The sequence below is a fragment of the Oryza brachyantha genome, chromosome 2 (genome assembly GCF_000231095.2).
Source record: "Oryza brachyantha chromosome 2, ObraRS2, whole genome shotgun sequence".
In the NCBI taxonomy this organism is placed as follows: domain Eukaryota; kingdom Viridiplantae; phylum Streptophyta; class Magnoliopsida; order Poales; family Poaceae; genus Oryza; species Oryza brachyantha.
Window position 1 is genome coordinate 22,310,294 of NC_023164.2, and position 113,705 is coordinate 22,423,998.

The window sequence follows — 113,705 nt, forward strand, 5'->3', positions numbered from 1 at the left end:
GATATATGACTGGATCGATCCATCAAATTAAAGGGAAGAGAATAGTGAACTCTAAAAATTGATAGAGGCATCATCTACTATTCTAATAGCACACTTAGGACAGTTTCACTGCATGTTTCATGTGATGTCATGCATATTAAAGAGGGTGCCACATTAGCAAAATTGCTGACTTGGCAGTGTCATTAAATGAGGGAATTTTATGAGATGAGAGAGAAGTTTCATCCCCATGAAACTTATCTGGCTCGGTTACCTAGTTTACAATCTTGGTAACTATGTCATAAAACTATACATTGAGACTGGCATTAGAGCATGCTCAACAACTCATCTATCTCTTATTCCATCAATAAAATAGATATCGAACAGTAAAATCTCTGTCCCTAAAATAGAGTATATATGAGAAAAAATCTCAAGTAGATACTTCATCTCATCCTTAAAAAGTAAATCATCCTTCATGTTAGAAAGAGAAACTTTATATTTGGAGTTTTTCTCTTTTTACTCCACATCTAAACATCCAATCTCAAGAGGAGAGAGCACGAAGACCATGAGAAAATATGGTTTCAAAATATTAATAAAATATATACGATGGATGTAATATAGAAGCTTTGTTGAAGTGATAATTGATATGAAAAGAAAATCTATTTTAGACAGTTATCCAAATAGCAATATGGATAATCAAATTTGGATGAGCAGCTAGAAATGCTGTTACACATTATCTATTTTTAGCCATCATCCATATGAGAAGAGATAGGGTTCTCTCTTCTCACTTCAAATGGATCATGCAAAACTATCTGCTGAGTAATATATGCTAGAGGGAAATAACTATTTAACATATATTAATAAAATATAGTTATGTGTGATATAGTGGATGTAATATCAACGATCTAATTAAGTATAAATAGACATGGAGAAGGAATATTTTTTAATATATTTAAATGAAGACACGGAGGAACATCATTGGATGATCGGTTGGACATGTTCTAATCTAGGTGGTGAGATGGAGGGGAGAGGCCGAGGAACAGTCACGTCTCATGCAAGTTACAACATCTATACAAACTCCAAACAACTGTAACTAAAATGGAGAGTTTATTGGTTACAAATTAATAAAATAAATATTTACAGTATTTTGGAGCAAGTGTATCGGAGGCAGTGCATTTTATATGTTAATTTTTAGATAATATTAAATAGATGATGCACATTGATTAGAGGTAACCACCTCTGCTATAAACTTCCTCTAATATAATGTTTCACTCAAAAGAAAAGGCCTAGGATTAAATTATATTTATGTCTTTCTATCTTGGGATGGATAACATGGTCCGAGAGCGTTTCCAACTGCATGTTGGAGTTGGGTTAATCAACGCATGCAAAAGGACGAAATACATTACAGCATGATTAAATGACTATAAACTATTAAGAACCTAAAAAAATAGACGAATTAATTTTAAGTAACTTTTAGCGGTCCAGAAATGAGAAAAAATGACTCAAATTCAAACAGTACATGAACGAAAAGACAATAATTAAGTTTTTTATATCACGTATATGATTAATCTGACGGGGTGTATATGTCCGTATTCAGCCCATAGTCCAATCCTTACAATAAGAGCCAGTTTAGTTCTAAATATTTTTCTCAAAAATATTACATCGAATCTTTGGACACTTAAAAGAAACATTAAATATAAATGAAAAAGAAAATTAACTGCATAGTATCGGAGAAATCGTGAGACAAATCTTTTGAACTTAATTAGTTCATGATTAGCCATAAGTGATAGAGTAACTCATATGTGCAAATAACGGATTAATTAGTCATTCGTCTTTCGATTTTCAAACGAGCTATGCAATTTGTTTTTTTATTCTTGTCACAAAAAACCTTTTCGACATCAGCTCAAACGGCTAAAGTGGCACCTCAAAATTTTTTTGTCGCGACCTTGCGAGCAACTGTAGCTGTAGCTGTAGCTATAGCTAGATCACCGTCACGTGCGGTCAAGGATAGGTAGGGGGCCAGCTCGTCCGGTCAAAATTAAGCGAGAAAGACGCATGGGTGATGGGCGGCTATCCCGCCCGTACAGCTGTCAGACACGTGGTGGTGGCGTGCAGGCGCGCGGGTACATGTATGTACACATGCGCGCGCGATCTCTCGGTCTCGGTCATGAATCTAGCTAGGCCATCAGCCGGCGATGATATGATCTAATGATCGCGGTCCGCGGCCACGCGCGCCACAGTTAAGCCCATCTCTCGGCTGGAAGCGGTTTTTTTAGCACATGAATATATATATATATATTTTTTGTTTATATGGCATGTAAATAGTTATAAAAAATATAAAAAAATTAATAAGATAATTTAATATAAGTTATATCATTTCACCGACATATAAGTTGTTTTTTTCTAGTTAAATTTAAACTTATATATTTATAGAGTGAACTCATATTAATATATCTTCTCAATTTTTTTATATTTTTCTACGACTATTTAGATAACATGCAAATGCACGGATGAACATACACCCATGTGTACTTAAAAACTGTTTTCCCTGCATCGGCCTCCCGGTTGATCGATTATCGCCACGGTGCATGTAGTATCCAGTGACCAGTCAAAGGGGGACCATTGTTCTAATTTCTCGTATAAAAAATCAACGTTATATTTATAAATAAAAAATAATTTATGAGAAAATTTTTTATATATTTATTTTTCGATCTAAATGTTAGATTGAAAATAAACTACGATATAAAACCTTAAAATTATTTTAAAATATAAAGTTTTAAGTTTAACTTTTGTTTTATATGTAAAGTGAAAAGATGATTGTCAGAATCATGACGGACGGTATGCGCTCCTCCCATTCCCTCCTGCGGCGCGCATGCAAAGCTAGGCTGCAAACGTAACGTGAGCTCGCAACCATTTGGCACCTCTCGCTCGGGCAGCTGCTTCCACTTGGACCCTGATCCCTGGATCCTCATCTCCACTCTTCCCGGCCGCCTGATCACAGCATGCATGCATGCATGCGCATTGCATCGAATGCACGCACGCGATGCGAGTGATCGATCGTCCTCTCGATCTCTCTCTAGCTGTAACGCTCACCCGTCTCGCGCGGTGCGCCGGTGCATGCCTGCCTTCTCTCCCGCCCCATGCCGCCATGTCGCATCCTATCATAATCTCATCTCTCTCGCGCGCGCAGCTAGATGCAAGCATGCCCGCGGCCGGCCCGCCTGGAGATGGCAACGGGGATCCGAGACCCGATAAGTATTTACTTCATTAGAACAAGAGTATGAAATATATATCACTCCTGGATAAGTAAGCGGACAAATGACTTCATCCGTTTGGACACGCGGGTATAAAAATATTCTTATGATTCCTATACCCGTTTACCCATGGGTAATAAATACCGACAAATTTAAATACACGTCATGGTCCAATATCAAATTGGCCTAGCCCAATAAATCAAAACCCTAGATATTTAAACCATCCATATATTTTTCAGCATAATATATAAATGTGTGATGTCTTAAGTACTAGTGTCTACTGTAATATACTATATGAAAACTATACAATTTAAATTGTTTTAAACTGTTATGGATATATGGGTGAACCGACAGATAAAGCACCCAAGCATACGAGTCTAGGGAAATTTTTCTACCCGTGATGGATATGGATATTTTAATGGTATAAAATTTTACTTGTGGATAAGGATTTAGGGTACCAATATCCGATAGATATTACGCATTACCATCCCTACCCTGTGTGTTGCAACGGGACACACAGGGCGCGCGCCGCGCATCCGTATCATTATCACCACCGCGCCGCGCGCGCGGCGCCTTTGATAGTCTCCGTCTCTCTTTCCGATCCTCTCGTGCGCGCGAGTGCAATGCAGGCGAGAGCTACTGATCCTAGCACGCTGGCTCCTTTTATCTCTCTCTCTCGATCTTTTGCCCGCTACGCATGCACAGTTAACTGATGAGCAAGCTAGCATGCAGTCCGTGCGGGTTTCGTGTTATCGCGGAGATATCGTCTAAAACCGTTGCTCAACGGAGTACGATTATCTGATGGGTTTTTCGCCGGTGGTTTCCGCACCATCGGCAAGGATGGTCCGTGCTAATTAAGAGCCTGCGACACGGCATGAGAGGCCGGCCGCCTGCAGCCGTGATCTCACCGGCCGGCACAGCAAGCTAGCGCTCACTGATATATCGATCTGTGTCCATGAAGCCCCAGGTCGTCCCTGGAGCGCGACGTGAGTTGTAGTACACAATTAACTGCATATTAACTTTTACAAACTTTTAAAACAATATATATATATATTTCTTTTAAAAAATACTCCGTTTATTAGTCTAAGAATTATGCACGCGAAAGACGAAATAAAAGTTTTACTGGTCGGCCACTTTACGAACGCAGCCAACGACGTCTTTGGATCGGTCAATTCTTTAATTAACCTGGTACACCACATAGTTAAGTTACTGTGTGGTATTAATTCGGGTGGGTGAGAAGATTAAATCGAAACAGTCTCATTGATAGCTCTTATGCAGTAGCGAATAGTGTGATCGTTCATGTCACTACCGAATAATGATCCGTTTCTTATTTGACTTTTAGGGAAAGTATTTTTATCGCATGACTGGATTCTTTTTCATGTCACTTAAATGGTTATTATTAAAATTTTAAAAATTAACAATATAGATAAATATAAATATTTCCATATTCTTTAGCATACACTAAGCTCAACCCTAAGCATGAATGAATGCACGCATGACCTCTTGCGCATACATACTTTAGGTTTCGATCTTCCACTGGAGTTAGTATTAGTTTGCTCTTTGTGATGGCATATTTATGTACCACTAGTATTTAATTAATTAATCAGCTACGAGAATCATGCCTCCAATCCAAGGTTAAGTTCAACAACCAAAGGCACAAAAACAAACGAGAGAAGTACATGGGAGGAGGTTATTGGCCTGCATGTATTTTTTGCAGATTTAAAACTGCACATTGGGTGGACAAAAGCGTCGGAACGATCTCCACTGGCCTGTAAAATAATTGAGCAGGTGTGCAGTTGATTAAAAGTTTATTATCCAAAGCCACTACTACTTCTGCTGGTGTTGGTTTCCTCAACTAAACACGATTGTTTATGTGTTCGAGCTTATGATTAAGTTATCTAGGTGGGTTATATAATTGGGTTGGCGAGCTAGATGGCCGGGCTCCAACTCGGCTAGCTACACTTGTAAGCTATTCTGATGTGACGCCTTGCGTGGATGGCGACAAAAACTGCCTTGCATGCCATATTGCCATGCCATGCCCACTGCCATGACCTAATTCTTCTCACTGTGTGTGGCTGTGCATGCATGCTACCTCTGCCTTTAATTAGTTTTCTGTCGTTTATCAAGTCAAGTACGTACAGAGAGACATAAGCAATGAGCAGCAAACTCAACTAAAAAAAGGGAATCTGTTGCTCACCTGTAGTACGGATTATACGCGGGTAAGGATTTTTTTTCCTTGAATGTAAAGAAAGTTGAGTGTTTTCAATGCAGAAAGAAATAAAGAGGAGCTAGCAAATGCAGCTATAGCTTCATGTTGCATGTTCTTCTTCTGGTAGGCTTATAAATCTAATAAAACTATCACCTCCCTCTTTTGATTTTTCCGTATAATTATAAACCAATATTTAAATTATTTGATTTTAAGGTTTTTATCGTATTTTATTTTTTAGCCTGAATTTTTAGATTGTTGGACACGTTCATAAAAAAAAATCATTCATAAATTATTTTTTGTTTGCAAATATACGATCTTTTTTTTCGTGAAAAAGTGCCCCTATACCACTGCACTTTACCTGCAGGCATATTACATATATGCTAAAGACAGTGCTAATTAAGTTAATTGATCCATGCCTATGGATAATAAACTCGATCAAAATGATGACTTCAGACTTTAGGAGTTGACGATTGATGTGATAAGACTAGCACCCCGGATTTCCAGCTTAGAAGCGACCTATAGTCCTAGAGCTAATTGGGTTCAGATATTCAACTGTCAATAGTTAAACATCTACAAGTGAATACACAACTAATGACAACTATATATAGGATCGGACAAATGGACAAAATACTAGCTACTACTAGCACAAGTTCACCAATATAACTTGGTGGAAAGATAGCGAGAGTTTATGGACACAAGTTGTGAATTGAAGCTGATTAATAGATCTAAGTTATCAATTTGTCTGACGGCTCTAATTAATGGACTAATACCAGTAGTCCAGTATTAAATACTGGCCGATGCATATATACTATACAGTACAGGCCCAAGTTCGCTGGCAAGACCCTCCACTGATGTTTCGTTTCTACGGTATGCCACTAAAATTGGGAAATATCAATGTATAGAATAATATATAATGAAATTAACCACGACGTAGTATCTATGTACTGCTACCTCTGTTTCATATTACAAATCTCTTTAGTCTTATTTAAATTCATTAATTGATATATATATATATATATATTCATTAGTATTCATACATATGAATCTAATGTTGGGTGTGTCAGTTAAAAAATAACCAATTTGAAAATGACCCCTATACCACTGCAACTGTGAAATTAGAAACCACTGTACAACTGTAAAATTTTGGTTTTACATACGGGATCCTATAATATATGCATTCGTCCTATTTAGCTTACAGTCTCATCTTTTCACTTTTCTTATACTTATAAAGTAAGCTTGAACTTTTAACCTTAAATAGAGTTTTTTATCGTAGTTTATTTTTAGCCTTAGTTTTCATATCACTAAAAACACATACGTAAAATTTTTATTCACAAATTATTTTTTATTTAATATGCATTTCTTTTTCCCTAAATCACCCAAACAATAACTCCCTTGATTTTTTAATGTTTTGTTCTATGGGTATGTTTGAAAGTTATAAAGATTTTGGATTATCTATTTTTTGGTATCTATTAGAGTACGTAAACAACTGAATTAACTAATAAAAAGTAAAAAGAAAATGCTTTAGGCATATGCAGTCACTTATTTTGAGTCGGAGAGAGTTGTTTTTGGACCAGTGGAGAACTCGACACTGCCACCGGAAATGTATATCTAACCATTTATGTTATATGTCTATATGAATAAAGAGAAAATTACTGCAAGCCATGCATAATGCCTCATCAAAGGATATGCTAAGTTACTATAAGGAACAATTCCTTAATCTCCATATATTATATTATACAAAAGAGTAAATTTCACGAGAACACATATTATAGTGCAAGTTGATTAAACCACAGAGTTTTTGACATGTTGCACATAACTTATCATCTATAAGTTTCACATAACCACACCATTAATAAATTTAATGTATCAGTATAGCAAGAGAAAATGATTAATCTTATATATGGGTAACTTGTATGTGATATGTGAACATGTAATTTTATAACCCATAATTATAGTGGGGGAAAATAATTAGTCAATAATGTGATTTATGAAACTTTAGGACCATAAAATCAGTGGTTTGTGCCACATACCAAAATCCTTATGATTTTTTGTGAAACTTGACCCATAGTATGAGTGTGGTTTGTGAATTTACTCTAAATAAATTAGAAGTGAGAATCTATCTATTTAAACACTCCTTTTGAAAGACCTTCTTTATCTCTAAAATATTTATTCAATATATAGTGATCTGAAACTAATATCTTATTCATGCATCTTATTAGTTTTTATTATGACATTCAAGTGCATCCTTAGGCTACTGCTACCGTCACAAAATGTAATTATTTTTAGATTGCTTAGCAAAACTAAGGTCTAAAAGAAAAGCTACGATGCTTCATAATAAACGAGGAATAGACCGGGAAGAAATGGTGGGTAGGGATATGATGAGAATTGTTTGATGGAAGAAATAGTAGGATGAATAGTGTCAGAAACAATAATATTTTGATGGAAGAAATAGTAGGATGAATAGTGCCAGAAATAATTATATTTTGATATATGATTAAATCCAAACAATATTTATATTTTAGAACCGAACGAATATACATTTTGCCTCGTCTAATATATTTAGTCAAAACCTACACAAATTAATCGTATCTTTTCAATCTGGGATAGGGAACTAAAGTCTGAGAGATCAAAACCATTCTTTACAGCCTGTATTGGCGCAGAATTGTTAGGGTTATTTAGTTTGCAACAAAATTTTAAAAAACATCAGATCAAAACTTTAAACAAACATTTGAAGTATTAAACTTAGTCTAATTACAAAATAAATTTCAGATTCCGCCTGAAAACCGCGAGACGTATCTTTTGAGTCTAATTAATCCGCCATTAGTACATATTGGTTACTGTATCACTTATGACTAATTACATCCTAATTAGACTTAAAAGATTCGTCTCACTGTTTTCTCCATAACTATGTAATTAGTTTTAATATTTATATATATTTAATGCTTTATTTAGATGTCCAAAGATTCGATGCGTTGTTTTTGGGAAAAAATTTTGGGAACTAAACAGCCCCTTAAAGCAGCAGCCACACTGCACTGCAATTAAGCATGTCCTTACAGCTACATATGCCTAGCTAGCCGCGGGCACCAGGTTAATTAATCAGTCAGCACAGAATCAAAAAGCCTGTCATGATGTCGCTTATTAGCCATAAAAGTACTTAATTAGTATACAAATCTGTGGAAAGGCGAAACTCATAGCTTTGCTTCATCTTTTTCTTCCACGTCCCGATTCCCTTCCGTACGTGCAGATCAGCGCGTGCATGCATGCTATCGACTGCAGATCGTACGAACGATATACATGCAAATAAAACTCTCGCCGGAAAAGCGCGCATGCACACAATCTATTTCGGGAATTACTCCCTGCGTTGAGAAGGACAGGGCATCAGAATAACTTAACACTAATCAACTCCAGCCACGCAAAATTCTAGATTTGATTAATTAAAGACAAGAACCCGAATTTGAGCACCGCGAAAAATGCATCAGCTGTTGCATGCGCAGTCCAGCAAGCTGGGAAGCAATCTTTTCGCTTTTATTTATACATATAAGCTAAAATTTAATTTTTAAACATTAAACTTGCATTTGTTTTTAAGTTTTTTCATCGTACTTTAATTTTTAGCATGTATATAAAAGTTTTATTTATAAATTAGTATTTGTTTATAAATATATTGTTGATTTTTTTACTTTAAAAGCGATGGCCCGCTAGCTAAGCTAATCAGGTCGCGACTGGACAGGCGAGCAAGCTAGCTAGAATACACACAGAGAGAGGGAGAGAGCGCGATATGATTGAATATTTTCTGGACCTTAACCAATCATGGCCAAGATAAGCTAGTAGCTAATTAAGCTAGGCAGCATCCGATGGCCGGCCGGCCGGCCGGCTAATTAATAATTAGCGCCGGGCGAAAGGCTGATTAAAGCAGCGTGGATGCAAGTGGGGATCGAGGAGCTAGCTAGCTATAGGGAGCGATTAGATTAGATTAGATTAGATTAGGGAGGCAGGATTAAGATAATCCGAGCGGCGCGCTGTCTCATCGCCGGGCATGTGCGTGCTCGCATCGCTCGATCGCCTGTCGCGTAGCGGCGCTCGATCCATCGCGGTAGCTTTCGCTTGTGCATGCATGCCCTGGTGCCTATGTCGCCATGGTTAAGCGATGCGTGATGGCGATGATAACTCTGGCTTTTCGTTGAAGCTGTCTGACTTTAGCGGTTGATTGCTAATGACGACCCACCCTTAAGTAGAGCCCTCCGGCCCGTTCGATTGATTACTTTATCGGTCGATCGATCCATCGATCGGGAGGAGAGGACTTGAACTGATGATATGCGCCCAGTTGCAACCTGGCGGTCGTAATCTGTGGTGACCTAATCTGGGCCAGATACATGCAACCTCTTCGTTAATGGGCATACCCTTGTAAGCATGCATTCTCATTTTATGCATCTTTGCCTCCTGTTCTTTTGGTTTAACGCATTTGACTCTTAAATATAAGTTTAAGTTTGACTAATGGTTTTATTATATAATTATTAATTATTTTTATTATGATTTGATTTATTACCTAAATACTTTATGAATAACTTATAATTCTCTATATTTGGGCAACTAATTCGAATAAAACGAATGATACGTATGTCTGTGAGTGTACGGCGTTATATTTGAAAGTACTATTATACTCTTTATAAAAGCTGGCTTGCTCTTATTCTAGATATTCTAGATAGTAAACAATCACTTGCTCAGGAGTAGTGCTACTCTTAATTCGTAAAATAAACTAAAGATGAAACGGCATCAGAAAAGCCATGCGATGGAGTGTTACGCCAAGGACATGAGGCAGACAGGTGTCGACCCTGGGATCCATCTACAGTACTTTTTTTTTCTTTCTTTCAGGGGATTCGTCTACTGTTGGTTGGACCGGCTAAGAACATCCTAGCAGCTAATCTATCTCATTTTTCATCTTAAAAATAGAGAATGAAGACTATAAATTGAGTTTCAACAGAACGGTCATCCTATCATTTATTTTTAGATGTCAATTCATAGTACGAGAGAAACTTCATATTTGGATGATCTCTCCATTCTCCAAAAAGATATAAAAGATGTTATATATGTATGATCTGGTGGAGTAAAATGAGATATGAATAATAAATCTATTTTAAATAATCATCCAAATAAAGTCATGGATGATTAAATTTAAATGAATGGTTGGGATGCTCTAAGTTCTGCAGGAGAGGAGAGAGGAGGCGAAGGCCGCGGGTGGCAAAGAGTCGGGTCACGCGCCACACGTGGGCGACGGCCCCGCCGCGCTAGCTCGATCGGCGAAGGGGGAGGAGGGAATGGTGGTGGTGGGCGCTGTGCCGTCGCGGCGAGATGTCATGTCTAATCTTTGATGCCGCGGGCGCGAGCGCGACGCGGTGGGCCGGGGCGGCCACGTGACGGTGCCGGCGAATGCCGCGTCCTCCCGCGTGGCGCCGTGGCCGAGACCGAGGCCATCACCCGTGCCGTCGCGGCGTCAGGTAAAATCGCCTTCTCTCACACTCGTTCATCGCGGTGCGCCCGGTGCGGGCGGCTTAATTGTCGCGGAACGCCGGCCGATCCGGTGCTGCTCGTCGCGTCGTCGCCATCGCCACATCCTGCCCGCGATTCTGGCGGCGCCCGTCCGTGCATGAGCAGCATCACGCGGGCGTGACTCGTGAGATGCTGGTGGTGGAGCCAAATTTCTCAAGGATTTGTCCGGTTGTGCTGTGCCTTTGGAGATAGGGGAACTTTTGGGCTTTTGTTGCGTGTCAGTTCGTACAGACTTTTAGGCCCGTGGAAGATCTCGATAAATTTGAGGAATAAGTTCACTTTGGGTACCTCAATTTTAAGTATCAAAATTATTCCTCAGGTATAATACCAGAAATGTTGGTACTCGAAGTTACGAAAATCATTCATATCCCTTGATAGTGGCATCTCAGTCAGTAAAAAATATATTAAAAAAATCGGGACCTGTCGGTTGCCAAATTAGAAAAAAGTTACTCAACAAAATATAGGACCCACATGTAAGCCTAATAACAAAATAAAAAAAATCTCCTCTCTCCCCTCCCCATCGAGGCCGGTAGCAGCAGGCGCAGGTGGCGGCGGCAAGCGCAGGCGTGGGCGCGCGGTGGCTCGGCCGCGGGGGCAGCGACAGCAGTGGGTGCGAACTTGGGGCGGCTCGGGCGCGGGATGGCGGCGGCAGCAGCGACGAGCTCGGTCTCCGTCCCGCACCCAGGGGGCGCCTCCCCGTGAAGGCCTTCACGATGAACACCTCCGTCACCGTCTGCCCGCCGTCGTCCTTGATGTACTCGAACGGGCTCTTCGCACCCCCGGCCAGCAACGGACTCCGCCGTCGCCGCCGATGTCGTGGGTGAGCGCCGCGAGCGACGCCGCGGTGACGACGTCTCGACCCTGAGGGAGATGGTCGACGGGGAGGACGAGGTAGGTGGCGCCGGTCCTCGATGGCGAGAACCGACGTCGGGCGGCCAAGCCAGAACCCATCGGCGCGGCACATGACGAGGCACCCGGCGTGCTCCACCATCACCTCCTCGGTCATCCTCCCCGCCTCCGCCGCCAGCCTCTCCTCTCCCCACAGCACCAGCCGCCGCCAGCCTCTCCCCTCCACGTACGCCGGCGCCCGGCCAGCCCCAGTCGCGCTGTCGGCCGCGCCTAGTCCAGCCAGCGCTGTCGTCAATCAATCGATAGGGAACTCGTACGTGAGCTACGAGTTGCTGCTGCTGGCGTCACCGCTTGCGTTGCTTACAATTAGTACGTACTGCATCAGACAAAACAATGGGAGAAAATCCTCTGTATTTCAACACAACGGTGTCGTGTGCACTAACGCAATCAAACAGGGAGGGGCAGAACTTGGCGTACCGAGCGGTGAGCATCATGTTCTTGCACATGTTCATTCCTAGCATCCAAAGCACAGAACCACCAAAAGGCAATGGCTTAGCTTTAGCCGTGGAGGAGATGATCGGGATGGGGGCACTGCCTGCCGTCGCCGCCCACCGCCCTGTGCGCCGCAGCTCGGCGACCGTTGGTCGCCCACCCTCAGCCCACCGGCCGCCCACCGCTGCTCTGCCCGTCGCCACGCTCGCCGTCGTCGCTCCGCTACCGTGTCGCCACCGCCGCTCTGCCCCTCCGCCCCCGCCACCCTCCGACCGCCGCCGCTCGCTTTCCGCCAGCCTCCTAGGCCCGTCGGCTCTCCGCCCGCCGCCGGCCTCCCTCACTAAAGAAGAAGAGAAGAGAGAGAGGAGAAGGAAAGAGAAGGAAAAAAGATGTGCAGCTACCATGTGGGCATCACATATTTTTTAATTTTCTTTCGTCTGACTTAGTATGCCACGTCACCAAAACCACCATTTAATACTGCCAAGGGACATGATTTGGATGGTTTTCGTAATTTCGAGTACCAAAATTTCTGGTATTGTAGCTGAGGGATGATTTCGATACTTCATAACAAATTAAGGGACCCAAAGTAAACTTATTCCTAAATTTGACCTTGTGATTTATGGGTTCTTTGGGCTGGAAAATCTGGCCCAATGGCCGGTTCGTTTGCTCTTCAACGGGCCCATACGAGAGGGCATATCCGGTACAACTACTACATTTTTCGACACGCACGATTTTCAAACTGCAAAACATTATGTTTTTATTAAGAATGTTTAGGTAAAAGTTATTTAAAAAATCATACTAATCTATTTTTATAGTTTATAATAACTAATACTTGATTAATCAATAGTGTTTCTCGTTTTGGGTGCGTCGTTAATTCCAACTCCAACCTCTCCTCTCGAACGCGCCCAACAGCGTGGAAATTCTCGGGAGTTCCGATGTTTCACGGCTCGATTTTGCTTTTTATCCTATCTGCATTTCTGTGTGCATAGAAAGCGACTACATGTGCCACAGGTTATTTATATTTAGCACTTGTAGATTGCGAGGCAGGATTTATTTAGCAGCTAGGGAGTAGAATTTGTGTTAAAGATAACAAGAATCATTCAAGTGGGTTCTAGTGCGGTGTAGGAACCAACATAATAGTCGCCGAGGATATTCGTCCGCAACAAAAATAGAAAGCAGGCGTCGTTGTAGACGAGAATTTTCGCCACCGAAATCTGTGAGCTGAAGGATTCGGAGCACATTTGGCTTTTGAAATCCGTGTGCTCAAGGAAAGAACCGGAGCAGTATATTCTGTCTCCCTCAGAGCCTCGCAGCAACAAGCACACCATGGTGCGTTCTATCTTTGATCCACTTGAGATGCACCCATCAACATGTACAACGCAGGCCGACCACATACAAATTCAGCACGGGGATATATAGGAATACACACACTCGAGTTCTCTATGCTGTAAACAAGGAGTATTGAGCTACCTTGTGCACACAAAGTTGATCTGACATTAATCTGACCTGTTGCTATAACACAGAAAATACTGATTACAGAAGAATAAAAATAATGCCTGAAGGGTTAAATTACAGCCGGAAACTGCACTATAGGTTAATGACTTCTCACACATTATGCTAGCAATACAGGCTGCATTTGGCACCTCGCAGCCCCAAGAAGGGTCTGAGACTAAAGAATCGCTCTCTTATCAGCAGTATGTACAAGCCCATTTCTCATTTGCTTCTCCGACAAGCTCATCAGGGCAATTCCTGTCTAAACGCGAAGGGCTGCTTAAGAAGCAGCCTTAGTGATATCCTTGCTTGATCGATTGTACTCCATGTGGCTCTTGACAAGCTGACCAGCAGCAAGAGCGGCAAGGAGCGAGAGCTCACCGGCAAGCACGCTGCCAGCTACTATGGTAGCTAAACGTTGAGCGTTTGCACCTGGTAAGTCATGAATTGAACCCTTCACACCAAGCAGGTTCAAACAAGCGGCCTGTGAGGCCAGACATGTACCACCCCCGATTGTGCCAACCTGAGAGGAATAATTGAACCATTTTTACTGACAAGGAGAAATTAACAAAATAGTAAACAAAAATCATGTTAAAGCAATTGATACAAGGAGATTTATAGGTTAGTGTTGCAGCTCCAGTTATGCAATATATATATATAACAGGTTATGCTAATAACCTACATACCACAGGTAGCACTAGGAATTAAAGCGAATAAATAATCACCTCAATGGATGGCATGGTGACGGAGATGTGAAGATCATCTCCATCATTTACTGTCTCCAACATGGTGATGCATTGTGAGCTTTCAACATTTTGTGCAGGATCCTGTCCTGTAGCGATGAATAATGCAGTAACAATATTACTTGCATGGGCATTAAAACCACCGAGAGCTCCAGCTACAGCTGATCCAGCAAGATTTTTGATAATGTTAAGCTCGACAAGTTTTTCTGTAGTGGTCTTAAGAACTTTCTGCACAACGTCCCTTTTAATAGTAGCCTCGCAAACAACAGATTTCCCACGGCCTTCAATCCAGTTAACAGCTGTCGGCTTCTTATCTGAGCAATAGTTACCTGATGAACACAGATTAATTCATCAATGTGCATGTAAAGACAAGAACATACATGGTGAATTGATGAAAACAGCTAGTAGACACCCATTGTTTCAAAAAGTACCCCCAGAACAAGTGCCGATCGAATTGATCCACGTAAATATCTTCTCGGAAAACATTATACTATGTTGATGTGAATCTGATGCTAAGTAGTGCATTGACTGCTATTCCCTAATCAGAACCTATTTTACAATTGAGCTAGGGTAGTGCACGATGAGAAGAAAAATGAAAATACATCCAACAATACCTTTTTATGGAGGAAAATATTACATCTTATAACCTGCTGGATCTTCTAAGCTTCGATATTTGGTTTCAGTAAATAAGCCCAGAGTTTCCCTCTCTAGATTGATATAAAAATCTAACTAGTGACATGTTTCTTCAGGTTACAAAGCACCAGGCAGAGAATATTTGGATGCTGATGAAATATGTTTTTCAACATTTCCTTCGTAATATTTCTAGTCAGAAAATAAACAATGTAATTTTTTATTGGACTTCTACAGAAAGGACATTGACTTTAAGAGAGGAACTAAAAACTAACTGAGAATGGGAAGTTCAAGGGAAAGAGTGAAAACCAGATATGCTGATGATATCCATGTCAGGGAAGTCATTCCGCAGATAGCCCAAGACATTCTCAACACCTTTTGACACCATATTCATTCCCATAGCATCTCCAGTAATACAGGTAAATCTCATGTATAGGTTCCTCCCAGCTAGTGCACAATGAATGTCTTGAAGCCTACCAAATCTGCTGCACCTACACCGATTAAAACAATTTTTATCTCACTTCTAATGGTTATAGAAGATGGTCCTTTTATGAAGTTATTGTTCTACTAAGGAAGCAAAGCAATAGAGCAAATGACATAAAATCGACCTAGATAAGCAAGCGGCTTAATTGTCTACAAATTCCCCCAATAAAGTATTCATGCAGTTTAAGAAGAAAAACTTATATAAGGCGCAAAGGAGGAGAACAAATTTAGAGAACTCATGGAGCAATCAGATAAGTTGTAAAAACAGATTGATCTCACAGTTTTGCAGCCACAGCGCAATCTAAAATGTTGTATGTCATTTGCCACATATAAAACTAAAAACTGGAACATGCAGTCCGAAATACAAGGGTTGAAAGGACAATGTCAATTGACAAATTCATACTTAGCTCTGTAAGTCCTTGAAGAATACACTGCGAAAATGCAAAAAGGTAAAAAAGTAGCCATTGGAACCATGACACTGCCCAAACATGCAATGAGTTGGATGGTTATTGGGAAGATGAATCTGCTGACAAAAACAATTATAAAACACCGTACAGTTTAAAAGATCAAAAATTGAAAAAAAAAATGTATAAAAACATTAGACTTTGACTGAGAGAGTAAATATGCCGATATGTACAAGGTCTCAACAACTGAATACATTTGTGGGAAACACAAAAAGTTGCATGTGTAGTAAAACAGTGCAAAATACAATACAATATTATGAAGGCAACAATCAAATACTAAATGCAGCATGCCTAAGAAATAAACTGCTCAACGTATTTGGAACTTTGAAGTACACGTGGCCACGAATTCTAAAAAGAAATTCGATAACACCTCCATATTTTCTCAGTAATCTCAAATAACAAAAAACAATGTAAAATAAGATGCACTATTTATGAAACAATGTAAATCGACAGTTAATTATCCGAACGTGAGCCTACGGTTATCAATAATGTATTGAAAGACAGTAACAATGCTTATGAACACGAACCTATGCTAATCTAACGGTTCCAAACAACAAAATACAATAAAGGAACATATCTTACATTTTAAAAAATAGATCCTCTAAGGATACAGACTACAGAGTGATCGTTGCTAGGAAGTAACAGAGACCAAAAACTCCAAAAATAAATGGCGTTAATCTGAAAATTCTAACACCATAACCTGTCAGTAGATGTGTGTACCCTGAACATCTGAAAGGAGAAAACGTGCACTAAAGGTTGAAATCTTAAATCCACATGCTCTGAAATTTGAACACAAGCTGATAGTTCATCCACATTACCTGTTATTTAGACGAAATAAAGAAGCAATTCAAGGTCAACACTTTGAAAAAAGATATGAACTGGCATTATCTACATTTAGCTGGTGACTCTTTAGAACAAGTAATATAGTACTTATAACAATGCATTGTCCAGTACTCCAGTGCATGTGCAATAAGCCAAGAAGCTGTGGGTCTACCCTGCCATCAATCACATGAGAAAGGGCTTTCCTTGGTGGGAAATCACCTAGTCTTAAAATACCATGCAGTGCTAGCTACCAGTCCATTACTCAAACATAAGACGACAACCTTAAGATACACCGAAAGAGTGTCTATTGTCGCGCAAAATCTTATAACACTTTGAGCACGCACGCAATCAACAGCTAGATTAATGGATATGAAGTGTACCTATTGAAGACAGAAGCCAGCAACTCAAAATTGGCAGGCGCCTCAACAAACGCCTTGAGCTCCGCTGCCCGCTTTGCCGAAGGCAACTTGACCGCAGGAGCGCGGGACATGGCGTCCCGGAGCAGAACGCTGATGGCGCCGCCGGACGCCGCGATGGCCCTGCACCCGCGGTTGACGCTGGCAACGAGGCACCCTTCGGTAGTGGCCAGGGGAACATGGTACTCGCGCCCGTCGAGGATCAGCGGGCCGGCGACCCCCACGGGCAGCTGCACGTACCCGACGGGCATCTCACAGCATTGCCCCAGGATGGCCTGGTAGTCCATCCCCTCGAAGGGTAGCCCCTCCACTCCTCGCCCCGTGACCCGCCGCAGCGCCTCCCGCCTCAGCCTGGCCGCGCGGCGGCAGTCCCCGAGCCGCGACTCAAGGCGGTGCGACGGCAGCGCGCCGGACACCACCGCGGCGACGATCTCCTCGTCCCCGCCCTCCATCCCCGCGCCATGCATTGGCGCGGGCTCGGCGTCGGCGGCGGGGCCGCCCTCGTCGTCGTCGCCACTGGTGGCGGGGGCATCAGAGTGGGCGAACAGGCTGAGGAGGTAGACGACGGAGGCGAGCTGGCACACCACGGTGGCGAGCTCCCGGCCGCCGAGGGGGAACCTGAGGGGCCGCCCCCTGTCGCTGCAGAGGCGGAGCAGGTCGAAGGAGGAGAGCACAAGCGAGACCATGGCCAGGCCGTTGGTGATCCGCATCGGCAGGGGCAGCGCCCTCCGCGTCGCCCCGATGCGCCCGCCGCCGACCCGGCGCGCGTCCATCCGCGATCACCGAGCGAAAAATTACGAGCCGCGCGGCCTTTGTGCACGCTGCGTTTGCGCGGTGTGTTTTTCGTTTTGCTCGGGAGACACCCGCGCGCGGTGATGGACGGACGGGGAGGAGTCGGGGGAGGGGATCGGACGGACGGGAGGGCCCGAGGCGGAGGCGGAGGCGGTGTGTGTGTGTGAATTGTGATGGTGGTGGTGTACACGGAAAGCGCAGCGAGGGAGGGACGGCGCTCAGATCAGATGTTCGGCGTGACATGGGTGGGGGATCGAAGCGCATGGCCGGGGGACACGGCACGCACGACGGGGCCCCGCGCGCGGATGGGCGGCGGGTTCTTTCTTTTCTTCCAAGCAGAAGACCAGGCGGAGGCGGCGGCGGCGGCGTCGCCTCCGCCGCTCGGGCGTCTCCACTGCTCACTGGAGATGCGTGGGTTGTGTGACGAGTCTTGTGATTGTGAGTTGTGACACGTCCGACGCGTTGTTTGCCATCAAAATCTGCACTTTGTCACCATCGGAGTCATCCATCCGCGGGTTTACAAAGGAGGCCATAAGGATATGTTCAACAGTTGGATAAACTGCGCTACCCATCCCGAGGGTCAGATCTCCATTAAAAATGATATAATTCACTACCCAAATTCGCTATTATTTACTACTAAACTTATGTAAGCCTACTCTTATCAACATTTAACTTTATACTCCATATCCTTTAAACCCAAATTCGCTCATTAAATTAACATTGATGTTGCATGCATACTTGGTTTGTACATGGTGTGCGGTATAAGTTGCACACATTCCCCCATGGCCCCATCAACCGTAACTAAATAATTTCCTCAAAACTATAAAACCAATCTAATCTGAATTTGCCTTAAGTTAAGATAAAAACGAAAACGAGCGCTTTCATGTTGACCAGCCACTGATTTATACTGGCGAGAGAGACAAAAGGCATACACATTTTCAACCTGTTTCATATATAAAACAGTTGCTTACATGTTAACTGAGATCATACATGCAGTACAAAAATACCTAAATCATGTCATCATCATGTGTACTATTATACACCTCAATTCTACTCACGTCATATCGCTCGGAAGAATATAATAACAAAGCTACACGTCTCATGTAGTAACAAGAACATCCTCAAACGTTTCCATTCTAGAGCAAGGTAAGGTTTAGTTCCTAATTTTTTTTTCAAAAACATTACATCAAATTTTTAGACATCTAAATAAAGTATTAAATATAGATAACCAAACAACTAATTATACAGTTATGTAAGAAATCATGAGACGAATCTTTTGAGCCTAATTAGTCCATAATTAGTTATAAGTGCTACAGTAACCAACATGGGTAATGACGGATTAATTAGGCTCAAAAGATTCGTCTCGCGGTTTAGGCTAGTCGTGAAATTCGTTTTTTCATTCGTATCCGAAAACCCTTTCGACATCCAGTCAATATTTGATATGACATTTCTTCCAAAATTTTTTTTCAAAAACACCACCTAATTTTTGGAGTTCGAATAGTTTTAACCGCCGCAGTTTCGCTGCTGTCAACCGCGTGACTCGTTTGAAAGCTCGAGCAGTTGCTCGAGCAGACGATGCGAGTCCGTTTGGCTTCGCTGGCAAGCAAACGTGACTGACTCGGGGTTCCCGTAGCAGAAGGCGCCAACCCGGCCCCAGTCGCAATCCCCTTTCCCCTCGTCGTCGTCGTCCTCCTCCTCCCTCCGCCGACTCGACTCGCCTCGCCCACCTCCTTTTCCATTCCAAATCCCACCGCCGATTGACTCACTCCCACTCGCCTCGCGCCTCCCCCCAATCCCCTCCGGAGAGGGGCGGCGGCGGCGAGCGAGACAGCGAAGCGCGCCTCCCCGATCCTCGCAGGATTCCACCGATCGCTGCGTTGCCGGATGGCTCTGCAGCAGCAGCCGACGCAGCAGCAGCAGCAGCAGGCGGGGTCGGCGTCCGGTTCGGCGTCGGCGTCGAGCTCCAGCTCGGGGCTGCACATGCTCGTTTCTCCCTTCGGCGACACCACGTACACCAAGGTGTTCGTCGGCGGGCTCGCCTGGGAGACCACCAGCGAGAAGCTCCGCCGCTTCTACGACCGTTTCGGGGAGATCCTCGAGGCCGTGGTCATCACCGACAGGCACTCCGGCCGCTCCAAGGGCTACGGCTTCGTCAGTGACTCGATTCGCCGCTGTTGATCCTGCTGCTTCCGGGCGTTGTGTTTTTTTTTCCCGGCGTGGATTGCTGCTTGGATTGGAATAGTGTTGTCTTACGAGCGTCATGTTGAACCTTCGCCAGGTGACGTTCCGTGATCCCGAGTCGGCGAGGAAGGCCTGTGAGGACCCGACGCCCGTGATCGACGGCAGGCGTGCCAATTGCAACCTGGCGTCGCTTGGTCGCGCTCAGCCTGCAGTTCCTCTTGGTATTGTTCTCCCTCCTCCGACACTTATTTGCGCTAGGTTATTCCAGCCGCTGTGAGGATGAATAGTTATTGCACTGCTGTCGTCGTATGATAATGTTATCTTCTGCAAACTTAATTGATCGGTTCTACATTACGTCTTCTCTACAAAGTGAACCGAAGTAGAGTTGAAAATTTACCTTCTCAGCTCAGGTGGGTTCAAAACTTATGATCATACCACAGATAAAATCATAAGAGCTAAGATGATATGAGCATTAAGTGAACAGAAGTACTAATGGTACTGACGTTTGCATGTTGTTTTATTTACAAACTACAATATGCCCAATGTTGATATGGTGACTGTCAATATACCCTGTTGGTACCCCCCTTAACTAATTATTGGAAGTGTTCATGTGTTGATAACGGTTCTCTTTTTGTATACATTTGTTCTGAATACATGCACAATCTATTTAGGGAGGCCAAGATCAGCTGGGTCCTACTTTGGTGTTCCAGTTCCAAGGGGCATTTATGTAGGCGGTTATGGTCAGCACCGGCCACTTCCACTTGGGTATTACCAAGGATTCCCAGTTCCACAATACAGGTATGATGACCTGTGTGATATGATGCGTCAGCTTTTCCAATGCGGTTTCCTTGTAACTAAATATTCAAGTGAGGCCAGTGGTTTGATAACTTGATTGCGCATTTGTTATGTACAAGGCATTGCATGTCGAACTTCCATCTTTCTCTTAGATGACCTATTTGTGATCTTCAAGTAGTTCTTAGGCATAATATACTCTTGTGAGTTGTGGCACTATATATTATCTACTTTTTGGGTAGATTGTACATAGCCTGTGCTTATTTTATCATCTGCGTCCCATTTTTTATGCTCTTCAAAAAATCACCAAACAAACATGTTCATTTTTAACATGGAACATGGTATCACTGTTTTGGAATTCAATAAGGTGTGTTCGGTCATTCATTTTCCTCCTTTTGCAGCTACACTACATATGGGACAGAATACATCTATCCACAGGTTGAGGTGTAAAGATGTTACGTTTAATTTTTTATTCACAACATAAGGGTTGTACAAAGCATTGATCGATTCTGATGAGAGATCTCTTTGTAGGGCACATTAAACCCATATGTTGGTCAGCAATATGTTCCGATTTATGGAATTTCATCCACAGGAAATACTTCTAACCAACCATTTAGCCAGTTCAGCCCATCCATTTCTGGTCTTGGTAATGGTTATGTGGCTGTTCATGGTTACAATGTGCCAGGAAGTCCATTTGTACAGCTGACCGGATCAAACTTTAGCAGTGCACCGCCTACGCCTCGGCCCACCATTCAGGCTCCCTTTTTAGTTGGTAATGTGGTCTTCTTCGTCTAACATTCTCAGTATTTAGTAATTCCTCTTCTCTTATGCTATATGTTCTCACACCAAATTGACCAAGCTAACATGGATGCAACTGCCCAATTTCCTACTGCATCCTTCTATATTGTTTGTTTCAGTCTTCTCCTTTTGGTAATAACTCTAACTTACCTGCCCTTTGTAGCAGCACCGGTTCCTACTCATGCACACTTGGTCCTCCCAGCCCATTCACCCCAGTTTACACAGACTGGTGGTTCAGACCAAAGAGCAAGCTGAACTATGCTGCCAAACATTTGTACCTTGAGGTTTGTTTTTTTCTTGACTGTTGTTATCTTTGTTTGTTATTGTCTGGTAGTTAACTGTGTTTTTTTGGGGTTCCTAATAGGTACCCTTAGATTCCAGCAGGACAAAAGAGCAGTGCTGCTGTATTTGTAGCGCTGTTTCTTACCTGGCAAGAATCATCCTTGCATTCATAAGGTATCAATTGTGATGTACTAAGAAGTCACTCTTGCGTTCATAGAGTAACGATCTTGCTTTATTGATGTCCTGTCCTTCAGATGTATTCCCTCCGTTCCTAAATGTTTTGACGCCGTTGATTTTCTTTATATACGTTTGACTATTCGTCTTATTCAAAAAATTTACATAATTATTAATTATTTTTATATCATTTCATTTATTATTAAATATACTTTTATGCATATATATAGCTTTACATATTTTATAAAAAAATTTGAATAAGACGAATAGTCAAACGTGTATAAAAAAATCAACGGTGTCAAACATTTAGGGACGGAGGGAGTATACAGTAGCTTCATTTTATTACCTGATTTCTATTGCTGCAATTTAATTATTGTTACTGATGGGTAACTTAGCGATGAAATTTATGCAGGTTGTCCTTGTCATGGTCATCAGATGTACCTGGAAATCACGATGTTGTCCCGATGGATGGGGCAATGATCCAAGAGCAGCGGTTGCTCTTGTCATTTTTGCTTGGTTTAGTCTCAATGGGACTGCAATCATTGCTGCAGCGTGAAGCTCTAGATGCAGCATTATTGATCCTGTATCTGAGAGCTCATGGAGTCTATGGAGATATACTGGATGCTGGAATGGAGTCCAGCACCCTGTAAGATGATTACTCCCTTTGGATTAGTCATGATGCACTCAGATGATTGTTCACTTTGAACTCCTGAAGAATCAAGTTACTATGTCGTCAATTATATCCCAATGTTGGAGTCTGGCACAAGTCCAACAAATGTAGCCCGCCAGTCTTGTGTCTGTCTATGGTCGTGAACGTGATCTATGCTTTCCCCATCATGTCCAACATGTTAGTCCAAGAAGGTCCTTCCTGCATCTGTAACCCAAGTATCTACCGAAACTGCTCAATGTCGTCACCAACTGGTAACGAGGAGGTCAAGAGGAACTGCTCAGTGTCGTTACCAACTGGTAACAGTGTCAAAAGGATTATTATCTATGGTGTTATTGGTGTCGGCACCAAAAACTGTTGTTGTTTTAAGTGTCCTACAAGTGTCAGTTTATTTTTCCAGTGCTGTGTGCTCAGAAGTTCCTACTTGCGAGAACAGAACTTTGTTGTGCTACTAAAAATAAATCAGTCGGATGCGAATCCCATGTGTGGGGTCTTATCGATAATGTTCAAGTCTGGGCTGTTAAAACTTGTACAATTTGTACAGATTGTTCTGCAGTTTTGCAGTCTTGCGTATTTTGTGAAATATTGGTTCAGAAATTGGAGTGTTTTTCTGTATGGCAACAGTGCTCTCAGCTCGAGTTAACTTGGAAGTACATCAGGTCCGTGAATTAGAAACATGAGATTTCACCATTTGTGCACAATTCAATCACTGGTGTTCTTGATACTGATTGCCTCGTGAGCAATAAACAAATGTACACATTTACTTTACATATATACAATGCATTCTATTCCTCCAAACCACCAGGGGATAATTTCAGTCAATACTAAGTTTGCCCTTCCAAACTGCTGTTTGGGACCGAGAATCATGTCTGAAGCTACTGAATTCTAATGCTGGATCTTGAACTGAACATAACTCAAGCTTGAATTCTACGATGGGTTGAATTGATGGCGCATGCAATTTTTATTCCATAAATCCATACCAAGACCATTAGAATTTAGTAACTCACTGCTGGAACATAGAAGAACCATCATAGAACTCTCAAATGGAGGTCGGGATATCCAGCTTTGGTCTTGTACTTCTCAAACAGTTCTTGTAGTGCGACAATGAATTGTTCATGGACTTCATTTATCTGTCACATCACACCAAGGAATTGCTCGTTTTTAGTTTTTGGATTGCTCCTTTTTAAATTTTAAGAAACATAAAATTTTACAGTTTACTGTTGCATAACAACACAAGCAAAAAAGTGTTCCAACATTCAATGGCTATATTTATCTTAGAACAAAATTCAATATCTGTTTTTTGGTGTGCAGACTGATCAAAAAGTAAATTATACTTGGCATAATGTAAATATGATATTTCACCTCATCAAAGGAAGGCTGTGAAATTTTCTTAACCTCAATTGGTCTTCCAACAACCACATGCATTGGTGTTGCAAATGGGATAGGAGTTCTGCATCACAATGTGTAAGAAGGTCATAATGAGCTCTTGAAGCCAAATCAACATAAGTGAACAACAAATGGATATAAACTTCAGAATGTTACCCAAATTTTCCCCAGAAGATAATTGGAGTAAATTTAAGTGCTCTAGCAATTCTGACAATTAATTTGCCACTTGGCCTCCACCACTTATACACATAGCTCTAGCCAAAATGGTGTAAAATATCAGCAAACTGAATTCCATGAATAAATTTACTACTGATCAGATGAACTTGTTGCGCTTAAGAGCATAACAATCTGCATCTAAAGCATTTTAACAGCATGGTTTGCGGCCATTGATTTTCATTAGTATAAACTAGATTTAATCATTCATATTTATTAGGCAATAATATTATTGCTATATTGGATATCACGCAGAAAAACGAAGAGGTTACCTGTCCGAAAGCGAAAACAGGGACTAAAGGAGAACCTGTTTCCATAGCTATCTTAACAAAACCTTTTCTTGCTTTAAGGAAAGCAACCTGCCATTTGCAAGAATTAATCATCACTATCCTGCTAAAAAATTTGTGTACGTTTCACTTGGTGTTGCGCAAGATAGAAGGCAACACATTTGTTAATAATAAAATAAGAAATCCACAGACCTCTGAATCATGATCCATGTGAAGCATCTCCTGCACCCCTCCTGGCACTATGACACAGCTATAACCAGCTTTAAGGTAGGAGTAGAAATTCTTCCTGGATGCAGGAACCAACCCCAACCATGTCCATATTTGCCTCAAGAATGGGGTATAGAACACCTAGCACCGACCATAAATTGACCAATAAAGAGCACATCTAGTAATGGAGTGTCAAAAGATCAAATCCAACAAGGCTTTTAACAATGTACTAACTAGGAAGGAAATCTGGGAGCTGGGAGCCTCACCGCACTGCTTGCAAGAACCTTCATCTTCGGCAATGGCATGAACCCAACAAGGTCCAAAAGGGTCCCAAGGGCGATGGGCAAAACAGAATGCGGCTCATAACCAAACACTGCAAGCACAGCATAATATAATCACCGACCCAGTGACCCCTATATAGAAGTGTTTTTATTACTACTACTATTTCTTTACTTAGCTTTTAGAAACAGGCCAGAAAGGTTTGATACCAAAAAGATTAAGTATCACAATCCTCAACTGCTACAAATCCTACAATATCATCTTGACTTTTCTTTCTGGTTAGCTTTAGGAATCGAGTGAAAAGGCTAGAGATCAATCTGATTCACGAGTCAGTAAATGGACTGAGGATATGCGAAGCTCACCATAAGCTCTGCTGGGATCAAAAGCCTTGTAATCCTCGACATGTAAAGTGACCGGAAAATATCCAACCACATACTTGCTGATGAACCTGCAGACGCGTCGTCCTCGAAACGTAAGATCCAACAAGGCAACAATGCGGTCAGAGAAAACATTCGCGCTGGAGGGAAATCAAGGAGATGAACGAACCTGGCGATCTCGCGTCCCAATCTGCTCCTATCATTGACCGGCACGAACATGAAGAAGAGCTGCGTGGCGAGCACCCTGGATCAAAGGACAAAAGACGTGGGGAGGCAAACCGTCAGCAAGCGAGAGCAAAACGCAGGGTCGCGAGGCGAGGTGAGGGGGTGCGGTGGTGCGGTGGGGGGAGCGGAGCGGAGCGGGACGTACAGGGCGGCGACGCGGCGGGGGAAGAGGAAGAGTGAGCCGAGGAGGAGGAAGGCGTTGAAGTGGATGGTCCCCAGCCACATCGCCAGCGCCACCGTGGTGCGCAGCGGCGAGTACGCCGTCCCCCGGAACACCGTCGTCCCGTCGTCCGCCGCCTCGCCCGCGGCGCCGTTGCAGCACCGCCCATCACTCCCCGCCCCCATATTCCACCCGCCGCCGCCGCTGACGGAACAGACGAGAGAGATGATGGAGCGTGGAGAGGCTTCTAGTATGGTCAGGTCAGCCCCTCGCGCGCGATTGCTGCGAAGGCGACGAGAGGCCGCTGCCACTGGAAGGCGGGGCCGGAATTTCCAAAGCTGCCGGTGCCGTGCGCCCCACCTGCGTCAATCCCTTGCAAACCCAGATGATGATTTGTCCGATGGTCGTGCGTGCGCCCGACGAGGCGACGAGTCCGTTCGCGCGGCGCGGATCAGCGCCCAGATTCGTACAGTAGCTGTACGCTTGCATCCCCTTTTTTTTTTCCGTTTCTGATTATATTCAAATAAGCAAAAATTCGAGTGTCGAGTTAAATTTTATGGGCTCGAAAGTCGAAGGGCTTATCAAGGAAAACAGATTCACTAATATAGAGACAATCAGCCAGCCATAACATTTTGCCTATGCTGTTTAAGGTCGAGTAGAGACCAAATTTATCCCCATTTGATCATATCAACTGATTTGTTAATGCAAAGTGGCTCGGTAAGATCAAGAAAGAGTGATCAACCGTCGCATTTTTTAAGCCTTGGTGGTACAGACTACAGAGGGGAGCAGCACGATCGCAAGCCGTCGATGTGACGAGTAGACGGAATTGGATCAGGACACCGACGCTAGTCCCACTCCCACGAGAAATTTGCTGCAATTTTCTCCACTCGCTCGCACACCGGAGCGGCCTCGCATCACGTGCGCACCGCTAGAGCGGTCGGCGGCGTTATGTGGGAGAGAGACAGAGAGTCGGGGTCCATCCAGCGAATTTTTATTTTTAAAATATTTTTAGTAAATTATTTTATTGTTAAACCTACTACATAAATATTTTCACTACCAGTCACAGCAGCGTGGAGACAACTGATACGCCGAGTAGTTGGCATGGTTGTGCTTCCTGCTACGCGGGATGGTCGCCTTACGGCTCTGCTCCGTACGCAGCCATTTTTGGTAAAAATATATATTGCAATGGTAAAAAATTATATAGAAGATATAATAATAAAATTTATTATTAAAAATATTTAAAAAATAAGAAAAAATTCCCGTCCAGCTCCAAGCTTCCAAATGGAAAAGCTGTTGGCGGTGGTGCAGCTTAAAACTTCGCGCTTCGCAGCTGCAGACATCGGCGACGCGACTGCACTTTTGGACGGCTACTACTGTGCCAATCAATACCGTGCATTGATTATTCCGTTCGGTACTTGGGTGGTTGTGGCCGGCACATGTGTGGATTGGCAGGTGCACAGTTTGCAAGTGAAATTCACGGAATAATTAACTTTTTCCACTCAAACAAATGATATTAATATATTTGTCACTATTATAGATAAAAAAGACTCATACGTCATAGACAGCGGGTGACAAATTTATTATGTCTCCATAAGTGACAAAATGTTAAATGCCTCGAAATTTAGGCACCGGAAGAGCAGTGGATCATGTGCAAACTTAACCAAGGTTGTACGCTTACTACATAGTACTTCTTTAATTATAAAGGGCAGTCCTTTTAATTTTTATTTAACGGCATTGGTTTTTGAATTTACATGTGATTGTTTGACTTATTTAATGCTTTGTAGAAACATGCAAAATTATAAGTCATATTTAAAGTGTATTTAGTAATAAATTAAATTATATTAAAATAATTAATAATTATATAAATTTTAAATAAGAAAGAATGATCAAACAGTAATCCAAAAGTTAATATCATCAAATAAAAGGTGAAGGGGTGAGTATTCTACGTTGTTTAGTAGGATTAAGATTGTGTTACTCGATAAATGACAAGTGAATAGAGTGTGAGAATAGCTGAATAGCTAGGGATAAAATGAAAAAAAAATCTTAAATGTAAAATGGTCGATGCAACAAACAAATAGTAATGTATAAATAGTGCTAGAAATGTTTAGAAATACATTTAAGATTGGAATGGAGAAAGTATAGTTGTAGTACAGTGTTTAAAGACTAATCTAGTTGTCCAGCAGCAATTAGATAAAGTTGCTGCAGTGAAGAATTAGCACTCAAGGTTATTTAATTGGGCAAGTACAATCGTTCCCTCCTGTTTAAAATAAATCGATTGCTGGCGTTTTAATTTAATTCCAAAATAAATCAGCCTATCAATTATTACCTACCCTGATCGTAGATCAAGACATTTATCGTTCTAATATCCCTTACCTATCCGCCCAAGAACACTATTTTACTATTAATTTTCGTTACTTGGCTATCTCCAACAAGTTATTAATAGACCATTACAGTTAACTCCCCCGGTTTGAAGAATGTTAAGAATTCCACCCACCAAAAATGAACTTTCCCTAATCTCTTTATGGGTACCAAGCTGGATGATGTTGTAAATTTGTACATTACTCGTTCTCTCCGTATTCTTTATTTGACGTCGTTGATTTTTTATATACGTTTGACCATTCATTTTATTTTAAAATTTTATATAATTATTAATAATTTTATTATGTTTTGATTTATCACTAAAAAGAATTTAAGAATGTCTTGTAATTTTATATATTCAAATTAAAAATAGCTAAACGTAAATACGAAAGTTAGCAATGTCAAATAAAAACTGACGAGGTACGATCCATCGCTGGGCAGGACTTCCAGCTGTAGAATGCAAACTGAACTTCCAGAATGCTTGTCACATAAAGGAGGAAAATGACTTGTGGTTTCACCTAATGAACAGAAGGTAGCAAGTGTGCGATGCAACTATATTCAGCTGGCTGATGGAAGGAAATTCTTGAAGATTCAACTAGGATGAAGAATTAAAATGGGGGCAAAAACAGAGGTTCACCAACAAGATTATGATGACATGTAGGGGTTCAAACGACATTTTTACAAATAAAAAGTAATTTATGATTAAAACTTTTATATATGTATTCTCAGTGATGTAAAAGTCAAGGCTGGAAAATAATCTTTACTGAAAAATCCCAAATCGACTCTAAACTTAGGGTTAAAATTTTAAATTTTAGCTATAAGCATAAACAGAAGAAAAAAGACATGAGCGGTAATCTTATCCCTTCTTTCTATAAAGTTTATGCTCACTAAGGTAGATAATGATATTTCTCTCTTCTCTTATAAAGTTATATCATCTCAATTGTTTTAGCCTTAGGATGATATATCAAATGTGTAAATTGCATCTCTTCACATCCCTCAATCGTTTCTAGCCTTTGGATGATTCATCAAGAGTATAAATTGTATCTCTTCCCTCAAAAAGCATACCATACAACCTAATCATTTATAACTTATGGATAAGTGATAAAGGCACAAAAATATATAAACACATGAAAAAATCGTATAGTGGGTAAGAAAAAATTTAGAACTCATATCTACTATATTATCACACAATTCTCTTGCAACAACACGCGAGGTATGCGAACAAGGCAACTCCATCATTTAAAAAAAAAATAGATGATGTTATTTTTTTTAACATGGTATTTCTCTATTCATCTTTTAAAAAGTAAGTAAATATATATATATATTTTTTTGTTGTGACTTGTTTTAATATTAAAGGTTCTTCAAACTTAGCTTTTATATATATATATATATATATATATATATATATATATATGTATGTATGTATGTATGTATGTATATAATCATCATGTTTAAAAGCCAACAACATTATCTATAGAAAAATAGAGGGAGTATATATTACTATTTCATAATTCGGATCAGAGGCTCGAAGCCTCAAACAGGGCGATAGGTTCATAGGTATCCTTTTCCTCACCATCCAACATATTTGAGAACGGTATGGATTTTTCCACCATTTTCGTAAGGAAAGAAAATATAGTATCTTAAAAAGTAAAAAAGTAACATGCAATTTTATCTTGAATGAGAATATTCTTGGTAGAGATGCAAGTGGGCTGGGTGAACCCAATGAACTCGATCCATGATTTATGGGACCAAAATCACATGGGTTGATACATAAAATTGGATGGGTCAGTTTCCCTGTCTTCTTTAATTCGGTTAGTTGAAACGGAGGACCAGAAATTGTTGGGAAAAACCAAGATCGAGGATTTCGGCTATAACTAAATTTTGACAATGACCACAAAATATGACAGCAAATGACAAAAAAAATATTGCTTGAATGCACTTTTTGACAATTAAATAGCACAACATATTGTTAACAACATATGAATATATGATAAACCACTTGACCAAAACATCATCCCTTGTAGCATATCTAAGATCTAACCAACTGACAACGGTAACAGAATTTAACCGGCTTGTTTCAGTTAGTAGCAAGTGGTAACCGAATATTTTGGGTACGACTCAATACCAACCGCAGTAACCAAATTAACCAGACTTATTTCGGTTACTAGCAAGTAGCAAGTGATGACTTTGGAGTACAGCTTAAGGAAGGAAGGGAGAGGGCACAGATAGGACAAACTTGCGTACCAAAATTTCGTTTATTTAAAAAGATTATCGGCTGTTTGCCTGTTTGAACAATTATTCCAGTTCAAACTCGTCAATAGAAAGCTCTCTCACGCTCCAGCTCAAAAATGGAAAAACCCTCCAAAATACACGGAAAAAAACAAGCCGCGGGATTGCAAGATAACTGATTGTAACCCCAACAGTCAGATGGCACAAGCGAGAACAAGGAAAAATGTGGACTTGTAACTCTCAGAGTGAGATTCCCTGGCCAGTTGAAGACGAAGTCATGATCGCCAGCGTCTCGGTCACAGAAGACATTGCGCTCAGCGCAGCTTTGAGAACATCCTGCGAGCACCCAGGCTTCACGATGCTTTTCACCTGCGCAGCAAGAGCAGTTAGACACCGACATGTGGCACGTCCAAACTTGTTTTTGACGGGGAATTCTGATGGTTCGATACAGAAATGGTTAAATTCTTTGTATCATAGAAGGTACCTTCTCCAGGTATTCCTGCAGTTTCTTGATCCTGCCCATGTAATCCTGATCTTCCACGCACAGTGAAATAGGCTTCGTATCAGCACCTGCTCCTTCGAATTGGAGCGGTCCAGGGTTTCTGTAGATGTCGTCCATTAAGAAGCTGGACGAACTGTTCCTCAACAGCCTGAAAACACAATTTTGTTTTTGCCAGTGAGAAGATGTGTTTTCCACCAGACCAATAACGGCGAGTGTAGTGTACAGCACTCAAATATAAGATGGAATCGACGAATTTCAGTACACACTTACTCGAATGCTTTTCCTTTCAAGTCAACAGTAGCCATATGAACAGCTGGTTTCCCAATTTGAGTGGCCGCAGGACCACGTGACCATCTCTTAACGGTCATCATAGACTATCAAGGAAAAGAGTTGGAGGTTAGATATTCCCTTCTACGTGTCCTATTCGTCTAATTTTGCCAGAAGGGAGTGCACATTGATAATCTTACTGAAATTGGAGCTGCACCACATCGCCATTTGTTCACAGGACTCTTAAGATTTGTCACGGTAGCCATGTAACCATTCAAACCAGCAGCTAAGATGTGGTAACAAACGTGCCCAAGAACCTGAAACCAAACAGCGCACATGATTAATTCAACATCAAAAAACAATATGGTATGTCAAAGTAGAAAGGTGAGCTGAAACTTGCATAGGCGTAGTCGCAGTCAAACTTTGAAGGAAGCGAACCCCTAGCTTGGTAGCCAAAAAAGTGACAAATCGCATTGAATTTTTTTCCTTTGTATGTGCCCTCCTTCTGCAAACATACCAAGAACATTATGAGCTGTTATAGCAATTACTGCTTCCACACATAGACCTAGACATCCATAATGCCATTGAACCAAGCAGACGGTAATAAGAAGACTGCAGAAGGCATACCAAACGCCTGTTCATTTCATCCTCAACTAATTGGGCCAGAAGTTTTTCAGTTTCAATCTGCACCGATGAGCATGTGGAGGTGTAATCAGAAACTATGAAATGAAACAGAACATCATTCGCCAATGACTGAAAGTGTCAAGTGTTAATAGACTATACCTGAGAAAGTTGAGCTGAATCATCAGATTCAGGATGGAGAAGTAGCTGCATCATTAAAAAAACAACAGTTCGAATATCAGAGAACGGATGAGAATTATGAATATCCAAGAGTTGACGGATGAGTATCAGACAATACACACCTGCTTCCTAATAAATGGGGGCAAAAACTCAAATAGTGCAGATGCCCAAGGTGAAAGCTGTGAGGAGATATTCTCCATGGAAACACCTTTGCCGTGAAGCCCATGAATTTCCTACAATTACATAGCTGCCACTTAGAAAAGTTGTAAATGAATTAATCACGTGGCATATACAAACTTACCTGAAGCAAAGCATATAATTCAGGAATGCTCTCCACAAGTCCCTCCGGAATAAGTACAACTCCGTGATACTTATCTGTGCAACAAATATACGATTAGGTAAGTACATAAATATTCATGAAATGGTGTTTCAATGGTGAAACTAAGGTTACATGAGCATAATACAATAAAAAAATCCCTACCTTTCTCAGCCCTTGCCTGAACTGCATCACATATTTGCTTCGTAATATCAAAGATGGTAAGTTTTGATGCAGCAACCTCCTCGCCTAGGATAACCTAAACATATGATACAGCATCAAACAAATGCAAGAAGAATTTGCAGCGTACTAGGTCAACAGGAAGCATAATTGAAAAGTTGAAAGAGTACAAACCATATTCGGATGTGATTGAAGAGCACACTCCAATGCTACATGAGAAGCCTTCCGCCCCATCATGCGAATAAAGTAATAGTACTGCCAGAAAGAATACAACCAGAAGCATATGAAAATCACAATGATAAATACGAAAGAACAAATAGGACAGAGCCCCAATAAACATAATAACTCAGTTGTCCAGTGGTCCTAAGTAAGTGAGGTTGCACTGTTGGATGCACAATCAGTATCGGTATCCTTAATTGCCTATACCAAGATTACACTTGGGTTTGAACCTCTCACACAGGCCGAACTATGTTTTTGTTTAGCTCTTTGTGTATTGGGACTTCAACAAAATTCAGAGATTCTACTGTTTCCATTCAATTAGATTATTTAATTTTGACCCCAAAAAAAACAACAAAGGACATGACCATAGCTGAATAGTATATTAGTAGCACATAGATACTAAAGTAAATCCGACTAAAGAAGATCCAGATAAACCATATTGGTTATTGGATATTACCTTCTCAGCAGAAAGAGCATCGGTGCATACATTGCTTATAAGTTGTGAGTTCACCTGTTGGAATAATAAATAAGTTTGATAAATAAATAAAAAAATTGCAAAGTGGTAAATGAAATAAGTGCAAAGTATTTCTGAATCTAGCAACTTGGAAAGTAGTAGCCTAGCACAAAGCGCAATTCTGCAGACATACGAGATACAACCTCAATAAAAAAATCAACTATGCCTAACAGGAAAGTGATGCATCATATAGATGTGAAGTACAGTGAACTAAATGAATGGTAAATGAAGCCCCAGCACGGTAATGTAAGCTACCTTGCATATGGTATCAAAACCAACAGTTGTCTCAACAAACTGATTCTTAAGATCCCCATTCAAAGTTACAGGAACACCTACAACCTGTTCAATAATACATTGTGTCATTTCATTACACAGGATAGTAAATTATACACTTGCACTGGAAATAGGGAATCAGGAACCAAGGTGTAGACTGCAACAAGAAAAGGAAATTATGATATACCTTCGTTGCACACTTAGCCTCAGCAAAAGTCTCAGCCAGTTGAGCAGCATCCGTGTTGGATGTAACACCTTCAGGAATTAAACAGATGTTAGGATTAAACAAATGGATAATGTAGCTGTTTAGTAGATTAATGCCACAGCCTACCTCCAATGATTACTAAGGCATCCAACTTCAAAGCTTGGCAACTAGCCATGGCACCATTGACCTGCTCTGTTGTTCTAATTTGATCCTTTGTCCGACCAAGCATATCATAACCTCCTTGGTTCTTATATGAAGAAAGAACTTCCTCAGTAATCTCAAAAGCTTTTTGTGCAAGAAGACCATCACTTCCACCTGTTTTAACAAAAGAACAAAATAGGTACAAAAAAAATAAGAAAAAAATCTGGAAGCTATTCCAAGAATCAGATGTGCTCGTGAAAGTAGGCAAGAGAAACAGAAGCCTTGGGAGAACCAGGCACATGAGCCCCTGAGGCCCTGCCAATCGCTGAACTTTTGCTGCTGTATATTAGTAAATTCTTGTGAATGAAATTAGAGACCTAAAAAAGATGGTACTCTGTCCAAGATGTTGTAACAAAGTATTACTTTTTTTTTTGCTTGACAAGTATCTGTATGTTGCTGTGTTGTTAATTTGATTAAGTAAACCTAGTAAAGTTTACTACAAGAGTTTCAGATGTCACTGATTTTACAACTAAAATACTAAATGATGTATCGATGCTATCCAACCTGCTGAGGTAATGAAAACGGATAAAATATAACAAAAATATGTAGTTACAAATTCAAACTAAAACACTGGTCGCTGCTGGGAGAAGTTGACTACACATCTAGGCATAGTGTGCTAAGTAGCTCTTGAAGATATTAAAGCTAATGGTGAAAGCTCAACTAGGAATAACGTGCGAACATGAAAACAGAGGGAACAAACGATTAATACATTTGTAGCTTGCACCCACAGTATCAAAGGACTCACCAAGAAAACCAATAAGCATGCTGTTTGGGTTGTGAGCCTTGATTGCTTCATAGAGTCCCCAGATGACATTGTGGCCTCCCGGAGACTGCCTTCCACAGAAGACAACACCAACCCTGCATCCAAAATAAAACAATCAGATGGCTTATATGTGCAAGGAGCAGGGGATGAAGCCAAATGCGAAATAATTTGAAGTGATTACTCTCCAGTGCTCTTTATATTTTTATATCTGTATTCCCAATTTCGCATAATAATGACTACCATGTATCCGCCCATTCTCCCCTTTTTATCCCAACAAAGTCACAAGAAAATCGATGGCCTCTACTTTACTACTTTCGTTTGTCTTTCTGCTACACCCAGAGGAAGCTTAGAAGAGGCAACAGTATCAAGCTTTTAAAAAGTGCATCTCACGTAAAAAAAACAGATATATACTGGTACCTGACAGTAGGGTGCTCTGCTATGACGGTAGCTTCGGGGACATTAGCCGTCTTCCTGAGGAAATGGGCCAGGGGCTGCCCATACGTGTGGGGGAACGCGTGGCTTATCACATGAGCGCCTGCAGGATCAGCAGCAATTGCAGCGTCCCCGTACTCCACCCTCACAGTGGTGCCCTGATTCACATGGGAGTGAAGAAATTTAGAGAGTGATTTGAGCCATCCACCAATCACAGGCACACCAGACAGTCAATTCGGCAAAATTATCATGAGTTCATCCGATCCAGTCATCAGTCAAACAGGGGAAAGTCTTGCGATTTGATAGCGATTCCCGAGTCAACAAAGGCGTAAACAACAGGACCCCGTGAAAGCTAGGCTCCCAAAAAAAGGTCCATGGTTGCTGTAGACGAATCAATCACTCACTGTTTATTCCAAGTTGCAAACGCTCCACTAAACAACTCATAAAAAAGCAAGTACAACAACACGACAATATCAACACATCAAAGCGAGCTTTTAAAAAATTCCCCCAGCCTCCCGCGAGCCAGGCACGTCGGGCGGATCTACATTGCTAGACGCTGGCTGCAGCGCTGCACCCTTCGCAGGCGACGTCCACCACGATTCAGATCCAATCTGGTTCCCCCCCCCCCCCCCCCCCCGCGAAAACGATGTCCGTGCGGATGAGTGACAGGCTGACAGCTGATACACACAGAACTATATGGCCTAACCCCCGAGGATTCAAATCGGAAGCAGACGAGCCGTAAAACACACTCGCCGCCGTTGAGATAGACCGATCCAGCCGAGGAGCGGCGCGGGATCTGGCGCTGCGCGGCCCGGAAGGACGCAGATCTAGGCCGGCGAGCCGCCAAGGAACGCAATGCCGCACGCGGGGGGACGAGAATTTACTGGTAGTGGGAGGGAGGGAGGGCTGCGGACCTGGAGGCAGGGGGGCAGCTCGGGCTGGTAGAGCGCGCGCTTCTTCTGCACCTCCGAGAGCTCGCGCGGCACGCCGTAGTCGGAGTCCATCGCCGGCCGGAAGACGCTGCTGCTACTCCGCCGCTGCTATGCGCGGCGCTCCGATTCGTTTCCGCTGGTGGCCTTGGGCTGCTGGCTGGCTGGCTGGTGACTGGCGGCGACCAGTGGGGACGGAGGATCTGCGGGGGTGCGGGAGGATATTTTTATACCGGAGGAGGCGTCTCCCACAAGTCCGCAGAGGTGCACTGCTACAGTGCGGGCGTGTTGTGCCGTTGGATGATAGCATGGATGGCTCCGGATCTTTTTTTACACTTGCTATCTACAGTAGAGGTTTTGATAGCTACATTGATTTCCTGCATTGATGCGTAGTATAATTGCACAGCCATCACCTCTCCCTGCATCGGTGTTATATTCCTGCGCCTCTACACCATCGTCACATCTCCCTTTCCACCCTCTCGCATGTGTTATTCTTCCTTTACACGAACAAGTTGTTCGTTTCGCTCATGTCATTGCTCTTGTTCTCCTTGTTCGACGCTATCCTCATCACGGAGTTCATACAAGAGTCGTTGCACATTCGCATCTCCATCTACCTCAGCACCACACTACTTACCATTCGCATTCTTGAGTCTATACCTCGCACGGGTCACTGCTATAGCCTATAGGAGATCTAGTAGCAGCAATAGCGCACGGTCGTTGCACTTGAAAGGAGGAAAGAGATAGACCAAGGACAAAATCGTCTATAATGGTATTTCGGAGAAGATTTTCTTGTCTTTTTTAGAACACGATACAACGCAGACGCTTACAACGCACGCACACACTCCCTAAAAACGCACACACGCAACCCTACCTCTATGAGCACCACCGAAGCCTGGTCGACATATCCTGAAAGTTGATGAAATCACCACAGTCGCCTCATTATCGACGGGTACGTCGCCTACTTATCAAGGCCTACTTATCAAAGCCTACCTATGTGTTTCCCAAAGGTCTACTTGCAATTTCTGGGATATCATTTTCATGGCATTGCATTGAGCTCACTGAGTTTGCGTCGCTGCACAGGACAGGCCTTGTAATCCTACCTTGTGGTTAGGGTTAGCAACCGAGCAGATTAGGGTCGAGTTGGTCGAGAATAGCTTTGACCCCGATGGATCCATGTCCCTGCTTGGGGCTCCGCAAGTGGATGTCGTGGCACGACGAAAGCGCACGAAGCCAAGGGAAACAATATGGAGGCAGCTGCATGTAAGGCTAAAATGAGAGGAAAAGGTTAGGGTTAACTGGCCAGGCCCATCTAGGGTCATGAGCGGACAGAGCGACCGCTCAGGGCCTCCTAAATTGAAGGCCCCTAAAATCTATGACAAGAATTTAGTTAGTCTCTTTTTTTACTTTTATTTATGCTTATAAGCCAAAATTTAAAATTTTAACCTTAAGAACATGTATATAAAAGTTTGGGTCCTTTTTATCATAGCTTATGTTTAGTCTTTACTTTTAAATTATTAAGACCATGTATATAAGACTTTTATTCATAAATTATTTTTTATTTATAACTATGTTGCCAAACGATAAGGACATATATTTCTAAGATTTAGCCTATGTCGATGGACGATAGCTGAAACATGATTGCTCTAACGTTCGTCCGTGCCATCACGTCACTACGTATCTCACATTTATTTGTATTTTAGGGTCCCCATTTGCATTTCGCTCATGGGCCTCCAATTCCTGGAGACGACCTTGTTTTTGGCCATGTGTATGCTACTCGACTCGTTTCAAAATAACATAAGCTAAAATATAATGATAGCTTATTTTGAGAGGACAGAAACACTACAAATTTGTGCTCATTACGCTCGTTTTCATTTCAAATTAAGATTTGCCGATAATAATAATGTGTAATTGAATAAATTAAGTACTACAGGTTTACGATGCACATAATAGAAAGTGCATTGCAACTTAAACGAGGACATACAACAATAGAAATTTATGATCAACAGTCAATTGGGACGAGGAATTAAATGGGAGCACAAAAAAAAATTCAAGGACGCATTGCCCAGGCCAGGGAGGCATTTATAAACATTATTATAAAGTAATAAATGTTACCAAAAAATGACTCCATTTTCCCTATTTTCATCTTTCTATTCTCTGCTTCTGACTAAAATAACCAATAACAAAACAAAATTCTCCGGTAGCTCAGACCAAAATAAACCAGCCTAATGTCAATTACTACTATAAACAAATACTATATCAGATCACCAAGCCGTTGTCAGATCGGCATTGTGCTTCTGCAACAAAATTTGACTAAAGCCTGCATGAAAACAGAAGACATCAAAACACGAGGAGCTTAATTCGAAGCCAGGGACAAATGTGATGGTAAGTCACAAACCTAAAAAACATCCATATCTACATATCAGCATGCCCAAATGGTGCACGAACGAATAGTTGGCCATGAAGCGTGACAACCGCGGATGTTTGATGAGGATCGATTCTCAATGGCAGGTTGACCACCTGAGAAAGAGTAACCACTTCATCATGTTATGTGAAAAGAATACAGAATAGCTCACACTAGTATTCAAAATTTTGCTATCACCTTCTTGAATGGAGTGATCCCCCAAGGATTATCAGGCTGCTCTGGGTCCCCAGTTATAACAAGACGCCCAGCAGGATCTGACTGAACATGCACCTGCACCATTTAGAACAAAATTCAACAATTCCTTTCTTCTCACATGCAATGCCCCAGTTCAAGTGGAAACTCTTTTTGTTTTTTAGGCAGAAATTAAGTTATGTTTTTTATCTTAGGAAAATGAAACAGTTTGATGTGATGCGTTCAGCATTAAAGATCATCTTTCACCTCTTCACGTAGAAGTCCAGGAACGAGAGCATAAATTTCGAAGCAATCCTTCTGCAGGAAAGAGACAACCAAATGAAGCGACCTCTCTGAAATACAAATGGGGACTCTAAACAATTTAACCAGCTCATATGCATTATAGGGATTTCAGAAGAGCGCTGCAAAACATGACTGTAATATCAATGCACAATGTGAAACTTACAGTCTGTCGTACATTAATCTTCACCCACTCAGCAGGTTCTCCAACATCAGTGACCATTGAATCATCCCTAATATTGAGCATCCCATTACATAAATACAAGTTCACACATCATTGGCAAAATAGCAGAATGTATGGATTTAAATTCCTCTGAGAAAGCTTAATTGACCTAAAAGTAACCCAGCGGTCATATCTCTTCATCTAGGATATTATCAGTCAATAATAAAGATAACCAACTGAAAGGAAAGGAAAGAACAGTCTTAACTGTGACTTGTTTATTTTTGTACGAGACACCTTGATAGCACACTCTGGACTAGATGCTTTCTTCCTCTTGAGTACTCCTAAATGTATCAAAACAAATAAATGAGAAAAAAACAAAAGATGCAACGCTGAAAGAAAAGTTACCAAACATATCAAATACTTTAGGGCTCTTACCACGACTTGAAGAGGGGATTGACTCCTTTTCCTGTAGAAATTTGAATGTTTTCTGATGAAAATAGATGGTAACTGAAAAGGTACATGTAAACAAAGCGCAAGATGTTTTGACCTTCAAATTTTGATCTCCATATATGCTATTGGTAAGGAGACGGTGAGCATGCCAGCCATGCATAGCACGCGCTGCAGCATCCCTTCTAACTCTGGCAGAAGATGATTGGTTCATACCAATCTGCGAGGCAGTAAACTTGTCAAGCTAGCTAAAATTAACAGTATACACCATCGACAAAAAAAGTGTTTTTTGGCAACACCGCACATCTTTATGGAAATAATAACAAACAACAGGCATCCTAAATCAGTTATTACTGTGCTCACTTCAATAAAATTGAATCCATGTCCAACACTCAATTTTCAGAAGGAATTCAGTGACTAAATTCTGTGGTCTTTCAGGATACAGACTGACTGTATCTTTAATTTTCAGCTAGGTTGAAGTATAAATGACAGATTTCATTTCTACATGACTAATGGAAGTGCGTGCTAAGAAAGAAGTAACACCATGCCATAAACAAATGGGTAAAAATGGTAAATTCCCTTCCGCACATTGTGAGCAATGCTAGTGCATGTGCCTGGCCTGGTTGGACCGCAGAGGCACACAATTTTATTTTATTTTATTTTTGATAATTCAAGGGAGGAGCAAGATGCCCCAGGAGGCCCCAGAAAAGCACATTGATTACGTTTTTCCCGCTTTTCTCCATTTTATTGTCCTGTTTTCCTAGATGAAAGTTGTGCAATGCAAGGCTTTAACTCTAGATCAAATTATACATGCGAAAGGTTTCCAACCAAACACTTTTTAGCGTCCAATAGAAATCCTTTTGAAATCTTGTAGAAAGTTTAGTCCCCAAAAGAAAAGCTTGCAGTAACCGATTGAAATATTTAAGTTCCAGGTGAATGTATTCAGCCTACAGATGAAAGTTGTCCAATCAAAAAACTTTACTAGCACCCTTTTCTAAATTAGAAGTTGAAAATGTGCCCTTTTCAGGATACAGAACAAATGTGCCATGTGTGTGATCAGGACCGAGAATTTAAGAAATGAGATGTGAGCTGCAGGAGTTTGGGAGACAAGAACTGGATTGAGGCCTTCTGGATGCTGTCATCTTACTGTTCTTCCAGTAGTGATTTTTTTTAAGTCCTGTGTTGGCTGCAGCCTGTCTGTAACTGATCACAACTTTTGGCGCAGGCGCAAATTAGACAGGTCCTAAAAGGGCAGCATGTTTCATCTGATTATTGAAGATTTGCACAAATAGGATAGATCCCTTGAATTACAGATTATTGCACTAAAATATAGACTGCATTAAAAAATTAGACCCGTTAAAACTGCATTATTAGAACAATTACCTCCCGGTTAGTACCACCAGGCTGTGGTAAAGCAGACAATGGTACTTGAAGCTGGCCAGTTTGGACTTTGTATTTTTCGTACTCGAGAAGCGCCTAAGATGATGACAAACAACAATTAGCATAGCAAGCAAAAACAATGCATGGATATGAGATGAAATCCTAAGATTAGAATATTGCTTTTCATATTATAGTATATACAAAACATGAATCAGGTAGCATATAAAGAACTAAAAAAACTAAGGACTTACAGAATTAGGAGTAACAGAATCTAAAGCAAGCATAACTATGTCAACAGAAAAGGCGAAGGGAGGCATCGGCATCAAATACGATAATTGTTCATTAAATTAAAAGTGAGAAGAAAGAACATTAAATATTCCTACAAAAAGTAAACCAACATTAACTGGGACAAGAACCCCTAAAATTTGCACACTGATTACTGCAGACCCGTCACTTTAGCTCAACTCTTCTGTTTGAAACTAAGAATTATACTAAGTCTAACAGTTTTGTAAGTAAACCTACAATAAAGTTGAGCATGCAAGGTGATTAAAAAAGCCCCTTGTCAGCTTTAACAGTGACCATTTGCTTGTGACAAAAAAAAAACTGAAAAGGGAAAGGCCTCCTGTGAGGAGTGGAAAGGCAAACGAAATCATACAGCAAATGTATCACCTTCTCATAGAAAATTCTAAATGACCACGATACGGTAGTGCAGGTCCTGCAAAAGATTAGGCATCAACAAATAACTCATAAAAGTCTCTTTTTTTTTTGCTCGGAGATACGGAGTAATGTTTTGTGAAAAAAACAGCTTACTTTGGCGGCCTGAAGGTCTCTCCGACTTGACGCCATAGCTTACAAATTGTTACCTGAGCAAGAAAATATTCAGCTACAATAAATACCCCAAGGTCCTTGTAAGTTGCAATGCACTAACCATCTCTTCATTTTTATTGGTTGTAAACTTGTAATGCCAGTACATATCACCGAAAATTTACTCTGCATGGAGAGGGTGGATAGCGACAAGGAGTCGAGTACCGTACCTGCTCATGACCTCCCAGGTGGGCGACCTGCCTCCATAACCTGCATCCGAAATAGAGCAGAGCATGTTTACACGATGAAGAGATCGAAGAGTGTAGCAGAGCATGCTTACTCGAGGCCTAGGAGAGGATACTCACTTGAGGCAGTTGAGACCTTTGCCATAGAACTTGGGGGGCTTGAACTCGAGGCCGTGCTCCCTGTGGAAGCGCTCCAGCTCGACCATGAACGCCGCCTGCTCTTCCTCCGTGCCAGAGTCGTCCCCGTCGAGGAAGGGGTCAGGCTCTACGGGCTGGTTGGCACAACCCACTATCCCGGTGGAGCTTTCGCCTTCCACCTTCGCCTCCGCCCTCGGTGACGCATCGGGGGTGGAGTCGTCGTCGTCGTCGACGTCATCGTCATCCTCCTCCTCCCCCTCGTCCCCCTCGTCCTCGCCGTCCTCTTCGTCATCGCCGTCCCCCTCGTCGCCGTCGTGGCTCATGGCATCCTCCCCGTTCGTCTCCACCCTCACGCCCACGCCCACGGCCTCGTCCTCGCGCCCGGAGTCGGCCGCCGCGCGCCCCCGCCCGCCCGCGCCTGCATTGAGCTCCTCTTCCCGATCCAGTGAGCCCGCGCCCTCCGCGTCGCTCTTCGGCTCGGGCGCCGGGGGAGTGCCGCCGCCCCACGCGGCCCTCTCCTCCGCCACGGGCACCGCCTCCTCCTCCTCCTCCTCCTCCTCCTCCACCGCACGACCTGGCACGGGCGCCTCCTCCCCTCCCGACTCCTCGGCGGCGCGCGCGTCGTCGTGGTCGTCGGAGCCGGCCGTCGCGTCGTTCATCGCGGCGGCCTCCCTCGGCAGGGCAGGCGGAGAGAGAGAGAGAGAGAGAGAGAGGGGGGGGGAGGGAGGGAAGGAACGGGCGGCTGCTATTTTCGCGGGTTGCACCGCGAGGCGACCGCGAGAGGAGAGGAGAGGAGAGGAGGCCCGGATGGTGAGCCGGGTGCCCGGGTGCGGGGAGGTCAGGTGGCGACGGGCACGCGAAGGAAGGGATGGATCTCCACGGCCGGCGAGCGAGGGAGATGACAGATTGTTCGCTCGCCGACTCCCGCCGGCGGGCCGCCTCGCTCTTCTCCACCTCCATGGGCCTGGTGAACTGTTGGGCTCCAACCTGTGATGGTTCGGGCGTTTCGCACAGGAAAAAGGCCCTTACTTATTGGCCAAGTCTGCTTCGTATCCTTCGACCGCAAAAGCCCGCCCCTCTGCCGGTTGACAGTGGCTCCATCCTACGTGGAGCTTACGTGGCACTTTGACCCCATGTGTGTGGTGTCTCCGTGGCGCTTATGTGGTATTCAAGTCCAAACAATAAATAAAGATAGTGAGACCCATCTCGTGATAAATAAAAAAACATTCCTCCACCTCACCCTTCTCTCTCTGTTCTTCCATCTTCTCTCTCTATCACATTGTGGCAGTCTGGCAGATCCATGGCGACGGTGAATTCCCATGACCTCACCACCATCAACCATGCCCAAGCATCCTCTTCCCTCTCATCTTTTTCTCTCTTCCCTATCCTCCCTTTCGATCAAGCCCACTGACTGATCTCGAGGCCGTTGCCATCAGGAGCTAAGAGGTTGGACATCCCCGTTGCTAGGAGCAGGAAGCTAACCAATACTAGACTACCTAGATAGAAGACGGAATGAAAGCGGAGAGAAGATGACGATGCTAAAGGATAGGACTTTGAGTTTCATCTCTACGAGTGTGTCGTCAGTATCAGAGCTCATCACCGTTGAACACCGTGTCTACCTTCTGAATATTGTTCTGTTAGCATCGACCATTTTAGCTTGGTGCAAATGAGCTTGAGCCCATCAGCATGGAGGACGTCAGTCATGCCACGTCCCTACTATCCTCCTCTGCAGATGTGGTGTCACGTATTGTTATGGACAACATATATTTATTGATATTGAGTTTAATATTTTTAGATAATATTATACTATTGCACTTTGTTTCAATTATATTCAGTATCTGACGCAGATTGATTTAAAGCTTGATTAGAATAATTATAATTTAATAATATATTACCAAATATTTAATAATATGTTATCAAATACTACCTCCGTTTCATAATGTAAGATTTTCTACCGTATGCTAAATTCATATAGATATCAATGAATCTAGACATATATATAAACAATATACATTGGTTAATAGATGAATGTAAGCATAGCTAAAACTTATTATATTATAAAACGGAGGGAGTATATATTTTGGAACCGCAACGTTAGCACATATGCATTAAGCACAATAACTCCTAAAGTTTTTACGTGTATTTTCTAACTTTTAATAATTGAATTTAGAAAGCACTAACGGTGTGTGATGCCACTATGAATATTTAAATTCTGTCATTCACAAATATTACGAACACATTGATGTGCTATCGGTGGGACGTAGCAAGGAGTTTGCCTATGTATTAGACTATTAGTTAGGGATTTGCCGTTAATCCCTGTCTATGTGTTAAAAGATAATTTGACAGGTGTGTGGTGCAACATGTGTTTGTGAGGATGATATTATAGCGAGTTTGAAACCATTGACCCCAAACTTTTTATGGCGGGTTTAAACTCTCATTGTTTGCTCCATGGACGATAAGCCGTGAAAAAAAAAAGCAAAACGACTAGAAATCATTTATTAGTAATTTTTGTACTTTTGTTTTTTCCGTCCGAGTTAAAAGCCTATACTAGAAAATAACCCACAGCGAGAAAATTACTTAAACTTAACTTTAAAAAAAATTTACAATGTAAATTTTTCCCTGTCATTGATAAGCCAATAAGCAAAATGGCTAGACTACGTGCCCATCTATTCACATGTACTTATACTTAGCCAACATTTAAAATTTAAAACTTAAATTTGGAGTTAAAACTTAGGATTTTTATCGTAGTTATTTTCAGCTTTTGCTTTTTACATCACTAACAACACATAAAAAAAATTTAATCAGAATATTTCTTTTAATACCACCTTCTGTCATGTTTGTGTCATGTTTGTTTGACGTTGTGGACAAACAATTTAGCTTGTTTTCTTTGTAATTTCTTGGTCCTCAAATGTCATTCAGTTATGTCTGGAGGGAGTAGTAAATAAACGGTTTCCCCTATACTACTTAATTTCATCTAAACACTTTTGGTTTCACCTATACTACTTAATTTCATCTAAACACTTTTGGTCATTTAACCTGAGTAATCATAAGGGCATTCCTAACCCAATGACTAGTATGGTGTCCATAACATTAATTAAGTTGACATCTAGAATGAAAGATGATGTGGTAAGTGAATAAATGAGGAAAGAGAATGAAAATACATATATCATGGTTTCTACATAACATTTAAGATATCATATGAGATAAGTAACATTAAATTGAAGTATGGAATAGTGATGTTTGCATTGCAAAAGCAGTGTCTAGTACTAATTTCTTGATGACGTGAAGTTTATGAATACATATATTGTTATGGGTTGGAATGCCCTAACTGAATTTTGCAGCAAGGCCCTTCAGAATTCACATAAAACACCCGGGTTATGCTCGTAATTATATCGCACACTCCGGTACGAATTTTTGGTGTTTTTTCTCCACTCCTGACTCGCTTGCCCGTCGTCCTCGCCCCAGTTCTTCCAAACGAACCAAACAGCCACCACAGATCCGAGCTTCCGTCCTCCGGGCCCACCACCACGGCGGCCATACCCGCCGGCGGCCGGACCTAGCGCCTCTCGTCCGTTCGCCTCGCCGCGGGCCGCGGGTGGGGGGGCGGCCATGGAGGACTACCCGGAGGAGCTGCGGACGCCGCCGCTGTCGCTGTTGTCCATCGTGGGGTGCCCGGAGCTGCACCCCTCGATCTCGGCGGCGCTGAGCTCCCAGCAGCCGCCCATGAACTTGCTCGCGCTCCCGGACTTCTCAAAGGCCTCCATCCTCGCTCGCACCGCCAAGACCCGCGACCCGCTCGCGCCGCCGCCGCCCCCCGCGGGGATCCTGAAGAAGGACTGGCTCCTCAAGCACCGCACCCGAGTGCCCGCCGCCGTCGCCGCGATGTTCCGGGCCGATCAGGTCTCTGGGGACCCCGCCCAGTGGCTCCAGGCCTGCTCCGATCTCGAGAACCTCAAGTACCTCCTCTGCATCTTTTGCATCGTTGATCCCAAACAGATACCTGCATAATTAGACTTCTAAAATATCACCGTTAAAATGCAAATGGGCAACATTTCGATCCCTGTTGAGTGAAGGGATTTTCTGAAGCAGCAGCAGTGTATTAGCAGCTAGTTTATAGAACAAACTAATGCTCTGTAATTCACAAATACCAACTAATGTTCTTTTATTTTCGCAGGTCTGTAATTCAGGGAAGGAACACTAAATTAGTGGTGATCCTTGTACAGTCTCAAGCTGGTGGTAAGCATCCTGTTGCGCATGTGTAGTAATATATATTCTCACCGAACCAGCAATCAACACTTCAGCTTATGAATCTTAACTAAGCAACATGCATCTAGGCCATACCCGCAACAACATTAAATTTGTTATTTTATGCATGTCAGTGCCTATGCTCTGTATCGATCCAGCATTGAATAATCAATAATTCCCCTGTCTTCTCTTTTACTGATGAGAATTGAGGGTTTGGCATGGGCCTTCTCATAATATACCCTTGTGCTCACTTGATATTTTTGCATTATTTTGCAGATGAACTGGGCGAGGATGTTACGGTTGCACTGAGAAAACGTGCAGAAATTGATTCAAAGCACCTGGTTGTGTTGGTTGAGAGAGATGAAACAGAATGGACCAAATCTCTCAACAAGTCTGTTCTGAAACTTACCCTTGATCTACTATTTTAAATTTGTTGAAATTATCAGCTCATCTTTTTATAAGCCATAATTTGAATTTTAAAACTTAAAATTGGAGTTGATTTTGAGGCTTTTCCATTGTAGTTTATTTTCAGCCTTTGCTTTAGATTGCTAAGAATACATATATAAAAGTTTTACTCACAAATTAGTTTTTAATCGTCAATAAGCCGTTTCACTTATGCTTAATATAAGCCAAAATATGAGACTGTATCTTTTTGCCCTTTTCTTTTCCATGAAGTCCTTGGAGACATGCGTAATAACCTAAGTAATGTTCTGTATTGAAAGGTTGACGAGTGTTTTTACGGAGTTATGTACAACATACTATAAGGATGAAGGACGAAGGATAAAATCTCGCATTGAGAAAAGGAATTTCTCATCTGTTGAGCTGAGCATCCGCTACTGTTTCAAGGTAGTAAGTTAGTGACCTCTCTCTGATATAATCTAATGCTGTTAATCACTCAATGCCATTTTCTTCACTTTCTTGGTTAAGTCAGAGCGTTGTCAATGACTTCTCATTACTCTTTCCTCTTTGCTGTATTTGGCTGATGTTTCTGGTAATAACACCAGGTTGCTGTTTATGCGGAGTTTAGGCGGGATTGGCCTGAAGCACTAAAGTTCTATGAGGAGGGCATTCGGGTTCTGCGTGAGGTGTGGATTAGATCCTTATTCCTTGTTTGCCATAGGCCTTTAAAGACTGACCAGTAATTTTGCACGTGCAATGCACGTTTGGTGTAGTTTATATCACCCCCAATATGCATCTACATTATTAAAGACTGATAACTAAGGAAATCAACATTTGGCATACTCTTTAGAAGCCAGATGACTGTGACACTGAACACATGAGTAGATAAAGAAAAACAGCTATGGTTGCTATCCATCCAAACATCATATATATTTGCAATGCTGAATATACCCTTGTGTAAGTGCTATTTTCAAACTGTTAAATAATATAGAAAACACAGCATGGGCATCCCATACCCATCTAGCATTTCAAGAGAAAATTTCCAAGCAAATAACCTTCATAAACTATCCTCTCAGTGTGTGTTTGCTACTTACATTACATATTGCAAGCCTTGTAGGTTCATATTTAGATGATTGGAACTATTACTTAAGCAGTTTCTCTTGTCTTTACACCATGCATTGACAATATGCTCATATTTAGATGGTTGGAACTTCAACAAGGCTGCCTCCAACCCAACACCTAGTTGAGGTAAAAGCAATTGCTGAGCAATTTCACTTTAAGATATCAACGATATTACTTCATGGTGGAAAAGTTGTAGAAGCAATCACATGGTTCCGTAAGCATATCAGAAGCTATGAGCGTGTTGTTGGATCACCAGAAATTGCTTTTCTTCACTGGGAATGGTTTAGCAGGCAGTTCCTTGTATTTGGTGAGCTTATAGAAACAACAGCTGCAACCGTTCCGGATACACTATCTCCTCGTTTTGGTACTGCTGACAATGTACTCACTGAGTGGGAATTTCAACCAGCTTACTACTATCAGGTTCAACTTCTCCCTACACTGCATTGCAACAGAGTCGTTCAATTCCTTTTAATTGACCCCACTAGTGATCTTTTTATGATGGCTTTCCTTATGACAGTTGGCGGCAAATTACTTGAGAGAGAAGAGGTATGCCTTAGAATGCTCTTCATCAAGTGTAAACCTTACTGAAGGAGTCAATGGACTACCTGAGTCAGTAATGCCTTCTGTATATGTTGGTCAATATGTGCGCTTGTTTGAGCAAGGAGATACAGTTGCCGTGCTTCCGTAAGTTCCTTGGCACCCCACTTAATTTTAAATATTACTGTAATTTTTATGCAACTACTTATTTCTCACACTGCTTGCAGACTTTCTGATACTGAGTACACCAGCTATGCTTTGTCAGAAGCTGAAAGATTTCAAGATTCCTATGAGATAATTGCTTTGTTTAGAAAAGCTTATGAGTCATTTCAGAGCCTAGGTGCCACAAGAATGGCTTCTGTTTGTAGCGGTGGAATGGCCATAGAATATTATGCAGCAGGGGATTTTAGTAATGCAAAACAACTTTTTGATGGTACTGCTGGCATATATCGTCAAGAAGGCTGGACCACTTTACTTTGGGAAAACCTAGGTTACCTGAGAGAATGTGCAAGGAGACTTAATTCTCTGAAGGACTTTATCGGTTATTCACTTGAGATGGCTGCATTACCTTTATTCTCGAGCAGTGGGCAGGGAAATTCATCAGAAAACAAAAGAAAAAATGGACCAGCAGGATCTCCTACCATTTCCAGTAGAGAGAGCACACAGCAGGAAGTCATTAATATCTTGGAAGGGAAGCGTACATCAGAAATCACTGATGATGGGTCCAATTTTCATTTGATGGAAGAGTCTACTCACATTGATATTGATCAAATAAGTCCACTAAGGATGGTACTTGTTGCTTGTGTTGCTTTTCATGATCAATCTGTAAAACCTGGTTCACCAATGCTTGTCAGTGTATCTCTACAGTCTCATCTTCCTTGTCCAGTTATGATTGATAAGTTGGAGGTTCAATTTAACCAATCTGGCTGTAACTTTGTTATAGTTAGTGCACAGGAAGATTGTTCTGTATCCAATCCACATGCTGATGTAGCTACTCAAACTACTTCTCTGACATTGTTCACTGATAAATGGTTGCGGTTGACTCATGAAGTTAAACCAGGTATGTTTATGTACAGTTTGATTCATTAAATGTTCTGCATGTATTGTAACTTGTAAGTGTTGGCAGATTGCTATCTTAGGCTGCATCAGATGGTGCAGGTTGGGCTGAGATTTTGAGCGCACGCAAAACAAGACAAGCCATTAGCACATGATTAATTGATTTTGAATCATGCAATCTGGAAAAATAGGTTTATTTGAATTTTTAAAGCAACTTCCATATAGAAAGTTTTCGTGCAAAACATGCCATTTAGCAGTTGAAAAGCGTGCTAATGAAAAATGAGGTATAATCTGCTCTAACCTTCACCTTCGAACATAGCCTTGACCTTAGTGTATGAAACCTGCTGGGGGTGTGAATATTAAGCTTTATTTGGAATTTTCTGACATTATTTTTGCCCTACAGTTAGTCCTTTCACAAAATAATAATGTGAATACTTTCTGCAGGAAAGAGTGGAAAGCTGGAATGTTTGTCAGTGAAGGCAACAATAAGTAAGCGTCTTGTAGTTTGCTGCCAAGCTGAAAGTCCTGTTTCAATGGAAGAATTTCCTTTGTGGAAATTTGAGGACCAAGTGGAGACATTACCTACGAAGGACAATGTACTCGCCTTTTCTGGGCAGAAACTAATCCAAGTTGAAGAGCCGGATGCTCAAGTTGACCTTCTCTTAGATTCTACTGGTCCTGCATTGGTTGGAGAATTATTTACAGTCCCAGTGACCGTACTTTCAAAAGGACATGCGGTTCATTCTGGTGAACTGAAAATCAACCTTGTTGATGCCAAAGGTGGAGGTCTTTTGATGAGTCCTAGGGAAGCAGAAGAATCTGAAAGTCATGATGTTGAACTTCTTGGTGTCTCAGCTGTGACAGCAGAGAATGGGTCAAAGGAAGAAGTTGATAACATAAGAAAAATCCAGCACTCATTTGGGGTAGTATCTGTTCCCACATTATGTGCAGGTGATTCCTGGTCATGCAAATTGGAAATTAAATGGCACCAGGCAAAGTCAGTCATGCTCTATGTCTCTTTTGGCTATTCCCTGGACTCCACTGAGGAAGCAGCACTGCACAGACTAAATGTGCATAGAAGCTTGCAAATCGAAGGTAAGATCCCTATGATAGTTGGTCACCAGTTTTTAAGACCATTTAGGCGAGAACCCCTGTTACTATCTAGGATCAGATCATCAAGTGGTGATGATAAAAAAGGTTCTCTTGCTTTGAACGAGTCAAATATGCTCATTGTGAGTGCTAGAAATTGCACAGAGGTACCTTTGTGTCTACACGCAATGACCATTGAGCCTAATGACAACGGAAAGCAACTCTTCTCAGTGGAACAGATCAGTGGGATTTCCAATGAATGCCCGGTTATTGGTCCTAGCGAAGAATACAAAGGAATATTTTCTGTGAATCCACGGGTTGTCAGTTCAAGCTTTTGCCTAGGTGAAATTTGGCTGAGCTGGTCAAGAGACTCAACCCTTGGAGAGAGTCAGGATAACCGTGTTATAATGAAAGAAATGTTACCTGAAGTTCATATTGAGGAGCCGCCACTTGTTGTGACCATGGAGTGCCCTCCTTACGCTATCCTTGGAACCCCTTTTACTTTTCATGTGAAGATCTATAATTCAACATCCCTACTTCAGGAAATCAAGTACTCTCTTGTTGACTCCCAGAACTTTGTCTTTTCTGGCGCTCACAACCATGCTGCATCCATTCTGCCCAAAACCGAGCATATTGTTAGCCATAAGCTTGTGCCGCTTGGTTCCGGCTCCCAGCAGCTGCCAAGGATAACAGTAACTTCAGTGAGGTATTCTGCTGCACTGACTCCTCCAGCCTCAGCCGCAACCGTCTTTGTATATCCCAGCGAACCTAAATTCAATTTGGAAAAAGGCTACTCGACAACTGATGCGTGCGTAAGCTAGACATTGTACATACTGTTGCAGCTCCTTGCTCCGGAGAAGTGAGGTATGCTCCTTCAAAAAATACGCCAGCCTTTCCTTGTCGAAGAGGTTTGAAGCAGGTTCTGTTGGCCCATTGCAAAAGTTTTGCATTCTTTTCAGGTGTCGATTTTGTAGAACCTTTTTGGATTGACCACATTTCTGTAACTTACGATTTATATCGTTGAATTTTGGCTCAAGGATAACTACAGTATCACACAGGCAGAAGATGTGCAGGGCTAGTGTAAATTATCACCCACCAGAGACAAGTGGGGAATAAACTAGCCCCATTTTCCTGTCTTCTGCTTAGGTTCTTATATGCTCCTTACGATTCCATTGCTTCTTGTAAACTTTGCTTTCAACTTTTCATGGGAAAAACCTTCACCAACAATGTATCTTCATTATTTCTTATTGGAAATATGAAGGAAAAAACAAGCTTCAGTAGATTATGTATCCCATCATGTAAAAATAGATGATCATCCAAATTTAGATATTCTCTCTTCTCCATTCATATTTTAATATCCAACCAAAAACCAAAAGAGAAGAGGACAAATCAACATAAGAGAAGTGATTATAAAATATTAATAACATAAATATAGATGATGTATAAATGATCTCTTGGAGTGCAAGGTGATATAAATGGAGAATCTTTTTTGGATGGTTATGCAAATAGTCATATAGATATCACGTATACATAGCTGCTGGTTTGCTCTTAGCTCATCAGATTTATTAGTATATTTATTATCGTTCTGAACAAGAGTGCAGTTATTTTTTTTAAACTTCAACTATTATAATAATTTTAAAAAGATATAGTTTGAAAGCCATATGTTAACACATATGGATGAGTGTACTCTAATAAAATTAATATTTAATTATTTTTGTTTATATCTTAATAGAGAGATTGAACTAGAAGATGGTGTCGTTATAAAAAAAAGATAAGACTTGCTTCCTTCGTCTTAAAATAAATCTATTTTCAATTTTTATATAATATTTTACTCTTTGTTTTATTTAAAATATTTTTATAAAATAATATTGCCTTTGTTTCATACCATAAGACTTTTTGCATTGTCTAAATTAATTAATTGATAAATATATTTTATCATAGTTGAAGTTTATATATATATGTCTAAATATACTATGAATCTAGCAAGTCTAGAAGTTTATATATATACTCTGGACTAGTTTTGAAGTTTATATATATATGGCTGTTTGGATTCAGGGACTCTTTTTAGTACCTTGTCACATCGGATGTTTGGATATTAATTAGGAGTATTAAAAATAGACTGATAACAAAACTAATTTTATAAATATAGGCTATTTCATTAGACAAATTTTTTAAGCCTAATTAAGCCACGATTAGCAAATGTTTACTGTAGCATCACATTCACTGATCATGAATTAATTAGGCTCAATAGATTCGTCTCACGAAATAGTCCAAAATACCGGTTGGGTTTTATTAATAGACTTTTAGCATTGCAAGGAGTACGAAGAAATTAATCTCCCATTTATCATCTTCCCCATTCGGCTCGCCGCCTGTCCCTCTCGCCTCGAGCCCAGAATACGGCCGCACCGCACGGGCCGATTCGTGGCTGGGTCTAGCCGTCTAGCTAGGGTTTTACGGTTCGCGGAGCGAATTATTGCGCGTAGACCTGCTGCTTCCCGATAAAGCCGGAGAAACAGCGCTCGCGTTGCCCCGCGCCGTTCTTTTCGGAGATTCCCCTCGCGCGCGCTGCTCAGCCGCCGCCGCAGACGCCCGACGGGACGGGATGGAGGTCGTCGTCGCGAAGCAGCAGAAGGCGAAGAAGCAGATAAACCTCTTCTACTGCTCCGAGTGCGAGGAGCTCGCGCTCAAGGTCGCCGCGAGCTCGGACGCCATCCAGCTCCAGTCCATCAACTGGAGGTACGCCGCCGCCCTCTCCTCTTCCTCCTCCTCCGCGTCCGGGTTCGAGGAGCCGGCTGATTCGCCTCCGCCTCTCCCGCCCAGGAGCTTCGACGACGGGTTCCCGAACCTGTTCATCAACAACGCGCACGACATCCAGGGGCAGCACGTCGCGTTCCTGGCGTCGTTCAGCTCGCCGTCGGTCATCTTCGAGCAGATCTCCGTCATCTTCGCGCTGCCCAAGCTCTTCGTCGCCTCCTTCACGCTCGTGCTGCCCTTCTTCCCCACGGGCTCCTTCGAGCGCGTCGAGGAGGAAGGCGACGTCGCCACCGCCTTCACTCTGGCGCGCATCCTCTCCATGATCCCCAGGTCCCGCGGCGGGCCTACCAGCGTCGTCATCTACGACATCCACGCGCTCCAGGAGAGGTTCTACTTCGGGGATGACGTCCTGCCCTGCTTCGAGACCGGGATTCCGCTCCTGCTGCAGCGCCTCCGGCAGCTCCCAGACGCTGACAATGTGCGTCGCAGCCACCGTTGCCCTGTTAATTTCTCTTTAGTACCAAATTTGTGTTCATACTTCTCTGACCTTCTGTGTTGCGCAGATCACCATTGCCTTCCCAGATGATGGGGCGTGGAAGCGTTTCCACAAGCTATTGCTCAACTTTCCAATGGTCAGTTGTTTTCTGTGAATTGACTGAATATGTTCAACTTAGGCTATGCATGGAATTGCCCAATTTTATTTATTATTTGTTTGGAAGACTTGATTTTTCACAGTGACCTGTTTCATTGTAAGGTTGTATGCGCAAAGGTTCGTGAAGGTGACAAGAGGATAGTTCGAATTAAGGAGGGGAATCCTGAAGGCCGGCATGTGGTTATTGTTGATGATTTAGTGCAATCTGGAGGGACTCTTAGAGAATGCCAGGTATCACCATATTGTGCTGTTGCTTTGCCAAGTTTTTTTTTTTTTTGATAAATCACCGGAGGGGTGAGAGCCCCACCTGAATTGCATTAAAAGGCAGAAAAGACCAGAGTTGAAAAATTGGAACGATATAGAGAAGATTAGCATGGCCCCTGCATTTTTCCAAGATATTAGAAAGCAGTACCCTTAGTTCAATTTTCTTTCTTCCACAACTGAAGGTCGAGACTTGAGAGGGATACCCATATTTATTTATGTTGAATTTTCTTGCTTTCACATTAATGGGAGAGGCCAAGACACCAAGAGGGATATAGTTATGTGCCATCTTTGTTTTTGTTTCTTTGACAAAGTAATGCCTCCATAATATACTTTTCACAATATTGTCAGCAGGCTGAAATCCTGAAAAACAGAGTGATTAGTTGCATACCATTATGAAAACTGGTCCTAGCATAGTCAGTCAGATGCTTATCTTGCATTTTCATTATGTGAGTAAACATGGTATACATATTTTCTCAGATATTTCAAGTGTTAGCGAGCATGTAATTCATAAACTTTTGAGAGGATATGTTGCCTTTCCCATGAATGCTTCTGTCTACTAATTGTGCTGCAGAAAGTTTTGGCTGCTCATGGTGCTGCAAAAGTTAGTGCCTATGTGACTCATGCTGTTTTCCCCAAGCAGTCGTATGAACACTTCACTCACACTAATTCTGGTAATTAGTGATTCCCCCTTGCTCTACTTTTCAGCTCTTCAAACTTCTAATTACTTGTACCCCCCTCACAGCTGGGCCGGCTGACCAGTTTGCGTACTTTTGGATTACTGACTCCTGCCCTCAGACAGTGAGAGCAATCAACCAACAACCTCCATTTGAGGTGTTGAGCCTCGCTGGCTCGATCGCGGATGCCCTTCAAATTTGAGCTCAGTACTTGGTGATGGGCTACTCCCATTCTGCCTAAATGTAAGAGTTCCAATTTCAGCTCCAGCAAAACAAATAATGTGGAGTGAGCTATCTAATGTTATGGCCTCATGTCTTCATAAACAGCTCAATGAGTGAGTAAAATAAGGCCTGATGTTCATTTGTTCCTTCTTGAGCAACCGCACAAAATTACTGCTGCTTTATTTCCTGACTTGTATACTGCTGAGGCTCTAAGCACAAGCAGGCTTCCAGAACCGTGAAAACTGGGGCGGTTATCACGCCTACCACTGGTAACCGCCCTAAATTCAAACAAATTTAAAAATAAGTAGAATTTTTTATTAAATTTGGTGTGGTTTTGCACTAGATACACATGCCGGTCGATTATTTGGTTCAATTCGTTGTGTTGTGTTGTGCGGTGCATTGTTTGATGTAGGATGAATAGATCACTTTTTTTAGACAGTGTAGACATGTTCACCTTACCAGGGGCGAAGTTACCGAATCCTGATGGCAAACGCGGCCAAGGTGAAAACCATGAAAAACGAGATAAAATTTATCAAAAAATTACCTTATCCTTAAATTTATTTAAATTCATTAGGCTTACTATTGCTGTACCTCACCGTTATAAGTGTGGTAAGCGGTGGTAAGGTCAACCCGGTAGCATGTAGCATTAGTATTCTCTCTTTTAATCGGCTCCTAAGAGCAACCTCAATGTATATGTTGAAAGTGGGTAGAATTGTGGGTCTCTCAATCAGGTGGTAAGAGCAATTTACATTCACTATAATGCATAAGCCATTCGCTACAAACAATAATTCCTTGAGCTGTCTCAATTGCCATGTAATATGAAGCCATTCTCACATAATGCAAAGTAGTGTCAGCTGTGTCTTTAGTGTTGCATATCATCGTCTTATATTTCTCTATTTACAGCCCAAAATTTTATATTACACACCTCTAAATCTAAAAATATTATAAAATCTATCTATCTCTGCATTCTCTCACATTGTGCCGAACAGATCTCATCTCTTCCCACCCTTCCTTTCCCATCTCCTACGCTGACGAATAGATCAGAGATTGGGTCTTCTCCGTAGTTCCGTCGGTCCACCTTCTCCACCTCATTGATGGGAGACGAGTCCTTTGTGTTTGTTAGAGCAAGTATAATAGCAGACTATAAACTAGCTAAATGCTTATGTGGAGAAGAGAGGAGATGAGAGAGAGTGTAAGCGAGCTGTAAGCTTGTAGCCAGCTCGGACACAAGAATCAAAAAAACTATGTGAGAGTGACATGTGGGTCCTGCATGAAGAGCTAACTAGTATATGAGTGGGCTAAGAGCTGACTATAAGAAGTCTTATAGCCAGCTCGTTGGCTATATGCCTATATTATTAGCTCTCACAGAGGTTCCGCGTGCACCCATAGAGCATTGGGTACCGAAAGGAAAAATAACAACCTTCGACCTCGTCATTTTACTTATGTTTATGTTTATAAGCCAAAATTTAAATTTTTAATCTTAAATTTAGAGTCGATTTTAAGATTTTTTATCTTAATTTATTTTGTATTTTTGACTTTTAGATTGCTAAGAATATATATATATAATTCACAAATTAATTTTAATTTATAAATATACTGTTTGACTTTTTTATTAAAAAACAAACAATCACCGCTTGGACTTTTGATTCACCTCCGCATAACAGTAATCTTACTTCTTAGCAGCACTCGTGAATCGCAATTAACTTTGTCCAGTTTCATGCTATCGCTTTTACTATGGTGAAATATCGGTGTTAGTAAGCACTACATTCAGGACTTCAGGTTGTGTTAGGGGCTCTCGGGCTCCGCTGGGTTGCATTTGGCACATCATTAGAACATGGGCAACATCTTGCAGCATATACAATGGGTGAAGGTTTGTCGGCACCTAGAATAGAAAGTTCCACCAACTAACACACAAGACTCTATTACCTCTATTTCATAATGTAAGATTTTTTAGTCTTATCTAGATTCCTATAGATACTAATAAATCTAGACATATGTATATAAATATATATATTCATCAACTAATAAATTTAGATAACTAAAAAGTCTTACTATATGAAACGGATGTAGTACTATGAAATTTACAGGCCAGTAGACAGAGAGCAACCTACTTGATGGAAATATTGAGCTAAGATTGCATGCACCAATAGAGCAATGATGGATCTAGCGACAAACTTCAAGTCTCCTCTTTATATTGATCTTTGACATAAATTTTTTGAGGATTTTAATAAGAGTGAAGTGCACCAGCGGTCTCTAAACTTGTGTGCATGTGTTATCTAGGTCCCTGAACTCTCAAAATGTATTTTTGGTCCCTGAACTTGTTCGAGGGTGTCATATAGGTCCAAACGAGCTCTGATCCTCCCATCCACTGACGTGGCATGCCACGGTGGCGCCTACGAGATGGGAGAGAAAAAACAAGGAGAAGAGAGAGGTACTAACATATGGGACTCACATGGCCGTGACGTCAGCGGATGAAGTGAGTCGGAGCCCGTTTGGACCTATATGACACACCCGGACAAGTTCGGGGACCTAAAGATGCATTTTGAGAGTTCGGAAACCTAGATGACACATGCACACAAGTTTAGGGACCGCTGGTGCACTTCACTCTTTTAATAAAGACTCTCATGGTTTTAACAGGGTGGGAGCTCAAGCCCCCACCATCCCCATACTAGATCCGCCCCTGCAATAGAGTGTATGAGATGTTCAACTTCTCCATAAACGAATGGCTTGCAGTTTTGTATGTCGCCATGTGATGATGTGAAAGAAAATTTAATTTGCCGTGTTGGTTTCACGGAAAAAATTGAACCCAAAAAAATATTCTGCTTGTAAATTTTAAATACATAGATTTCATTGCCAATAATACTAATCATAGCCTGTATATATTGTTTCAGCCAATTTTGCAAATCTATTGGGCATATCACCAAACTCGAACCTGGAAAACAGGGATGGTTTGATCGGATGATAGAATAGTTTGGTGATGACTTGTGCAGATAAGCAAAGGATACTTGTCCATTCTTCTAAAAAAACACTGCTGCCTGTGCACCTGCTTCGCATAGTTGAGCAAGTTACCTCCAATTGAGAGGTTTGCAAAGCTGCAAGCATAAGAAACTATTTATTTATTTCAATTTAAACATGACAAGAGGACCTCTATAGAACACTAAAGTCATAATTCAAGCAATTTCTGTATAAACTATGGATCTAAAGTATACCTGCAACTTCAGCTTCTTCATAAAGCAAGGTACTAGTACCACTCCTTCACAGCTTGAGCCAGAAGGGCCATGTCAGGTATGCATTCAGGTGTAGTGAATTACTTGCAAGAAACATGGCTGGTCATTATAAAGTTCTTGATGAATCATGAATTCTGGGCAAGGCATGGCAGGACATAGTAATAGCCCCCTTGCCATGGACTCCAAACTCTCCATGCTCTTCTTGTTTCTATGTTTTGTGGCATGTGTTGCCACTGCTAGTCACCATGATCCTTCCGTTGTCGGATACTCGCAGGAGGATCTTGCATTGCCAAATAAACTCGTTGATCTTTTCACATCCTGGTCAGTCAAACATCGCAAGATCTATGGAAGCCCAAAGGAGAAGGTGAAGAGGTATGAGATCTTCAAGCAAAACCTGAAGCACATTGTAGAAACAAACAGGAGAAATGGCAGCTACTGGCTCGGGTTAAATCAGTTTGCCGACATTGCACATGAAGAATTCAAGTCCAGCTACCTGGGACTGAAGTCGCGGTTAGCAAGAAGGGATGCTCAGCCACATGCTTCAGCTTCAACAACATTCAGGTATGAGAACGCCATTAACTTGCCTTGGGCAGTGGACTGGAGGAAGAAAGGAGCAGTGACACCGGTCAAGAACCAAGGAGAATGTGGTAAGTTCAATGTCTGAACAAACAAATGCACACAATCTATTCCCACATATCGATATTCCATAATCCATACTCATGCCTGAAAATGCACACAATCTATTTCTGCGTATTGATACTCAGTACTCAATGCCTGAAAATACATACAATATATTCAGCGTACTGATACTAAGTTGGTGTTTAGATTAAGAAAATTTTTGGGATAAGTGTCACGTCAAATATTTGATCGGATGTCGGAAAGGGTTTTCAGACACGGATGAAAAAACGAATTTCACGGCTAGCCTAGAAACTGCAAGATGAATCTTTTGAGCCTAATTAATCCGTCATTAGCACATGTTGGTTACTGTAGCACTTATGGCTAATTATGGGCTAATTAGGCTCAAAAGATTCGTTTTAATATTTCTTCCATAACTGTGTAATTAGTTTTTTGGTTCAATTATGTTTAATGCTTTATTTAGGTGTCCAAAAATTCGATATGATGTTTTTGGAAAAAAAAATTTGAGAAACTAACTGAAGTATGTGTGCGATGAAAATGATACCGGTTTCTTTCAGGAAGTTGCTGGGCATTTTCAACAGTGGCAGCTGTTGAAGGGATAAACCAGATTGTGACCGGCAAGTTGATATCACTGTCAGAGCAGGAACTGATGGACTGCGACAACACCTTCAACCATGGCTGTGGAGGAGGGCTAATGGACTTCGCTTTCGCATACATAATGGGCAACCAGGGGATCCACACAGAGGAAGACTACCCATACCTCATGGAAGAAGGCTACTGCAGAGAAAAGCAGGTCGGCACATAATTAAAAAAAACAAAAAACAAAAGAACACTTCTTCTTCAGAGGCAATTCAACTGCGAAAACATTTTAAACAGTTGAATTTTTTTTTGTATCCTCTCTGTTGACTGGTGATTAGCCTCATTCCAAAGTCGTCACCATAACTGGCTACGAGGATGTCCCGGAGAACAGCGAGGCGAGCCTACTGAAAGCACTGGCTCATCAGCCTGTCAGTGTGGGGATAGCAGCTGGGAGCAGAGACTTTCAGTTCTACAAAGGGGTAAAAACAAAACTGATCAGCTGTTCTTCATTCACCATGACACACTGCAGATTAGCCCAGAGCATTAAACTGACAAAATGGGTTGTATTGTATCTCTGAATACAGGGGATCTTTGATGGGGAATGTGGCGTTCGACTGGATCATGCACTGACAGCCGTGGGCTACGGCTCGTACTACGGCCAGGACTACATCGTCATGAAGAACTCGTGGGGCAAGAAGTGGGGAGAGCAAGGGTATTTCAGGATCAGGAGGGGCACTGGCAAACCGGAGGGAGTCTGTGACATCTACAGGATTGCTTCCTACCCCATAAAAAATGTCACAGGTTGGGGTCCTTAGCTAGTTATAAGTTATGTAAGCCATCATGTAATCCATTTGGCCCTGATAAGAAAGAATCGGCTTAACGAACTTCATGCTGTGGTGATCAGCCAATCACTCATCCTCCATGGAAGTGAGGATTGTTGTCGATTCCATGAAGCTTGAGTTCAGACGGATGCTATGAAGCACTCATCTGCACAGAAGTGGCTTCCCTATAAGATCAGCCTGGCAAAACAAGCAAAAATGGTCCCATGGTCTAGTGGTCAGGACATTGGACTCTGAATCCAGTAACCCGAGTTCAAATCTCGGTGGGACCTCGTTTTTATGTTTTTTTTTCTCTATTTAGCATGCGAGTTAAAAATTTTGATTTGCGGAGCTAAAAAATAACAATTCTTACTTTCTTTTTTTTTTGTCGTAAAGAGGAGCTTGTCTATCTAGCATGCGCCTTTTTCTCTTTACTAAATTATTTTTCTTTAATATTTCAGCACGAAATAAAGTGTTCCCATCCCATGGCCAAAATAAAAAAAAGAACGAAATGTGGAGTGGACTAGACTAAAATAATAATTTCTTCCCTTATATATTATAAGATGATGAAAAATCTTGTACCATTGATAATATTTATGGAAGTGCTGTGGAGTGTTGTGAGCCTATGGAAATAACTTTCGTGATAACTGTTTTGACAACATATGATAAATAAAAAGAACGAAATGTGGAGTGGACTAGACTAAAATGATTATTTCTTCCGATTTATATTATATAGTTATGGAAGTGTTTTGGAGGGCCATAAATCTATGCAAGTAATTTCGTGATAACTTGTTTTTACAACATATGATAATTCTTTTGATTATCATCATCATCTTTTTTTTCTGCTTATGCTTAAAATTCAAATTTAACTTTTTAATTATAAATTGAAGTTGATTTTAATGTTTTCCCATCGTAATTTATTTTTAGTTCACTAAAAATATGTATATAAATGTTTTATTTATAAATTATTTTCTATTTAAAAATATAATGCTTGGCATTTTCTAAAAAAAGCAAACGATGACCCCTATTAAAATATGCGCATAAGCGCAGATTCCAACTACAATAATGTTTTGATTAGATATGTATGAGGAGGCATGGGTAATAATGGTTTGATTTGGCTATATTGCATCAAATCATCGTCCGGATTCTTGCACGGTGAATTGGACTGTGGAGTCTTGTGGTTTCATACACCTCGAATTATAGCTCCGCTTTTATTAAATTAGGTTTTGCAATAATACTGTGATAATACCCTTTTTAGTTGTGCTACATGAGATTTCTTTAGTTCGTTTTAAATTTTGATTTGCCACGCTAGTTTTCTTTCTTTTTTTTTTTAAACACTAGTTTCCTTTAGTAGTGCAGCAGGAACTCATGTGTTCTCCGGTCAAAACAAGACAAAAAAAAGTAAAGTGTACCAGTGGTCTCTAAACTTGTGTGCATGTGTTATTAAGTTCAAAATGTATTTTTGGATACTCGAACTTGTCTAGGGTGTCATATAAATCCAAACAGACTCCGACCCGCTCCATCCGCTGACGTAACATATCACAGTGGCGCCTACGTGTTGGTGGTGTCATGTGGGTCCTACATGTCAGTATCTCTCTTCTTTATTCTTTTCTCTCTTTTCTCATGGGCGCCACCGTGGCACGCCACGTCAGCGGATAGAGCGGGTCGGAGCCCGTTTGGACCTATATGACACCCCCGGACAAGATCGGGGAGCCAAAAATATATTTTAAGAGTTTAGTGACCTAGATAACACACGTAAGTTTAAAGACCACCGGTGCACTTCACTCGGACGAAAATTTAGAAACAAATGTGATATACTACTGTCATCTTGAATTGTTGAGAGAGTAGTACACCCTTCCTCCGAGTCTTACCGGTTAGCGCTATAATTTGGTCTTTCACATATTATAATATTATCTAGATTTTTATACATTATAATTATATAAATATAGATAGCGATAGACAGCCTTACTCGTGGAATGGACCGAGCACAGTTTACCGGAAAACATGATTTCTGGAAAAAAAAAAAAAGAAAGAACGTATCCAAGATAAACGGAGTGCTACAGTATACAGGACACGCTTCCAGCGTCAGCTACAGTAATGCAATGAAGACGACGAGAATTTCCGATATGAAAATGCGACATGTTCGGATTTATTTTTGAATTCTTTAACAAATCCACGGGGACGGGGGACCATCACCGAAGGCCACGTCGCCGCCGTCGCCGGCAGCCCGGCAACCCGTTCCGTTCTATCTACCCGCCCTCGTTTTCTCCGCCCCCGAACACACGCCGGAGGCCACACCGCCCGCTCGCGACGGGCCTGGGTACTGGGTAGTGGGGCGGCGTCGGCGCAGAGTCGGAGATGCATCTCAGCGAGAACGAGGGGATCGAGGGCGTGCGGTTCGCGGTGACGGGCGGCCAGGGCTTCGTCGGCTCCGCGCTCTGCCTGGAGCTGCTCCGCCGCGGCGCCCGGGAGGTGCGCTCCCTCGACCGCCGCGCGTCCTCCCCCTGGTCCGACCAGCTCCTCGACGCCGGCGCCCGCCTCGTCCAAGGTCCCCCTCTCGACTTCCTTCCTCCCTCCCTCCTCGGCGTGGTTGGTTTTCCTTCACTGCAACTGAACTACACGCAGATGCGGCTGCAGGATTGGTTTTGGGAGTTGGGAGTGCGACGCATTGAAGCGCTAGCACTTCCTGCTACTTGCTAGGGTAGTGAAATAGTTGCAGACCAGTGAGAAAATGGAGTAGATTACTGCGTCCTTACTAACTGGGACATGTTTAGCTCTTGGAGTAGTTAGTAACATTGATAATACCCATCATGTACTGCCTGTATTTACATGGTTAGCTTCTTAACTTCTATGCCCATTGCAATCGTCTCTGCATTTCAGATACACGAACTGATATCCGTTGCAATAATCTCTGCATTTTTCAGATACACGAATTAAATTAATATCCATTGCAATAGTCTCTGCATTTCTGATACACGATAGCACGAATTGAGTTTATCAAATACCTGGTGGGTGATCCTGTATTTCAGGGGATGTCAGAAAGAAGGAAGATGTGGGGAGAGCTTTGTGCGGTGTGGACTGTGTTTTCCACCTCGCTTCCTATGGCATGTCAGGGAAGGAAATGGTACAGGCTGGGCGAGCAGACGAGGTCAATATAAATGGCACATGCAATGTGCTTGACGCTTGCCACGAGCATGGTGTTAGAAGGCTTGTATATGTAAGCACGTACAATGTGGTGTTTGGAGGGGAGCCAATTGTTAATGGGAATGAGGCGCTGCAATATTTCCCCATCGAAGGCCATGTTGATGCCTATGCACGTAGCAAATCAATAGCTGAGCAGTTGGTGTTGAAGACTAATGGCCGGCACACTAAGTAAGTTGAACCATTTTTTGCTGTGATTCTTATGTCTGCCTCAGTACCACCATATATCTGCCACTAACATACTCTTCATTAACTGCTTTAATAGTGTTGTCGAGTACTTGGGACCTTAAGTTGAACATTGCAATATGCAGGCTGTCTTACTGATTTGATGTTTTTACAGGAATGATAAAAGTATTCGTCTCTATACATGTGCAGTACGTCCTGCCGCTATCTATGGTCCAGGTGAAGAGCGGCATCTTCCAAGGATCCTATCCCTTGCGAAGTTGGGATTAGCATTCTTCAAGATTGGGGATCCAAATGTGAAGTCGGATTGGGTCTATGTGGATAATCTTGTTCTTGCATTGATATCGGCAAGCATGGGACTTTTAGATGACCTTCCTGGCAGGAAGGGAACTCCTGTAGCTGCTGGTCAAGCATATTTCATATGCGATGGTAAGGACAGTTAGCCTGTAGGACAACTATATAGTTACTGGACGACCTTTCTGAGTCCCATACCATGGCACTATATTCTGAATTTAGTTTCCATCCTTTGAATAGCAATGCAGCCATTTTGATTTATATCTTGTCATACTGGCAAACCTTAACTATTGAAGACTAGACTACTAAGCTGATTGCTACCAACAAAAACAAGTAGTTTGTTCTCTTGATTTTCGCATTGGTGTCTTTGTTAAGGATAGCTATTCAAAATAGTTATTGAAGACTAGACTACTAAGCTGACTAGCTAACCCATTTTAGCTGTTTATCTATTTTGCTTATTCTGAACTGAGAGTTGAAACATTTTCCTTTGAGAGGGAGTTGAAACTTAACGTTTACAGATCATGCATAATGGGTGTACTGGAAGTTCTGTTGTGTATATTTACATTCAATACTTAACCTTTAGCAACTTGAGCAATTAGACTTTTCTTCCATACAAGAAGTGCCCTTAAAATTTTACGTTTGGAGTTAGAAAGAAAGTTGCATTTGCTTATCAAGAAACTATGTCTGTCTGCAGGATCGCCTGTCAATACTTTTGAATTTCTCAGTCCTTTATTTCAAAGTTTGGACTATACAGTTCCACGAGTTACAATGGACACCTCAGTTGCCCTTGCCATTTCAAGAGTTTTTGTGTTCATATATACACTGCTCTATCCATGGCTTGATAGTAAATGGATTCCTCAACCTCTTCTCCTTCCTGCTGAAGTATACAAGGTCAGCTGCCCATTTACCATGTTTCAATGAGTTTACCTAGTGCAGTCCCTTATGGAAATATGCTTTACGCTGTTACTCTCTATGCATGTTACAGCAACTCTGTTAATCATGACGTGCCAGGGATAAGATATACTAATTTGTTCGGTAGGAGTTTGAATTTTCTTAAGCCTAATGTAGTACAAAGCTGTAATGTGATGCATATGCAGTATTTGTTATAGTATTTTATCATTGTTTTTATATATTAGTCATTTTCCATTGATTTTTATTGGCGTACTTTTTCTTGACTAGTCAAGTAGAATTACATAACTGTAATTCTTTTTGTATAGCTGAGTGGGAATAAATAGGATGTCAAACCCATAGTCCAAGCTTTGTGGACCATATACTAATGTCGATAGTTCTCTGTGACAGGTGGGTGTTACACACTACTTTTCATATTTGAAAGCTAGAGAGGAAATCGGCTATGTACCTATGGTGAGTCCTCGTGAAGGATTGTCTGCAACTATTTCCTACTGGCAGGAGCGGAAGAGAAAAGAACTAGATGGTCCAACCATATTTCCTTGGCTGTTTGTAACAATTGGGATGTTGGCTATGTTTTGTGCTGCTTTTCTTCCACCCGTTGGTCCATTGAAATGGGTGTTTGATCTCCATTTATTTGTTTTCCGATCAATGTTGGTGATTCGGTTAGTCTTTGTGGCAGCAGCTGCAGCGCATGTTGGTGAAGCAGTGTATGCTTGGTTCTTGGCAAAGAAGTATGATCCGGCGAATGCTACAGGTTGGTTTTGGCAAACATTCATGCTCGGGTTCTTTTCTCTCCGCTTTCTGCTTAAGAGAGCGAGAGAGTAGACTTGTGCGGTTATTCCCTTCACTTGTCAAGAAATGAACAGTAATTTCTAGCTGAAATGACTCAGCATATGTGCTCGTAACTCCTGTAAAACTTCAATCTCTGAGTCATTGTGACTTCCCTCAGTGTCTTGAGAAGCAGAATGTGCAGAAATTCAGGGTCTTCTGTCAGAGGGATTCAGCTATGTTTTCAATATGGCATGAAGCCAAACTACACAGCACATGGTCGACTTGAAGCATGTACCTGTAGCTTAGATGTCATTTGTTTTGGTGGAACAATCGAACATCATGGAGTTGTAACAAGTCATTGTTAGAGTTGGCATTTGTCTGGAGGCTGTACCATACCTCTTATGCATTGAACTGTACTATATAAATCAATAATTGTAAGCTGAACAGCAGCCAGCTTCCCCTGCTTGTTACATATGCAGCACACAAACCCTGTGTTTTGCCAATGCAGAACTGGAATATCTGGTCATTCGTTGGGTGGTCTTTGCTCTTCCTCTGCCAGCTACCTACCTCTGAACTGGATTACCAAAAACACAAGCATATTACAGCCTGATGGCAGGATGACGACAGGTCAGTTAAACTGCTTCCATGAGGAAAAAAAAAGAGTTGTTGCAGTTGTGTTGTGCCCCTCCACTCGTCTGATTCTTCTACCAACCTCGCAACCAACCTTTTGCTCTTCATTTAATAAAATCCAGTGTCGGCGGCGAGAGGAAGCAACCGATGGAAAAGAAGGTGAGGTGAGGCCCCCGGGTGTTATTATCGGAGTTGGACTTGTGAACTGCAGCTCTGCACAAGTGCACAGCAGCCGTCTGAGCTCTTTTTTTCTTCTTCTTTGTCAAATGACACGCTGCACGTTACCGCATGGAATATATGGTACAAGTAAAGGTTAGAGCCCCCTGATCTTGGCAAGAATCAGGCAGAAAAAAATCTGAAACGCTTGCATTTGTTCTGATGAGAAATGTAGTTTCAGTTTTTCCCTGCCTGAGAATGATGTTTGTGATGGCACAGTGGCACTCATGTTTCTTGTGTAGGAAAGGCCTTTCATGTAGAGTCCAATCGTTGAAAGGGCCTTTAAAAGTCTATGGGTAACCGGAAGAATACAAACAGTTTCGGTAGGAAGAGGGAGGGGGCAATGTTTCATGGACGACCTGATTGCCATTGGATGATTCCACCCCCCATGTTCTCATGTGATACCTTTTTAAGCTTTTGGTGACACCGCAGCTGCCTCTTCGTTTATTAGATGCTAACCAAACACAGATGGCCCTTTTCTTTCTGGAAATTAGTGACCATCAAATGCTCAATTGAAACAAGCAAGTGCAAATGTAAACATTTGCCTCCTTATAAACATCCGATGTAATTTTTTTTTGTAGGAAATGAACCCAAAAAAACGTAAAATTCTTGTAAAATTACTGCTCCATTGGCCCTTCGAGAGGAAACAGAAGTAACCACATCTTTTCGCTGAATATGTCGTTTGTCACACAATCACCCATAAGAAACTTGTGATAAAAGCTGCGTATTTGGAGAGATAGGGACCGAAAGTCTGAAACCCTTCATTTTAAAGGCTTTCTTAAAGACAATTCAAGGTATTCCGATATACACAATGAAGTGCATTAGTGCTGTTCGGTTCGAATCCTAGGACACATCCTATTCCTATATCATTGATACGAAGAGCATATGCAATGGTGCTCATTCACCACACTTGGGGTTGTTTAGACGGGGCTAGACTTTTTAGCTCCATGTCAGATCGGATATTTGGACATTAATTTAAAGTATTAAATATAGATTAATAAAAAAACTAATTTCATAAATGAGTGGTAGCATCACATGGGCTAATCATGGATTAATTAGGCTCAATAGATTCATCTCGCGAATTAGTCTAAGATTATAAATATATTTTATTAATAGTCTACGTTTAATATTTATAATAAACGTCTAAACATTCAATAGAACAATAGACTAAAAAAATAAATCACTTGTCCCAAACTTAGAAGGCTCTGCATTTAGTTGGCCGGGATCAACCATCAACCCAATTATATTGTAACTGCAACGGAGTCAAATAGATAGATGTGCACGCAGGCAGGCAGGACGCCACAAGCCACATGGTGGATGATGGATCATGGATGTCAAAGGCACAAAAGGCACAGGTGGCGCCGCACCGGCAGCTGCCACCCACCCATCGTTTCGCCAACACGGCTCCAGTTTATCTGAGCTGCCTGACAGAAGGGGGAAAAAAAAGATAACAACAACCAGATTGTTCAGTTCACATCGCCTCTCTCTGCAGTATAAACATATGCTTGCAAAGTGCAAAGCTTTCAACTACACGCACTCGGTCGTGGCCTGGCCCCCTCTTGCACGAATAAAACCAGCCTGTTCTGCCAGCCAGAGCTGCGAAGACAAACATAGCGCCATCACATACACAAAGAGGAGGAGAGATCTGGAGAAGGGAGAAGAAGAGGGAAGGAGGCCATTGCACCTGACCTTCTTCTCTCCTTTCATCCTCTCTCTCTCTCTCTCTCTCTCTATTGAAGAAGCTCTTGCTTGGTTGGTAGATAGGGTAGGGACAAGGGCGGCATGGCGACTATCCTGGAGAACATCCAGAAGGCGAGGTTCTTGCCGACCAGGCCGCTGAAAGATGAGCTGCCGACGTTCCAGGGCGGCGGCGACGGTGGCAAGGAGAGCCACCTCATGGGGCTGAGGAAGAGGCTGTCATCGTTCTCCGACAAGATCCAGCCCATCTCCTCGGCGTCGGCCGAGTGGGCGTTCCGGCGGTCCAAGTCGGCGCCGTCGCTCGGCGCGTTCGCCGGCGGCCCGCTGAAGAGGTGGTGGGACTGGGGCGTCGGCTGGCTCATGTCCAAGAAGCCCGGCTTCGCCAGCGACCTCGAGATGAACGAGGAGGAGGTGTCCGTCCTCGGCCGCCAGAACAGGGGCAGCTGGGGTCACATCCTCTACAAGATGCGCTCCAGCGTCCGGCGGCTCGTCACCTCGCACTCACTGCCGACGACGCACAGGGCGGCGGCGGCGGCGGCGGCCCAGTGCAAGCCGGCGGCCGCGGCGGCGACGTTCCCCTACACCCAGAGCTTCCACAGCGGCCAAACCGCCATGGCTTACTGAGAGCACACATCATCGCTCCAAGGTGTTTCTTGGATAAAAAACACGGCCTTTTCTGGTCGTCGTCTCCATGAGATCCGAATGGAGAAGCAGCTCAGGGAGACTGATATAATATGGTGAAGATGCAACTACCATTACATGTAAAACACGGTACATTTGATGAATGAAAAATGTAGCTCTTACTACGTGATCTGTTTTTATTTTGTGTAGATCTAGTATCCATGTAGAGGCCAAATGTATGTTCGTTCTTTCCATTCTTTTGGAGTTCGTCGGGCGATGTAAATGTCTGGTTATTTCCCTATGCTTTTGCCTCATGCAGTAAATAAAAAGCTAATGAAAAATGGTGCTTGTTTATAAGTTCTTGATATGACTTGAGAGTTTCATCTCAGATCTGAATTCTCATAGCAATGAGTTGTCATCTTTCTGTTCAGAGTTCACCATGATCTTTGATTCTTTGAGCACATGGGTTTGGTGTCCAAGTGTGTCGGAAGATCAAGCATGATGGTTTGGTTTAAAAAAAATCAAAAGGACATAATAAAAATAATTTAGAAAAAAATTATATATATGTTTTCTTAGCTATCTATCGACTAAAGATTTTTTTATTTTTAAACACTTTTAATAAATAATTTTATTACTAAACCTCCGAGAAAAATATTTTTACTGAGAAACACTGCCATGTCACCAATATTGGTGCGGTGAAATGGCTTGGCACGCCATACGCCGATCAAGTTGCGGAGCAACGTTATCTTGCCACGCTATCAACACTGACGTGACCAAAATATTTAGTTTTAGAAAAAAATTGTCTGATGGTTTAGTAATAAAATTACTTGTTAAAATGTTTATTTAATAAAAAAATTTAAGACTGAAAATTATAAAATCAACTCTAAATTAGATTGATAATTTAAATTAGGGCTTATAAGTGTAAAAAAAAGGAAAAGATGAATGACGCAACAATGGCCGGTGAATCTAACAATTAGTCTCCGAAACAGAGGAGATTACAGGTGAAGTGTCACGACTGAACAGGTAGGCAGGAGGTCGGAATCTGTCACGGTGTGTGTTAGTATTACATCATGAACTGTCCTCTTGCGGAAGCACAAGAAAATTAGTGGTTCGGTGAGACTGACACGATTTGATCATTTAGGCGAAGTACCACCTTTACCTCTGTTCCATAATAATCTTATTTTTTATTTTTTTATGTCTAACATTTAATCATTCGTTTTATTTGAAACTATTTTGCGATTAATATTTTTATTATTACTAGATAATAAAATATGAATATTACTTTATACGTGACTAATTTTTTTAGATTTTTGTATAATTTTTTTAAATAAGGTAAATGGTCAAACACAGTTAAATATGGAAAAACGAAAAATAAGATTAGTACGGGACGGAGTTAGGACTTGTTTGCTCGTGCACCGCTCCAGCCTCTCATGGCGAAAGGAACGGACGCTGATGAGCTCAGCGAAACAGCAAGATTTTCTGGGCTTCAGAAATGGATAGGCCCAAAAGTGCCATGAATCTTTTGGACCCGCGACGACCCAAATCACTCTAGCTCCGGCCCAACCCAAAAGTGCCATGAAATGTCTTCAGAAGTGGTACACTTTTCAGTTTCTTTTCCTCTCTCGCTCCGCACGTTGTTAAGCTATCCCGTATTCCCGTTACGGAAAATTTCTGCTTTCTTTTCGTTATTATTTTTTTTCTTCACTCTTGCGGCAAGTAGCTTTCTTTGCTTTTCTTCACCTCACTTCACAAGTCACGACATATACTCTTTTATTTTTCGTTTTTCGCAATCACACTTATCAACTTACTTTCTAAAAGGCAATATAGAGATATGGTACTTTAATATCAAATAAATTTATTATCTAAACTTTTATAACTAATACTACCTCCTTTCTAAAATAAATTCATTTTTTTGCGATTAATATTTTTATAAAACATAAATAGTCCTTTATGTGTGATTAATTTTTTAAATTTTTATATAAATTTTTTAGATATAACGAATGGTTAAACTTTGGATAAAGAAATCGAAAAATAAGTTTATTATAAGACAAAGATACAATCGTACGCTAATAATCAGCTGAGGCGTGGTTTAGATTGCAAAAAAATTTTAAAAAACATCACATCAAGTTTTTAAACACTTATTTGAAGTATTAAACGTAGATTAATTACAAAATAAATTTTAGATTTCGTCTAGAAACCACGAGACGAATCTTTTGAGCCTAATTAATCCATCATTAGCACATGTTGGTTACTGTAGCACTTATGAATAATCACGTCTTAATTAGGCTCAAAAGATTCGTCTTACGACTTCTCATATAACTGTGTAATTAATTTTTCATTTTATCTATGTTTAATACTCTATTTAGATATTCAAAGAGTAGATGTGATATGGTGTTTTTTGACGAAAATTTTTACAAACTACACAGCCCCTTACCCGTCCGGTTTCCAACCCACGGCCGCAGACACGCAGTCGCTGCCCGTTTCGACGGTTTGTCTTTCTCGCGGTGTCGGCTTGCCTGCCACGCTGTCCCGTTTGGAGCGTCCCTTTTGCGCTTTGGCCCTCACGCTTCCGCGAATTTCCGTGCCTTGCTCGCGTCGCGTTGTTTTCTTCTTCCTCTCGCCTTTTCCCTTTCGTGTAGAGTACCGAGCAAGACAAAAAACAAAGCTTCCCCTTCACAACAAAAACCCCCGAAACCTCGAGCGCGGAGAGCCATCCCACACCACCCGTCCGTCCATCCATCCATCCATCCATCCCCGTCGCAATCCACGGGCCCGGAGCAGCAGCAGCAGCAGCAGCAGCAGCGGCAGCGGCAGCCATGGCGAGAGGGGAAGGGGGAGGGCAGCGCGAGGGCAGCGCGCTGAAGACGGCGGTGGTCGTGACCGGTGGCCTCGTCCTCGCCTGGTTCACCATGGAGTCCGCGTTCAAGCCCTTCCTCGACCGCCTCCGCGGCGCGCTCACCCGCTCCACCGACCCGGCGCCGCGCGACCCCGACGAGGAGCCCGCCGCGCCGCCGGCCGCGGCCGAGGGGGCGGAGGAGGGCGAGAAGAAGGGGGAGGACAAGGAGGTGGAGCTGGAGGAGAAGGGGGAGGGGGACGCCAAGGCCGAGTGAAGAAGAAGAAGAAGGCGTCGTCCCCCGTCTGGTTCCGCTTCTGAATATGTTGTGAATCTGTTTCTGTGCTTCCCAATCTTGTCCTGGATGATGCAAATTTTCGATTCTAATACCAGTATCTGCACCAGTAGTACTCATCTCAAGTCTACCTGTGTGCTTGCGTTAGTTTCTACTTTCTAGTGACATTTACTGCTGCTCAGCTAATATGTACTTTTTTCTGTGGGTGCACTTGTTCCCCCTTGAAGCTGCTTGACTATGCTATTCATAAGAAAACTGTAGTAAAAATCAGTGTTTCTCTATAAGCTGTTTACTTATGGCATTGACAAGAAAATTGTAGTGAGTAGTGGTTATCTAAATTTTGCAACCCCAGATGCTTCTTTCATTTTTCTCGTCTGTCATGCTAGTTTAAAATGACTGCAGAATGCAGAGTTCTGTGTCCTTTTTCAAATTAGTAAGCTGGTATGTCTGTTATGGTTGTGACCCATTATACGGCGGTGATATTGTGATTGTTTAGCACTTCCATTCATGCTTAGTGTGAGAGACACTTTCCCTGATTGAAGTAGGCACCTCATATGGTTTCTTTACAGAATAGTACTCTGCTGGTTACTCCACATCCATGACACACCACACTTCCCAGAAGTATACAGACCTGTCACCTGTGTGAATACTGATTACATTGGTTTCTGTTTATATTCGATTGGTATGTGTTTGCACATGTGCATACCTTTTTTAAGCCCAATAAGCTATTCACCTTTTTTACTCGTTTTGGAGAACATTTGGATTGGCATAGAGGGTTGGTCTTGTTTCAACAAAAGGTTGTCATTTGCATCTCTGAATCATCTATTGAATGTTCAGTGTGCTAGCATAAAACAGTTTCTGTTTGCTCAATATCACTTGCACAATGTTCCATGCATGTTTAATCGAAACATTCTCAGGTAATTTTAGCATCGTTCCATTGCAGCTTCATGCACAACATGTGGTCTCTTAATGCCATAGCTGAAATTAATGTTTCTGAAACTACTGTTCTTGGATGAACTCGTGGTTGTTTCTGCATGTACTTGCCATTTGCCGATGTTACGACAAAGCTGTGAATAGTGTACATTAAATTTTAAAGTGGAAGTAGCATAATGTAAGACAATGATGGGTTCCTGAATTACCTCCATGATTATGTCATGTGTTTATAACTCCATGCTTGACACATACTTCATATTATTTGGATGTTTGGGGAGTGAAAATGTACATGTGTTTCTGTATTTTAAAAGTAGGTAATGGATCCAACTCTTTTGCCTACAAAATTTAAGGGTTGGGTTCAAAATGGGGTGGGCTAAATTTTTTTTATAGATTTTTGAGCTAAAAAAATTTAAAGGTTAAGTAGGGTTGTGAAAGGACCCAAGGGCCTTAGCCATTACCACCCGTAAGTAGAAACTATTTCTGCATTTGATCATTGCTTCATTGAGATGAATTGATCGGTAGATGCAGTACACACATAAAGGTTGTCACTGAAGTAACACTGTTTTTGTAGAATAATAAATGATCTGAGATCTTCCCATGATAAATTATGGCTTTTTGATGAGACATCAAAACATAAGTGACATTATGTTGGTACCATGGCTAATAATAACTTCATGCACAGTGCACAATTTTGGCTGGTCTCATATTAAACCAAGTTATCAAGTTTTGATCAAGTAATGGTTTCTGCATTTACTCTGCCACATATGCAATGACAGGTATTTGGTCCTGACCTTGAATTCTTCGACTACAGTGGCATTACTGTGAAAATAACTAAGTAAACCTTATATTTTACTTGATTGAGCAACAATATTTTGATTCAAGTTGATATGTAAGATTTGTAATATATCTAAATCTAAATGTAGTCCCATGGGTAGCATCCTCATCCTTGGTTTGGTATGATATAGGGCCTATTGGTTGGGTATCATTCAATATTGACATTTTTTCTGTGACATGTCTAATCTTTCTCCATTTCCTATTGTTGAACTGTTGATGAAGTACTATAGTACATTAGTATAAGTTGCTCTTCACTCTACAGTGTGCATCACTGCATCCTTCTGTCCAACTTACAGTTAATGCAGAGTTGCAAACTAAAAATGATGTCTTACATACTTTGAAAGATTACTACTAAGAAAATATCATTCACAATTATACCAAAACATCCAGTTATACAGCTAATGTTCAATTGCTAGCATGATTGCATCACACCTACTGCAGGATACATAGTTTATCTGTAACCAATCTGTAATAGAATAGCTATAGTATTAAAATTAGATGAAGTTATGCTGATTTATGCACTTATTCAGCAGTTAAACATACAATGGCATTAGTCAGATATGTATAGTTTGTAAAGAGCATTGTTGACTTTGACCTAATCATTGCCCTTATGAAACAGTGGGTAAGTACTTTTTTTAGTTAAATTGATACGTCATACATATGCACATGCTGACAAGACTGTTATTATTCTATCTAAGATGAATAGATGTTCTTTTCTTGCAAATAAAAAGTTAATTGAAGTTTGATGTTATTAGCATTACCCTATGTTATTTCCCCTGTTTCCGACAAGGTAATATGACTCCACATGTGAATAGATCTTTCCGTAAAACCTAATTAGTGTTTAGGGACATGGTGAAATAACAGCTTCCATTCTATTATCTGTTCATGAAACCTTGGAAGTTCCTCATGTGCCAGTGTGCCATATAAGGTCCAACCTTAAGATATATACAATTACTTTGTTTTTAGCATTTTTCCTTAATAAACCATAGCATTCTTTTGGGGCATGTAGTATTTTTTATTTGTCTAGAGCCATTCCAGTTATATATGCTATATTAAAAGTTTTCGAGCAACGATTATTATATCAACAAAGCCCCACAAATATGTAGCCAGACATGAAATTTGGTTTGTCTCGGAAAATGTTATGCCCATGGCAATTTTTTTAGGATCATGTGAAATATCGCCACATGTGATTTGGGTCATGATTTATCCACGATGAATTGAACCGTGAATTCGATTGGCCATCATACTACTATTAATTTGGGATGGTAACTGTGTAGCCACTTCACCTTTTCACTTTCACTTACACCTGGGCCAAGTCAGCGGGAGGGGGAGCCTGATCTGTACGTGGGAGTTTTCCTTTATACGACTCACTTTTACTTAGACCCAGGTCAACTCAGTGGGGGACCCTATCGAGCTCCCCCTATAAACTGTGCATGGGAGTTTTCCTTCATATATCTTGAATCATTCTCATATGCCACGAGAGACATCTTTCCTTATAAACTAGTGGTTCACACTATATGAGATTTGCTTCAGACCTTACACACTACCGTATATCCCTATGTGTTTATATCATTTCTTATTTGTATTCAATTCCTTCGTTCTCGTACAATATAACATATATCTTCTACTCAAAAATAGAGTTTGTCTATCCATCCACCCCATCACATAGAGTTTTTATTCATTTGCACCTAAACAAACTGTTACACCAAAAAAACTGGACCAGGCGGAAATATCATCCCATTAAGAAATACTACAATAGAAAAAACTAATAAAAACACTTGGAGTCGGCCGTCCGATACTAAGAAAAAAAATAGACGCCAGCCATCCCATTCGTTTCCTACTGCATGGCAACAAACCAAACTACAACCGTGATACCACTCATCACGCTACCTACCCCTTTTACCCATTCTTTTGTCTCACTCCACACCAACATCACCTATTGTCGAGATACCACCCTGCATATTTGATTTGCCTCCTCATCCTTCTCCTTTCTAACCCCTTTGTGCTTTCTCCTTCATTTCTCATTTCCCTTAATTTCCATGGCGCTCCATCGGCCATATGTGGCCACACGTGACCACGAGGTACTAAATCTAGGGGAGGCGAGATAAAGCCATGGAGAGAGGGAGGGAGTTATGGAGATAGCTTCAGAATGGAGAGAGATAGCATCAGAATGGAGAGAGACGGAGGTATGGGAAGATGGTTTCATATATGGGATTTCTTGTAGCCTTTGTCTTTCTTGCCGTGTTCCTCAACACCAAGCACTAGAAGGGGAACAAGCATTGAATCAAGCGTAGGCGTTAACAAAGGTGAGGTTAGCGGACACGATGTGTTGATGTTGCACAATGTTAACACTGGATGTTGAATAACTTGGTACAATGATGTCTTGATTGTGGACTAAGATTTTTTTATGTTGTAGTAAGTTTTCCTTGGATGTTGCAATATTGGTTTTCTGCATTACAGTCGGTGTTCTTGAATATTCTATTTGGTTGAAACATCTTTTTTTTTTATAAAGTAATGAAACAATCCTGGTCGAGTGATTAAATATCTAAAATAACTCTTGATGAAATATTTTTTTTCTCTAAGTGATGAAAAATTTGAACATTTTTTCACATGTAGTGAAACACCGTCCAATATTTTGTCTCGTGTCAGACGTCGACGCCGGGTCACCTCTAAAAACTAAACCACATAAAACCATTGCAAAACAATAGCATATTACTAATTCAAACGAAATGAACAATTTGCAACTTGTCTTTTTCTCAAAAAACAAGCATATACTTTCTCTTTCCTTTGCACTATTTGTCATCGTAGGAAACTTCAACTATACACCGATGAATTCAGTTGAAGTTTATCAGATGCAGTATTAGTACTATACTCGGATTGTCAAATAAAAATGTACTTTGGCTTTTTTGCCCATGAAAGTAGACAGTGTTTTTGTTCATTTGTTGTTACTTCTAAAGAAAGAGCACAAGACACAGGATTAGATGCTGTGAGTGTGAGGATCATATTAACTAATTAGCAATACAATTTTGCATATTAGTATTCATACACTATCACGTGATACCAAGATATATATCGACTGCTAAAAGAATTATTTGTATATCCCTAGTTAGATCTAAAACGGTTGTGCAATAGCTTAATCTGGTCCACATGTTTTACAGAGAGTAACTATGCGGAATGGACTTTATATATACTGACCCGATACTAATTAATCAGAAGAACATCTCCCTGCAGTTTTTAACGGAAAGTACATACAGAAACCAAGATTTTCTTAATCCTTGAAAGAACTAAATTTATTGATATGGATTTAACTCAAAGTCGAAAATACAAATCAAATGGATAGATCTGTCAAAAAAGACACTGCTGAAATTGAAGAACACCCATGCATGCTTCGATTTCCCGGATCGATGTTTCATCATCACAACTATTTCTCCCATATACTGGGGGAGCTAATCTTGGATCTCAATATGGAGCACACTAGACCAGAATGTCAAGTTCGGATGACTCCGAGTCGGACTCGGACGCCGCCTGTAAGCCGCACGTCACGGCCGGCTCAGGCGCCGGCGGCGCAGCAATGGCCGGTGGTGGCACGACGAAGAAGAAGCCTATCTCAACAGGAGGGCTCCCTCCCCCGCGGTACTCCTCCCAGAATGCAGGGTTCGGAGGGAGCGGCACAAACGAGCGTTGCACGGTCAGGACAGGCACCGGCGACCGTGGCGGCAGCGGCGCCGGAGGAGGAGGAGGAGTCGGTGCTTGCCGGAGCGGCGGCACCCTCCCGCCGCGCCTGGAATTCTCCACGTACTGCACCAACGGGATCACCAGCTCCGCAGCCTCGTTGGGGTGGATCGTGTAGAGGTGGTTCCTGAGCTCATGGCACGACGGCCAGACCGCCGGGCAGACCGGACAGCGGTACAGCGGCTGACGAAAGCTCGGTGCTCCTCCTCCATTGCCCGCACCGGCGGCCATGGTGGTGGACTTCGTCGAGAGCTATTGCTAGCTTAGCTTTGCAATGGCTTTGGATGGCCGGTCGATCGATCAGCTGCTTAATTTCTCTCTGCGCGGTGTATTTTGTGGTGGGTGCAAATCATCGAGGGCCCTTTAAATAAGCGGGATATACCATCTGCCACTGTAGCTCTAATTGGTGTAGCTAGAGTGGAAACCCCTCTTGAAAAGGTGAAAAATTTATCACAAGCGACTATTGATGCAAACGAAGCAACAAATTAACAGCGGATAAAGTGGTCGCCAAAGTTAGCTATACACTGATCAAATTCACGCGGTTATAGAGATTAAAAAAACACCCGAAAACATTTATGCTACTTCCAAATTAACTAATTAAGCTGGACGATCCGATCACACTGCCGCGCACGAACGAGTAACGCGCGGTTCGCTCGCTCTCCTCCTCCACTGCTGTTTCCGCTGTCGCCGGCGGATCTCTGGGTGGCCGAGAGGCCTGAAAAATCGATGGAGGGGCATCACCTGCATGCCATTTCTCCCATCAGCAGCTCTCCTTGGTATCTATGTTGAGTGCACATCGGCCGGTACAGCAGTACGTTTTTTTTTTTTTTTTGACCAGGGGTACAGCAGTACGTAGGTGCTTGGGGCTGGATTTGCCGGCGGCTTCGGCGGTCAGCAGATCGAGCACCCGGCGCCTGTACTGTCATGCTATGCGCGCAGGGCCGGCTCAGACCCCTAGGCGGAGAGGGTGACGGCCTAGGGCCCACGTCGGGAGGGGGCCTGCTACCCTCTTCCTCACCAAAACATGGAGAAGAATACTTTGGATAACATTAATATTAAAAATACCATTGATGATTTTTGTTTTAAAAAATGATCATAGAAGTTTATCTCTGTAAAACACAATAGGTATTTCTCATTAACAATTTAAGGTATGCATATTATTTTGATTCTTTAATTTTACATTTCTATTCTATATATTCTATGTTAGTAATGTACTAATATTCATTGATACAAGTACTCTCCCGAATATCCTCATCTCCCAATATAATCACATGTGAGATAGTCTCGGAGCGTCAACCAATTTTAATTACGTAAGTTGTGGAGAGTATTCAACTATAAAGTTCGCATGTGTACTGTGTTCTCGTCAAAAAAAATAAAGTTCAATATATTCTGCGCCATGTTCTCGGATGCCTAGACTGACTTGTTGGTGTTAGAATTTCAGGCACAAGAGAAGCCTAGAAACTAATTTCACTGATTACATGTTAATATACAATCTATGTTTTATATATGACGTAATTAATTGTTTTCCTCCAACTTTGATCGGCAATATTTATTCAACTACTTAGGTGTGTTAGCAAGGAGGGGTTGGGAATCCTCTCCCTGAGGCACGGAAAACGGAGTGGCTAATTAAGTATTAGCTTGAAATATTAATATAAATTTTAAGTAATTTTCTATATAGCTTTTTTAAAATATGCACCATTAAAAGTTCAGAAAACATACGCGTAGAAAATAAGAAAGTCTAAGTTACGAAAATGGAGTGCCGAGGGCAGAGTCTTAGTAGAGTGATTTAAACATGTTTGTTTGTTTATTTACGTAACTATCTTAGAAAATACTTACAAAAGTGGCATCTCAAGCTCATCTTTAGTTAAATATTTGCATGCATGTATTTGTGGAAAAGACGTTCAGTTTGTCTAGCAAAGCAGTTGGGTGTACTTTGCCTTAGGTAGCTAGCAAACTAGTGGACCATATGAATTATTTGCTCTTTTCTCATAGATTTTTGTTCTGCTGGCCGGGATGTGCCAGAAATCGATCAGTACGTACGTACGTACATACATATATACATACATACATACATACATACATATATATATATATATATATATATATATATATATATATATATATATATATATATATGTTGTAGTAGTCAAATTTTGTTCCTCTATTAATTTACTCAGGAAATTAGATACTTCCTATGTCTTAATATGTAGCTATTCCAAATACGAATCTAGACACTTACCTTCTGGGATGGAGCGAGTTAAAAGCAACCACACAAGATAAACTAGTTGATGCTTGTGAACCTGCTATAACATTAACTTTGGCATTTTTCATGCTGATTTTTTCCACAAGAGACCCAGGGCCAATGTTTCCGTACAATATTCAAACAACAATTAATTTTCTGATTTAATATCGTTACCATTAATTTGGCTCTATTATGAAGCAAACTCAATATGCATTTTACTATATTGCAATCCATTATTCAAACATGGAGTATCAGGGAGTGTACCGTTTTATGATGATTTTCTCTTCTACAAATTAAATGATATAGGAACATACATGTAAATTACTATATGTCACTCTTTCCTTTCCACTTTAGTTGTCCATGTCCAATCTGAATCTAATTCGTTCACTGGACATATATCCTTTATATAAGAGACAATAGCAAATTTATCACTAGTTTAAAAATGTTATTATAAAACTGGCACTAAAAATTGCAAAAGCACCATTGTCATTCTATTGACATACTTGCAATATAGAAAAAAAAACTATAGCAAATTTGCAAAAAGAAAGTCCAATATATTATCGTCTAGTTCTACCCCTTTTGCATACGACAGAATATCCTTCCATAGTTCTAGGATTACTAACTTGCTTTGTATTGCTTTTTCCTGCTGTAGGGTATTCTGCTGTTCTTCAGAGGAACGTGGACTGTCCAGGAGGGCATGGAAAAATTGATAGCTATGGGTGCGTTTAGATTCTAAAAATTTTTAGAACAAATATCATGTCAGATATGTTTGACCAGATATCGGAAGGGGTTTCCGAAGACAAATGAAAAAACAAATTACAGATTCCGTCAAGAAACCGCGAGACAAATCTTTTGAGCCTAATTAATCCGTCATTAGCACATGTTGGTTATTATAGCACATATGACTAATCATGGTTTAATTAGGCTCAAAAGATTCGTCTCACGATTTCTCCCATAACTGTACAATTAGTTTTTTGTTCCATCTATGTTTAATGCTCTATTTATGTGTTCAAAGATCTGATGTGATGTTTTTTAGAAAACTTTTTGGGAACTAAACAGGGCCATGCTTCCTTCACTGGGAAAGATCTTCTCGAATTCAGACCAGCTACCGCATTTGCATTCCAACAAAAATGAATCAAAATTAATGGTATATAGCAATTAGCAGCAAACATTGCATATGTGGCCTCATCAACTTGCACCACTAGAAATATCAAGTTCCCAAAGTGATATATACTCTCTAGGGAACAAGAAAAAAACCATAGGGATATTATCCCCCTTCTTATTACACTAAGTAACAACACCTAGGGAAAGTCTTGTGGGGAAAAGAAGCATTTCCCTGGGGTCCTCTTTTCAAATTCAAGGGGACAAATTCTCTCCCTATGGTCCAAGGGCTAGGGAACTAATGGTCGCGTTTCCTATGTAGCATTGGTTGTCAACATGAAAAACGCATAGCTTAGGGCTTGTAGTTTAATCTACGCCCTAGGGAAACTTTTCTTTTTGACATTTCGTGATTTCTATATGGCATGGTATGTTCATGAATACTAATGGTGGCATTTTTAATAATGCAAATTATAACCTATATTTAATATAATACAAATAATTAATGCACCCATCTATAAAAACAAGTGCGGTAAATTGCCCGTATGATATTTAATGGGTGGATTTGAGGCGGGATATTTGGATTTTGTGGGTGTGAAGGTTAGGTTGCTTGGCCACTGGTGGATCTACGGTGGATTGCCTAGAGCTTCCTTTTTTGAGTTGGGGAAATTGGCTGGAACGTATTGCTGTAACAGGTGAATGAAAGAAGACTGGATGTGATTTTTTTTTAGAGTTTTTGGAACAAGGTAGATTTTGTTTAGAGGGCCTAACATGTTGTGTGCTTTAGGGTTGCTTTCAAGTTAAAAAAAAAGGGCGCTACGAGCTGAAATGGTGGCGCTATTTTTTTCCTACCAACTAAAAAATGGCACAGGTAGCTTTCTCTATCTTCCCGTGGTACGACCGTGCCACTATGACATCTACGTGGTAAAGCATATGCCTTCTCATTGTTTAGTTCCCTAGGAATCAAAATAAAATATAGGGGGGAACGGGCGTTGTTCCCTAGAGTTTAATGTGTACACTACAAAGTTATTTGTGTCCCTTGAGTAAATTAACATATAGTAGGTAACACTTTTAACTCAAAAGAAGCTCATGATTTCTAGTAGCATTGCATCATATGTCAAATTGACCTCCGATATAGATAACCGATCTTTTGTTGCCCTGTCAATGACATCAAGATTTCCAAACTAATTCCCATGTTTGTGAGATTTTTATCTATCCATTTTTTTTCTTATGGCAGATTGATTTTCACATGGAAACACAGCTCTTCTTTTTTTTTTTTTGGGGGGGGGGTGTTGGTATAGGGTGGCTTTTTACGTGAACAAGTATGATGGTAGAGGATGAATAGAAGTATATATGTATCTTAATTCAATGAAAATTTTACACCTCGATAAAATATTGGTTAACAGAATAGCTGGCTTTTCTAACTGTTGATTAATCATTGAGTGCAGGTGTGATCGTTTGCTTTTGATGATCCACCATTTGACATGTTCATAAATTCATTATTTGTTGAACTTATTCAATGAGGTGGTTTAAGTTTTGTATGTCTACTATTCTTTTTTATATCAAGCTATTTATTATGAATTATATCCCCTAACGATGTTCCTAATATACTATTGTGCTTTTATATTGGCGTGGCTTACATCGCACAATTTCTTCTTGTCTATATACTCCTTTTGAAAAGACGGAATCGATGGTAACAACCAACTCTGTCAGATAGAGTATTTTTTAATCAATAGCTACTTCATATTTTTTGCCAACTAATCATTTCATGTTCTTTAATGTTATAAAATAGTCTATGTGCATATAATGCTATCTTAATTTATCTCTGAATGCATGCATTGTCATTCTGCAAAGCCATCTACATTGATGAAATTGTCTGAAAACCTCACGGTTAATTCCTAGCAATATCAGAACATGTATAATTTATTTTAATCCGTAGGAAAATCACGGCTATTGCATGTTTATAGCTGATTGGTACTAAATGAACCATTGTGCTTGTACTAGAATTATTGATTTGTGGAATTAACAAAGCGACTGTTCGACCGTTGTCATATCCTTAACACATCGCAGGCATTTTCCACATGCTGAAAAAAAATACCATCTCCTCGCTTACAGTATAATAGGCCTGACAAAGTTTCTCTGAAGAAACGCGTGCACGGTAAATGATATATCATATGGATGCATGCATGGTCTTAAGCTAACTGTGCTGCTGACCTGCTGTAATGGTGTGCTATACCAATACGCCGTTTCTCGTGCAGCTGGTTACTGAGCAAAAATGCAGTAGTGACAAATATAAGCGATTCATATAAAAGAATTAATTATTTTCTGTACTGTTCCCTGGTTTGCATTTTGTTTGCTAATTAATTAACATCAGACAATAAATTCCATCATTGAATTTTTTTTTGCAGTTGTATTATATATAGCTAGAAGAAATACTGTTGAGGCAGGGAATCGTCTGCCTTCACAAGGTAAAATCTGTTGAGGCACAGTTCAACCGCAAATTAGTGGCAGAACCGCGAAGAAAAAATTGCAGTTGTATTATGTATAGCTAGGACAAAATCGTTATGTCAGTTATACCCTGCAGGTTGAATTAGTGGCTGAACACTCGTTTATTTTCTGTGTAGTCCATGCAGGACTGGAGTAAGCTAATTAACAAGATCCAGAATTTTTTTTAATCTAGCTTCCAACTTAATTACGTACATATACTTATATGAGCAAGTATGCATATGTACCTTCTCACGATTAATTACCAACATTTTACCACAAACTGATATGTGTAATCAAATCAGTACAATTCTTTTAAATATTTTCTCCATGTTATCTTGATATGTATATATGCTTCTTTCAGATGATTTTGTTTCCTTCCAACTTGTCTTCCAAAATTGAGTAAGTTAGGCATCTTGATCTGGATGATCCTAAAGTGCAGACTGAACACTTGAAGTACATTTACATAGTAGGAAGAAGTTAAGGAGAGACCGGATGATAGCTATCTTATCATATATATATCATATGTGATCGCTTGGTCGAGGAGACTCTCTGCAAAACCTATTCATCCTCTCTTTGTTCAAGACTGTTGGAACAGTACGTCCTAATAAACTCCTAAGAGGCCAGCAACAAGGCTTTTTGATAATTTTGAACGACCAGAATATATGTTAGTCAGAGGTTAGATATTAATCTCAGTTAGTTGCCCTTTGGTATGTTGTGAGGTACGCCATGTTTGGAGGATGAAACCGAAGGAATTTAAAGTCTCGAGCAGGAATCTGCAGCGTTCTCACCAGGAACTCAACATTGGCTATATCTAACTAATCAGTTTATTAATCTAAACTATTTTTAAAAATTAAAAATCAATCTGAACTCAATAGGCATTTTCCATATTTTTTACTGATAATTTTCTTAGTAAAACTATATCCTTTAGTTTTGGTCATACAGCTATTATGCATAGGTAAAGGAACGTGTGCATGCATTGCCCTTTTGAGCTGATCACTAGTACCATTATATCAGTAGGTTAGCACAATTATATTTGTTGACAAATCTTATTTGATGTAGTAGGAAATGTAGTACTCTCTTATAAAGTATATATAAGTCGGACGCACACTAAGTTAACTCATGCAGCTAGCTTTACTGCATTCTATTGTACGTACTTGGCATACGTTGTGGTTAGCTGTGCCACACGCCCATGAGGTGCATCTGACTATATCTAGTGCAAGCGTTCATCATGCCAAGAATTGAGAATTCGATATTTTGGAATTAAATTACAAGCGATAAATATTTGAACAGGTTTCAAATACCCACTAGAGAACCTGCTTTGTATTGTTTATTTGTTCATTTTAGATTGACAAATTAAGGTTCTGTCACCGCTAGTCATGTTTTTATATGTTGGCACGAACAAATGGAATAATACCGGGAACAGGAAAAAAATAATGGAAAATGGGGAATACTCATTTTATCCTATTATGTTTAACACATTAGGCACTTAGGTGGTCTACTCTATTGAGGATCAAATTAATTAACTTAATATTTGGTCCTTATTCCAAAACCGGCCAGGCCGTGTACCATGGGTGATTGGTTTCAGTATGTCCGTTAGCCCCTACTAAGTAGACAAGCTGCAACCTAGTTTCCATCCTCCTGAGGAAGAGCATGCATACTGGAATATGATTTCAATCAAAACTAGCCCATGCAAATAATGTACAAACATGAATGAAATGTGTCCGGACATCGCAACTTAAACCAAAATCTATATGTATTATAGTTTCTAGACAAAAAGATTTAAAGGGACGATACAAACATCTGCTAGCATTTGATCTGCTAGCTAGACACATGAACCCAGCTGGTTTGGTTCGGATACAACAGGAAAATGAAAACTAAGAACGACCATTTGCTAGCATCTGATCTAGCTAGGTTTGAAAGTTTGATTGAATCAGGAGAAAATGAAAATTAAACGAGATACAAAAATATGTCCCTTGATGCTAGACTAGGTCTAGAAACTAAAACCACCCGAGAGAGGCTATCACGCCTCTTGCTAGTTGCTGCCGGCGGAGTTGCTGCCGGCGGACGAGACGCCGTCGGCGATGTGTACCTCCGCCGCCAGCGGCTCCTCCCCGTCATCAGCCGGCGGAGGAGCGGAAACACCATCAGATGACCCCGGCGCCGGCGCGGGACCGCCGTCAGATGCCTCCTCCGCCGCCGGGCTGGCTGGCACCGTTCCCGTCGCATGGAGACCGAGACCGAGGAAATCGATCTCCACGGGGAGGGTCCCACGCCAGCGGTGGGCTGCCCAGAAGGCGAGGTTGGGCGAGAGGGGCACCATCATGCCCCGCGCCCGCCGGCCGCGACGGATCCTAGCCCGCGCGTCCCTGCTGTCGCGGAACGCCGCCGCGCGGAGGACGGCCAGGCGCGCCCGGGGCGTCAGCCCGCCGCGCGCCCTGGCCCTCACGACCGCGCGGTAGTGCCTCCGCAGGTGGGAGACGACGCGGCCCCGCGACGGCCCGTCCAGGCAGTAGGGGCAGCAGCACCTGGGCAGCGTCACCCCGGGCGGCGGCGGCGGCCGCGCGTTACTCGACCCGGCGCTGCTGATGGATCCGCCCATCGAGCGAGGCGTGAGCTGGGGAGAGAAGAAGCGTGAGCTGGAGAGGCAGCATGCATGGCGGGTTTATATAATGCCCGTCCTCCCCAAACGGGAAAGATTTTACTCGCTGAGGAGGACGCAGCCATGCCGCGCGGATTCTGATTCCGTCGTGATTCTCTCTCGTGCCAGGTGCCGCGATGTCGCACATTTTTTAAACCGACCCACTTTTCGGTCGTGGGCCAAGAGAGATTTTGGGCCATTTTTTCCAGCCCGTGTGCAAAGCGCTCTGGGCTGCGGATGCGGAGGTTTCGCAGGCTGAGGTAGCAGACGGCCGAGTGTGCGTAGCACGATTGCGCGACAGGCCCGAATTCATCCGTCCTCATGTGTGAAACGCGTCGGTCGCTATTGGATTGAGACAGTCTTGCCCTACTCTTTTTTTTTTTTAAGAGTACAGCTCAGGACGCACACGAACATATATTATAACACATGTACACACGTGCGCGTCTCTACCACACGCTTAGAATTTTAGGATGGACACAAGTGTGAGGGGAAAAATCCACGGTAAGACGCGCGAGTTGCGATCCCATGGAACGAACTCGCGTGGGTTGCACGCACGGCTAACCACTCGAGCTCTGCTCGGTTCGCAATCTTACCCTACTTCGCCTCTAAAGCATTGGATGATACATGGCCACTATATCTATGGAGCTCATAGGTTAGTCAGTAAGTTTAAAAAAAGTTGCGTTAGAGGAACTATTATCCCTCCTAGTATGGGTCTGGCTCATGTGCACCTATTTTTCAACAGAAAAACTACGGTACGAGATTCCGTACCGACGGGACAGGTAAGTGAAATTTTTTTCTTATCACGTAACGCGTAGTCCGCGCTTTATCGCTCCGCTGCTCTTCTCCGTGCTTTTGCGCTGCTGGCTCCCCCGTGCTTTTGTGTCGCTGGCGTTGTCTCCCCGTACCCACACCGCGCTGCTCCTCCACGCTGCTCGTCATCGCTCCTCCGTGCTGCCTCTCATATTGGTGCTGATCTCCACCCGCGTTCTTCATAGTCATCTAATTTATAAAGTATCATATGGTATCATCCAGTGTAAAAATTATAACATGTGTATATATGCTGAAATTAGGTGATACCTTCCGGTATGATGTGATACCATAAAGTAACTACTGATACCAAACTTTATACTGGATGGTACCTGATGGTATCATCTGGTATCATATGATACTTGGCGATACTAAGTGGTATCAACAAGTATCAATATGGTATCGTCTAGCGTAAAAATTATAACATGTGTATACATGCTGGAATTAGGTGATACCTTCCGGTATGATGTGATAACACAAAGTAGCTATTGATACCAAACTTTATACCGGATCATCTGGTATCATATGATACCTGGCGATACTAAGTGGTATCAACAAGTATCAATATGGTATCGTCTAGCGTAAAAATTATAACATGTGTATACATGCTGGAATTAGGTGATACCTTCTAGTATGATACGATACCACAAAGTAACTACTGATACCTGATAGTATTATCTGGTATCATATGATACCTGATGATACTAAGTGGTAACACATCCTTGCTACGGTTCACATTCTTGTTTCAATTAGAGAAGGTTTCCAACTGTAAACATAATACTACTTTTTAACACATCGATCATAGACATGTCAGTATGAAAAATATATGTGAAAAGATCTAACACAGACATGTCAGTATAAAAAATATATATGAAAATACATAACAATGTCATCTAGTAGTAGCTACTGATGGCTATAGACATGGGGCCCATAGAAACAAATATATCAAGTACTTGTATAGATATGTATGAGGCATATGGTTTCATTCCCTGCCTCGAGTTGTTCGCTCTCTATAAAAAAACTTAATAATGTATAGTGTAGTGAGATCTGGCAAAGAGAGTAGAAAAGTTCATATTTGCTATTGCTCTCACTCTCCTCCTTTCCACGCGCAACAGCAGCAGCAGACAAAAGCCAAAAGACAATGCCACCGGGGAGGGGGGAAGTGCTCTGGAGGAGACGTGTGCGGGGATATGCTTTTTAAGTTTCACTAATCTGTCCTGTGCGCACGGGATACCGTGCTATAGTCTCTCTCTTTTTCAAACCCATCTAGACTCACCATCTCCTAGTCTATCCCTAGGAATATGTATGACCCATTACATTATACCTCAAACAAGTGAAACAATCTTATGTAGTAATGCATTGTATTCAAAACTCATAGACTAGATAGATCATCCAAGTGTATTCTTCTCTATTGGTATTTTAGTTGCAAGCACAGCTAGATGCATTGCGTTAAGATATGATGCAAAGCATAAGAATTGATGGGAAAGCTGCAACTAGCTAGAACATGCGAGTATGATGGCACGGTAGAAACTTGACATCTATATACTTTTTCTCAAAAAAAAAAACATCTATATACTTCAATAGTGCCTCCGCGGGTGGGACACGACACGACCCCGCGACGGCCCGTCCAGGCAGTAGAGGCAGCAGCACCTGGGCGGCATCACCCTGACGCCGCGGCTCCCGTGGCGGTGGCGGCACGTCATTTGTAACAGCGCGGGATTACTTATCTCTAACGAGTTTTAAGTCTTATTTCTATCGGGTAGGGGGGTTTTCAGCCTTATTTCTATCGGGTAGGGTCCCGTCACTTAATAATAAACATCTCAATCGATTATAAGATCATCTGAAGGGATATTATCTTAATCGGACCGAATCTACGCCTCAATCGACCTGACGCTGCCGCGGGCGAGGGGTGTAAGCTGGAAAGAGAAGAAGCGTGAGCTGAAGAGACAGCATGCATGGCGGTTTATATAAGGCCGACAGCATGCATGGCGGTTTACATAAGGCCCGTCCTCCCAAACGGGAAACATTTTACTCGCTGAGGAGGACGATCCCATCGTGATTCTCTCTCGTGCCAGCTGCCGCGATGTTGGACATTTTTTAAATCGACCCACTTTTCAGTAGTGGGCCGGAAGAGATTTTGGGCCATCTTTTCCGGCCTGTGTGCAAAGCGCTCTGGACTGCCGAGGTTAGAACGAACCAGCCTTTTCGGGTAGCAGAAGCCCGAGTGTGCGTAGAACGATTTTGTCATAAATATAAAATATTGAATTTAACCCAAAAAAGTGTAAAAAATGAATTTGACACAAATATGAAGAAGAAAAGGAAATTTAGACAGTTTAAAAATAAAAATGTATTTGACACAAATTTGTGTTGCGGCATATTTGACACAAATTGAGCTACTTGGGGCCTTGTTTGGAATCTGGCCGATCTCAACGCTTAGGCCGGACTATAGGCTTTCCAAGCAAAGGCCTGGATAAATGGGCCATTTTGAGGCTCATTTCCTAACTTTTCGATGCGGTCCTGCTGGGCTCGCTGCCCGTGCACTTCGGCCCATCGTAATCGTTCGCGTGTTCCTGCTTCGCCGCCGCCGACGGCCGGCCGGCCGGCAACGTGAAGTTGGCTGCCGAGGTGCCGCTTATGGAGGCAACCGTCCGTATGATCTTCTCAGAAGCCTCACCTTGCAGAGCTTGACACGCAACGCGTGCTAATTCGTGGCGTTTTCTTTCTGGTCCTGGAAGGCTGGAGCTCGCACCGTACCGTGCGCCGCAGGCACGAACAGCGAACGCATACGTCGTGCCCGTGCACCCTGACAGGCGGAAAACCCATCTCATAGTATTCGCGAAAGCAAGGGCGTGCTATACGTGGACAGGCAGCAAAGGATGCTACTCCCACGTTTCAAAATGTAATTATTTCTAAAATTCAAATTTTATACTGTAATATAAAGATTTTTCATTGATTTTTGTGATTTCAGCTGTTCCAATCAGCAGAATATAGTAAGTAGACTAAAAATAATGGATGTATTAACTAGCTGAGCTTTTCAGCCGACCTGCTGGAGCGACGTAGCGACAAGCTGAAGATATGCGTCCCTGTTGGTTACTGTGCGCCGAGTGCGTCTCATGCGGATGCAGGGTTGTCTGCGTCGCCGGCGAAAACGATCTGTCGTAGAAGGTACAGTACCGATGGAGGTCCAGGCGATCAGCAGCTATGGTCGTGTTTATTTCTATATGGTTATCTATCTTAGTCGGCATGACTCGATCACGACGTTGACAGGGCTAATTTCAGCTGGAGTTAAGTCTGAACGATTGATTGGAACAGTGCTCCAAATCTCTCGCCTGAGCGTATCTGAACGCCAAAGAGTACATCTGATCAGATATTATGATCTACACTCCTGCGGTGAAGGTTCTTTGCTTGAAGTTGAAGATTGCTTAGCATCAATCCTGCTCCATCAGAAGTTCAGAATCACCTGTAAAGAAATCGCTTCCCCGTGAACATGACACCATCTTATTACACTCGGTTGCGTTAGAGAAGGTCACAGCTTGAAACACAAAAAAAGATCTCAGGTTTGAGATAGAGACAGAGAACGCTGTTCTGATGGGACCAAGCTGCGCCTCTGCCATGCTAGCATGCCTGCAAGAATCATCAATCGTCGTCGTCTCCGCGCAAGAATCTGTGAGACATGACGAGCGTTTTCTTGGCAGCTCGCCACGCATGGGCGCCGTTCGCCGGAGTCCTGTGCCCAGGCAACGCACTGTGTTCTGAAAAGTGTTGCGTACTCTAGCCACCGTTGCCGGAGAGGGATAGACGGATGCCGGCTGTTGCTGTTGCTGATCGATGCAGGCGTGCGTGGTTCTACCAACGTCTCAGCAACTCGTCTTTCATGATATGAGTAATCATAGATGGGGAATACTGTGCTAGCTAGCTCGAGAGATCAATTCTTGCTTGGTACGGCCGTGAGTGTTTGGTACAAACCGCAGGAGCTGCAAGTTGCAAGACAGTTCAGGATCGAAAGCAACACTGGCTGGTCCTCTTCGTCCTTACAGTGGTCAGCCATTGGTTTCCAGGCACAGAGGGACACGCTCTGTTCCAGCCACACAAACGGGATGGGCCTGGATTTGCTGCCGGTGCTCGCCACAACTTCCACGGACCCCCAAAGATAGGACCACGGCACGGCGAGCCGGCATTGTAGCTAGCATGAAGTACGTGCAGATGCAAGGATACAAACCATACCAGATGCAAATGTTTCTCCGCAGCAAGACGAAACACGACGCCATCATGCTGGCACTGCAACCGCTGTACACCACAATTTGTGCGTGGACGAGCTCTTTCCTTTCCAAGCCAAACAATTTTGGGCAAGATAGCCAGCTAAGGAGACACCCCAGAAGACGATGAGCAAAGACAGAACATTTATCGATAAAAAATAATTTATAGATACATGTTCTTTGCAATCTAATAATAAAGACAAAAAAAATTACGATGAAAAACCCCAAACTTAACTTTAAATTTAAGATTAAAAATTTAAATTATAACTCATGAACATATGAAAAAAACGGGGAGATGATGCTAACGATCTTCCGTTCTAAATGGGAGAGACCATCGCAAGTACTCAAAAAAGCTGTCATTCCATTCGACGTTTAGTTATTCCGCCATAAACAGCACAAGTGTCTTACAACAACAAGCAACGGACGGAGCCAACCCAATGACAGACAAAAAAACGCACAAGACATGTCCACACGGACGCCGACCATGACAACATCTAAAAGCGAATAATGGCGGGGGTGCAAAAAGAAAACGATGGAAATAAAACGACCGAGACCCGAAGATGCGGCACACATAAGCGCAGCAGCTGACAGACACATCAAGACTACACAATCCACAGGGATGCGACGCATGCCCGATCCGCCTACTTGGCACTTCGATGGCAACTCTAGCAATGGCACTGCAATAGCCTTCCCTCTGTGCCCAAGTGCCCCTCTCCTATCTTCTAAAGACTAACCATAGATAGATAGATGCATGGATAGATAAATAGATAGATAGATAGATGATGGTTCATGGTTCGATGGATACACTAGATTATCTTCCTTGAATTCTTCTTCTTCTTTGAATTGTTGCTGCTTGGCTATGGAATGTGGTGTTGGGATCTGCAGCAGTTAGAACTTGTTGTTGTACCAGAAGACGCCACCCTTGTTCTCCTCGGACTCGACGTAGATGCACTCCTTGGCCTCGCGCCATGTCGCCTTGGCGACGGGCGTTGGGTCGAACTGGTAGTACTCGCCGAGGATGGGGCGGATCGCCTTGGTGGCCTCCATGGCGTGGTAGTGCGGCATGGTGGAGAAGAGGTGGTGCGCGACGTGCGTGTCCGTGATGTTGTGGAAGACGCGGTTGAGGACGCCGTAGTCGCGGTCCACGGTGGCGAGCGCGCCGCGGAGCCAGTCCCACTCGCTGGAGTCGTAGTGCGGCAGCGCCGGGTGGGTGTGCTGCAGGTAGGTGATGAGCACCAGCCACGCGTTCACGATCAGCAGCGGCACGCCGTAGACGCGCACGACCCACCAGAACCCGAACGCCGACGAGAGCTTGAACAGGGCGGCGCCCGCGGCGACGACGCCGACGTCGGAGATGAAGATCTGGGCGCGCTCCCGGTCGTTGTAGATCGGGCCGTAGGGGTCGAAGTGGCAGGCGAAGCGCGGGTACGGGCGGCCGGAGACGTTGAACGCCAGGTACAGCGGCCACCCGAGGGTGAGCTGCACCACGATGTGCACCAGCCGGCCGATCGGGTTGTTGTACACGTACGGGGTGTACCACGCCATGGCGGACTTCTGCTTCGGGACGAACACCTCGTCGCGCTCCAGCGACCCGGTGTTGGAGTGGTGGCGCCGGTGGCTGTACTTCCACGAGAAGTAGGGGACGAGCAGCGCCGAGTGCAGCACCAGGCCGACGATGTCGTCGAGCACCGAGTAGTCGGAGAAGGCGTGGTGGCCGCACTCGTGCGCGATGACCCACACGCCGGTGAGCACGCAGCCCTGCGCGATCCAGTAGAGCGGCCAGGCGGCGAGCTCCGTCCCGCTCGGGAGCACGGGGATGAGGACCAGCGCGAAGTAGAGCAGCGCGGCGACGATCACCAGGTCATGGACCACGTAGGAGAAGGACCTGATCACCGAGCGCTGGAAGCAGTGCGGCGGGATGGCCTTCTTGATCTGCCCCAGCGTGAACGGCGGCTTGTCCGTCGGCGAGCGCTGCACGCCGGCGCCATTGCCGGCGCGGCCGAGCAGCTTCTGCTGCTCCTCCCGCTCCTTCTCCGTCATCCTGCCGCCGGCACCCATCTTGCTGCTAGCAACAACAATCACAGTCACAGTGATGAGAAAATTGAGCACCAATTGCAATGTTGTAGCGGGATCAGAGGGTGCAATTCACTTCATGAGCAATGTTTAACGCAATAATCCAGAAACATACAAGAACAAAAATATCTTGCAACTAAGCAAATATAGTACACGAATGCAGGAGGAGCATCTAACACAGGGACGGCACGCCCATGATGCGATCCATCACTTTTCTCGATTAAAGTATTAAGTATGCGATAAGTTATTCCGAGCAGCGAGCTGTGGGGATCGCAGCATGTGCAAGCCGCCGACGAGCCCAATGCCCCCCATGGCATCGGTGACATGTTCAGATTCGCTTTCGAGTGCGTGTGTCCTAAAAGTTCACATGTACTGCTACGGATCTGAATCAAGTTACCACTAGATGACAAGACTGATCAACTGTTTCACAGTGAATCAGTTATGACGCTCAGTAAACCAGTCCGGAATGGCTATTACTCCACCCAAGTTTTGTGATGTAGATATATTTGACAAATATTATATGTTCCTCGATAAAAATGTGTTGATAGTTGGAATGCTCGGTTCGCCAATCTGGGCTCTCAAGGATGAGTTTTTAGATAAGAACTGTCAAGTAGAGATACCAACCCCAGAAACGTGTGCACAAGGAATTTATCACTCATTTGTGGGAAAAGTATTATAGGAGTATCAAATATGATAAGATTATTAAATACAGCCATACAAATGGACGGTCAAATATAAGCCATATATAGTCATCCAAAGGCATCGTCATATCCTAACGAGTGGTCAATTTTGACGATCAAACACACACTGAGAAGTTTCCTCTACTCTTAAAAAGACATCATCAATCTTTGCAGAATAAATGACCACTTGCCCCTGCAGTTTGGTGGAACAGTGTCAAGACATTCGTGATTACCAGGGGTCAAGTTAACCAAGTGCACTGCATGCGTTTATTAGTATAACGCACATGCCATTCCACTAAGCAGGCAGCTTCATGTGCTCATCTCACTTAACATGGAAGGTACACGAGCCTAACATTTCCTACTGGCTGCAGGATTGTGGCGTTCAGCTATCCTACTATCTTGTATACCCATTAGACGGCAGTACTCGGTTTGATTAGGATGATTGCTGGTTTGCTGCTGGCCTTGTGTTTGTGACTTTGTGTCTCGAGGGATCAAGGGGAGGAGTTTGGAACCGGCACATGCAGCTCACAGCAGACAAGACAGCCGTGCTGCGGTGCCCGTGCATGCACTAGTGTGTGGTGTGTGAACTGCGTAACAAACTGCAAGTGGTGGTATGCAAAACCAAGCAAGAGGCGATGGGCCAGATCCGCATGTTATCTACGTGTTTGTTCATTTCTGCATGTCCAGCTAAGTTATCTCTGGCGGGAATTGACCACAAAAAATAGGGCAGGATAAATTGGTGAGACATGCCGTCAGGTGGGGCTGGAACGCAGCGCCACCGTGCCGACCTTTGCAGGCTGTGTGACCCCCTGCACTTTTGTAGCTTTGCGACGGCATGCAGCTGCTGCCTGACGCTAGGCATATGGGTTCCAGACGACGTTGCTGTAGCTATTTCGTACAGGGAACAGTAATACTTTGCCGTTTCAGTTTGTAGGGGTGCAGGTGCAGCTCCAATGTGTCAAGAGGCAATCGCCGCCGTCCAAATGCAACGAACGGGATCTGGCGGTGGAGCGAAGTGGGGATCAAGGTGCCTTTTGCTAGGTCAAGCAGTCCCCCGCCACGGCCGGGCGGCGGCGGCGGAGGCTTCCCGGCGCGTGAGTGCGATGTGAAAGAAACGTTTTAAAAAAAACTCTTTTTATTTTTTACCAAATCAAATTAGTGGCATCTCCAACCGCTGGGAGCACGAGAAGCATATGCCGTGCACTGTAGCCGGCTAGGTTCCATCGACTAAAAAAACAGATTTTTTATGTAAGAAACGACGACCGAAAAATCAAACCTTTTTTTCCTGAAAGGTTGTCTATAAATTTGGTCGTCGTCTCGTCAGCGTCGTGACTCGTGCCAATGCGGAGCACCACGCCACGAAGCGTTGAAAGGCGAATCCCAACATGGAGGGACCAGAGGTCATGATACAAGCATGCAGCCAAATAGGCAGCTTTGAGGGGTAAAGGTAACAGCTTTTATCACAAGACTATTGTGAATCACGAAAAGTCTTTTGCAAAGGTTCCTAAAATGAATTGCAACGGAGATCAACGCACAGAGCCACATAACCACAATGGAGTACCACCAGATTATCGGCCTTCCAGTAAATTTACAGATCTATCCACGACACACCAAAATCCTAGCTTCGTGGTAATTTCCCTGCAAGAACCTACCATACATCGAAAGGTCCCACCAATCCCCATTTCCCAGCACCTAGACGAGACCAACACAAGCTCAGCTGTTCTATCCCCAATCCAGCACCATTTCTCCCCCAGAAAACACCCTCCACGAGGTAAAAACAACCCAAAATCACGCAGCAGTTTCACCACGATGGCGCGGGAGGAGGAGCTAACGCGGGAGCGGGGGGGCACCTGTTGGTAGTTCCACGGGAGCGGAGGGGCGGCGCGGAGGCAGATCGGGGGCGACACCGCCCTTCCCTTCCGTCCTCCTCCTCTTGTGGTGTGGAGGAAACGAGTGGTCTGCGCAGGGGAGGGAGGGGGAAGGAGGAAGGGGGGTAGTAGGCCGCCTCCGAATCCGCCGGGTCGATGCGCTATTTAAAAGCGGGGGCTCACCCGCTGGCGCGTGGGCCCGGCGCTCAGGCAAGGCCGGGTGGGGTGGGGGCCACCCACCACGTCGGAGATGGGGAATCTCGCGCCCGCACACGTGTCGCCACCTGTATCGCGCGCCGGGGGCGGCCTCGGCCACGGGATCGCGGCGCGGGGGGCCCATCGGCCGTCCGTTGCGTCCATCCGACGGCGGGGAGCGCCGGGAGGGATCGGTGGGGGATATGTGTCGATGTGTAGGGGTTTTCCGGGGGCATTCTTGCGAGTCGCGAGCGACTCGACAGGGGTTTGGTGGTGACAATCAGACACGCCGGGAACGGGTAGACCGTATACCTGTACGTGATGGATACGAATATTTGTCCATACCAATTATCGGTGGGTGCCACGTATCCACGGTATACCCATTTCTTCATCACTGTACATATAAATTATGCAAACAATGGAAAAATTAGATTTAAATAAGCTACTTATAGATTAACTATCAACTATAATACTTTAAGAGATTTAAATATAAATTTAATTTAAAATAATCATATCACAGTACAAGATATAAATCACTGCATTCGTCCCAAAAATCATTATATTTTAGTTTATGTGTCCAGCGTTTGATAATCCATCTTATCTAAAAAAACTTTTAAAAATTAATCACGAATAAAGTATACTTCATATTTTATCGTCTAATAACAATAAAAAGTTTAATCATAGAAAATTTTTAAATAAAACGAAGAATCAAATATTGTATCTAAAAACTAAAAAATGTACTTATTTTTAGGCGAAGAGAGTAGAGTTTAGGTTAATTGCATATATTAAAATATTTATGGATTAAAAAACTCATATACCGATTAGATTTGACGGCTAAACATACGAACCGAGCATGGACGGAGGGCCAGTGGCTACCCACACCCATGCTCATTTACTACTCATCAGGTACGGATTTTAACTTAGTAACATACCAACAATATAAAATAAAGATCATACAGAGTTTATACCCACGGATAAATCAATGATCGGGCGTAATTGACATCACTTTGTCGAGTGTCAACAGGTTCGGTCGGTCGGAACTCAGGACTTATGGACGGTCGACGGCAACCGGAGCAGCTCGCCGTGGATGTCAGTGGCAACATCGCTGGGGCGCAACGCTAGCGATGGAATCGGTGTTGGATCCGGGTCGGCTTCAACGGGAGAGAGCGGCTGGAAAAGGGGATCGGCTCGGCCGGGTCCGAGCCAGATTCGTGGGAAATAGGCCGAGGCGTCGAGGCGAGCTGGACTCGATCAACGGGGTGTGGTAGCAAGAAACCGGCGAAGAACATTGGGATCTGAAGTTATCTTGGCCTTTCTATGAAGTAATAGGTCGGCTTTCATGGAAATGGGTGTATCATTCGTCAGGAGATTTGCAAACATGACACTTTAAACATGTGGCATTTGCAATTTTGACATTCAGAGTGGATGACATGTGGGTCCACCTGTGTCTATAAAATGTGGGTGTAGTGTCAAAATTGCGAAACACACAATTGGGAGTGTCGTCTATATAATTTGTTGTTTTTCTTTAAGGTTTTTTATGCAAATTTAGACAAAGGACTGAAACAGAAAATCTAGAGGACTACAATTTATATAAAAAAAAAGTCCATAGTTATTTTGTAGGTCCACCGAAGACAATACCAATTTTTAAATCAATAGCACTTCCTGTGGTATGTTTTGGGTGGTTTTTTTAAGATCGGCTTTTACGTATGTTTTTCAAATATTTAAATGGTGTATTTTAAAATATATATATATAAGTTTATTATTTTATATTGGTAGTAGATTTTTAATTTTATTATAGTTAGTTTTATATTTTATCTAATTAAATAATCTTTTATTAACAAACATAACATAGTCTTCGATCCTACTTGAATTTATACATGTATCTATGAATATGTTTTTATGTATTCAAATTAATTAGCATATTTATACATAAAGTGATGGTAATATGAATGAGGGTAATATATTTTTAATGGATTCGAGAACTCGCCAAATTAATAAAGATGAAGGTATTTGTCGTGAAAAATGGTAGTGCTAAAACTTACCTAAGATCAGCTACTATTAAAATATTGGAAAGGCCTAACCAAATAGGGCCAACCAGTACTGCGTAGCTTTTGTCACCTTTCTTTGCGTTGAATCATCTAAATAACATTTCTTTACGATCAATCTGCTTTTTAGATTTTGCAAGTGATTTGATTTCCAGAAATCATCTAATTTCCTGGCAACCAGAAACAACATTTTACTTTGAAGTTTGACTCAATCAAATGGCCTTTTAGATGCAATCAGTCTGTATTTGAATTCGAGCCCCAACTTCAATTCATCCAATCAAATCCTCCAGGTCTTGTCTTATTATATATTTTCTCCAAATGTATTTCCCGTGTGTAATGTTTGCCTTTAGTCTGGTCTTGCGAGCGTAGTTTTCTTACAGCAGATGTCTTTTTTTATTTGAAAGGTACAACCTATATCCCAAAATAAATCAATTCTCAGTATTTAGATAGAATGTTTGACTATTTATCTTATTTAAATTTTATATGATTAATATTTTTATTATTATTGTATAATAAAATATAAATAGTACTTTACGTGTGACTAATTGTTTTTAAAAAATCAATAGATTTTTAAATAAGAGAAATAGTCATACGTTTAGCCCATAAATCAATAAATGCTTTTTTGGACGGTGTAGTACCTCGCGGATATATTTGTACTATGTATTATTAATTGCACCTACAAACAACTTCAATGCTTATACGTAACACATATACTACTACTACGTACGGGGTATTAGTCATGTCCTCCGTCCAGTACACAAATTTTTATTTAAAAAATCACTCATGACCGGAAGTACATGCATGCCATATTATTGGACCGTGTTTCGATATGGTCCGTTTACTTGTAAAGCCAGTATTGCACTGAGCCATTTGAAGATTAGGTCGAGCTTGTACTAATAATGTAACGTGACATTGCCTTGTGATTACTGATTAGCCTTGTGCATGGTTCCTACGCACACTACACACTCCATTACTCCAAAGCCTTCGTTTGATTACAATCGTAGTAGCCACGTGATGGGGTACTCTGCACTTGGTTTACACTGCAAAAATATCCCGTGTCACGAACTTGGCCTTTGGGTTATCCGCCAGCTCGTGTCTTTTCAGCGTCAAAGCATTCACATTATCTGCCACATAATAACACTATCATTATTACCACTAATATATGGATATATAAAAAATAAAATTCATATATCGGTAACTGTAATAGTAATAGCAATAACATATTGATAGAGGATCTCCATCCAATCGAAGTGTGCCATGAGAAAAATATATGCTCGTTTAAAAGTGACGGTGATGAATATATGTTGCCACCTCACACAAACTCTTAACCTTTTATTAAAAAAAAAAAAGCTAAACACGACTCACAGATCAGTTATCATCCATCAACTATCTATTTATATTTAAAAATACTTTAAAAAATATATGCATCAATAGACAATATATGAGGAATAAAATAGGTTAATGATTGTTTTATTTAATTAAAACTATGCTGTAACGCACGGAGAATATGCTAGTTTCTTTCAGAATTTGATAATCGTTTCGTCGGCAGCCCCTTTTGGCCGCACCATAACAGCGGATTAGTTAGGATATTCTCCTGCAAGATAGACGCAAACGGGATTAATCATGTTCTTTTATTATAACGTGATGGTTATCGTTCGTGATTTGACTTAGGCTACTTCGTCGACGTAAACTCCATATGCAGCAGACAAAACGCTCCGGGTATATTATATATATTATTAACTCCAGGTATATTATGTATATTATTATGTTTTTCTTCATTAATATTGGCCATCAGAAGATAGTATATTCGCAGCAACTTGTGCCCCCATGTTGATGTGCCGACGTACTGTATACTCCGTTGAAGTACACTGTATAACATAACGTAGCACATCGTAATATTCTATTATATGCATACCTTATTTTTAAATGCATACAACTTTGACTTTTGAAGATATAATTAATCGTTCGTCTTATGAATAAATACTTAGTGCAAGTATGATAAAAAATATTCATAGTTCACTTTAACAATAGAATAAATTATACTTATATAGTATTTAAATAAAAATATTTAAACGTTGTATAAAAAACAATAATACAATCTGTTTTAAATAAAAAGAAATATATATGATCCATTTGTTATTCGTGTGGCATGTAGCTAACTAGAGAGTTGTTTGATTGGTGATCGAGGTTTGTTACAAGCAACCTTAGGCGTGACATTATTTATTATGAAAAGCTCAAGTGCTATAGTTGAATCAAGCCATACTTTATTACTCTTCTTTTATAGTGTAAGAGCAACTCTAACGCTTTGAGAATTTTATTCCCCAAATTTTGGAGTTTAACAACTCCCTAAATATTATGGAAAAGAAAAATATTAGTCTCTAATAGGTTGTCATAACTCATGCCACTGGATGTGTGCATGTCACGAGCGTACATATATCCACCCACGCTGAGTAGGGAATTATGCGAAACTCGGCAAAGATAGAGGAGGATGGTAAACCATTGATTGTTTTTTCTCAAATTGCCAAAAGAAAAAATTAAGGAGGAGAAGGAGGAATGATAAATTGTTAGAGTTTCTCTAAGATATTTTGATTCTATTTGTATCTGTGTATATGTTTTATACGTATGTGCCAGATTTATTAACGTCCATATGAATCAGGAATTTAGCGATAGGTTGGATAAAAAAAATATAACATGGAACAAATGTAATATCAAGTATACACATCATTTTCTAGTCATTTTATTTGCAATGACCACTTTTAATTTGCATGGCTCGCCACATTTATGCCAATTTGAGTTGTGGTCAATTTAGTGTCAATCGAAACAGCCCCTAAATCAGCTGGCAGCTGCTACGGAGTACATACGTCCATCGATCCATCTAAACGTTCTGGCGATCTTCTGCAGATTTCGAGCAAATTCTTGTCGCCTGCAGCGATCGTGCCCGGGCCGATTCGCATGTGATGCAGAGCGATGCATAGCAGCCACTGTGCTGCTCATGGCAGCGTGCCTGCGTACGTCCAACATCACCCACAGTCTCGGTCAGCCAAAACAGGTGGCGAGATGGCCGTGTTTACGGTCCGTGACCGTATCGGCAGCGCCATCCATGTGACCAGCCACTGATCCGGTGAGATTATCCCCGATCTGCACGAGGGTTAGGTTGATTAATTTAGGTTCCTGTAGGTGCAACTGGTTGGAAATTATATGCGCTAGATCTATCAGCTTAGCACGGCGCGAGAGTGTTGTCTTGTTGGAGCGCTAGCTAGCTAGCTGGGGCCGACTAGCTGGGTGTACTTAAGTGGCACTGCGTACTTTGTGATTTTGTAGTCATATATTAATGGCATTTTGCTTTCGTGGTTGGTAGTTTTGGTAGCTTTTGTTAAACCTAACGCGTGCGTGGATCGGCCTGGCAGTGGCGCGGTAGCACGGTCAGCGAACTACTTCAGTGTGCTTACTGGCAGAAAGCGATGGAGTTCATCGCAGTGGCAGCTGGTATTTGTGCTCTGTGGCAGAGCACATATCAATTTGACACGGTTTGCATCATAAAAAAAAATTGAATGCTTCAGATGAAGGGACGATTGTTTGACTTATTTAGAAAAATAGCCAAATGATATACTTGTAAATAAAATATATTTTGTGAGTAAACATTATATATATATATATGTGTTCTTATTATAAAGAATATTGAATGTAAGTGAGAAGTGAGATTTGGATGATGATTTATTATGTTGAAGAGGAAATTTATATAAATTTTAAACAATTTCCACGTGTGAAATCTACATATATCAAATCGTTTATTTATTAGATTACCCATACCCATTAAATAACATTAATTTTGGATATACGTAATATCTTTATATATATATATATATATATATAAGTAAAAGAGTATAAATACTATATCCGTCTTCGTTTACTTATCACCGTTGACTATTACTATTTCAACTTTGACCATTAATAGCAATTATACGATCGGTTGATGACTATTAAAAATTATATTGTTGTATATTTATATGTCATACATCAAATATAACATATTTTTTTGCTATACACAATATTTTTTAGAAAAGACGAATGATCAAAGTTCTTAAATAAATAAATAGTAACTCATGTCAATTATTTGAGACCGGAGAGAGTACGAGTTACTCAATACGCTCTGATGTGGTACCTTCGTTTCAATTCAAGGCGATAGTGTGGTACCGCATTGCAGCCCTCAACGGCACAAGGTGTTAATTCAGTTGCATCATCGGTACACCACCGTCTACTGTTGTACCACTCTACATTAGCACAATATCTAGGCAGCTGAAAGCAACATTTTGTTTTCATTCATCGAAGATGATGCTATCTATACTCCATTGCGTTGTGCAGGCGGCAGCACTGTACTTCTACACGAACCACGGACCTGAGAGAACCCGACGTCGTTTTACTTTACCATCCATGGCATCCATCCCGTTAAGTGCATAAACGGTGGACACAAAGCTCCGAGCCTCCGACAAAACATAGTAGTAAGCGCCAGGCCCACACATGGATTTTTGCCCTGCAGTCTGAGCGTGTACGTGTCGTCGATGCCCGCGACACGTGTGGTCGAGGCTCGGGAGTCCTGCCACGGCTGGACGGGACACGGCACCAACGGCGGTGCACACCTGCACATGCACACATGGCACACCAGTACAGCACACACGCACACGACCCGGCCGCGTGCTAGGGTAGGTGCGGGTGGTGGTGGGCTTGGGTATCCCCACCAAACCCCCTAGTTTGGGCTAAAATTCAACGGCTTCTTCAGTATTGGATCGTCACAAGATTCAGAATCAGGCTTGTTCAAACATGGGCCCTCCATGAATTTTCTCGTGACAGATCAGAAGTAACATGGACCCGTCCATGATCCAACAATCGAATGACAGGGTAATTATAACATGCTAATAATCCTGTCACGCGTCGTTATTACTACGGCAAGCCTAGTTGCCAGCCCAGTTGATACGTATCGGTATCTACACAGGGGTCTAAGGCCTGGCCCGAGGCCTAGACGTGCACCACGGTGATCTTGTTCGCCTTCTCCTCGTTGCTGTCGAGCTTGATGCCCTTGTACCACACCGCGCACGCGACGTACACGGCGAGGTCGACCAGCGAGAGCGCGGCGAGGAGGAAGTAGAACCGGTCGAGGTGGCCGGAGTTGAGGTTCCCGGGGATCCACCCGGGGCGTCTGTCGCCGGCGGTGAGGCTGGTGACCACGCTCACCAGCATGATGCTCACGTAGTTGCCCAGCGAGATGGACGCCATGCACAGCGAGCTGCCGAAGCTCTTCACGCCGTCGGGCGCCTGCCCGTTGAAGAACTCCAGCTGCCCCACGTACATGAACACCTCCGACGCCCCGATCAGCGCGTACTGCGGCACTTGCCACAGCACGCTCAGGGAGCTCGGCTGGTCCGGCGCGACCACCCGCTTCAGCCGCTCCACCTCGACAACGCCGGCGACCACCATGGCCGCCATGCCAACGACGAGGCCCACGCCCATCCGCTGCAGCTCGGTCAGCCCCTGCGGGTTGCCCGACAGGCGAGACATGACCGGCACGAGCACGCGCCGGTAGATGGCGATGAACGCCAGCACGCTGAGGATGTCGAACACCGACATGCTCGCCGCGGGCACGTGGAACGACCCGATGTTGGTGTTCATGGTGGTCCCCTGCTCCACGAACAGCGACGCCATCTGGGTGAACACCACAGAGTAGACGATCGTGCACAGCCAGATCGGCAGCATCTTCAGGATGCACTTCACTTCCTCCACCTGCGTCACCGTGCAGAGCCTCCACGGGTTCTGCATGTTCTCCGGCGTGCAGTAGTCCTCCTCGGTGACCGTCGCCGCCTTGTCAAGGAACCTGAACACCAACACGCCACAAATGCATCTCAAATCAACCTGTAAACTAACTGCTTGATCACAGTCGTTGCTCTGACACATTGTCCGATCAAGATACTCACCTTATCTGGTCGCTATGAAGGATCTTTCGGATGCCAGCAATCCGGGACTCGTCGCCGTCCACCTCGTGGAGCAGCTCGCTGCGTGGCACGTCGGTGCGCCACTTGCGGAACGCGGCGACGAACACTTGCGCGATGCGGGTCAGCGGGTTGCCGGTCGGCTTGAAGTGCCGATAGCTGGGCGTGCCAAGCAGGAAGAGCACGAGCGCCATGGCCGCCGCGGCGGCCGAGACCCAGAACCCCATGACCCATTTACCCTCGTCCTCGTAGTACACCAGCACCGTGTTGGAGAAGAGCGACCCGACGTTGAGCGCCAGGTAGAAGTAGCTGAAGAAGGCCACCTTGGAGCGCGCCTCGTTGGGGTCCGTCTCGTCGAACTGGTCCGAGCCGAACGTGGCGATGGATGGCTGGTACCCTCCGTTGCCGAAGGCGATCATGTAGGTCGACAGGTAGAATACGGCGACGCCGGCCGTCGACGGCGCGTCGCAGTGCTCCCCCGCGGCGCCGCAGCGGCCGGAGGGCTTGACCAGCAAGAACCACGACGCGAGCGAGAGTATCACCAGGCCCTGATCACCACACGTTTAGACTTGGAAAAATAGAAGAGCTGTAACTTTGATTGATTGGTAATCGGGTTAGCTTCTCAGATGATCGTACCGTGACATAGATCATCTGGAAGATTGCGCACGTGATGTATCGGCCCCAGTAGGAGTCGCTCATGAAGGCGCCGATGAGCGAGAAGATGTAGACCGTGCCGGTCCATTTGCTGATGCTGTTGGCTGCCTCTGCGTTGTCCTGGTGGAGCACCCGCCGTAGGAACACCACAAGGTTCACCCCGACGCCGAAGAAGGCGCATGTCACAAGCCCATAGTTGACTGCATCAGGAAAACACCTGAATTAGTGGTCAAATCGATCCCAGATCGAATTTGGAAGTGCCTGCAGTTTCTGCAGATGGCTTTTGGCAGTGTCTAGATGCAACACAGGGTTAAACACAGTTCACAAAAACCAGTTTTCTATAGTGGTACGGTTTTAGTCAGTTTAGTTATTGCCCATGCTGCAGAGTAAATCTGATGAGGAGCAAAACGTAGTGTTAAACCTGAAGAGTACAGTACTGCTAGCTTTCCAACGGTGGATCAACCTCCAGGTTTGGCTGCCACGCAGCTGCTCTGCAAGAAAGGATTATTCTTGAAGGTTCCTGCCGGTGGCAGTCTGAAGTCTGAACTGCATACAACTCAGACAGCGAAGTAGGAATTTACTGGGAAATAACAAGCTTATAATGTTCTGGGTCACACCATTGTGCATTTGTGCTGACAAAATTTGTTCATGGTTCTTTGAATACTGAAAATAACCTCATCTAATCAGACGGTGTCAACAATCGAAACGGTGTCAAGAAACAAGAAGCCAACCCATGCCCATGTATCAGCTTAAAACTGGTAATTTATTTTTTTGAAAGACCTAAAAACTGCCAATTTATTGATATATGGGTATAAAAATTAAATAAAATCATAGCTTTACCTAGCAAGAGGATGGAAGATCTCCATTTCCCAGTGTTTGCTTTAACTGCTGGGTTCCCTCGTCTGTCCATTGATCCATCTTCAGTGGTGTCGGACATCCTTTTCGAATCGATATCAGTTGGAGCCATTGTCTTGTCCTATGAATTTTCCAACAAAAAAAATCACCCGCTGATGAGTTGATGGATGATTTAAAATTTTAGCTAGAGAAACAATAGGGAAATACGAACTAAACTGACAACAGTGGTAGCCTTATTTTTACAGCTTTGCCAATTCCAGAAACTGCACTTTCATTTTCAATAACTGTCTAGATTTGATTTCCACCTACCAATTAGGTAGTTTATGTTGGACAATAAACATCATGGGTCCGATGAAGAGACAAGGGTGCGCGCATTTTGTGGTGTGTATATATGTGTCTTCTATATATATTTGAAAAAAAATGCTTGTATTTAATGTCAGCAGATGTGTCGTTTTGGTTTGATATTTTAAGTCCATTGAAACCTGGAGATGGCAGTTGTTTAGTTCCTTTCTTTCTTTTTGCTGTTCCTGTACCGTTCAACTTTACTAGCATAGTCCTCGTATGAGGCAACTATGCCGTGTTACTCTCTATGTTTCATGTTTCATGTTTCATGTTTAACTTTTTTACTTGTAATGTTTAATCATTCATCTTATTTAAAAAATTAGGAAAATATTATTTATTTTGCTTGTGACTTAGAACTTTAACCACATGGCTTGTTATTTTTTATATTTGTACTAAATTTTTGAATAAGATGAATGATCAAATGTTACAAAAAAAGTCAAACATCTTACATTAGAAAACAGAGGTAGTATTTTACACCTGTTAAAAAACCATTGCCATGCCTGGAATATTTCTCCTTGGCTTAAAACACTGGATATACCATTTTGTGCATTACCTCACTATGCTCAAAAGCTATTTTTATAGCTCGGTTGGATATCCACTATTTTCTTATATATCATCTAAATAGTTATTATATTTTAAAAAAAACTTAATAAGATAAATTAATATTATATATATCACTTTAGTACTTCACAAATATACAACTTTACATTGATTTATACCGGTTGTAATGAAAATAACAAATTTAATTATGAATATGTGTTTACTAATTTTAGTTTAATTTGTCTTTTATTATAATTTATAGAAACCAAATTTATTCGAACTTACGTATTTGTGGAGTGATATATTTCATATTACTATATCTTTGTTAATTTTTTTATAACTGTTTAGATGATGTGCAATAAAGAAATGGATACTCAAAGGATTAAAAGCCATCTCCCATTACGCTGGAGCATGCAACAAGCAAAGAACTGAACTATATATAGCCATGGGTTCTCCCGTGTATCTTACCTTTCGTTTGTTGTTATCGTAACCCTTGTGGAGACTTCGTTTTTTATCAAGGGGGAAACTTGAGGGGTAGCTTTAGCTTAACCTGTGTAAGACAACCTTGTCAGTGATGCACCAAGCAAAGTAATTAAAAGCGGAAACGACTAAAAACAGATACCAAACGCCAACAAAAGGACTCTTATTGTCCATGTCCGCGGGCCCACATGTCACCCGGTGCTCTCAGAGCCCGTACCAGATGAAACTCCTTTTTACAGTGCGTGATTTTTTTTTAAAAAGGAGCTTTTGTGTGGTGGTAGTGCTACAGAGATCGTGTATACAATCTCCAAACGGATGCACATCCGCACGTGTAGTGTATAGCACATGACCACCGCCTCCAGGCTACGTATACGTAACAGTGTAACACGAACCATGTGCAAATATTTAACACACGTAACTTACCTTCGTTGATGAACCCTCCGGTGCGGACGCGCAGCGGCAGCTCGCACTTCTCCGTCGACGGGGACGGCGACGACGGCGACGACGAAGACACGGACGTCACAAAGGAAACGACCTCCACGACGACGACGATGACGCCCAGGCCTCCAGTCATTTACCGGCGCGAGATCAGAGTGGTGTACTGGTGTGTGTGTGTGGGTGTGTGCTGGTGGAGCGAACGCTGCAGAGAGAGACAGCGAGCTAGCTAGCTAACTGCTTCGGCTTACCTAGCTATAAATCTCCACGATCAAACAAGGACCACGCCCGCTACCCCGCCCGCCGGTGACGCCGTGGTGGTAACTGGTACGTAGCTGGTGCCGCGCGTCTCCCCCGCGGCGATATCTCTCCTGCCTCGCGCGCGGCCGGCGGTCGGCAACGAGGTGGGAAATGCGGATCGGAGGAGGTAGCTAAGCTGACGGCTGAAGTGTGTGTGTGTTTGGGCGGTGTATGGGGCGCGCGCGAGGCTGCGTATTTATGGGCGTGTGGTTGTGCTGCGAGCCGGGCGGGGCCGGGGCCGGGGGAGGGTGGGGGTCGCGTCGCGCGTGGGGCGCGCTGCTGCTGCACGGGACGGGCCGGGACGGAGTGGCAGTGTGGCACACGGTGCTGGATGCCATATTCGTTTCCTCCTGCGGGGCCGGGAGCGAGCGCGAGTAGTGGCCGACACATGTGGCACTGTGGCATGCGCGCATGGTCCGCGCCCAGCTGTTTCCCCCGTTCGGCCTTTCCGGTTCCGGTTCCGGTTCCGCCCCCCCAAAAGAACGGCGATCCTGTGAAATGTCTGAGAATTTCACCGCGCGTGCGTATCATTAATCACGAGACGAATTGCGCAGTCGTGCTTCGTGCATGCACGTCTCTGGTGTGTGTGTACAACTAAAGTCGGATCGATGGACGTGCGATCAGGTGTAGGTCGCCGTCGAAGGACAAACGCCACTGCTGCTCCTAGCGAAAAATGAGTCGTGTAGTGCATAAGTACATTAGTACTTGGCCTAATGAGCTGAGTTTTCTTGTCCTTGATTTTGCCATGCATGTTTGGTATAAGCTACTCCGTACTGTTTTTAAACAATTGTCTGCGGTACTATTTATCATTAAGCATTAATCGATCGTCTTTTTTGTGAAAAGAAAAAAAACGATATATTAATTTATAAAAATGTATTGCATTGTGAACATTAACACAAAACTGTTGTATGTCGTAATATAAGTATATATGTAGGAACAGTTTTACGCAAACACAAATACAGTAGTAATCAATATTGATACAACTATCCTGACTATCTGAGCTCACCGGTGAGACCGATTAAAAAGACTTTCCCGTTGGAATTTGCTGTTCAAGAGAGTAAAATCCGATAGATTTTTTTGACATGCAGATCAATTGGAATCTGCCGGTCGTATGGTCAGTTGGTCACTGGTTAGCACTGCATACTACGGTACCTTCGCGAACAAAAAACGGTAATCACGTGAAAATAATAATTGTGATCGAGATGCATCGATTAACTGGTTAAGCGTCCTAAAAGGATCTCAAGGACAAGAAATTAAAAGCGGGTCGCTGTGCATGCTGGCGCGACGTGATTGAACGAACAGCATTGCGACCTAACGAAGGACGGCGTACGTACACTTTGGAGGTATGATTATGTTTTCAGTCCTACGGAAGCAAAATTAAAACCATATGTACTCTGAACTCTGAAGTTCTGAACCATCACAAAGATTCTCAGCACAAACACAAAATGCAACACAACTGAAATGACACCGATATGCTTGAGCTTTTACACGGAGCACTATGCTAGTTAGCATATAGACGAGGAGAAGTACCACTCTCGACGCAGATGTTATTTTCTCGGTTACAAATATACCCAAGCACGTTGTGCTAGTTCCTCCCCCGTGCCACGTCTTCGCCAGAAATTTCGAGAGTTTTGGCAGTTAATTTTGTCGCTGGCTGAGAAACCACATCAGCATGACAGTAAAGCAGACGCGCCCGTGCACAATCACCCTTTGTTTCCTCGCGGATGTTCTTCCTTGACGAACGGCGCGGCCGGCCACAGTTTCAGATAACTTATGCTCCAGCGGTCGTCCAGCTGCTGTTATGCTACTACTAATCAAAGAAATGTTGTTTACATCCTTCCTACTATACTACTGCTATAGTATTAGCTGGCATGCAGTAGTGCAACTGCAGTACGTAAGTACGACTCTCCGTCTCGGCTCACTGCCCGTATCCACGGTCTAGTGATTTAACTGATTATACTACTGGTCACGACGCTAGATTCTCGCCTATGGAGCCGCACAGCTCACGCATCGGACGCCGGAGGCCTCCACGCAGCATGCCCACGTCCATGCGATGCACGCCGCTGCCCCGCCCGGCGGCCTGTCGCCGTCGCCGGCCGCGGCGTACACTAGCGAGTAGCGACAAAGGTAGCTATCTCACTTGCTACCACCGCACTCACCCGCGCGCGGCCGTAGAGTCCAAAGCCAAATCGGTCACATGCTGTCGCGGCCGCTGCTGCTGCCTGCTGCAGTGCTCTGCCGCCAAACTCCGTTACGCATGATGCATGCACCGATTCGATCGATCGATCGATCGCGTGCCGCCATCGTGCAACGGATCTCGACCGAACCGAAGGTCACCTGGCGATCTGATCTCCGCGGCCTCTTTCTGCAGACATGACTGACCGCGCGCGCGGTGCTGCTCGATCCATTGCTTTCGCGGGACATGGTGAGTGAGCAAGACACCCAGACGGTGGACGGGTGGAGCCGTGCAGCTATAGCAGCGACGCATGCATGCATGCACGCGTGCGCGGCGGCAGTCAAGCGACTGCTCCTCTTCTCTCTACCCGATGGGGAGAGGTCGTCTCTGGTGTACCAACTCCAACCAGAGAGGCAGCAAAAGATCCAACATGGATACAGCCAGAAGTGATAAGTTATCACTGGATCCAGGTCACGCTGTGGCATGTGTGTGTGCCTCCAGATCAAGTGAATTCGTGCATGCAGGTGCAGCTAGCCTTGTCGCCGTCTGTCAATTAGCTGTGTCATGTCAACGTTCTGGGCTTGTCAGCACTCCAGCTAGTAGCAGCTCCCGTGTTTATACGCTTTTGCTGCTGTTGGGTGTTGCTGATAGAGTGATAGATACTGGTGACTTATCGCGGTTTGTTGGAAAACTTCCTCTCCTGGACACAAAAGTGCTGGAGCCGACAAAAGGCAGGGAAGAAAACAAAAGGCAGAGACGAGATGAAAAAGATCTCGATACGGCGTTTGACGGAGCACGTTTTCGTGTATGCGTCGTGCAGCGTAAGAACAGTTCAGTGGAGTCTAGCTGTAGCTTATCCATCTAGGGTCCGCATACCAACGAGAAAAATGACAAGCTAAACAACCAAAGGACTCAAAAAGCACATTATACCACGATTTTTACGGCCCCGTTTATAATCGTTGGATGGAATGCACGGCCCATTAGAAAACTATGGGCCCAGACCACGGCCCATGCAGCAATAACTGCTGTTCAGACCAACCGGAGTTAGGGAAGAAAGCCAGCAACGGGCAACCCGAGCAAGCGGATCGCATCGAGGTAGGGGGAGGAGTAGAGGAGCTCAGCTCGGTCGGGGTGGACTGGGGGTGTGATGGAGTGGACGACGGTGGAGGCGGGGGACGGGGCCAAGCTGAGCGTGCGGCTGTTCAAGCCGGCGCAGGGGGAGGCGGCGGCAGAGGCGGCGGCTGCGGAGGAGGACATCGCGGTGGTGCTGGTGCACCCTTACACGATCCTGGGCGGCGTGCAGGGCCTGCTGCGCGGGATTGCCGAGGGAGTCGCGCGGCGCGGGTACCGCGCCGTGACCTTCGACATGCGCGGCGCCGGGAGGTCCACCGGCCGCGCCTCGCTCACGGGCTCCACCGAGGTCGGGGACGTCGTGGCCGTCTGCCGCTGGGTCGCCGAAAACCTCAACCCGCGGGGAGTCCTGCTCGTCGGCTCCTCCGCTGGTAAGTAGAGTTTTTTTTTTCTTTTTCCAATGATGCCAGCGCGCCCTTCTTTAATTTCTCACTGAAACGAACTGCGTATAATCGAAATGACCAGATGAGATCAATAGGAACTGTATGGATCTAACTGAATATGTAATTTGCAATTAACCTCTTACTGGACCTGCAAGAAAATGGAAACTGCTAGTGCGTTGCAGCAGAACTGAAGGATCAGGCCTTTGGTCTCATGGATTTGGCACCAAATATAACATGTTATTACTTATTACTTCAGTGTATTTGGAGTAATATATGGCTAACTGCGTATTAGCCACATTGAATTGTTTTTGGCGCTCTGTGCAGACGCAAATCAATCCACAAGAAGTTCCTGTGGCGAATTTACCCTTCTGTTAGTGTCCTTAGAAGAAATAAGTCTTGCTAGTTGACAGCTGGAAGCATTATTATTTTTTCAGCAAATCCTCGCTCTAGGCAACATACCATAAACCTGTTTTTTTATGAACATGTTTACATTAGTTAGTTGTTTCTAGGTGTACCTACTTTTTTTGCCTGTTCATTACCTATGGCTAAGTAATGATGTGTGGCTATTTCGACCTACTCAAACTAATCCTCAGCACGCACAGTTTCCTGAACCTCAAAGTCCTAGCAAGTTAAGATTTAAGAATTCTTATTACTTAGTTTTGTCAACAGACAGTGCTGCAAGCAAAGCTGATTGTTTGTAAAAGAGCTGTGCTGAAAAAAAAAATTCCGCATAGAATTTGCTCCATCCACTCTTGCAGCTATTAGATTATGGCATTATGCTGTCATATATCTAAATCCATTTCCTGTTGCAGGAGCACCAATCGCAGGATCTGCAGTTGATAAGGTTGATCAGGTGGTTGGTTATGTTAGCATAGGGTACCCATTCGGTCTAATGGCCTCGATCCTATTTGGCAGACACCACAATGCTATCCTCAAGTCTGAGAAACCAAAGTTATTCATCATGGGAACTAAAGATGGCTTCACAAGTGTGAAGCAGCTGCAAAACAAGCTCAAGAATGCAGCTGGACAGGTTGATACTCACTTGATCGAAGGAGCTGGCCACTTCCAAATGGAAGGCCCTGCATTTGATGCCCAAATGGTTGACCTTATTGTTAATTTTATCAAATCCTTACCCCAATAGCATTTTACAGTGATTGTGTGCAAGTCTGTCATGATCGTAGTGAGTTAGTAACAAAGAAGTTACTGAACTGTACATTTCATGGTGTGTGTTTACTCGTTTGTAAGTGTACACTTGATGTTGTAATTTTAGTTCAATCTGTGTTTCTTTTGAAGCTTAGTGTAAGATGATGGGTTTTAGATACAATATATTTACAGGGCATAACATTTATCATTTCAGCCATCAAGATGATACCTGCACTGTGATCGATTTCTTCCAGATGTTGCCCATCCAAGTTTATTTGTGTGCTGCTCCTTGTGTGTGCAAGCAGTCAAATGTCCTTGCCATTTACCAGTTCAAATGTAATGATAAAATGATAATGGAACCCAATAGTTACCTAATTCAGGCAGGATTCTGTCTCACCAAGTCTTATCTGTTTGTTGTACTGTGACTTTATCTTGGATATATAAATGCTGTTGATCTGATCCATCCTTTGTTGTCAGGCTATTGGTGGCCTTTGTGATGATGAACGAAGAACTGAGATAACAGAACCATGTTGATCCAAAGTATATTCTTTAAACATCTTGCCTGGACTGTTATATTGGTTTGAGGGATTTTGTCAGCTATTAAGACCTGACTGATGAGCCAACCAGAGATGGGAAAGTATGCAAGGTTGCTATTCCTTCTGCTGTTGCTGAGTCTGCAATCCTACCAAGAGCTAAATGCCAGTTACTTTTTGTCAAATACTGGTGGAGAAAAAAGAGCTTGCAGGTTGCACGTTGTTTAAGCTTGCAGCCAGTTAACTTGGCATTGGTTAGACTTGAATTGAAGTAAGATGTGGCTAGCTCAACTTGCATAGCTATGCTTCTACAGAAAATTGGTGTGTGTCTACAGTACTTTCAGTTATCTGTCAGCAAATGGTGTGTTGGTGTGGCCATGCAGTGCCCTCAAGAGTGTGGTCCTAACTTGCTTTGCTTTACTCGCAAAATCTGCATCTCAGTCTCAGTGTAATGTTTCCCCAGCTGATGCGATACTGATGAGACTCA

The 113,705-nt window shown here is 42.7% G+C and overlaps 14 protein-coding genes, 1 non-coding gene and 1 pseudogene across 21 annotated transcripts; 8 read left to right on the forward strand and 8 right to left on the reverse strand.

The window, feature by feature from the left end:
- Window positions 1-8,788: 8,788 nt before the first annotated feature.
- On the reverse strand, window positions 8,789-12,037 carry LOC102714885 (annotated as a pseudogene).
- A 1,604-nt stretch (window positions 12,038-13,641) lies between these two features.
- Window positions 13,642-18,154, reverse strand: LOC102709438 (3-hydroxy-3-methylglutaryl-coenzyme A reductase 1). 2 transcript variants are annotated; one of them, XM_015833785.2, is made up of 5 exons: window positions 17,338-18,154; window positions 16,075-16,194; window positions 15,498-15,679; window positions 14,541-14,887; window positions 13,642-14,338 (listed from the first exon to the last, which is right to left on the reverse strand). In XM_015833785.2, the coding sequence occupies exons 1-5, from the start codon at window positions 18,144-18,146 to the stop codon at window positions 14,096-14,098; spliced, it is 1,701 nt and encodes a 566-aa protein (XP_015689271.2). In that variant the 5' UTR covers window positions 18,147-18,154; the 3' UTR covers window positions 13,642-14,095. The 2 variants fall into 2 exon arrangements, with proteins under 2 accessions (XP_015689271.2, XP_015689273.2); XM_015833787.2 differs by lacking the exon at window positions 16,075-16,194 and having other exon boundaries at window positions 13,643-14,338.
- Window positions 18,155-19,817: 1,663 nt separating this feature from the next.
- On the forward strand, window positions 19,818-23,701 carry LOC102709716 (RNA-binding protein 38-like). Of its 4 annotated transcripts, none has more exons than XM_015833790.2 (8): window positions 19,818-20,316; window positions 20,444-20,567; window positions 21,018-21,144; window positions 21,540-21,582; window positions 21,670-21,910; window positions 22,100-22,220; window positions 22,301-22,392; window positions 22,805-23,701. In XM_015833790.2, the coding sequence occupies exons 1-6, from the start codon at window positions 20,050-20,052 to the stop codon at window positions 22,189-22,191; spliced, it is 894 nt and encodes a 297-aa protein (XP_015689276.1). In that variant the 5' UTR covers window positions 19,818-20,049; the 3' UTR covers window positions 22,192-22,220; window positions 22,301-22,392; window positions 22,805-23,701. The 4 variants fall into 4 exon arrangements, with proteins under 4 accessions (XP_015689276.1, XP_015689277.1, XP_015689278.1 ...); XM_015833791.2 differs by having other exon boundaries at window positions 22,103-22,220; XM_015833792.2 differs by having other exon boundaries at window positions 21,540-21,576.
- A 37-nt stretch (window positions 23,702-23,738) lies between these two features.
- Window positions 23,739-26,605, reverse strand: LOC102709997 (diacylglycerol O-acyltransferase 2D-like). Its single transcript, XM_015833789.2, has 9 exons — window positions 26,179-26,605; window positions 25,978-26,052; window positions 25,794-25,879; window positions 25,419-25,525; window positions 25,138-25,293; window positions 24,931-25,017; window positions 24,602-24,699; window positions 24,422-24,509; window positions 23,739-24,189 (listed from the first exon to the last, which is right to left on the reverse strand). The coding sequence occupies exons 1-9, from the start codon at window positions 26,376-26,378 to the stop codon at window positions 24,088-24,090; spliced, it is 999 nt and encodes a 332-aa protein (XP_015689275.1). The 5' UTR covers window positions 26,379-26,605; the 3' UTR covers window positions 23,739-24,087.
- Window positions 26,606-30,792: 4,187 nt separating this feature from the next.
- Window positions 30,793-36,579, reverse strand: LOC102710277 (pyrophosphate--fructose 6-phosphate 1-phosphotransferase subunit alpha-like). The gene is made up of 18 exons (XM_006648925.2): window positions 36,368-36,579; window positions 35,439-35,611; window positions 35,004-35,116; window positions 34,184-34,372; window positions 34,040-34,107; window positions 33,835-33,918; window positions 33,523-33,576; window positions 33,021-33,101; window positions 32,832-32,925; window positions 32,652-32,725; window positions 32,473-32,583; window positions 32,333-32,377; window positions 32,177-32,233; window positions 31,950-32,054; window positions 31,750-31,866; window positions 31,553-31,656; window positions 31,265-31,430; window positions 30,793-31,149 (listed from the first exon to the last, which is right to left on the reverse strand). The coding sequence occupies exons 1-18, from the start codon at window positions 36,455-36,457 to the stop codon at window positions 31,021-31,023; spliced, it is 1,854 nt and encodes a 617-aa protein (XP_006648988.1). The 5' UTR covers window positions 36,458-36,579; the 3' UTR covers window positions 30,793-31,020.
- Window positions 36,580-38,363: 1,784 nt separating this feature from the next.
- On the reverse strand, window positions 38,364-43,268 carry LOC102710563 (AT-rich interactive domain-containing protein 5-like). Its single transcript, XM_015833525.2, has 13 exons — window positions 42,435-43,268; window positions 42,300-42,339; window positions 42,076-42,128; window positions 41,935-41,980; window positions 41,269-41,361; window positions 39,986-40,105; window positions 39,874-39,904; window positions 39,704-39,779; window positions 39,442-39,508; window positions 39,243-39,293; window positions 38,982-39,074; window positions 38,778-38,899; window positions 38,364-38,699 (listed from the first exon to the last, which is right to left on the reverse strand). The coding sequence occupies exons 1-12, from the start codon at window positions 43,109-43,111 to the stop codon at window positions 38,795-38,797; spliced, it is 1,452 nt and encodes a 483-aa protein (XP_015689011.2). The 5' UTR covers window positions 43,112-43,268; the 3' UTR covers window positions 38,364-38,699; window positions 38,778-38,794.
- Window positions 43,269-45,921: 2,653 nt separating this feature from the next.
- Window positions 45,922-55,624, forward strand: LOC102710851 (trafficking protein particle complex subunit 11). Its single transcript, XM_006648927.3, has 14 exons — window positions 45,922-46,408; window positions 46,627-46,688; window positions 46,974-47,088; window positions 47,420-47,543; window positions 47,702-47,782; window positions 48,297-48,638; window positions 48,736-48,902; window positions 48,983-49,815; window positions 50,256-51,606; window positions 53,721-54,132; window positions 54,218-54,286; window positions 54,409-54,537; window positions 55,142-55,241; window positions 55,313-55,624. The coding sequence occupies exons 1-14, from the start codon at window positions 46,062-46,064 to the stop codon at window positions 55,444-55,446; spliced, it is 4,266 nt and encodes a 1,421-aa protein (XP_006648990.2). The 5' UTR covers window positions 45,922-46,061; the 3' UTR covers window positions 55,447-55,624.
- A 3,196-nt stretch (window positions 55,625-58,820) lies between these two features.
- LOC102719177 (cysteine protease XCP2-like) lies at window positions 58,821-60,927 on the forward strand. Its single transcript, XM_006647728.2, has 4 exons — window positions 58,821-59,340; window positions 59,887-60,122; window positions 60,247-60,387; window positions 60,493-60,927. Exons 1-4 carry the CDS (start codon window positions 58,821-58,823, stop codon window positions 60,721-60,723), a joined length of 1,128 nt encoding a protein of 375 aa, XP_006647791.2. The 3' UTR covers window positions 60,724-60,927.
- A 20-nt stretch (window positions 60,928-60,947) lies between these two features.
- TRNAQ-CUG lies at window positions 60,948-61,019 on the forward strand. The gene has a single exon. It is a non-coding gene; the product is annotated as a tRNA-Gln (tRNA).
- A 1,830-nt stretch (window positions 61,020-62,849) lies between these two features.
- Window positions 62,850-66,273, forward strand: LOC102711133 (short-chain dehydrogenase/reductase family 42E member 1). The gene is made up of 5 exons (XM_040521468.1): window positions 62,850-63,274; window positions 63,756-64,098; window positions 64,268-64,539; window positions 65,099-65,295; window positions 65,704-66,273. Exons 1-5 carry the CDS (start codon window positions 63,085-63,087, stop codon window positions 66,136-66,138), a joined length of 1,437 nt encoding a protein of 478 aa, XP_040377402.1. The 5' UTR covers window positions 62,850-63,084; the 3' UTR covers window positions 66,139-66,273.
- A 2,200-nt stretch (window positions 66,274-68,473) lies between these two features.
- Window positions 68,474-69,606, forward strand: LOC102719458. The gene has a single exon (XM_040520854.1). The coding sequence runs from the start codon at window positions 68,713-68,715 to the stop codon at window positions 69,250-69,252; it is 540 nt and encodes a 179-aa protein (XP_040376788.1). The 5' UTR covers window positions 68,474-68,712; the 3' UTR covers window positions 69,253-69,606.
- A 2,289-nt stretch (window positions 69,607-71,895) lies between these two features.
- LOC121053599 (outer envelope membrane protein 7) lies at window positions 71,896-72,658 on the forward strand. Its single transcript, XM_040521185.1, has one exon. It carries the CDS (start codon window positions 72,066-72,068, stop codon window positions 72,357-72,359), a length of 294 nt encoding a protein of 97 aa, XP_040377119.1. The 5' UTR covers window positions 71,896-72,065; the 3' UTR covers window positions 72,360-72,658.
- A 4,960-nt stretch (window positions 72,659-77,618) lies between these two features.
- Window positions 77,619-78,107, reverse strand: LOC121053524 (proline-rich transmembrane protein 1-like). Its single transcript, XM_040520642.1, has one exon. It carries the CDS (start codon window positions 78,105-78,107, stop codon window positions 77,619-77,621), a length of 489 nt encoding a protein of 162 aa, XP_040376576.1.
- A 13,638-nt stretch (window positions 78,108-91,745) lies between these two features.
- LOC102719739 (fatty acid desaturase DES2) lies at window positions 91,746-96,156 on the reverse strand. 2 transcript variants are annotated; one of them, XM_006647730.3, is made up of 2 exons: window positions 96,008-96,156; window positions 91,746-93,466 (listed from the first exon to the last, which is right to left on the reverse strand). In XM_006647730.3, exon 2 carries the CDS (start codon window positions 93,460-93,462, stop codon window positions 92,293-92,295), a length of 1,170 nt encoding a protein of 389 aa, XP_006647793.1. In that variant the 5' UTR covers window positions 93,463-93,466; window positions 96,008-96,156; the 3' UTR covers window positions 91,746-92,292. The 2 variants fall into 2 exon arrangements, with proteins under 2 accessions (XP_006647793.1, XP_015689348.1); XM_015833862.2 differs by having other exon boundaries at window positions 91,746-93,469.
- A 6,917-nt stretch (window positions 96,157-103,073) lies between these two features.
- Window positions 103,074-108,011, reverse strand: LOC102720020 (protein NRT1/ PTR FAMILY 7.3-like). Of its 2 annotated transcripts, XM_006647731.2 has the most exons (7): window positions 107,804-108,011; window positions 107,541-107,681; window positions 107,106-107,187; window positions 105,741-105,876; window positions 104,883-105,100; window positions 104,232-104,794; window positions 103,074-104,131 (listed from the first exon to the last, which is right to left on the reverse strand). In XM_006647731.2, exons 4-7 carry the CDS (start codon window positions 105,865-105,867, stop codon window positions 103,279-103,281), a joined length of 1,761 nt encoding a protein of 586 aa, XP_006647794.1. In that variant the 5' UTR covers window positions 105,868-105,876; window positions 107,106-107,187; window positions 107,541-107,681; window positions 107,804-108,011; the 3' UTR covers window positions 103,074-103,278. The 2 variants fall into 2 exon arrangements, with proteins under 2 accessions (XP_006647794.1, XP_015688382.1); XM_015832896.2 differs by lacking the exons at window positions 107,106-107,187; window positions 107,541-107,681; window positions 107,804-108,011 and adding an exon at window positions 105,322-105,391 and having other exon boundaries at window positions 105,741-105,819.
- Window positions 108,012-111,064: 3,053 nt separating this feature from the next.
- On the forward strand, window positions 111,065-112,899 carry LOC102720303. Its single transcript, XM_006647732.2, has 2 exons — window positions 111,065-111,530; window positions 112,355-112,899. The coding sequence occupies exons 1-2, from the start codon at window positions 111,176-111,178 to the stop codon at window positions 112,681-112,683; spliced, it is 684 nt and encodes a 227-aa protein (XP_006647795.1). The 5' UTR covers window positions 111,065-111,175; the 3' UTR covers window positions 112,684-112,899.
- The last annotated feature ends 806 nt before the right edge of the window (window positions 112,900-113,705 follow it).

Excerpts from the sequence above, each read along its gene's own strand:
- LOC102709438 (XM_015833785.2), bottom strand. The coding sequence starts at position 18,146 with ATGGACGCGCGCCGGGTCGGCGGCGGGCGCATCGGGGCGACGCGGAGG. Across the intron at positions 16,195-17,337 it reads CTGGCTTCTGTCTTCAATAG|ATTCATCTTCCCAATAACCA; the intron begins GTACACTTCATA and ends TTTTGTCAGCAG. Across the intron at positions 15,680-16,074 it reads TCAAGGACTTACAGAGCTAA|GTGCAGCAGATTTGGTAGGC; the intron begins GTATGAATTTGT and ends TAATCGGTGTAG.
- LOC102709716 (XM_015833790.2), top strand. The coding sequence starts at position 20,050 with ATGGCTCTGCAGCAGCAGCCGACGCAGCAGCAGCAGCAGCAGGCGGGG. Across the intron at positions 21,145-21,539 it reads TTCCCAGTTCCACAATACAG|CTACACTACATATGGGACAG; the intron begins GTATGATGACCT and ends CTCCTTTTGCAG. Across the intron at positions 21,911-22,099 it reads TCAGGCTCCCTTTTTAGTTG|CAGCACCGGTTCCTACTCAT; the intron begins GTAATGTGGTCT and ends TGCCCTTTGTAG.
- LOC102709997 (XM_015833789.2), bottom strand. The coding sequence starts at position 26,378 with ATGGGGGCGGGGAGTGATGGGCGGTGCTGCAACGGCGCCGCGGGCGAG. Across the intron at positions 25,294-25,418 it reads AGGTTCTTGCAAGCAGTGCG|GTGTTCTATACCCCATTCTT; the intron begins GTGAGGCTCCCA and ends GGTCGGTGCTAG. Across the intron at positions 24,700-24,930 it reads CTGTTTTCGCTTTCGGACAG|AGCTATGTGTATAAGTGGTG; the intron begins GTAACCTCTTCG and ends CATTTTGGCTAG.
- LOC102710277 (XM_006648925.2), bottom strand. The coding sequence starts at position 36,457 with ATGGACTCCGACTACGGCGTGCCGCGCGAGCTCTCGGAGGTGCAGAAG. Across the intron at positions 34,108-34,183 it reads TGCCTTAGTAATCATTGGAG|GTGTTACATCCAACACGGAT; the intron begins GTAGGCTGTGGC and ends TAATTCCTGAAG. Across the intron at positions 32,234-32,332 it reads ATTCAGCTCAACTTTCTCAG|ATTGAAACTGAAAAACTTCT; the intron begins GTATAGTCTATT and ends TCATCGGTGCAG.
- LOC102710563 (XM_015833525.2), bottom strand. The coding sequence starts at position 43,111 with ATGAACGACGCGACGGCCGGCTCCGACGACCACGACGACGCGCGCGCC. Across the intron at positions 42,129-42,299 it reads ACCTGGGAGGTCATGAGCAG|GTAACAATTTGTAAGCTATG; the intron begins GTACGGTACTCG and ends TTTCTTGCTCAG. Across the intron at positions 39,905-39,985 it reads ATGGAGATCAAAATTTGAAG|GAAAAGGAGTCAATCCCCTC; the intron begins GTCAAAACATCT and ends AAATTTCTACAG.
- LOC102710851 (XM_006648927.3), top strand. The coding sequence starts at position 46,062 with ATGGAGGACTACCCGGAGGAGCTGCGGACGCCGCCGCTGTCGCTGTTG. Across the intron at positions 47,783-48,296 it reads GCATTCGGGTTCTGCGTGAG|ATGGTTGGAACTTCAACAAG; the intron begins GTGTGGATTAGA and ends GCTCATATTTAG. Across the intron at positions 54,287-54,408 it reads TATTGCTCAACTTTCCAATG|GTTGTATGCGCAAAGGTTCG; the intron begins GTCAGTTGTTTT and ends TTTCATTGTAAG.
- LOC102719177 (XM_006647728.2), top strand. The coding sequence starts at position 58,821 with ATGAATTCTGGGCAAGGCATGGCAGGACATAGTAATAGCCCCCTTGCC. Across the intron at positions 60,123-60,246 it reads GCTACTGCAGAGAAAAGCAG|CCTCATTCCAAAGTCGTCAC; the intron begins GTCGGCACATAA and ends ACTGGTGATTAG. Across the intron at positions 60,388-60,492 it reads ACTTTCAGTTCTACAAAGGG|GGGATCTTTGATGGGGAATG; the intron begins GTAAAAACAAAA and ends CTCTGAATACAG.
- LOC102711133 (XM_040521468.1), top strand. The coding sequence starts at position 63,085 with ATGCATCTCAGCGAGAACGAGGGGATCGAGGGCGTGCGGTTCGCGGTG. Across the intron at positions 63,275-63,755 it reads CGGCGCCCGCCTCGTCCAAG|GGGATGTCAGAAAGAAGGAA; the intron begins GTCCCCCTCTCG and ends CCTGTATTTCAG. Across the intron at positions 64,540-65,098 it reads AGCATATTTCATATGCGATG|GATCGCCTGTCAATACTTTT; the intron begins GTAAGGACAGTT and ends GTCTGTCTGCAG.
- LOC102719458 (XM_040520854.1), top strand. The coding sequence starts at position 68,713 with ATGGCGACTATCCTGGAGAACATCCAGAAGGCGAGGTTCTTGCCGACC.
- LOC121053599 (XM_040521185.1), top strand. The coding sequence starts at position 72,066 with ATGGCGAGAGGGGAAGGGGGAGGGCAGCGCGAGGGCAGCGCGCTGAAG.
- LOC121053524 (XM_040520642.1), bottom strand. The coding sequence starts at position 78,107 with ATGGCCGCCGGTGCGGGCAATGGAGGAGGAGCACCGAGCTTTCGTCAG.
- LOC102719739 (XM_006647730.3), bottom strand. The coding sequence starts at position 93,462 with ATGGGTGCCGGCGGCAGGATGACGGAGAAGGAGCGGGAGGAGCAGCAG.
- LOC102720020 (XM_006647731.2), bottom strand. The coding sequence starts at position 105,867 with ATGGCTCCAACTGATATCGATTCGAAAAGGATGTCCGACACCACTGAA. Across the intron at positions 104,795-104,882 it reads TCCAGATGATCTATGTCACG|GGCCTGGTGATACTCTCGCT; the intron begins GTACGATCATCT and ends TGTGGTGATCAG. Across the intron at positions 104,132-104,231 it reads CTTCATAGCGACCAGATAAG|GTTCCTTGACAAGGCGGCGA; the intron begins GTGAGTATCTTG and ends GTTGGTGTTCAG.
- LOC102720303 (XM_006647732.2), top strand. The coding sequence starts at position 111,176 with ATGGAGTGGACGACGGTGGAGGCGGGGGACGGGGCCAAGCTGAGCGTG. Across the intron at positions 111,531-112,354 it reads GCTCGTCGGCTCCTCCGCTG|GAGCACCAATCGCAGGATCT; the intron begins GTAAGTAGAGTT and ends TTCCTGTTGCAG.